The following is a 144179-nucleotide window of genomic DNA, read 5'->3' as shown; positions in this document are numbered from 1 at the left end:
GAGACGGCATCACCTCTGGGTGATCAGCCTGGCTCCAGCTGATGGGCTTCTTCGACCAGTGCATAAACTCGGGGTTGTTGGAGGCGACCGTGTTGACTTCTTGCTGTTATTGGTGCCGGCTGCGCCGGTCATCCGTCTGGCTTGTAAAGACGACATAGGCAGCATGTTCATCATGGAACTCGTCTTGGATGGCTCCGACTGCTGGCCGTGCAGCCGGCTGCTGTGGGGCAGGAGGCGGCTGGCCTGCAGGCGGAGGCGGCAACAGCCCCTCGCCCTTTGAGATTCGTGTGAGCCAATGGCACATCCGAGTTGTGTGGTTGGACGGCTTCGCACCACTGTGGAACTTGCAGGGGGCATTGTCACGCCCAATATCCGACACTATCCTAAAGAGACTCGAAGGTCCCACCAAGGATAGAACCGCATATTGAAATGCTTTCGTAAGGTGGATATCATTACATCAACATTACATAATAGATGGGGATACATACAAGAGGCATACAATGCCACACGAATACAACATCACAATACATCATACACAATATCAACATCCAACTACGGATGAATCACAAACAGAAAACTCAAACGACATCCACCCTGCTAGCCCAGGCTGCCGACCTGGAACCTATCCCCTGATCGAAGAAAAAGAAGAAGAAGAACTCCAAACAAGCAAACATCGCTCTCGCGTCATGATCATCGCATAACCTGTACCTGCAACTGTTGTTGTAGTAATCTGTGAGCCATGAGGACTCAACAATCCCATTACTATGGGTATCAAGACTAGCAAAGCTTAAAGGGAAAGAAAGGGGTAAAGTGGTGAGGTTGCAGCAGCGACTAAGCATGATATGGTGGCTAACATACGCAAATAAGAGCAAGAAGAGAGCAAGCGGAACGGTCGTGAAGCTCGCAATGATCAAGAAGTGATCCTGAACTCCTACTTACGTCAAACATAACCCAAAAACCGTGTTCACTTCCCGGACTCCGCTGAAAAGAGACCATCATGGCTACACACACGGTTGATGCGTTTTAATTCGGATCTGGTGTCAAGTTATCTACAACCGGACATTAGCAAATTCCCATCTGCTCATAACCTGGGGCACGGCTTTCGAAAGTTTAAACCCTGCAGGGGTGTCCCAACTTAGCCCATGATAAGCTCTCGCGATCAACGAAGGATATACCTTCTCCCAGGAAGAATCAGACTCAGAATCCCGGTTTACAAGACATTTCGACAATGGTAAAACAAGACCAGCAAAGCCGCCCGATGCGCCGACAATCCCGATAGGAGCTGCACATATCTCGTTCTCAGGGCAACACCGGATAGGTCAGCCTACGAGTAAAACCAGCCCTCGAGTTGCCCCGAGGTGGCCCCGCAGTCTTCCCGGTTCGGACCAACACTTAGACAAGCACTGGCCCAGGGGGGGGCTAAAATAAAGATGACCCTCGAGAGAGCGACTCCCAAGGGAAAAGTATAGGTGGTGGTGAGGCAAATGGTAAAACCAAGGTTGGGCCTTGCTGGAGGAGTTTTATTCAAAGCGAAATGTCAAGGGGGTCCCATAAATCACCCAACCGCGTAAGGAATGCAAAATCCAGGAACATAACACCGGTATGACGGAAACAAGGGCGGCAAGAGTGGAACAAAACACCAGGCATAAGGCCGAGTCTTTCACCCTTTACCAACTATATAGATGCATTAATGAAATAAGAGATATTGTGATATCCCAACAAAATCCTGTCCACCATGGAGCAATCTTCAACTTCACCTGCAACTAACAACGCTATAAGAGGGGTTCAGCAAAAGCGGTAACATAGCCAAGCAATGGTTTGCTAGGAAGGGTGTCAAAGGTTAGAGGTTCATGGCAATTTGGGAGGCTTGAAGAGCAAAAGACAGGTAGCGCAGCAAAGCAATAGAGCGAAGCAACTAGCATAGCAATGATAGTAGTGAGATCCAGGGTAGCGGTCATCTTGCCTGAGATCCCGCAAGGAAGAAGAACGAGTCCATGAAGAAGACAAACGAACGTAGTCGAACGAATCCTCACAACTCTGGAACCAAACCGAAGCTAACACTACTAGGGAAAAGCCTATACACAGAATCTTATCAGCAGCGCACTTTAAAATAAGGCGCTGCTGCTAATTAGCAGTAGCGTGCTCTGGAGTAACTCACTGCTGAAACCAATATAGCAGTAGCGCGCTCGCTCAAAGATGCGCTACTGCTATAATCCCCATGAGGCCGCCACGAGGCTAGTTATAGCAGCAACGCATTATAATGACGGGCGCTACTGCTACATAGCATAGTAGCAGCGCATTTCTGCAATAAGCGCTACTGCTAAATTTACTACAAAAATTTAGCCACCATCTCCTCTATCCGATCCACTCACACAGTCACACACTAGCTCACTGGATCCCCTCTCCCCCGCGCCGGTCCACCCCCGTCGTCCCTCCTCCGTCTGCGCTGCCGTCACCTCCTCCTCCTTGCTGGACTCGATACCGGCCTCCTCCTCCGTCCTCCCTCTCCACTCGCTGCTGGCCGGCCCCTCCTTGCTCCGCCTTCCTCCTCCGTCCTCCCTCCACTGGCCGTGCCGGCCGGCTCCTCCTCGCTCCGCCTTCCTCCTCCATCCTACTCTCTTCTCCCTCCTCGAGTCGCCCCTCCTTCTCCCTCGTGCCCGCTACATTTTGATTTAGTAGCTAGGCTAGTTCATATGCAACATTTTGATTTAGTTGATATGATTTAGTTGATTTAGTAGGCTAGTTGATTTAGTTGACTTAGAACATTTTGATTTAGTTGATTTAATAGGCTAGTTCATTTAGTTGATTTAGTTGACTCAGAACATTTTGATTTAGCTGATGTAGTAGGGTAGTTCATTTAATTAGTTGATTTAGAACATTTTGATTTAGTTGATTTAGTAGGCTAGTTGATTTAGTTGATTTAGAACATTTTGATTTAGTTGATTTAGTAGGCTAGTTGATTTAGTTGACTTAGAACATTTTGATTTAGTTGATCGTTAATCCTTTGCTCAGATTGCTTTAGAAAAAATGGCGCCACCACCACCACCACTATGTCGACTGTGCAAGTTAAGATGCGCCAGCAGCCTTGCAACTGGCAAGTTGTTCGGCATCTACTTCCAGCTGAGTTTTCGTCATGCGGCGGTAAGAAATTAGATGAAATGTAATAACTATTTTGTTTTTAGTGTTGGCATTACTGCATTGTGTCATTTTTCTTATTTTACATAGATCGTCCCATGCAATGTGAGGTTGAAATTCAATAAGCTGACAGGAGACACTGTGACATTTGAGGCTCCTGGGGGGCCGTACACTATGGAGGTCGAGAAAGGACGCAATATGTCGCAGATTGGAGGAGATGGATGGGCCCGTTTCGTCGCTCGCATGCGTCTTACTGGTGGTGAGTTGATCAGCTTCTCCTTCCGAGCAGAAAGACCCAAGCTCGTTGTCATTTATCTCAACCTGGTGGAAGATGATGAAGATGACAAAGATGATGAAGATGATGAAGATAATGAGGACCCACTCGATGAAGATGATGAGGACCCACTTCATGAAGCCATCGTAGCTCAAAGAACAAGGCTGAGTGAGGAGGAGGTGTCCAACCTGTGGGACATAATTCCGCCACGTGCTGACTTTGTCGGGGTGCCATTCGTGACTCGCTTGACAAATACCATGGTTGATCGACATGATATGGTATGTTATACTTACAAATGCAAATTATCCGATGAATTACTTAGTGTACAGTCCAATGATATGGTATGTTGTGTGGAATCTAGTCGATGATATGTTTTAGTGTAGAGTTCGATCACATGCTTATTAGTGTAGAATCTAACGAAACTATTAATAGTGTAGATAATCCATATGTACTTTTTTGCGATGCTATTTATTAATTGATATGTTTTTCTTATTCAGAAATTGGCAAAGAGCATATCTGTGAGTTATGGTATCGAGCCTGATGAAGAAGGCTCGGCTAGACTACGCCTTACCGCAAGGGGCTCCGTCACAACCTGTACTTACCGCGTGGACACGGGCGGTCGCACACACTTAAACTCGGTTGGGTGGAAGAAATTCCTCGATGGCAAGAATCTTCGTGTTGGACAGGCCATCCTAATTACTATCAGGAACACCAACCACCCAGACTTAAGGATGATGATTGTCTTCGATATCATCTAGAACTACATATGTGTGTGTGGCTATATCATCTAGAACTACATATGTGTGTGTGGCTATATCATCTAGAACTACATATGATGATCGTCATCAATATCATCTAGAACTACATATGATGATGGTCGTTGATATGACCTTGTACTACTTGAGGATACATGTTGACTATGCATGAAATTGTTATCTAGTACTCCCTTCGTTCCAAATTACTTGTCGTGGTTTGAACTAAAACCACGACGAGTAATTTGGAACGAAGGGAGTACTACCTAGTAATGGTTTATGAATTTGATATCTACTAGCAGTACCTAGTATCTAGTATCTGAAAGGGAAACTGAAAGGGAAAGGGGTAATGGGAAAATGATGAAAGATATAGCAGTAGCGAGGGATGGCGAAATCGCTACAGCCAGGTAATAGTAGCGCGTTCTTAAAAAGCGCTGCTGATATCGTAAATAGTAGTAGCGCGGGTAAGGGCCGCGCTACTACTATGAGTTAGCCTCAAAACCCGCGCTACTACTAGGGTTTTCCCTAGTAGTGTAACGAGAGAAGCAAACCGGAAAGAAGCAAACAACATGGTAAACACACAAGCATAAACAAGGCATGATGCACAATCAAGTATGATGCATGTCCGGTTTAATGAGGCATGGCATGGCAAAGTGCAACAAACAATACTACAAGTTAAGTGGAGCTCAATATGCAACGGGTTGCATATTGACGGAACACCACATCAATTATTTAGTTTATCTCTCGGTTAGGAACACAACAATATTACATGTTGTTAAACATGGCAAGGGGTGGAGCATAAGTAAACTAACTATTTAGGCAAGTTTAAATGAGGCCGAAACAACAAACAACAATTCCGGTAATCCCCACATGTCATTTACTATTTAAAGCAAACAATAATTTTAACCATTTAAATGTTGTTAACATGATGCGGATGACATATACAATTTTATTCAATTTATGAAAATGTTGACAAGAGCATGTTATGAAGCATTTGTTACCGTGGTGGAACGAAAGGGGTGCTACGGCAACGATAACGAAAATGGTGCCACAGCAACATTCCGATGATCCGACAACTCCTTGAGATACCTGTGCAAAAGAGCAAGTGTGCGGATGTGCAGAACATGCAAAAGATGGTGGGGTGATCCCGGATTACCGGGTTCCCACGGGTCGACGGCATGGCAAACAAGGAGGAACTTGCAATGACAATTGGGCACAGTGCAAACACGAGCATCTCATACAACACACATTCCTACACGGGCGGTCGTCTCGTCGTTATACCTTTGAAGCGTGCATTTCGGGGCAGTTCAAAATCGTCGAGGGAAGTAGTCGTTCACGGGTCGTAGGGGAAGCAGTCGTATGCGTTTCGTAGTTGTACATGTCGGCGGTAGTGGAAGTAGTGGTACACGGCAATGGTAGTTGTACACTCGACGGTCTTCGGCGACGGTAGTGGTACATCTTGCTGGAACTTGGGCGTAGTGGTACATGTTTCATAGAGGAACTTGACGCCCACGGGGTCGACGGTAGAGGTACTTGACGCATCACTGGGTGTAGTCGTACATGAGGGTCTTGACGAATCCAAAGGGGTACTTGACGGGTCCAGTCTTGGCGATTCATGTTTCCGTAGTGTCCTGATACTTGATGCTTGGGATTGATTTCAGGGTTGCATGCGTCCACGGCAACACAACGCAGATGCAAAGAGGCAACGACTTGGCGCAGTTCCGGTGGTTAAACAAGGCAGGGGCAGCTCGGTCACGCGCGCTGCGGGCGGCAGAGGATGAAGCAGAGAAGCAGCAGGAGGTGGATGCAGAGGGTCGCCGGGCGGCGGAGGTACGGCGGGGCGCCGGTAGCAGGAGGCGAAGGCGGAGATGGTCCGGTGCTGGGGCTCCGGCGAAGTCCGACCAAAACGGAGGGGACGAGCGGCGCGGGGCTCCTGCTGGGCGCGGAGGACGACGGATGCGGGCGCATGTGCTCGAGGAGCTCCTCTCCTCGAGCGCTCGGGCGACAAGGATTTGGCGAGGAGGAGGCGCGGTCGCGGCCTAGTGCTGCAGAGGGAGGCGCGTGGGAGGCTGAGAGGGGTCGAGTGTGAGGCTGATGGAGGAGGGCGTGACGGCGGCAAGGAGGCCGATGGGGCTCCGGCCTGGTTCTCTTCTCCGGCGAGGGCGGAGCGCAGGAGCGAGGGGAGGTCGAGGGCTGCGCGCTCGGGCTCTGGATCGAGGAAAGGGAGATGAGGGGATCGGGCGCAGGGAGCTCCTCTCCCTGGATCGATGCGGTGTATGTGTGTGACGGCGGGCAGAGGGAACGAGAGGGATAGGTGTCGAACAGGGGGGTCGGGATAGGGTTTGAGGTGCGGCTGGGCCTTAGAGGCCGGCCCGGTGGATTTGGTGGGCCGACTTGGCTGTTGGGCTGCAAGCCTGCTCTCTCTCTACTCTTAATCAGAAAAGAATTAGAGAGAAGAAAGAGAAAGAGAGGGTTAGGGAAAGGATTTGCGCATGGGGATAAATTTTCCCGGACTCATAAAAATGTGAGGAATTTGACAAAAATAGACTGAGGATTTTTAGAGGAAGTAAAATCCACACCTGTTGAATTTAACTCAAACAAGTTTGAATTTCAAAACCCATTCGAATGAACTCCAAATGGGTTGAAATTATAAGGGGTGACCCTACACACCAGATGTGATTTATGGGCAGATTTTGAACATTTATGGATAAGTAAAATTGCAACTCAATTTTACTAAAAGGTCGAAAAGGCAGGATAAAAGGTTGAGTCGGATAAACGAAGAGTTGAAGAATAATGCAAATGTGTTATGGGTGATTTCCAGTTAATGGAATGCTTATTATAGCTCCCTAATAATATTGGGAGTATATGTTCTAAAGAGAAATCACCATTGTGAATATCCCTCGATTTAAATGGACCGAAGATCCATACGGTTTATTTAGTTGAGTTTTTAAAAGGGGGTGCAAGATGACATGATGCAATGCACATGATGCAGAGATGAATGCACGAACAAAACAAAATCACACGATGAAACTCAGAAAACATGGAAGGCATCTGGAGCACCGGTCTTGGGGCGTTACAACACTCCACCACTACAAGAGGATCTCATCCCGAGATCTAGGATGACACCGGAGAGAAACGGAGGAGGAAGAAAAGAGGTAAAACTAAGTTGCTTCTTCGACAAAAGAGTGAAACCAAAGAACCTTGAGAGGTTGAAAAGTTGAAAGAAAGAACACAACGCAGTTGAACACAATTGAGAGCACTACGGTAGAAAACAGAAACAAGGAACACCATGTGAACCTTGGAGGTTGCAAAGCTATGAATGACGAGTACAATGGACAAGAAGGAATTGAAACCACTCAGGTTGAAACGAAATAAGAATGAATAAGAATGATATTATTTTGGCAGCACTCCGACTGTAAATGGAAGGAATTGAACATTAACTTGAGAAGATGGGATGATACTTGATGAAATCAACAACACACCGCCTCCGGAACTATTGAAAGAATGGCACAAGGGGTAAGAGGATTTCAGACAGCAATCCGGTTGAAAAGAGTCAAAACTTGATAAGATGAAAGAACTTGAATGAGAACACAACACTCCGGTTAAATGGATAAGCAAGAAAATAACATGAACTTGACAAAATGACGTGATGGGTGAAGAGCACAACATCACACTGCCTCCGGAAGAAATGAAAAAATGGAATGGAATGAACGGAGGAAAACTTGATCTTGAAAGAGAACGCTTACAGGAAAAATGGAGTTGTTGGATTATCAACAACGAAAGGATAAGCTTGTTGTGGGCTTATGGAAAACATCTCAAAATTATGAGGTGACAACCGGCCACTAACGGAAACAATTTCTTGCTTGAGATCAACGAAGAGATGAAAAACCTCTTTCACCGAGAAGGATATGGAGAAAGCTTGGATCATTGATAAGCACCACAAAGAGCAAAATTCCTTAGGGAAGGCTTTAGGTGAAATCTATACCAAGATAACTCCAATGGAGGGGTTAATGGATTTAAAATACCTCATTCTTGATAACATGTCAATCATGAAACATGAAGGAAACTGTCAAAATGACATAACACCATCTCAAAAGATAAGGTAGAAGGAATTAAACTTCAAAATGCAAGAAGAAGAATACTTGAACTCCTCAGGAAAAACATGTGTTGAGCACCATGTTTATTTTTGAATATAGCTTGGCGGATCTTAGCTTCGAGAAAAATCTTGAAGTACAATTGAAGAATGAAAAGAATCCTTGATGAACCACCATGTAGAGCCTCCATGAAGAACTCTGGTAATAAAAGGATGATAAAAAGAATGGGAAATTTAAAACACGAGGTGAAGCCTTGCGATGATTTAGATGAAGCTTTGAAATGATATAATCGAGTAAACTTGGAACTCCGGAAAGAAAGATGAACAAATGAAATCAAGAATTTTGATGAACCTCCGGAATAAGGAATTGAATTTACTCGATGAAACAAGAATAAGAATTACATTATGCTCATCCTTCACCAATTAAATTGATGGCAAGCAATGGATTTGGCATACTACTTATTCTCGTAGAAAGGATTAAGATAGATATGGCGCAAACTTGGGAAGTTCTTCAACGAACCACCGGTAGGATTGGAAAGAACGAATGAAGATACTTGAGGGGATTTAGATACAAGAGAACGAAGAGATCATGAACTGACTAGAGGGTATTTGAACGATGCACCGGTAAGATTTGGAGAATGATAGCTACACGTTGCGAATGAAGAATTTATGACATGATGGCCTTCATAGGAATAAAATGGAAAGAACTCACGAAATGCTCCGGATGGTAAGAAAAGAATTGTCACAACCAAAACAATTATGAGGATAGAATGAAGCCAGAACCATGAATATTCAAGAGAATGGACCAAGATATGAGTCCTTGTAGAAAAGGGTGGGAGGGTGGGAAAACAAAGGCAACTTGGGATGGATGAAACAAACACCGGTGAGAAAAACTTAGAGTTGATCTTGCGGATGTTGAAAATGATCGGATCCACTTGAAGAGAACACACCGGTTGGAAAGAATTGACATGACAATCTCGATGATCAAAAGGATTGGTACTCCCATAGAAATATGAGAACACGGCTTGAAAGATATGGAATCAACACTTGTCATTGAAGCAACTCGAATACCACAACTCCAAAACAGAGCAAAGGATTGGCTTGCAAAATAAGCCGAAACAAATACATATGATAGAGATTTACCCAATCCCATATCATGCATCTGTCGGAAAGATATTCTAGGAGCTACACGAATTCCCACCTATAAACTCCCGAAACTTTCTGGTTATGCAATCGGGTGTTGGGGATATAGGGGAAGCAATATATCTCACCCAAACTAACAAACCCTACATCCAGCTGTATCCATCCGTCAACACATAACCAAGAAACCTTCAGAAATCGTGTACCTCAACCTTCGAAAAGCATCCGTTATATGAGTTATGGCAATACTCCCGAACTCCCGCCCCAGTACTGGGTGGCGTCGAGGTTATCTCACCAACAACTGCATAAAAGAGATTTTTGATGTCGGCAAAACTCAGGTATTCCAGAACTGCAACGATAAAATTGTGACGACAACACCTCGGAGCTCAACTCCCCGGGTCACTGCCACATAAAAGACAGGAGGCACCAAGAACAAAGTTCTCGTCACAAAACCATCGGAACGATTCCAAGATACCCGCGTGATCCTAATTTTTTTTAGTGAAATTTGATGAGAGGAAAGTCAAAACATCTACTTCAGGAGACCTCACCAGAGCAACGAAGGGGGCTGAGGAGTAAAAAGAATCCTACTCTCCGATATATATAATCCTAAGACTCAAAATAGTTTTCTTCTAGACTCCACAACGACCAACAAACAAGGGGGCTCCTATGGTCGGTCGAGGCTCTGATACCAACTTGTCATGCCCAATATGCGATACTATCCTAAAGAGACTCGAAGGTCCCACCAAGGATAGAACCGCATATTGAAACGCTTTCGCAAGGTGGATATCATTACATCAACATTACATAATAGATGGGGATACATACAAGAGGCATACAATGCCACACGAATACAACATCACAATACATCATACAAAATATCAACATCCGACTACGGATGAATCACAAACAGAAAACTCAAACGACATCCACCCTGCTAGCCCAGGCTGCCGACCTGGAACCTATTCCCCTGATCGAAGAAGAAGAAGAAGAAGAACTCCAAACAAGCAAACATCGCTCTCGCGTCATGATCATCGCATAATATGTACCTGCAACTGTTGTTGTAGTAATCTGTGAGCCACAAGGACTCAACAATCCCAATACTATGGGTATCAAGACTAGCAAAGCTTAAAGGGAAAGGAATGGGTAAAGTGGTGAGGTTGCAGCAGCGACTAAGCATGATATGGTGGCTAACATACGCAAATAAGAGAGAGAAGAGAGCAAGCGGAACGGTTGTGAAGCTAGCAATGATCAAGAAGTGATCCTGAACTCCTACTTACGTCAAACATAACCCAAAAACCGTGTTCACTTCCCGGACTCCGTCGAAAAGAGACCATCACGGTTACACACACGGTTGCTGCATTTTAATTCGGATCTGGTGTCAAGTTATCTACAATCGGACATTAACAAATTCCCATCTGCCCATAACCGCGGGCACGGCTTTCGAAAGTTTAAACCCTGCAGGGGTGTCCCAACTTAGCCCATGATAAGCTCTCGCGATCAACGAAGGATATACCTTCTCCCAGGAAGACCCGATCAGACTCGGAATCCCAATTTACAAGACATTTCGACAATGGTAAAACAAGACCAGCAAAGCCGCCCGATGCACCGACAGTCCTGATAGGAGATGCACATATCTCGTTCTCAGGGCAACACCGGATAGGTCAGCCTACGAGTAAAACCAGCCCTCGAGTTGCCCCGAGGTGGCCCCGCAGTCTGCCCGGTTCGGACCAACACTTAGACAAGCACTGGCCTGAGGGGGGGCGAAAATAAATATGACCCTCGAGAGAGCGACTCCCAAGGGAAAAGTATAGGTGGTGGTGTGGCAAATGGTAAAACCAAGGTTGGGCCTTACTGGAGGAGTTTTATTCAAAGCGAAATGTCAAGGGGGTCCCATAAATAACCCAACCGCGTAAGGAACGCAAAATCCGGGAACATAACACCGGTATGACGGAAACTAGGGCGGCAAGAGTGGAACAAAACACCAGGCATAAGGCCGAGTCTTCCACCCTTTACCAAGTATATAGATGCATTAATTAAATAAGAGATATTGTGATATCCCAACAAAATCCTGTCCACCATGGAGCAATCTTCAACATCACCTGCAACTAACAATGCTATAAGAGGGATTGAGAAAAAGTGGTAACATAGACAAGAAATGGTTTGCTAGGAAGGGTGTCAAAGGTTAGAGGTTCATGGCAATTTGGGAGGCTTGAAGAGCAAAAGACAGGTAGCGCAGCAAAGCGATAGAGCGAAGCAACTAGCATAGCAATGATAGTAGTGAGATCCAGGGTAGCGGTCATCTTGCCTGAGATCCCGCAAGGAAGAAGAACGAGTCCATGAAAAAGACAAACAGACGTAGTCGAACGAATCCTGACAACTCCGGAATGAAACCGAAGCTAACGAGAGAAGCAAACCGGAAAGAAGCAAACGACATGGTAAACGCACAAGCATAAACAAGGCATGATGCACAATCAAGTATGATGCTTGTCCGGTTTAATGAGGCATGGCATGGCAAAGTGCAACAAACAATACTACAAGTTAAGTGGAGCTCAATATGCAACGGGTTGCATATTGATGGAACACCACATCAATTATTTAGTTTATCTCTCGGTTAGGAACACAACAATATTACATGTTGTTAAACATGGAAAGGGGTGGAGCATAAGCAAACTAACTATTTAAGCAAGTTTAAATGAGGCCGGAACAACAAAGAACAATTCCAGTAATCCCCACATGTCATTTAGTATTTAAAGCAAACAATAATTTTAACCATTTAAATGTTGTTAACATGATGCGGATGACATATACAAGTTTATTCAATTTATGAAAATGTTGACAAGAGCATGTTATGAAGCATTTGTTACCGTGGTGGAACGAAAGGGGTGCCACGGCAAGGACAATGAAAATGGTGCCACGGCAACATTCTGATGATGCGACAACTCCTTGAGATACCGGTGCAAAAGAGCAAGTGTGTGGATGTGCGGAACATGATGGTGGGGTGATCCCAGATTACTGGGTTCCCACGGGTCGACGGCATGGCAAACGAGGAGGAACTTGCAATGACAATCGGGCACAGTGCAAACACGAGCATCTCATACAACACACATTCATACACGGGCGGTCATCTCGTCGTTATACCTTTGAAGCGTGCGTTTCGGGGCGGTTCAAAATTGTCGAGGGAAGTAGTCGTTCACGGGTCATAGGGGAAGTAGTCGTATACGTTTCGTAGTTGTACATGTCGGCGGTAGTGGAAGAAGTGGTACACGGCGATGGTAGTTGTACACTCGACGGTCTTCGGCGACGGTAGTGGTACATCTTGCTGGAACTTGGGCGTAGTGGTACATGTTTCATAGAGGAACTTGACGCCCACGGGTTGACGGTAGAGGTACTTGACGCATCACCGGGTGTAGTCGTACATGAGGGTCTTGACGAATCCAAAGGGGTACTTGACGGGTCCGGTCTTGGCGATTCCGGTTTCCGTAGTGCCCTGATACTTGATGCTTGGGATTGATTTCAGGGTTGCATGCGTCCACGGCAACACAGTGCAGATGCAAAGAGGCAATGACTTGGCGCGGTTCCGGTGGTCGAACAAGGCAGGGGCAGCTCGGTCACGCACGCTACGGGCGGCAGAGGACGAAGCAGAGGAGCAGCAGGAGGTGGATGCAGAGGGTCGCCGGGCGACGGAGGTACGGCGGCGCGCCGGTTGTAGGAGGCGAAGGTGGAGATGGTCCGGTGCTGGGGCTCCGGCGAACTCCGACCAAAACGGAGGGGACGAGCGGCGCGGGGCTCCTGCTGGGCGCGGAGGACGACGGATGCGGGCGCAGGTGCTCGAGGATCTCCTCTCCTCGAGGGTTTGGGCGACGAGGATTTGGCGAGGAGGAGGCGTGGTCGCGGCCTAGTGCTGTAGAGGGAGGCGCGCGGGAGGCTGAGAGGGGTCGGGTGTGAGGATGATGGAGGAGGGCGTGACGGTGGCGAGGAGGCCGATGGGGCTCCGGCCTGGTTCTCTTCTCCGGCGAGGGCGGAGCGCAGGAGCGAGGGGAGGTCGAGGGCTGCGCGCTCGGGCTCAGGATCGAGGAGAGGGAGACGAGGGGATCGGGCGCAGGGAGCTCCTCTCCCTGGCTCGATGCGGTGTATGTGTGTGGCAGCGGGCAGAGGGAACGAGAGGGATAGGTATCGAGCAGGGGGGTCGGGCTAGGGTTAGAGGCGCGGCTGGGCCTTAGAGGCCGGCCCGGTGGATTTGGTGGGCCGACTTGGCTGCTAGGCTGCAAGCCTGCTCTCTCTCTAATCTTAAGCAGAAAAGAATTAGAGAGAAGAAAGAGAAAGAGAGGGTTAGGGAAAGGATTTGCGCATGGGGATAAATTTTCCCGGACTCATAAAAATGTGAGGAATTTGACTAAAATAGACTGAGGATTTTTAGAGGAAGTAAAATCCACAGCTGTTGAATTTAACTCAAACAAGTTTGAATTTTGAAACCCATTCGAATGAACTCTAAATGGGTTGAAATTATAAGGGGTGACCCTACACACTAGATGTGATTTATGGGCAGATTTGGAACATTTATGGAGAAGTAAAATTGCAACTAAATTTTGCTAAAAGGTCGAAAAGGCAGGATAGAAGGTTGAGTCAGATAAAAGAATAGTTGAAGAATAATGCAAATGTGTTATGGGTGATTTCCAGTTAATGGAATGCTTATTATAGCTCCCTAATAATATTGGGAGTATATGTTCTAAAGAGAAATCACCATTGTGAATATCCCTCGATTTAAATGGACCGAAGATCCATACGGTTTATTTAGTTGAGTTTTTAAAAGGGGGTGCAAGATGACATGATGCAATGCACATGATGCAGAGATGAATGCATGAACAAAACAAAATCACACGATGAAACTCAGAAAACATGGAAGGCATCTGGAGCACCGGCCTTGGGGCGTTACAGGCATCGAGGGTTTGCTCGTAGGAGAAAGCCGGCTGCCAAGCCGGCCTGCCGCCCTTCTGCTTCTTGGGCGCTGGCCGCCCCTCAGGTTGCTCGTCTTTGACTGTGGCCACCTGCCGACTTGTGGAAGATGACATAGGGGCCTTGCGCTTGTGGTCGCTTTGATACGGGCACCGACTTGATTCTCTAGCCGGCGTCTTGGGAGCCGGCGCCAGCACTTTGCTAGAAGCGTCTACCCAGAGCTCAGTATTCATTGAGGAGTCGGCCGTGGCGTACTTGTCTGCTATGACCAGCAGTTCGTCGAGGGTAGCCTGCTCGTCGCCGAGGAGTCAGTGCTTGAGGAGGGTGCCCTCTTTGCACCCGGCGGTGAAGTACTCTAAGGCTAGAACCTCGTGCACCCCCTCGCAGGAGTTGCGGAGCTCGGCCCAATGCGTGAGGTAGTCGTGGGTTGATTCACTCGGCCCTTGTACGCACAAGGAGAGCTGTCGGGGCTTGGGAGCCCGCTTGTAGGTGCTGGTAAAGTTGCGTATGAAGGCTTCCGTGAAGTCCAGCCAGCTGTTGATGTTGTAAGGCTTGAGGCTATTGAGCCAGGTGCGCGCCGTGCCTTGGAGCATCAGGGGGACATATTTCACGGCAACGCGCCTGTTGCCGTTTGCTATGCGGACTGCGGTGGAGTAGTCGATCAACCAATCTTCCGGCTTCACGAAGCCGTTGTGCTTGGGCGTGTCTCTTGGGAGCGAGAACCCTTTGGGGAAGGGCTAGTCGCAGATGCGGGGGCCGAAACAAGGCGGGCCGACATCATCTTCTTCTTCCAAGGCCAGGGATCGTGCAAGGTGGTCGATCCGATGGCGGGCATCATTCTCGCCGACTCCTTCACGGCGACCAAGTCGGCCGCTGAGAGTCGGATGCTCGACAGGCGGCGGGGTGGGATATCTCTCCCCACGAGGCGGAGGAGGAGGTGGGTTGCCTCGTCGTTCCACACCTCGAGGGCAGCCTTATGTGTCGCACTCGATGGTGATTCGAGTCCGGCTGCGGCTAGCAGCCGGCTCCTTCTCTTGTCTCGCACGGGCGCTGCCCGCAGTCGGCATACGCGACATCGCGCCGTGCTCTCGGCGAGGGGGGCTTCCAGCTCGGACGCCGGCTTCATGCTGCTCTACGGCCGCGTTGATTAGCTGTTGGATACGTCTGGGCGTGTAGGGGAGCTCGTCGGCCCCCAGTCCATTCAGCTCGTCTACGATCGACTGGGCGGTGCGTAGATTCTTGAGGGGTGTGGCGTAGACTGGGCGGTCCGCTCCCAGCATGCTGGCGATGGCTGCGCCGCGTTTCTTGACGATGCTGGCTCGGCTCGTCCCTTCTGGAGGCGGTGTACCGAAAGCGGCGCGGTCAACTTCGCGCTAGTGGGCTTTAGTAAGGCGTCTCATGGAGGCTATCCTCTGGACCTCCGCAAGGAGAGCAAGGCGGCGTGCCTCCAGCGTCTTGCCGTCAACGTCCACCGGGAAGGGGGTGGACAGATCATGCAGCATTGCCTGCAGGGCGTCGCGGGCGTTTTAGTCGGAGGTGACGCTGTGGCTGATGACCAGCACCTCAGTGACAGTGCTGCCGCCACTGTCGACCCGAGGGAGAGGGTCGTCGAAGATGATCACGTTGGAGGGGAAGGCGTCGAGCGACACCGTGTTGGAGTCGACAAGCATCGGGTCGGTGGAGCCAACCGACTCCAAGTCTGTAGTAGGCTCGCTAGAGACGTGGAGTTGGTCGAGGAGGCTGACGAGGCGGCTCTCGAGGCAGCCGGTTCCCGCATCGGATGCGGGATCGTCGGAGATGCGGGCCTTGCCAAGAAGATCGGTGAGGCAGCTCACTACGCAGGCGTCGTTGATGCTTTGCAGCACGTCGGGGCAAGTGCCATCGGGTGTGCAAGGCTGGCTACGCTCGTGAGGGAGGAAAAAGGTTCCCGTCCAGAGCAGGTCTCCGGATGATGGTGCACCTGGCCCCATGGTGGGCGCCAAATGTCGGGTGGTAGATGCGACATATGCCAACGGATGGCTTATCTGTGTGGGAGCCAGTAAAACATCGATGGTGCCTCGAAACGGGATAAGGCGAAGACATGCACGCCGGCGGATATTACCCAGGTTGGGGGCTCTCCGTGGAGATAATACCCCTACTCCTGCTCTGCGGGGTCTCCGCATGATCACTAGATCAATAGGAAGCTACAAGAGGCTCCTTGAGCTGCTCGGTGGAAGGAGGAAGAAGGGCAAGGCTAGCTCTCTCCTCTCCCTTTAGTGGTGTCTAAAACTATATGAGCTCAACCCTTTGCATGGGTGTCCTTGGGGGTTTATATAAGCCTACCCCCCGGGGGTACAATGGTAATCCGGCTGGGCGTGGGCCCTAGCCGTAAGTGTCTATGGCTGCCGGCTTCTCCGCCGGACGCTGGGGCCCGCCGACTGGTGGGTCCCGCCGGCTGTCGGCTCATCGGTCGACAGGCCGGTCCCACCGCTTGGGGGTCTTGTCGGGGGCTGGTTACTGTTGCCTCACCTCTAATGACGAGGGCTTTGTCGAGGTAAGCATGGCTACAGTGCTGCCGCCTTGCGGGCTCTCACTATAGCCTTACCTCGTCTTGTCTCCTTAATGGTGCGCGCGCCTCGAGGAGGGGAGCAAGCTGACCATAGGAAGCCGGCCATGCCTCAAGCCGGCTGGGGGAGGCCGGGCCGCCTTCGGGCGTCTCTTTGATCGAAGGGGCCCGCCGCCCATGGGCCGTACTAGCAGCCCGTCGTGGAGGGTGTCATGACCAGCATGGCAACAGTGCCGCGCCAGACGGGTGATGGCTGTCCCGTATGGCGTACTATAGCCATGCGTGCCCCGGGATTCGGGGGTGGCAGGACCCACTGTTGCCACACCCCATCCCCTCATCCCTATGGGGGGTGTAGGTTTTCAGGGCGCGGCCCCTGGCTGCCTGCCTGGGGCCGGCCTCTTGGAGTCGGTCCTTCCGTGGCCGGCTTCTTGGAGTCGGCCATATCGTGCCGTCCTCCAAAAGAGTTTAGGGCCGGGCCGCCTTCCGGTAGCCGGCCTATGAGATAGACGGCCGGAAGAAGGCGGCCCCGCGTCTTTCTGTGGCCGGCTTCTTGGAGTCGGCCCTATCGTGGCGTCTGCCAAGAGAGTTTAGGGCCGGGCCGCCTTCCGGTAGCCGGCCTGTGAGATAGCCGGCCGGAAGAAGGCGGCCCCGCGTCTTGGGTGCTTCAAGGCCAGGTCGTCCCATTGTTTTTCCTGAGGGCCAATGGGAGCCGATTAGGCTACCCGTGGTCATTTACTCTGACAATCAATCTCATCTTGAAGCTTGTCCTTGCCTTTTTGCTTGTGGTCTTGTGGTGGAAGATCATCTTGTGCTTGTGTTCCTTTGAAATAAGTAGGATCATACTTATCTTGGTGAGGAACAAACTTCGTCTTGGAGTATTGATCGTCTTCCCACTCAACTCCATTGGCATTGAAGTTTCGTTCAAAACCAACACCTTGATTCTTCCGGTGCCTTCCTTGCTTGCGTACAATTTCCTAGAATTACTTACTTCCGGCAAGGCTCTTTTAAGCACCTTTCTCTATAATTCCCTTCAATAAGCTATTTTCTTCCTCAAGTGTAACTTGGCTAAGAGAATCATTAGTGGAATTTAGCATGATTATTGTTACTACTAGAAGATGAATCTTTCTTGTTCTTGTTACTAGACTTGACTTGTGGCATGTAAGTAGATAAGAGTAAACCCTTGGCACTGTAAGAAGAACTTTTTTTGCGAAGATCATCATTGATTGCCTTTAAATACTCATGTTCTTACTCAAGGTTGAGCTTTTCAAAGCGTAACTTCTCATGAGTCTTTAAAAGTTCTCGATGATATTCCAAGATAGTTTCATGAGATAACTTAAGATGTCGGCATTCTGGGAACAGGTGTACCCAGACTTGCCTGCCTGCGGCCTACAGCGTGGCTCAAGGAGTGGCCAGTACGGCCCATCTTCGTCAACACAAGCTCAAGACCCTCGTGAGGGGCCAAACCTCATGGGGCGGATGACAAGAAACTTCCTCAGGCGCGGCCTCGTCAGGCTGGCTTGCGAGGAGGCGGAGAGATCAAGGCGGGGTACCTCATGAGGTGCCCATGATGCAAGCCATGACGACCGAAGCCAGGCAGGCGCCAGGCGGGCGCCGACCTGCGCAGTGTCCTTGTTTCCTCTTTGGTACAAAGGGGCAATCTCAGGCCAAGGTATCAAGCAAAGGCTACAATTTCGGTGCAACAAGACCAAGACTAGCAGAACGGCAGGATGGAGGTCATCGTGGAGCCTAGGACAGCATCATCGTCAGAGCCTTTGGCAGGCGAGGACCAACTTTAGTCAGGATAAGTGTACTAGATGTTCCCCTTCAAAATGGCCAATTGTTGGTGCCCTCCCCGCTCAATATTTGGAAAGAGGACCAGGGCCTCGCTCTATAAATAGGACTAGCCATTCTCAAGGCAAGGGATCGACCAATCGAACCTTAGCCAGAACCACCCACACCAACATAAGAACTCCTCCCCTCGCGAGGTTATTCTTCCTTTGTATTGTTCATCATCAGCCCCTAAGGCAATCCACACACCACACACTGTAGTAGGGTATTACACCACAATGGTGGCCTGAACCAGTATAAACCTTGCATCCCTTGTGTTGTTCTTCGTGTAGCCTAGATCATTTGCGAGGCGATGAAACGTGAGTTGGTAGAGGAGTGTTGTCCGTGCGCACCCCAGAGTTTGAACCTTAAGGGTCTGCCGGAACCCGAAATCCGACATTTGGCGTGCCAGGTAGGGGTGCGCCAGAATCACGCCTTCCGCAGTTTGTTTCGCCGTCCGTCGCATCCATGTCTGACGCTCGTCGAGCCCAAGCCGAGCGCCGGGCTGCCCTTGCGGCCCATGTCGCCCAGAGGGGCCCCATCGAAGGGCCTCTCCATCGTTCCCCGTCGCCTTCCACCCATGCCGCCATCGGCCCGGCGGGGAATGAGTAGCAGGCGTTGTCTCTGCATCCCTCGGTGTGGCGGGAAGGCCGCACCACCACCCCGTCGCTGACTCCAGCAGGCTCGTCGTCGCACCGCCGTCGCGCTCCTGCGGACGTGCACGCCACGTTGCTCTTGGCAAAAGAGCTCCTGCACTACCGTCCCGTCCACAACCTCTACGGCGAGTGGCTTGCTCGCATCACCGAGCTCGTTAGTTCCGTAAGGGGCTCCCCTGCACCATCCCTCTCGCTGCATCGCCCCCCGCCCTGCGCGGGCAATGCAGCTCCGGAGGCGCCTCCTCCGCCCCCCCTCAGGAAGGCGCCCTGGCCCCAAGGCGCGCGGCCCCTGGACGGGACCCGCTCTGTCCGGTGCCCGTGCAGCAAGAGAAGAGCTGCCAAGAGATCCCCCGTCCGCAGGAAGGTGCTCGTGTGCTCCCCGCGCCAGCACGTCACGACCGCGCTCCTGCTCCAGCGCGCCTAGACCCTGCGCTTCTCCTAGCGGCAACGCGCGGAGACCTCCAAGATCAAGCCCTACGTCACCAAAGTCCCCATGTGTCCATGGCGAGCTGTCGTGCCTTCACCGTTGAGCTGCACAGCATAGCCTGGCCGGGCAAGTTCAAGCCCGATCTGCCTCCGTGCTACGACGTCACGGCTGACCCTGCGGAGTTCCTCCAGCTCTACAAGTTGGGCATCGAGGCGGCCAACGGGGACGGAAAGGTCATGGCGAACTGGTTTCCCATGGAGCTCAAGGATGGCGCCCGAACGTGGCTCCTCAACCTGCCCCCCAGCACGATCTCCTCCTGGGACGACATGCGCACTCGCTTCATCGCCAACTTCCAGGGCACTCGTGGCCGGCCCCCGGCCATGAGTGATCTGCGCCGCATCAAGCAACAACCAGGAGAGACCCTGCAAAAGTACATCCAGCGCTTCAGAAACACACGCCTCAAGATCCCCAGGGTGACTGAGGAAGCCATCATCTCAGCCTTCTCCGATGGCGTTTGGGACATCAAGATGAAGGAAGAGCTAGCAATCCACGAGGACATGTGCACCTCTCTGGAGCTGTTCAACTTGGCAACCAAGTGCGCCAGGGCCAAGGAAGGACGCCTCTCCGTCCTCGAGCTTCCAGCTGCTGATCCGGAGGAGAAGAAACCCAAGACCAAGGATGTGAAGCGCAAAGGAGCAGTTGTGTTGGCAGCAGAACCAGATACCAAGATCGGCAGAGATCAGCCGGAGTCGTCCAAGGGCAGCCGGTACTGCGTCTACCACGACCTCCACACTCACAACATCAACGAATGTCAAGAGCTCAGGGCCGTGTGAGATGGACGAGGCGGCCGACGCCCCGAGCGCAATGAGCGGGGCTATGGCCACGGAGGAGGAAGAGGTGGAGGATGATGGGAAGACCGTGGCCCACGCCAAGGGTGGCGTGACCGTCCTCGCGAGGATTGTTGGCAGGACCAGCCTTGCGAGGGGGCCTGGAGGGACCAGCCTTGTGTGGATCGCCCACAAGGCAACGCAGGCCTCCCTCCTCTGCCACCGATGCCAAGGAGAAATGAAGACCATCATCAGGACGAGGGGGCTGGGGGCTTCCAGGAGCCGCGAGCTATCACTTGCATCTTGGGCGGAGCTCAGGCTCCAGCTTCTCAGCGTGTCTTCAAACAGTTTGCTCGCAAGGTGAATGCAGTCCTCCCGAAGATCGAAGCCTCGTGCCCCCTCCGATGGTCCACACGCGCCATCACGTTCAGCTCGGCAGATCAGCTCAAGTGCGCAGCCACAGCCGGGGTCTGTCGGATTCTGGGTTCCGGCAGACCCTTTAGGTTCGAACTCTGGGGTGCGCGCGGAGATCTCACCTCCTACCTACTCACATCTCGTCGCCTTGCAAGGGATCTAAACTACACGAAGAACCACACAAGGGACACGAGGTTTATACTAGTTCGGGCCACCATTGTGGTGTGATACCCTACTCTAGTTTGTGGTGTGATGGATTGCCTTAGGGGCTGATGATGAACAATACAAAGGAAGAACTGCCTCGGGAGGGGAGGAGTTCTTGTGGAGGTGATGCCTCTTGGGAAGGATTGAATCCGGATCCCATTCTACTGTGGTGGCTAGCCCTATTTATAGAGCGAGGCCTTGGTCCTCTTCCCAAATATTGAGCGGGAAGGGTGCCAACAATTGGCCATTTTGAAGGGGAACATATAGTACACTTATCCTGACTAAAGTTGGTCCTCGCCTGCCAAAGACTCTGATGATAACGCCGGCTTGGGCTCCACGATGACCTCAAACCTGCCGTTCTGCTGGTCTTGGTCTTGTTGCACCGAAATGGTTGCCTTTGCTTGATACCCTTGCCTGCGCTTGCCCCCTTTGCACCAAAGAGGAAACAAGGACTCTGGGCAGGCCGGCGCCCGCCTTTTACCCGCCTGGCTTCGGTCGTCATGGCTTGCGTCACGGGCACCTCATGAGGTACCCCGCCTTGATCTCTCCACCTCCTCGCGAGCCAGTCCGACGAGGCTGTGCCTGAGGAAGCTTCCTGTAGTCCGCCCCACGAGGCTTGGCCCCTCGGAAGGGTTTTGAGCTTGTGTTGATGAAGATGGGCCATACTGGGCCACTCCTTGAGCCACGCCGCAGGCCGCAGGCAGGCAAGTCTGGGTACCCCCGTTCCCAGAACGCTGACAGTAGCCCCCGGGCCCAAGGTGCGCATGGACTTGGTTTAGCAGAGAAGCGAAGGGGTAAGTGCGAAGCGCCGCGGGCCCCAACAGCCTGCGGCCTTGGGCGCCGCGTTGCGGGTGATTCGACGTGGGCGTCCCTGTTTCCCCATGCCTCTTTATTTTGCGCCCGGCTAGGCAGACCCGTGGTTGCACACAGTCATCCCTCTTTTCGCCGTTCGTGCGTGTCCTGCTCTTCCTCCCCTTGAGCTCCAACCCCCACTTCCAATCCAATCTCGAACTCTCCCCCTTCTGGTCGCCATGGCGCCAACGAAGAAGGAGAAGGGGAAGAAGCCTACGGCCTCGCCCCGCTCACCGCCGCCAGCGACTCCTGCCGTCGATCAGTCGATCATACTCAATCTAGAAGCCCTGGACAAGGTCAGCTCTGCCCTCGCCACTATCTTCAACGAGTGTGGGAGGATGACGGTCTGGCCCGCATCTCACTTCTCCATTGACAGAATAGTCACCGAGGTCCAGTACTTCGCCGACACCCTATGGGCGGGACTGGTTCCCCCCTTTTCCAATTTCTTCAATGCCGTGCTTTCCCATTACAAGATCCACATGATGCATTTGGGTCCTGAATCCATTGCCCTTCTTGCCGTTTTCGCCTTTGTTTGTGAGGCGATGGTGGCCATCCCCCCTTCAGTTGCCTTGCTGCACCATTTCTTCTCCTTGCGCCTCAGCGATCCCACCCAATGCTCGGGGTGCGTGAGCTTCCTCGCCGCGCCAGAAGCGGCTTCCGCGGGAATTGATTTCAGCCTTCCTCTGCCTGCGGCTGGGTTTCGAGAGCGGTGGCTGTACATGGATGTCGGGGTGCCCAGCCGCCTGCTCTCGGACCCAACCTTGCCCGCTGTCCCCAACTCGGGCTGGGGCCATGAGATGCTCACGAGCCCCTGGCTCGCCTTCGTCTGGTGCCTCTTCGGGAATTTGAGGGGCGCTTGGTGTGACGGCACCCAAGGTGGTGAAGGAGTTCCTCCAGAGCCGCATTGCTCCTCTCCAGCGTCATTCTCGTCGGATGTGGGCCTTTGGGGGGCGTGAAGACCGCATGAGGCTCCAAAAGGAAGATCTGGCTCCTGAAGTGATGAGGAAGGTTCTCATGATCCAGACCGGGGATCCTTCCCCTGGCAGCCTTCGGTAAGGAGGTGCCCTACTGTACCTTTGCTCAGGTAGGGCTGATTTTGTGAAGCAAATGCCCAGCTTCGGCGAATGGGGGCTGCACCCAGCAGGCCTCATGGGACGTCGCGAGAAGCCAGTTGTGGTGGCCGCCCTCCCGGCTGCCCGCGGCGGTCCTTCCTCAAGTGGCGGAGCTGGGAGGCGAGGGCCGCTGGGGGTTGAGGGGGCTGCTGTCGAGGTAATGACGCCGCACAGAACTCTTGAGGTGGCAGCTCGTGAAGCCTGCCCTGCGGTAGCCGCATGCGTCGAGCTGCAGCCTGCGGCTTCTGTGGCAGTGGCTCCCGAGGCTTCGGCCGCCCTCCATGAGGCGGCGCCTGGAGGTGTGCACCAGGGCAATGCCCCTGACGCCGGTCACCTTGATGCTTCTTCCTTGCCGCAGACTGACCCTTGCACCGAGTTCCTAGGCCGCTTCCGCATGGACTTCGAGGCTCTCCGAAAGAGAAAGGAGGCCTTGGGTGGTGATGATTACCCCTGCCGCCTATTGAAGCGCAGGAAGTACTTCGCCATTGATGAGTAAGCCTTCTCCTTTCTTAGTCCCTTAATTTCTCGTTGCTTCAGCTGACCATTGCCCTGCAGGGTCCTTCCTGCCGAGTTCACGGAGACGGCTGAGGAGCCATCCCCCCAGGCTTCGCCCTCTCCACCGACCCCAAGCGTCCCGAGCTCGAGTGCTGCCCTTGTTGTGAGCTCGGTCGGAGAGGTGAGCCATCCTGCGGAGCATCCTGATTCTGTGCACCTCGCGACCCTCCTCCGCGAGCTCTCCTGGGGCACAGCCAGCCTGCCCCGGGCTCCTCCTTTGGTCGTGGACGGCGATTGGCTGAGGTCGGTCTCACATTCTTCCTTGGAGGACGAACCGGCTCTGGGCCAGGCTTCCGGCAGGGCGCGCCCCGCCATCACGAGGGCGCCAGCCCCCAGCCCCCTGCCCAGAGGGGGCGTGCCGGTTCGCAGCCCTCTACGCACGCCAGGGGTGGAGGATGACACGGAAGACGTGCTCGAGCATGCTCGGGAGCACCGCGCCCTTCGCCAAGGGTTTCTCCAGAGGGCGGCTGATGCAGTGAGCCACCTCAGCGTGAAGCTTGTTGGTGAGGACGCGCGTCTTGAGGCCGAAGGCCTGCGCCTTGCTGAGGAGAGGCGCAAGCTGAAGGTAGCCGTCGCCCTTGCACGTCATCAGCGCGACCTTGACAATGCAAAGGCCAAAGCATCGCTGGCGGCTTCGCGGGAGGCCTGCTCCCAAACTGTCGAGGAGGCATGGGAGGCATACCGACGCCACCAGGCTGAAGAGGAACATGCGTGGGGGCTCCAGGCCTGGAGCAACTCCTTGGAGCAGCAGGTGGAGCTGCGTGAAGCGGCCCTTGTGTCGATGAAGGGGGCTTCGATTGACTAGGCGGAGCTCCAGAGACGTGAGGAGGCACTCACGCTGGAGGCCGCCGAGCGCACCCTTGACCTCGAGCAGTTGGAGATGAGAGAGCGCCTGGTGGCGCAAGCGGAGGATGATGTCGCCGTGCGGGAAGCCCGAGCCCTAGAAGAGGTTGATCGCCGAGTGGCGGAGGCCCGCTCAAACCTTGAGAGCGAGTACGGGGAAAGGCTGAAGCTGATCATGGTTGAAGCAGAGGGCAGGACCGCCGTCCTTAAGGCCAGGCTGGATGAAGCGACACGGCGTGCGAACACTGCCGGGGCCGCCCTTGGTGCAGCGCAGGTGGAGCTGGCTTCCTCCCGCGCCGAGGTGCTCCTTCTCCATCAAAGGGTTACGAGGATGAGGCCGTCGCACGGCGGAACAAGGACGAGATACTCCAGCGGCAGACCTTGGAGCACATGCATGGCCCTATGCTCCGCACACTCCGGGAAAGAGCTAACACGGCCTTGGGCAACATCTACGAGGTATCCGTTGGCGAGCCTCATGAGGTTAACTATGCTGGTAACCTTCAGTTCTTCACTGATGTGGTGACGCAGCTGGTGACTCGGTCAGGCAGAGCCGACAGGTTGGTGGAGGAGAGGAGCCGAGCCCTGCTTGGATGCGCTTTTTCTCGCATCTTCAGTCATCTTCAGAACATGGACCCCCACTTTGACTTCAACGCTGCCATCGCACCGGTACCCGGGGCCATCCGGGGCGACCTGGCGTATTGGGTGGAAGACAACATGGACGCCCTTGTTAGGGCCTTCACCGCTGATGACGACGGCATGGTCGTGGCTGCTGATTAGGGTGGCGTGGTGAATGGCCAAGATGCTGATGACGGCGACGCAGAAGGCGATGGTGAGGCCAGCGATGCCAGTGATGACTCTGGAGGTGCCCCTGAGGATGCATTGGGGGATTTATCTGATTGATCGCGCGTTATTCCTGCTTTTTACCCTATGCAGACAGAGTTCGGGCTTGGCCCTGAAGGTTGTAAGAGCATTTTGGGAGGGGATCCCCTCGTGTAAAAACTTGCAATTAGCGTATGATGTTGCCTACATGCCTGTGCCGAGCGATTGGTCTCGTGATGAGTCGGTTGACTTGTTTACTATAGGACCTTGAGAAGAGGTGTCTAGAGGGGGGTGTTTAGACACTAAGTACAAAAGTTGCAGTTTTTAGCCCTTTTAAATTTGAGTGGAGTTTAGGCATAAATTTAACATCCACAACACATAGCAAGCAAGCATGCAAAGAGTATATAGGCAACGGAAAATAAAGCATGCAACTTGCAAGAATGTAAAGGGAAGGGTTTTGGAGGATTCAAACGCAATTGGAGACATGGATGTTTTTGGCGTGGTTCCGATAGGTGGTGCTATCGTACATCCATGTTGATAGAGACTTCAACCCACGAAGGGTTGCGGTTGCGCGAGTCCACGGAGGGCTCCACCCACGAAGGGTCCACGAAGAAGCAACCTTGTCTATCCCACCATGGCCGTCGCCCACGAAGGACTTGCCTCACTAGCGGTAGATCTTCACGAAGTAGGCGATCTCCTTGCCCTTACAAACTCCTTGGTTCAACTCCACAATCTTGTCGGAGGCTCCCAAGTGACACCTAGCCAATCTAGGAGACACCACTCTCCAAGAAGTAACAAATGGTGCGTTGATGATGAACTCCTTGCTCTTGTGCTTCAAATGATAGTCTCCCCAACACTCAACTCTCTCTCATAGGATTTGGATCTGGTGGAAAGAGGATTTGAGTGGAAAGCAACTTGGGAAGGCTAGAGATCAAGATTCATATGGTAGGAATGGAATATCTTGGCCTCAACACATGAGTAGGTAGTTCTCTCTCAGAAATAGGATGCTGGAAGTGTAGGTTTAGTCTGATGGCTCTCTCCACGAATGAAGAGGAGGTGGAGGGGTATATATAGCCTCCACACAAAATCTAACCGTTACACACAATTTACCAAACTCGGTGGGACCGAATTGCGAAACTCGGTCGGACCGATTTAGCAAATTTAGTGACCGTTAGGATTTTCGGTGGGACCGAAATGCAACTCGGTAGGACCGATATGGTTAGGGTTAGGGCATAACGTAATCTCGGTGAGACTGATTACACAAACTTGGTAGGACCGATTTTGGTAATTAGCTAACCAGAGAGTTGGTCAGGCAAACTCGGTTGAACCGATTATCAAACTCGGTAGGACCGATTTTGTAATAAGTTAACCAGAGAGTTTGCATTGTAATCTCGGTAGTACCGATTGCTCAAACTCGGTGAGGCCGATTTTGATAATGGACATACACAGAGAGATTACAATCCCATCTCGGTGAGACCGAGATCCCTATTGGTGAGACCGATTTGCCTAGGTTTTGTGGCAGTGGCTAAGACATCCAAACTCGGTGGCGCCGGATAGAAAGAATCAGTGGGGCCGAGTTTGACTTTAGGTTTAGGACATATGTGGATGTGAGAAAGTAGTTGAGGGTTTTGGAGCATATCACTAAGCACATTGAAGCAAGAGGCTCATTAAGCAACACCTCATCCCTCCTTGATAGTATTGGCTTTTCCTATAGACTCAATGTGATCTTGGATCACTAAAATGTAAAATGAAGTGTCTTGAGCTTGAAGCTTGAGCCAATCCTTTGTCCTTAGCATCTTGAAGGAGTTCCCACATCCTTTAGTCCATGCCACTCCATTGTTGAACTTGTCTGAAATATACTACATAAAAGTGTTAGTCCAACAAGAGATATGTTGACATTAATTACCAAAACCACCTAGGGAGCACTTGTGCTTTCAATCTCCCCCTTTTTGGTAATTGATGACAACATACATCAAAGCTTTAGATAAAGATATAAAGAATAGCAAGTAAAGCTTTGGAAAGACATGTAACAAGCATAGGCTCCCCCTACATGTATGCAATCATGTGACTATGAAATATAGAAGCATGTGATAGCATAACCATGATAGAGCAGGCAATGTGTTACATGTATCTTGGCCATATGCATCAGAGCAAAACATATTAAAGGAAATACCTTCATGCCCATGAGTCTTTCTTGCAAACAGTATGTACATCAGCAAGAATTCCTCATACACATGATTGTGATGCATATACTTACCTTGTAGTCTTGAGTAGGCTTAGGATGGAATGGACCTGTGTAAACAAGGTTAGATAACACAGATGCACCTACTAGCCAGAGCAAACAGAAGAAACCACAAGAATACCAAGACTGGGATGACATGTAGAGAGTGAGTACTAAGTACCACAATTGATTAGACATGCCCCCAAGTGTAAAGATATGCAATGAATTTAAATGATTTCTTTCCCTTAGATGTCTTGCTCCCCTTGAATCTAGAATGGGATATTGGGAGAAGATAGAGAACATAAAATCAGAGATGAAAGATATAAATGAACAGAGCTAATGCAAACTAATGCAAGTAGCACACATGAACATGTGTTTCCCCTCAAGAAGACATGTGGCATCTTTCCTCTTGAACACTAAGCATCTGGGATCCTTGAGAAATACTTTCCACTAGTATTCTCTCCCCTTGGAGATCTCTCTCTCCCCCCTGAAGGATCTCTCTATCCTTCTCTGATGTGATCTCTCTCTCTACATGATAAGCTTTGATGTGATCTCTCTCTCCCCCTTTGACATCAATTTCCAAGAAGGGCTTGATAAAGATGTAATCTCTCTCTCCCTCTGGAATTTGTCCTGAATGGGTTTGATCCTTGAGTCACAACATAAGGCAATGATAAAAATGTGATGCTTGTTAGAGGACAAGATTCATTGAGTGGAGCTAGATCAGAAGAAACACAGAATTAGTGGCAAACTGTTTTTCCTGTTGTGAAATCGGTGGCACCGAGTGGTATGCTTCGGTGGTACCGAGAGTTCTCGGTTGGACCGAAAATAACAAATTGGTGAAACCGAGTTCATCACAGAGAAAACACTTGTCACCTCAGCTCACTAGACTAATAAGATCTCACAAAGATTTGCAAGGAATTTACTGAATGATATGCAAGGAATTGGATGCATAGAATGCAGAGCAAAAATAAAGAAATCTAGATGAAGTTTTTTTTTGAAAGGGGAAACAAATATGCATGAGACAAATGCAGAAACACAGAAGAAAACACAAGAGAACTTCATCTAGAGATGGTCGGCGACAAAGTCACCTATGTTAGAGTATATTGACTTAGGAGTCAAGTGAGATCACTTGATCATAGGTCATACTCATCGTTTAAGCTCAAAATGGGGTTACCATTTTTCGTTTAAGCATCTTGGTGTATTCTCATCTTAGCGAGTTGCTTTAGCTCATGTCTCGGAGTAAAGCTTCTCTAAGATGGAATAACATACCTTGGTTGGTGGTGTTGTCCATGTAGTTGAACTTGTGTGAGTTACTCAAGGTTGATGTAGCTCATCAAGAATTTGGAGCACCACTTGGAATTTCAGTCCATCTACCTACATGGGTTAGTTCTTGCAAGGAAGAGCACTTGTGTATCCAAAAATGACAATCATGAAGCTAACATAGAATTTGTCAAAGGATATGTTCGAATGGTTTCGTGCTTCCTTGTCTTCAACCACCTTTGTGTAGAGACTTGGTGATGTAGAGATTGCTCAAGATGTGAGTAGGTTACAATCTCATGGAATTTGATTCAACCAAGTACCTACATGGGTTAGATAACATGCAAGATACAAATATATCCAAGACATAAGATTTTCATCATAAGAGAAATATCAAGGATTAGTCATAAGCTCATGTCTTGCATGTATCCAATGGAGTTTCTACTCCAAGTTTGAAGCATCAATGATGTTCAATTCTCCTCTCAACCTGCAAAACACTTTCTCATCAAGAGGTTTAGTGAATATATCCGCTAATTGCTTTTTAGTGCGAACATGCTTAAGATCAATGTCACCCTTAGCAACATGATCTCGAATGAAATGATGACGAACTTCAATATGCTTAGTTCGAGAATGTTGCACAGGATTATGACCAATTTTGATAGCACTTTCATTGTCACAAAGCAATGGAACATGTTTCACATATATCCCATAATCTTTAAGAGTTTGGGTCATCCAAAGTAATTGAGCACAACATGAACCAGCGGCAATGTATTCCGCTTCGGCGGTGGACAAGGATACCGAGTTTTGTTTCTTGGAAGACCAAGACACAAGAGATCTACCAAGAAATTGACAAGTGCCCGAAGTGGACTTTCTATCAACCTTGTCTCCGGCATAGTCCGAGTCGGAGTAGCCAACAAGATTGAAAGAGGCCCTCTTAGGATACCAAATGCCAAAATTTGGTGTATGATTAAGTATCTCACTATCCTTTTCACAGCCTTAAGATGACATTCTTTAGGAGCAGCTTGATATCGTGCACACATGCACACACTTAACATAATATCGGGACGTGAAGCACATAGATATAACAATGAACCAATCATAGAGCGATAAACCTTTTGATCGACCGGTTCACCATCTTTGGTCAAATCAAGATGTCCACTAGTAGGCATGGGTGTAGACATACCTTTGCATTCTTGCATATTGAACTTCTTGAATAAGTCCTTAGTGTACTTCGTTTGAGAGACAAAAGTACCTTCCTTAGTTTGCTTGATTTGCAACCCAAGAAAGAATTTGAGTTCACTCATCATTGACATCTCAAACTTCTCCGACATTAGCTTCCCAAACTTTTCACTAAAATGAGGGTTAGTTGAACCAAATATAATATCATCAACATAGATTTGGCACACAAATAGTTCACCATTAACCCTTTTAGTAAAAAGAGTAGAATCAATTTTCCCAATTTCAAAGCCTTTTTCAATAAGGAACTTCGTTAAGCATTTGTACCAAGCTCTAGGAGCTTGTTTAAGACCATAAAGAGCTTTGTGAAGTTTGTAAACATGATTGGGTTTCTTAGGATTGACAAAGCCGGGAGGTTGTTTAACATAAACTTCCTCCTCTATTTCACCATTTAGAAAAGCACTTTTAATGTCCATTTGGTACAAGGTGATATCATGGTGATTAGCATAGGCAAGTAAGATGCGAATAGACTCAAGTCTAGCAACGGGAGCATAAGTCTCACCATAGTCCATACCTTCGACTTGTGTGTAGCCTTGGGCGACGAGACGTGCTTTGTTGCGAACTACTTGTCCATCTTCATCTTGCTTGTTGCGAAACACCCATTTGGTACCGATGATGTTGTGGTTGTTGTCGGGCTTCTCAACCAATGTCCAAACTTGGTTCCTCTCAAAGTTGTGTAGCTCTTCATGCATAGCATTTATCCAATCCGGATCTTCCAATGCTTCTTCGACCTTCATAGGTTCAATGCTAGAGATGAAAGAATAGTTTTCACAAAAGTTAGCTAAACGAGTTTTAGAGCGAGTGATTCTCCCGGTTTGAATATCATTGTAGATTTGCTCGACGGGATGGTCTTTAGCAATTCTTGCTCGAACTCGTGAAAGCTTTTGCTTGGATCTTCGTTGAACATCTTCTTCATCTTGTTCTTCTTCTTGGCCTTCTTCATTGTTGGCGTTGTCGTTCTCTTGTCGTGGTGGAGAAGGAGGTCGTTGACGTTCATCTTGATGCACTTCCTCGTTTCCTTCATCTTGGTGTGTCCCACTTGTGGATGCTTCCGTATCAACTCTTGGTTCACCTTGTCGTGAAGTAGAAGCTTCCACTTGGACAGACGAGGTACTCTCCTTCACCTCCGTTGGACGGACCTTGCCAATAGACAAGTCTTGGATTGCTTCCGAAGGATCTTTGTCTCCTACATCAATTGGCAATTGCTCTACTTGCGAGCCGTTAGATTCATCAAACTTCACATCTACCGTCTCTTCAACCTTTCGGGTGAAATTGTTGTAGACACGGTATGTGTGAGAGTTTGAGCCATAACCTAGTAGGAAACCTTCATGAGACTTAGGAGCAAATTTAGAACGACGATGCTTATCAAGAATGTAGCACTTTGAGCCGAATACTCGAAAGTATCCAACTTGGGGTTTGTTACCGGTGAGGAGCTCGTATGCCGTCTTGCCGAGTAGCTTGTGAAGATACAAGCGATTTGTTGCATGACAAGCTGTCTCAACCGCTTCTGCCCAAAAGTGCTTCGGCGTCTTGTACTCATCAAGCATCGTTCTCGCCATTTCGATGAGCGTCCGGTTCTTCCTCTCAACAACTCCATTTTGTTGAGGTGTGTACATAGCCGAGAACTCGTGTGAAATCCCTTCTTCGTCAAGAAAGGTGTCCACATTTGCGTTCTTGAACTCCGTTCCGTTGTCGCTGCGAACCTTCTTGATCTTCACTTCAAATTGATTTTGGGCCTTCCTAGCGAAGTTTTTGAAGATCTTCTGAACCTGCGATTTATCATCGAGAAAGAACACCCACGTAAATCTGGAAAAATCATCAACTATAACTAGACCAAAAGAATTTCCACCGAGACTCTTGTAAGAGTTGGGACCAAAGAGATCCATGTGAAGTAGCTCGAGTGGCCTCTTTGTGGTCATGATGTTCTTCACGGGATGCCTTCCTCCAACCTGTTTACCTGCTTGACAAGCACTGCAAAGTCTATCCTTATCAAATATGACATCGTTAACTCCAAGGATATGATTTCCTTTAATAAGCTTGTCAAGGTTTCTCATGCCAACGTGACCTAGTCGTCTATGCCATAACCAACCTTTTGAGGATTTAGCAATGAAGCAAGTTTTAGGTTGAGCCTTTTTAGTGAAATCAACAATGTATAGATCACCTCTACGTATGCCGGTAAAGACCATTTTATGATTGTCTCGACAAAACACTTGGCAATCAACTTCAGTAAATAAGACATTGAAACCAAAGTCAGCAAGTCTAGATACTGAAAGTAAGTTGTATCCAAGAGATTCAACGAGCATGACATTTTGTATGGAGCTATCATGTGAGATGGCCACCTTACCGAGGCCAACCACCTTACCCTTTGAGTTGTCACCGAAAGTGACATACTTTCGAGGACTATCATTATCAGCAAGCTCACGAAACATGTCTTTAGCTCCGGTCATGTGATCGGTACATCCACTGTCAAGGACCCATTCCTTTCCTCCTGACATATATCCCCGAAGATTTGCCATAAGACCAAAATGTCTCATTGCATCATCAAGATCGAAGTCACTATCATCATCCTCATCATAGTATCCATGTTCAACATCGTCATGTGGTGGATCAAATCCTAGAGAGGGTGATTCGTTAGAGTGATTTTGACAATGATCTTGTCTATGAATTTTTATAGCTTCGGAAATAATATCACTAATAATACCAACATTTCCTTTGGCACGCATAAGGTTTGTAAGCTCAAATAGACGATCACCAAACATAGGATCACTAGTATTCATCTTACTCAAGGCAATAGACTTATGGAGAATTTCATCAAGATTTTTCAAAGAATAATCAGGAAATCGTTCCTCAAGAAATTTCCATATAGTGTAGGCACACTCAAGAGTAGGCAGTTTTATAATCAAGTTTCTAGGCAAGCCTCTAGTGATAAGATTAACAGTTCTAACATTCCTAATCATGTCAATAGACTCATCAAGGGTAGGATGCATAGGATCAACACAAGGTGCACAAGGACTAGCAATGTACTTGTTCAAATGATATTGATTGAAAATTACAAGCATCTCATTTTTCCACTCATGAAAATACTCTCCATCAAGAATAGGCACTCTATGTCTAAGACTCCCCAAAGTAGACTCATCCATCTTCCTCCAATGGTGATTAAACCAAAGAAATGGAGACCAATGCTCTGATACCACTTGTAGGACCTTGAGAAGAGGTGTCTAGAGGGGGGGGGTGATTAGACACTAAGTACCAAAGTTGCAGTTTTTAGCCTTTTTAAAGTATAAGTGGAGTTTAGGCACAAGTTTAACATTCACAACACATAGCAAGCAAGCATGCAAAGAGTATATGAGCAGCGGAAAGTAAAGCATGCAACTTGCAAGAATGTAAAGGGAAGGGTTTGGAGGATTCAAACGCAATTGGAGACACGGATGTTTTTGGCGTGGTTCCGATAGGTGGTGCTATCGTACATCCACGTTGATGGAGACTTCAACCCACGAAGGGTAACGGTTGCGCGAGTCCACGGAGGGCTCCATCCACGAAGGGTCCATGAAGAAGCAACCTTGTCTATCCCACCATGGCCGTCGCCCATGAAGGACTTGCCTCACTAGCGGTAGATCTTCACGAAGTAGGCGATCTCCTTGCCCTTACAAACTCCTTGGTTCAACTCCACAATCTTGTCGGAGGCTCCCAAGTGACACCTAGCCAATCTAGGAGACACCACTCTCCAAGAAGTAACAAATGGTGCGTTGATGATGAACTCCTTGCTCTTGTGCTTCAAATGATAGTCTCCCCAACACTCAACTCTCTCTCATAGGATTTGGATCTGGTGGAAAGAGGATTTGAGTGGAAAGCAACTTGGGGAAGGCTAGAGATCAAGATTCATATGGTAGGAATGGAATATCTTGGCCTCAACACATGAGTAGGTAGTTCTCTCTCAGAAATAGGATGCTGGAAGTGTAGGTTTAGTCTGATGGCTCTCTCCACGAATGAAGAGGAGGTGGAGGGGTATATATAGCCTCCACACAAAATCTAACCGTTACACACAATTTACCAAACTCGGTGGGACCGAATCGAAAACTCGGTCGGACCGATTTAGCAAATTTAGTGACCGTTAGGATTTTCGGTGGGACCGAAATGCAACTCGGTAGGACCGATATGGTTAGGGTTAGGGCATAACGTAATCTCGGTGAGACTGATTACACAAACTTGGTAGGACCGATTTTGGTAATTAGCTAACCAGAGAGTTGGTCAGGCAAACTCGGTTGAACCGATTATCAAACTCGGTAGGACCGATTTTGGTAATAAGTTAACCAGAGAGTTTGCATTGTAATCTCGGTAGTACCGATTGCTCAAACTCGGTGAGGCCGATTTTGATAATGGACATACACAGAGAGATTACAATCCCATCTCGGTGAGACCGAGATCCCTATCGGTGAGACCGATTTGCCTAGGGTTTGTGGCAGTGGCTAGGACATCAAAACTCGGTGGCGCCGGATAGAAAGAATCAGTGGGGCCGAGTTTGACTTTAGGTTTAGGACAAATGTGGATGTGAGAAAGTAGCTGAGGGTTTTGGAGCATATCACTAAGCACATGAAGCAAGAGGCTCATTAAGCAACACCTCATCCCTCCTTGATAGTATTGGCTTTTCCTATAGACTCAATGCGATCTTTGATCACTGAAATGTAAAATGAAGAGTCTTGAGCTTGAAGCTTGAGCCAATCCTTTGTCCTTAGCATCTTGAAGGAGTTCCCACATCCTTTAGTCCATGCCACTCCATTGTTGAACTTGTCTGAAATATACTAGATAAAAGTGTTAGTCCAACAAGAGATATGTTGACATTAATTACCAAAACCACCTAGGGAGCACTTGTGCTTTCATTTACCTTTGACCCGCGTGGGCCCTGAGCGAGCCTGCGGGGGGCCGCAATGTCCCGAGCGCCTCCTGAATGAATCCACCAAACCTATAATGAGAACCTCCTGAGAGGGCGCAGCGACGGCAGTGCGGGCTGCGTGCATGCTGGGCCTGGCCTGACTCGCGAGGGGCTCATGAGGGGAGGCGGCTGAAGCTGGAAGGGCGCGAAGCGGTAGCCGGAACACGAGCGATTGCTCGAACGAGACTAAACACCCCTTCCCCGAACACACGCAAGTCTCAAGCTCAAATCCAACTTAAATTCAAACAAAGGAAATTCGACAACCAAGGGAAAGGCAAAAAGCAGAAAGGCCACGTCCGGCACCTAGTCTAGTGTTCAACGTCTTCTCACGAGCGCAGAGCTAAGTGCTGCCACTGGGCATGGGCGGGAGCCCCCATGGCCCGAGGGCGGCTCTCCGGAGACTCCGGGGCGTGTACAACCCCACTCATTATTACGTGAGAGTGTCACGGGGCGGCGTGCTTCATAGGCACTGGACCTTCTTCACAGGTACCGACCTTGCTTCATATCGCCAGACGAGGGCCCCGCCTTGCGCCACACTCTATTGCCATCGACAACGGCCGGAGACCGTGGACGCCGCCGATGGGATAGAGCGGTCGCCAGCGGTTCCCCCGACGACCACGGGTCCTCTAACGGGGGTAGGCCCTGAGGCACCTCCCCGGCAGAGGGCCTACCTCCTAAGGACACCTTGCTCTGAGCGCTCCGGGGGTGAGGCCGGATCTCGACCCCTTTCCTGCAGCCCCCGGTGCCCTCCTCCTGAGGGGTAGGCAGCTGCTGGATTTGGGCAGCCATCTGTTGCGACGAGCTGTACCTCCTGTGATCCATGGTTAGCGTAAGCCTGCTCCTGAGGAATTAGCGGTACCCGATAGTCACTGCCTCCAGCACGGTCGATGAGGCTCTCCCAGGGCTCCTGAAAGAGCTCAGCTTCCGGTGTCTCTTCCCCCCAGCCTGGGCCGAGGAACGAGCCATGGTCTTCCTCCAGCGCGTGCCCTTGATCCACCATGTGGGGCACATGCACTTCCGGGGCCGCCGCCCCGAATGCCTCACTGTAGTGCCCCGTGTGCCACACAGTCCTGCTTGAGGTGCCAACCTGGGGGTGGTAGCGCGGCGGCCCACCGTGTAACACCCCGGATGTAACTTTCCATCTTTGTAACTCCAACTCTTGCCATTTTCGGCTATGTGATATGATATTCCCTCCGTGGTTGGGTTTTGTCTTTTTTTTGCATTTTATTCATGTCATGCATATCATATCATGTCATCACGTGCATCTCATTTGCATACGTGTTCGTCTCATGCATCCGAGGATTTTCCCCGTTGTCCGTTTCGCAATCCGACACTCCCACATGCACCGGCGCACCTTGTCTCTTTTCATGTGCGGGTGTTGAACGTCCTCGGAATGGACCGAGCCTTGCCAAGTGGCCCTGGTATAGCACCGGTAGACCACCTGTCAAGTTTCGGGTCATTTGGAGCTCGTTTGGTACTCCAACGGTTATCCGCACTCCCGCAAAAGCCTCTTTTAAGTTGCAGCCCAACACCCCTCCAAAACAGCCCAATAACCCATCTAACTCCCCTGCATGCTCTCGGTCGTTCGATCACGATCGTGTGGGCGAAAACTACACCCCATTTGGACACTCCTAGCTCCCTCTACCTCTATATATAGACCCCTTCCCCGAATTCCGGACGAAACCCTAGCAAAACTCCTCCCCGCCGCCACCGGACGCATCCGGACCAGGCCAGACACGTCCGTCCGTCGCCGGACAAATCCCGCTGCCACCCGCGTCCAACCACAGCGCGCCACATGGGCGTCCACCGCCCGCCGCCGCGGCCCGCCCAGGTCCGTGCGGGCCCTCCCCGGCCCGAGTCGCCCACCGCCGCCGCCCCGCGGGCGCCCGAGCCCGCGCCCTCCGGCCATCGCCTCCGGCGCCGCCGCCGTCGCCTCCGCCTGCCAGCCGCCGCCCTCTGCCGTCGCCGCCGACCGCCGCCGCCGTCGCTCCTCCGGCGCCGCCGCCCGCGTCCCCGGCCCCGCCTCCGCCCGGCTCCGCCTCCGCCGACTCCGCCGGCGCCGGATCCGGCCGGATCCGTCGCCCCGGTCCCGTTTTCCCCTCCGGCCACGTCCCCGTCTCCGGCAAGTCTCCGGCGACCTCGGCATCCGCCCGATCCGGCCAGATCTCGGATAGGGTTGACTTCTCTTTTCCCCCTGTTTTTTCGCTGTCCTGATATCTGCTGTTAAATCATTGCATCTTCATCGCATCACATTTTTGCACCCATAGCTCCGTTTCGTGCGTGTAATATGTCAAATTGTTCATCTCGAAGAGTACATCATTTCATTCCATTGCATAGTTTGCATTTGAGGTCATCTTGATGCCCGAAATGCTGTTAGAAGAGGGCTTCATATTGTTAGTTTCAGATTCTTATCAGCACGAGCTATTTTGTCATTTTTGCCATGATTGATGTGTGCATCCTATGAACTTGATCCCTAAATGTGTTTTGAACTAGGCTATGTCTTCTTTAGAGAGGTGCTTACCATGTATTTTTGTGATCAATGTGGTGACTAGCACAAGCATGTAAACTAGGCTTCGTGATAATGCTGATTTTAGTTCCTGTTCTGCTGTAATTGTGATGCCATGTAAACATGTTGCTACAGAGAAATCCATGCATAATTTGAGATACTTCAGTAAGGGTGTTTTGAAAACATTGTTTTGCTCTATCCATCCATGGTCCTGGTTGTAATTATGGAGTAGTCTAGCATGTCATTTTCGTGCTCTACTTTTGCTTCAAAATGTTTCCTGGCAGATTGTTTACATGTTATTCAATTTGGCCGAGGTTGTTGTAGTTGGTCCGGGTATGCCATGATGTTGTTTCTTGCCATGTGTAGCTTCTATGTCATGTCTTCTTGATGGATGTATGCTTAGTTTATCATGAGGAGCTCTGTAGTGAGTGCATCGAGCTCGCGAAGGTGCCTTCATAATTATTTCAATGCCATGCTTTGTTTGCTGAAATCTGTTAACGAAACTTGCTATGTTTACGTGTGTGCCATCATATTTTCTGATCCTTTTTGGCTCATGGTCAGTAAGGGACTTCTGATATATGCTTTGAGTAGATTCATGCCATGTCTTAGTTTGCTATTATAAGTTCCTGTAGCATGTTGATAACCTGCTCTAAACATTGCTTCGTGCTGCTGTTTTTGCCATGTCCAACCTGATAATTTTTTGCACTTTCTCCATGCTTGTTTGAACCTGTTATGATGTGATTGAGCCGTAGCTCAGTGTTCCTATTTTGTAAAGCATCTCCTATAGATCACTACCATATGCTTTGTTTTCATGTTGGGGTGCTGTAGCATAGTTTCTTGTTGCATGCTAAGTAGCATCGCGTTGTTAATCGCAGCTTTGTGCCATACTTGTCTTGCTTGCCATTTGCAAACCGTGCATCCGTTCCCGGTGATCTTTATATCGATTTCAACCGAAATCATCTCATCTTTCCAGCGGCATACTTGGTTTGCCAAGTTGATGCCTTGTTCATCCTGTTTCCTTCCGAAGCATGCATATGCATTGCATATCACATCTCGCATATCATGACATGTTTTGCATCATATTGCTTGCGCATTGCACCGTGATTTATTGTGGTTCCTTTGCTTGTGTTCTTGCTTTGGGTAGAGCCGGGAGATGAGTACGTGCACGAGGAACCTGTTGAGAACGCTTACGAGGATCCAGCCTTCGACAACTCTAAGAACCTTGCAGGCAAGATGATCATACCTACGAAATCATTACTATCTTTGCTTGCTAGTACTCGCTCTTTTGCTATGTTAGCCCTACCTGCCTTTGTTTACCATGCCTACCTATTGCCATGTTAAACCTCTAACCATCCTGTCCCAGCAACCCTTTGTCTGGCTATGTCACCGCTTTTGCTCAGCCCCTCTTATAGCATTGTTAGCTGCCGGTGAAGCTGAAGTCTGTTCCAGGTCGGAACGTGGTTACTTTGGGATATCACAATATCTCCTGTTTATATTAATGCACCTTATATACTTGGTAAAGGGTGGAAGGCTCGGCCTTATGCCTAGTGACTTGTTCCACTCTTGCCGCCTTAGTTCCAATTACCGGTGTTATGTTCCTGGATTTTGCGTTCCTTACACGGTTGGGTGATTTATGGGACCCCCTTAACAGTTCGCTTTGAATAAAACTCCTCCAGCAAGGCCCAAACTTGGTTTTACCATTTGCCACCTAAGCCCTTTTCCCTTGGGTTTTCGCGAGCCTGAGGGTCATCTTTATTTTAACCCTCCCCGGGCCAGTGCTCCTTCGAGTGTTGGTCCGAAACGGGCAGACTGCCGGGCCACCTCGGGGCAACTCGACGGATGGTTTTACTCGTAGGCTGACCCATCCGGTGTGCCCTGAGAACGACATACGTGCGACTCCTATCGGGATTTGTCGGCACATCGGGCGGCTTTGCTGGTCTTGTTTTACCATTGTCGAAATGTTTTGCGAACCGGGATTCCGAGGCTGATCGGGTCTTCCCGGGAGAAGGTCTATTCCTTCGTTGACCGTGAGAGCTTGTGATGGGCTGAGTTGGGACACCCCTGCAGGGTATATAATCTTTCGAAAGTCGTGCCCGCGGTTATGAGGTAGATGGGAATTTGTTAATGTCCAGTTGTAGATAACTTGACACTTGACCTCTTTAAAATGCATCAACCGAGTGTGTAGCCGTGATGGTCTCTTCTCGGCGGAGTCTGGGAAGTGAACACGGTTTGTGTTATGCTTGACGTAAGTAGTTTGAGGATCACTTCTTGATCGCTTCTAGCTTCTTGACCGATGCGTTGCTTCTCTTCTCACTCTCATTTGCGTATGTTAGCCACCATATATGCTTAGTGCTTGCCGCAGCTCCACCATATTACACCTTTCCTACCTATGAGCTTAAATAGTCTTGATCTCGCGGGTGTGAGATTGTCGAGTCCTCGTGGCTCACAGATTCTACCAAAATAGATGCAGGTGCCGAGTATACTGGCGCAGATGGCGCAACTGAGCTGAGATGGGAATTTGATGAGGCCCTTGGTCCTTACTATGTTTCGTTTCCAGATGAGCAGTAGAGGTGCCCAGTCAGGACGATCGGGGATCTAGCATTTGGGGTTGTCTTCTTTTCATTTGAACTTGACCGTAGCCGGTCTATGAGTGTATTTGAATGATGTATGATCTTAATTTATGTATTGTGTGAAGTGGCGATTGTAAGCCAAATCTCTTTATCCCAGTCTTGTTCATTACATGGGATTGTGTGAAGATGACCCTTCTTGCGACAAAACTACTATGCGGTTATGCCTCTAAGTCGTGCTTCAACACATGGGAGATATAGCCGCATCGTGGGTGTTACACACCGGGACCGTGGGCTGTAGTGAATCCCGCTTCGCTGGTCGGAGGTGGAGCCGGCACTATTGGCAGCCCAACGCTGATGGTCAGGTTGGCCTTGGGGAGGCCTTGGAATCCGCTTGGGTCTGTGCGGGTGCGTGCGGGGCCTCCGTGCGGTCCGCCTTGGACCTGAGGCGGCAGTTGGGTGCAGAAGGGGTGATCCCCCGAGGCAGCGGAGCCCAGGAGCTCTGCCACCTGCTCTAGGAGCACGTCGTGGCCGCCCTCCAGCAGCCTGCATTGTAGTAGCTCTCGGGCCACCGTGAGCGCAGCCCTTGAGTTTGCCTGCTCCCGCTGGGTGTACGGCGTCGTGGCCACGGCGTGGCTTGAGGCCCTTACTGCCGACCACACCTACCGTGGCGTGAGAGCTGGCGCCGCCTGGCCGCGTCGCCCCGTGGCCCACAGCACCCTACGGACAGCGGGCTGCCTGGGGCGCAGGGTTGAGGTCGCCCTGGGCAAGCGGCTCTGTGCGGGCAGGCCAGGCCGCCCAGGGATCGGGGTTGCCGGTTGGGTCGCCGGACAAGATGACGACGATGCGACGGTACGCGAGGCGGCGGGAGAAGGATTCCGGCGCACCCCTACCTGGCGCGCCAAATGTTGGATTTCGGGTCCTGGCAGACCCTTTAGGTTCGAACTCTGGGGTGCGCGCGGAAATCTCACCTCCTACCTAATCACGTCTCGTCGCCTCGCAAGGGATCTAAACTACATGAAGAACAACACAAGGGACACGAGGTTTATACTAGTTAGGGCCACCATTGTGGTGTAATACCCTACTCTAGTTTGTGGTGTGGTGGATTGCCTCAGGGGCTGATGATGAACAATACAAAGGCAGAACTGCCTCGCGAGGGGAGGAGTTCTTGTGGAGGTGATGCCTCTTGGGAAGGATTGAATCCGGATCCCATTCTACTATGGTGGCTAGCCCTACTTATAGAGCGAGGCCTTGGTCCTCTTCCCAAATATTGAGCGGGAAGGGCGCCAACAATTGGCCATTTTGAAGGGGAACATCTAGTACACTTATCCTGACTAAAGTTGGTCCTCGCCTGCCAAAGACTCTGATGATGACACCGGCTTGGGCTCCACGATGACCTCCATCCTGCCGTTCTGCTGGTCTTGGTCTTGTTGCACTGAAATGTTTGCCTTTTCTTTATACCCTTGCCTGCGCTTGCCCCCTTTGCACCAAAGAGGAAACAAGGACTCTGCGCAGGCCGGCGCCTGCGTGGCACTCGCCTGGCTTCGGTCGTCATGGCTTGCGTCACGGGCACCTCATGAGGTACCCCGCCTTGATCACTCCGCCTCCTCACGAGCCAGCCCAACGAGGCTATGCCTGAGGAAGCTTCCTGTAGTCCGCCCCGCGAGGCTTGGCCCCTTGCGAGGGTCTTGAGCTTGTGTTGATGAAGATGGCCGTACTAGGCCACTCCTTGAGCCATGCCGCAGGCCGCAGGCAGGCAAGTCTGGGTACCCCTGTTCCCAGAACGCTGATAGGGTCCTCCCGATGCTTTGTTCCCCAGTCATCAGCAATGTGCAGGTCACCAGGACCCTCATCGATGGTGGAGCAGGCCTCAACGTTCTGCCCGTCGAAACTTTTAACAATCTCCAAGTGTCGTATGATCAGCTTCAGCCAACCAAGCCCTTCTCAGGAGTCACTGATGGTTCTACCACCCCGATAGGGCAGGTCCGCCTCCCTGTCACTTTCGGACAGTGCAACAACTACTGCACAGAGCTCATTGACTTTGATTTCGCCCGCATTCGCTTGCCCTAAAACGCCATTCTGGGATATCCGGCCCTGGCCATATTCATGGCGGTGACACACCATGGCTACAATGTACTCAAGATGCCAGGAAGCGGTGGAGTCATCACAGTCCCCTGCGAGGAGAAGGATGCAGTGTGTTCTCTAGAATGTGCCTTCTAGGCCGCGACAATCGAAGACCCAGAGCACAGGAGCGGGAGTCTCCCCGAAGCAGTCCCTGAGAAGAAGAAGTCATCACCTGGTCCGAACCCTCAGGAGGAAGGCCGCTCTAGTGGCATTGTGCCAGGATCCACGCCCGTTCAAGGGGCGCCTCCTTCTGTCGCATAGGAAGGCGCGCCCGGCGCCCTCCTCGGGCAAGGCTCGGGGGCTCTCTCCTGGAGGGCCACCGACTTTGCCAAGGTCACGAGGGAGGCGCTCGGGCACCACTTGGAGGCGTGCTTCAAAGCACGTTTCCCTCGGGAAGGTACAAGGCAAGGAGGGCCAAACCCTTGGGAGTTCATCAGCGAGATAGTTCAGGAGTTGCAGGAGTCAAGAGTCATGAGTGGCAGCTGCTGCTTACCCGCCGTAGCTCCCCATCTAGGCGAGGATGGTGGGTTGCGTGTCTACATCGATGTACCAGGGCTCAACCGAGCCGCCTCTCAGGAGCGCCTCTAGCCCTCGCGCGTGGGATGCTGTGAGGGTCCACCCCACAGCTATGTTCGCATGCCTTTCAGCCTGCCGAACGCGGCTGCCGCACGTCAGCGTCTTATGAGGAGCATTCTGGAGGCTCAGGAGGTCAAGCAGTCCGCAGTCCTGGCGGAGATGGAGATGGTCCTCGAGGAGCCGCCTGGGCCTCCAGAGCCTCCCGAGGATCCTGGGCCTGGGGGCTCGTGAGGACCGGCTTCCACTGCGCATGTCATCCGTTACTTCGGCATTCCTTCATCTCCAATATCATCAGGTGACATCCTTCGAGTTTCATTTTCAGCTGGGAGCGCCCCCAGGGCTGCATCATTCCCATGCCGCGTGGGTCCGTCCCTGCGGTATGTATCTCTTTTGTTTATGCCTTTAGGTTACCTTGTTGGGGGCGCCCCTCGGGCTACATTATCCCCAAGCCACTCGGGCCTGACCCAGCAGCATGTATCTTTCTCGCATCTATTCAAGTCGTGCATTTGACCCGCCTAAACTAACTTACCCCCCTCATGCTTAACCTGCCTAACCTAATCGCCTGCTCGATTGATGCCAACTCATGAAGCTGCTCCCCAACGGCACGACGCTTGCACATGGGTCCGTCCCTGCAACGTCGACAAACCTGAGTGGCTGAGCTCTGGCTGCCGCAGCCTTGCAAGGCGCCACCTCACCAGGCCCTCAATGCCCTCATCACCCCTCCAGAGAAACCAGTAGCTGGCTGGCAATTGTAACGACAACTCTTGTTTTCCTTGTGATGAGCTTGCATGATCTCTCTAAGGAGAAGCGTCAGGTGAGGCCTTCGTGGTGCCTCTTTCCCTCTCGTCCGCAGAAACCGCTTGCACGTTAAAGGGGGGGCGCCTGAGCATCGCGACTCGCGGGCTCTTACTGGCTCTCCAGCCATCGCCTCCTGGACTTGACCACGGCATCGCGACCTGGCAGACCAGCGACGGCTGAGCTCGCTCGAGGGCCGGGACCCGAGGATGTAGAGCATGAAGGGGAGTAAAGGAGAGAGGGAAGAGGCTCACGAGGACCGTGCCAGGCAACTCCTCAGCTGCCGACGCGCGGGCCTGGCGCCGCGCCGACAAGTGGCTTCAAGCTCCTGAGATAAGTCATTCTCCGGAGCTACTAGCTATCGCAACACCAACCTTGCACCTAATGCAGCCCCGTAATGGCAACGTTGCACTCCTGTCTCACTAAGCGGTGGCTGCTTGAGCGCTAAAGGGGACCTCCCGAGCATCGTGCCTCGGGGGCTCTTACTCGACCTCGGGCCGCTCACCTCCTGGCCTTGACCACGGCATCACGACCTGGCACACCAGCGACGGCTGAAGCCTGCCTGGGGACCGGGACCTGTCGGCGTAGAGCACCCAGCCCTCGCGAGGTTAGAAAGGAGGGACCAAGCTGAGACGGGACGAGCATCTCACACTGCTTCACGATGAGGATCATATTAACAACAGAGACTACAGACACCTTACAAGCCCCCGCGGGGTGTGTTCTTGGTTCCTCACAGGGACAAAAGACGTGAATCGTAAGGAGTCCTAACTACAGGGACCACGACGGCAGACGCCATCATCAACAGTGGGCCGCGCAAGGCCAGCGCCAACCCCATCCAGATCAGCCACGCCGACCGCTGGGCGCGCCGGCCCTGCTTTGGGCACGGCGCGAGCTCGGGGGCTCGTAGCTGTCGTCGCTCGTCGTCGGGGTCAGGAAGAGTCCGGAGGAGTCGCTGGACCCTCCGACACGCCCACTGCCACCAGAGGAGCTGCTGGAAGGGCGGGCGGCAGGCCTGGTCCTCGCTGCTCCGGAGCTCCGGCCGCTGTCTCTGGGGCAGCACTCCAGCCGGCGTCCTTCCTCGTCGAAGACCTTGAAGAGCATCAGGGAGGCGCCATCGTAGTCCAGGTGGATCATGAGGGCCCCCTCTGATCAGCAGATCCTGGAGATCTCGCCCTAGCCTCGGGTCATGTAGACCTTCCCAGGGGCGACGACCTCGACCTCCGCTTCGGTCGCAGGGGCGCTGCAGTCAGAGCTCCTGAGGCCCCCTCGGCGGTATCTCGAAGGCGAAGGATGCAGGGAGGCGGATCCAGGAGCTCGGAGGCATGGCGGCGTGGAGCACGAGCTCACGGGAGGAGTTCACCGCATGGACTCCAGGAGGGACGATGCGCACCGCCGTGATCCGTCGACGACGCCAGCGACGCGGGCGGCGCCGCTCGACGCCTTCTTCCCTAGGGCCCTCAGCCTGGGCGTACAAGGGAAGCGGATAACCAGGAGGAGGCAACTCGCACCAAGGCCTCGACATCTCCTGCCGAGCGCCCTCGTCTCGGCGGTAGAAGACTAGCCGCTTCTTCGGTGGGAGTGGGGCGGGTCCCTCTCGGGGGGGCCTTCCCCTTTTCTTCAGCGAAAAACCGGCGAATCGGTGCCATTGTTGTCGAGATGACGAAGAAGGATCAGAACAAGGGGAGATGAGCTGGAAGGGCACGGGCCGTTCCATACTTATAGCCGGAGGAGGCCAACCGTCGGCCTTCATGATCACAGGTAATCATGACTCGTTTTGCATGCAGGGACTTATCTTGTCGAACGGTTGCCGAGGCGTCGTGGGGAAGCAGGGAATCCCACGTCCAATCAACCGCCACGCGGTGCCCAAGGCCGCAAGCTGTTGGGGCCCGCGGCGCTTCGCACTTGCCCCTTCGCTTCTCTGCTAAGCCAAGTCCGGGCGCGCCTTGGGCCCGGGGGCTAGTGTCGGTGTTCTGGGAAAGGGGGTACCCAGACTTTCCTGCATGTGGCCTGCAGCGTGGCTCAAGGAGTGGCCCTGTACGGCCCATCTTCGTCAACACAAGCTCAAGACCCTCGCGAGGGGCCAAGCCTCGCGGGGCGGACAACAAGAAGCTTCCTCAGGCGTGGCCTCGTCAGGCTGGCTCGCGAGGAGGCGGAGAGATCAAGGCGGGGTACCTCACGAGGTGCCCGTGACGCAAGCCATGACGACCGAAGCCAGGCAGGCGCCAGCCTGCGCAGTGTCCTTGTTTCCTCTTTGGTACAAAGGGGGCAAGCTCAGGCCAAGGTATCAAGCAAAGGCTACCATTTCGGTGCAACAAGACCAAGACCAGCAGAACGACAGGATGGAGGTCATCGTGGAGCCCAGGACGGTGTCATCGTTAGAGCCTTTGGCATGCGAGGACCAACTTTAGTCAGGATAAGTGTACTAGATGTTCCCCTTCAAAATGGCCAATTGTTGGCACCCTTCCTGCTCAATATTTGGGAAGAGGACCAAGGCCTCGCTCTATAAATAGGACTAGCCATTCTCAAGGCAAGGGGTCGGCCAATCAAACCTTAGCCAGAACCACCCACACCAACACAAGAACTCCTCCCCTCGCGAGGCTGTTCTTCCTTTGTATTGTTCATCATCAGCCCCTGAGGCAATCCACACACCACACACTGGAGTAGGGTATTACACCACAATGGTGGCCTGAACCAGTATAAACCTTGCGTCCCTTGTGTTGTTCTTCGTGTAGCCTAGATCCTTTGCGAGGCGACGAAACGTGAGTTTGTAGAGGAGTGTTCTCCGCGCGCACGCCAGAGTTCGAACCTTAAGGGTCTGCCGGAACCCGAAATCCGACATAAGATTTTTTAGTTCTTTAGTTAGGCGCTCAATCTTCTCCTTATCATTTCATTCGTTTTATCTTGATTAGCATGATGAATTGACGTTTCATTCTAGTATTCATCACTAGAGTTGTCAACAAGTAAATCATCATCACCTAACAAGTCATCTTCATCACTATTGAAATCAACATACTTGGGGTGTGATACCTTTGGGCCTTTAGCCATGAAGCATCTTCCAATTCCTTCATTTGGTGAGTCAAATATGTCATAGGAGTTGGTTGACACAAGTGCTAGACCGGCAACACCTCCATCTTGAGTATATTCAGAGTCGGAGTGATAGTTTCTGTCGGAGTGATTGTCAGAGTCGGAGCCGGATACCCATTCACCAACATGAGCTTGACGTCTTTATTTTGTGTAGCTCTTTGATGAATTTTCCTCCTTTCAGAATCCTTGCTTCTCAGGGATGTTCTTTGTTCATAACGATCATCTCTACTCCTTCTTTCTCTTGATGGTGATTCTTCTCTTCTACTTCTTTTTGGAGAATCTTCTCTTCTTTTGTAGGGAGCCGTACACTCATTGCAATAGTGTCCGGGTCTTCCACAATTGTAGCAATTACGCTCATGACTAGGAGATCTTTTGTCATTGTAGGACCTTGACTTGGAACTTCTTTCCTTGCTTCTACTCTTCTAGAACTTGTTGAAGTTCTTCACCATTAGGCTCAATTCTTCATTGAAGGTTTGTTTCTCACTTGATGATGTGGGAGCTTCACATGAGGCTTTGTAAGCACCACTTGACTTGTTATGGAGCTCTTCCTTATCCTCGAGTGACATCTCATGAGCAACAATTCTTCCAATGACATCCATTGGCTTGAGATCTTTGTAGTTGGGCATCATTTGGATCAATGTGCACACGGTATCATACTTTCCGTCCAAGGCTCTTAGGATTTGTCGGTCATCTCTTCACTTCCTAAGCCGGTAATCTCATTTGTGATGAGAGCAAGCCTAGAGTACATTTCAGTGACACCTTCACCATCCTTCATTTTGAACTTGTCAAGTTGACTTTGAAGCACATCCAATTTGGATTCCTTGATTGTCGGTGTACTAGAGTAGGGGTACCCTAGTATCCTGAACTTGTGCACGGGCAGTTGCAGCGCCCCGCGGCAAGGCTTGCCGGGTGACCACCAAGGTCCTCCGTGGTTCCTTTGGAGCCATTCAAGAACATAGTATTCGAGCCAAGGTGACAAGGCCCCGGCAAGAGGAGCTTGCCGGGAAGGCCAACCAAGGCATCGCAAGGAACTTTCCGCGACGCGCCACGCGTCCCGGCAAGGCCCGGTGAGCGACAAGCTTTCGGGCGCGGCAAGACAACGACCGCGGCAAGGCGCTTGCCGCGGCAAGCGACCACTCTGTACCCACGCTCCAGCACATCCACCAACGTGTCGCCCTGAGGACCTTTCCAGGCGCGCGTGGCGAGAGGCTGTGAAGCCAGCGGTGCGCGGTGGCAAGCGACGCTGACAAGACTGCCATCGTGGCGAGTGGTGGCGTCCCTGACGGTCCTTTTTGCACTATTTGGGCGACGCAGACGGGCATTTAATGCCTTTGTCCCCTGCCGTCAGGGTTAGGTAGGATACACTGTACAGGTAGTTGTACCAACCGCAACCCCTTTTCCATTTTTACCCTTGTCTACGTTGCCACCTATCGGTGACCCCTTGAGCATATAAAAGGAGGCCCATGCGCAACGTAGAGGGGGGTTGGAAACCAGAAAACACTCATGCTCGGTCTCGTTAGCAGCTCGTGTGGACTGTAGCACTCAGCGCTCCCGAGCAAGAACACAATACAATCAGACAAGCAGCAGTAGGAGTGTTATCTCTCCGGAGAGCTCCGAGGCTGGGTAAACTACTCGTGTGCTTCACCTCGATCCACTCTTCGTGCGATCTCCGCCCCCCGCCGAACCGAAAGGGGCCCGGTCTGCCGGCCCCATAGGTGTTCGTGGATCAGCTTCCCCGACATCTTTGGCGCGAGGAGAAGATAATGGTGTGGACCAGGCGTTGTTCAAGCAAGTTTTCGCCTTACCGGGAAGCAAACGACAGAAAAGCTAAGTTGCCAAAGTTTGAGCAATCAGTTTTAATTTTTAAGTTATCTTCCTTGAAAGACCGTGCTTTGTATGGAAAACCTGTGCGCGGAGGAACCAACTCGTAACTGGTTGCGCCCTTACTTTGTTTCGAGTCCGCTCAACAACTTAAGTGAGCTGCGACTAGTTGCGACAAGGTTTCTTGTCAGTAGCGGCACCGCCAGCAGGCTGCTGACATCCCGCACTCAGCGCTCGCGGCTAAGGTGCCTGCACCGGCAAGTTCCCTAAAAGCGTAGGGCAAAAACATACAAAGGAAGGAATCAAGTAAAGGAAATAACATAGCAATCTCTACCCAAAGTAGAGTTATATTACAAGATAGCTTGTCGCAACTCTAACAGATTGTTCTCATGACATGACCAACAGCGACAAGAAAAAGAGAAAACGGGAGGCCTAATCTACGCGATCGCCCTCAACCCTCTTGATCCCGCTCACCTTGTCCACAATGGGTGCGACAAGGGCCTTGAGTGCTTCCAGATCAGCATCTGGCGGCAAGGACTTGAGGACGTTGGTGAGGTTGAGGCCTGGGTTGCGGAAGGCCACCTTCACAAGCACCTTCTGAGGAGCTCCTGCACAGATCTTGCGCGACTCGTCGGCCAGCTGCTTTGGGATCTTCTCCCGGAGTCGCTGGAGGGCCGTCGCCACGCCTTTGAAGAACAAGCTGAGCTTGGCGCTGGGTTGGAGGTGCTCGTCGGAGGAGTACCTGAGATCCTCCATCCCCAGCTGCGCCAACTCCCCGTCGATGGCGGCGGCAACATTCACGAGACCCTCGGTCCAGTGCTCCAGGGTCTCCCTAAAAGCATTCTGGGCGGCAGCAGCACTCGCCAGCAGCGCCTCATCGGCCTTGATCTTCTCCTTCAAGGCCACCTCCTGCTCCCTGGCACCGTCCAGCGTCTGAGTCAACGTGGCCAACTTCAACTCGAGATCCGCGTTGGAGTCCTTGGCGGCGCTAAGTTCTTTACTCCTCTCAGCGAGAAGACCCTGCAGCTCGCCACGAGCGGCGGCGTCCTTCTCGCGCTCACGCTTGAGTGCGGCAAGCTCCTCGCCACTCGCCCTGAGATCAGCCTCTAGCTGCGCTACCTTCGTCTCCAGCTCCTTCTTGGCGTCCTCGGCAGCTGCGGCAGCATCCTTTGCTTCCTTGAGAGCCCCGCCAATTGCTTGCTCGCGCGCGGAAAGCTCCTCCTCGTTGCTGTCAAGGTTCACCTTCCACTGCGCCAACTCACCTTCCTACGCAGACAGCCTCTCGACAGCGAGCCGCTGTTGCTCCTCAACTTCAGCCTTCGCGAGGAGGAAAGCTTTCTGCTCCTCAGCAACCTGCTCCCGCTCCTCTGCCAGGGATCGGCGAGTTTCCTGCCTAAGACCCCGGAGCTCCTCAGCGCGCTTCTCAATGTCCACTCCCGCCCTTGCGACAAGCGCTTCTCGGGATTCTAGCTTGGCTTGTCGGGCGCGGTAGAGCGACAACAGCTTCCGAAGCAGCCGCTCCTCCTCAGACTCGTCGCTGCTGCTGCTTGGCGCGTCGACCAGCGTCAGCCCAGCGGAGGCGAGCACCTCTCCATCCAAAATCTCTCCTTCAACCGGCGCCCTGGAGCTTGACGCCCAGGGGAGCTTGATGAAGATACCGTCGTCGGCCTTCAAGTAGGCGCCGGGCTGGGGCTCTTTGGAGCCTGGTGCCACAGCATCGGCGGAGGGATCAGCGGTCGGCGCAGCGCCTGGCGCTCCTGCGGCCTCGGGGCCGTCAGTGCGATCACCGGATCCCTCGCCGGCTTCTGCGGCGGCAGCTTTGGCGGCCTCTTCGCCGGCAGGATCATCAGCGCCGGCCTCTCCTTCGGTGGCAACGGCGTCGTCGGTGTTGCTGCGATCGTTCTCGTCGCCAGCGACCTCGGTTTCCATTGGCTCCGCGGCAGATGGATCTGACGAACGGAAAAAGGAGAAAAGTCAAGCAAATATCCAAAAAGAAAATCAGTAGAAGAAGAATCCAAGGGAAGTTTTCAAGCAAGAGGGTTACCTGTGCTAGGATCTGCAGTCGTGGTCTCAACCGCCGGAGGATCACTGGTGCCGTCCCTTGCCGGAGAACTATCACTTGCCGGAGACTTCTCCCTTGCCAGAGAACGCTCCCTTTTCTGGGGAATCCTCCCTTGGCGGTGTAGTCGAAGCAGATGGCACTTCGGGAGCGACCTTCGGGCACTCCTCGTGAGGCTGCCCTGCTCCTACACAAACCAGCAGTCAGATATCAGCAAAGAAAGAACACCCATGAGCGCCGAACAGCAAGAAGTAAACTATATACTTACGCTGAGGGCTGCGCTGGGGGCTGCTTTGAGGAATGCTTGCCGGGTCCGGCAAGGTGGTTTCGGACATGTCCCCTACCGTCGCAATGGGATCGTCCTCAATGACAATCACCGGGGCCTTGGCTCTCTTCGCTGCTCTCTGGGCCAGCGTCGTGAAAAGGAATAGGTTCAGAGTGAAGCAAATCAGATACAAGACAAAACAACAAAAATTGAAGAACTACAGGAACAACAAGGAATCTTACTCTTCTTCTTCCTCGTCGGAGCTGAGCGCGAAGAGATCGAAGTCAGGCTCACCTCCGGTGCGACGAGGCAGAGGAGTAGGTTCCCTTGTACGCTTCGCAGGAGCAGGAGCGGTGGACCGGGAAGACCCCGCTCTAGTTGCCGCAACGGTGTGAGGCTCTCCCGCGGCAACGGTGCTTGCCGCGGTAGAGCGTGTCGCGCGGCTCGGCGGCTGTTGACTCGTCTCCTGCCCCGTTACGTCTGCGGCCTTGCGGAGACGCCTTCTTGGCGGGGCTGGGGGCTCCGCCTGCGGCAAACTATCTGAAGGTTCGGGCCCGACAAGCCCTCCCTCGCCGGGCTCGCTCGACTCATCTTCGGGCCCGGCAAGCTCTTCCTCACCGGCAAACTCCTCGCGCTCGGCAAGGCTTGCCGCCTCTGCTGCCTCTGCCTCCTCAACGGTGAATCCGAACTCGCCCGCGGCAGCTGCTGCCGCCGCCTCTTCTAGCCTGGTGGCGATGCACTGCATCTCCGCGTCGGTGGTGTCGCGGGTGAGGCTCTTCTGCTCGTCGGAGCGGACCGGCACTTCAACCAAGCTGTCAAAGAACTCCTGCACGACGGCGACTGCCGGCTTTTGCCAAGTTGGGACAATTCCCTGCGAGTCGCACAGCGGCATCATTGCGTGGATGCGGTCGAGCGAGGAGTTGTTGCACAACGGAACGACACCCCTCGGCAACATGAATGGATGTTGAGGATCGCGTTTGAACAGCTCCAGGAGCATCGCGTCCAGCTCCAGGACGGTGAAGTTGAAGTTGAGACCCGGGCGTAGCCTCATGATATCCGCCGAGTTCTGGAACTCCCAGGCGGGTCTCCCCCTCTCCTGCAGGGGGGCGATGCGGCGGCGAAGAAAATCTGCGCCAACGGCGCCTATGGTGAGCCCGGCAAGCCTGAGGCGAAGGATCCGGGTGAAGGCAATCTTCAGCCTATCGTCTTCCGGGGACACGTTGCTCCAATCGTTGCCGCGCGCTATTGGGGCTTGTCGCAGGGCGGTAAATGGCTGCGGGTTCTCCTCGACAATCCAGCACCACTCTGCTCTCCATTCCTCCCACTTGCTGCGGAGCTCTCCCTCCAGATAAGCTTCCTTCTTGCCGACTCTCAAGATCCAGGCGATTCCACCGGACAAAGGCTCTCCTCTCTCGACTCGGGGCATAAAGAAGTGGCGAAAGAGAGCTACGTTTGGATGGACTCCGATAAAGTTTTCGCAGAGATGTGCGAAAACTGCCATGGTCAGAATGGCGTTGGGGGTAAAGTCAAGGAGGCGGACCCCGTAGGTGTTCATGATGTCACAGAAAAATTCAGAGAAGGGCGGGCAGAGCCCGCAGTAGAAGAACAACGCGAAGAAAGGGTATCCATTTGGAGCAAGTTCTAAAGCGGCAGCTGGGAGTACCTTCGTGCGCGGATACACTCGCGTCTCCGTCGACCAGAAGAGGTAATAGTACTCCCTCAGCTCCTTCGCGGCAAGCTGAGGGGGGAAGATGACCCGCTCCTTTCGCAGCGCCGCGAGCCGCTGTGCCTCGACCGATTTCACGCCCTTCCCCTTGTTGGCTTTCGGAGCCATGGCGGAGGTGGGGGAGGAGATCGACGGTGTTGGTGGTGCTGGTGGCAATGGGGGGCAGCGCGCTGCTCTCTTTCGGCTTTGAGAAGAAGAAGGGGGGAGCGGCGGAGATTTCCAAGATTGGAGTAGCAACCAGCGAGATGGGCAAACTGCCCCTGTTTCCCCTGCTTATCAAGAGGGAGGGGGCGGACGTTTCGTCCTTCCGAATAAAGAAACCACCCACGATCTCTCCCACGACGCCGCATTCAACGCGTGCCATTCAGGGAGGGCGCGGTGGATACGGAGTAAGATACGGCGTAACCCAGGCTGCGTGTGCCCGTGCCCTGTTTTGGGCCTGGCCCAACAGCGCTCGGCATCGTGTGTGGCCCAGGCCCGGGGGCTCCTGTCGGTGTACTAGAGTAGGGGTACCCTAGTATCCCGAACTTGTGCACGGGCAGTTGCAGCGCCCCGCGGCAAGGCTTGCCGGGTGACCGCCAAGGTCCTCCGTGGTTCCTTTGGAGCCATTCAAGAACAAAGTATTCGAGCCAAGGAGACAAGGCCCCGGCAAGAGGAGCTTGCCGGGAAGGCCAACCAAGGCATCGCAAGGAACTTGCCGCGACACGCCACACGTCCCGGCAAGGCCCGGTGAGCGACAAGCTTCCGGGCGCGGCAAGACAACGACCGCGGCAAGGCGCTTGCCACGGCAAGCGACCACTCTGTACCCATGCTCCAGCACATCCACCAACGTGTCGCCCTGAGGGACTTTCCAAGCGCGCGTGGCGAGAGGCTGTGAAGCCAGCGGTGCGCGGTGGCAAGCGACGCTGACAAGACTGCCATCATGGCGAGCGGTGGCATCCTTGACGGTCCTTTTTGCACTATTTGGGCGACGCAGACGGGCATTTAATGCCTTTTTCCCCTGCCGTCAGGGTTAGGTAGGATACACTGTACAGGTAGTTGTACCAACCGCAACCCCTTTTCCATTTTTACCCTTGTCTATGTTGCCACCTGTCGGTGACCCCTTGAGCATATAAAAGGAGGCCCATGCGCAATGTAGAGGGGGGTTGGAAACCAGAAAACACTCACGCTCGGTCTCGTTAGCAGCTCGTGTGTACTGTAGCACTCAGCGCTCCCGAGCAAGAACACAATACAATCAGACAAGCAGCAGTAGGAGTGTTATCTCTCCGGAGAGCTCAGAAGCTGGGTAAACTGCTCGTGTGCTTCGCCTCGATCCGCTCTTCGTGCGATCTCCGCCCCCCGCCGAACCGAAAGGGGCCCGGTCCGCCGGCTCCATAGGTGTTCGTGGATCAGCTTCCCCGACATTGATGGACTCGGTACCTTCGTGCATATCAATCAAAGTATCCCAAATTTCCTTTGCATTCTCAAGACGGCTGATTTTGCTGAATTCTTCAGGGCACAATCCGTTGAAGAGAATATCACAAGCTTGAGCATTGTGTTACAACATATTCAACTCTTCCGCGGTAGCTTCACGGTTCGGTTCTCTCCCATCAAAGAATTCACCTTGCAAGCCAATACACACAACAACCCAAACGACGGGGTTATGTCCAAGAATATGCATTTTCATCTTATGCTTGCAACTAGCAAAGTTTGTACCATCAAAGTAAGGACCTCTATGGTGGTAATTTCCCTCGCTAGACACCATACTCTCCTAGGTTGTGAAACCAAGGCTATGACCACCAAAAGCTATGGAAATCAAAGCAAATGGAGACCAAAGCTCTGATACCACTTGTAGGATCGAAAGTATGTCTAGAGGGGGGTGATTAGACTACACGACCAAATAAAAATCTAGCCTTTTCCCAATTTTAATTCTTGGTAGATTTTAGCAACTTAGCACAAGTCAAGCAATCAACCTACACATGCAATTCTAAGAGTATAGCAGTGGAATGTAAAACAATTGCATATGAAGGTAAAGGGAGAAGTTTGAGGAGGCAATTGCAATGTTGACACGGAGATTTTTTATCCGTGGTTCCGATGGGTGGTGCTATTGTACATCCACGTTGATGGAGACTTCAACCCACAAAGGGTAACGGTTGCGCGAGTCCACGGAGGGCTCCACCCACGAAGGGTCCACGAAGAAGCAACCTTGTCTATCCCACCATGGCCGTCGCCCACGAAGGACTTGACTCACTAGGGTAGATCTTCACGAAGTAGGCGATCTCCTTGCCCTTTCAAACTCCTTGGTTAAACTCCACAATCTTGTCGGAGGGTCCCAAGTGACACCTAGCCAATCTAGGAGACACCACTCTCCAAGAGGTAATAGATGGTGTGTAGTTGATGAACCCCTTGCTCTTGTGCTTCAAATGATAGTCTCCCCAACACTCAACTCTCTCTCACAGGATTTGGATTTGGTGGAAAGAAGATTTGAGTGGAAAGCAACTTGGGGAAGGCTAGAGATCAAGATTTATGTGGTAGGAATGGAGTATCTTGACCTCAACACAAGTGTAGGTGGTTCTCTCTCAGAAAATGTATGTTGGAAGTGTAGGCATGTTCTGATGGCTCTCTCCACGAATGAAGAGTGGGTGGAGGGGTATATATAGCCTCCACACAAATTCTAACCATTACACACAACTTACCAAACTCGATGGGACCGAATCATGAAACTCGGTCAGACCGATTTAGTAAATAATATGACCGTTAGGACTTTCAGTGGGACCAACACGTTAACTCGGTGGGACCGACACGGTTAGGGTTAGGGCATAACCCAATCTCGGTGAGACTGATTACACAAACTAGGTGAGACCGATTTTGGTAATAGACACACAGAGAGTTGTTCACGCAAACTCGGTGGGACCGATTCGCTCATCTCGGTTGGACCGAAATGTTACGAAAGGGAAACAGAGAGTTTGCGTTGCAATCTGGGTGGGACCGATTTCTCATCTCGGTTTGACCGAAACTTTACGAAGGGAAACAGAGAGATTACAATCCCATCTCGGTGAGAACGAGATCCCTATCGGTGAAACCGAAAAGACTAGGGTTTCTGGCTGTGGCTATGTCAACTGAACTCGGTGGCGCCGGATAGGAAGTTTCGGTAGGGCCGAGTTTGACTTTTGGTTTGGGACATATGTGGAAGTGAGAAAGTAGTTGAGGGTCTTTGGAGCATATCACTAAGCACTTTGAGTAAGAAACTCATTAAGCAACACCTCACCCCCTCTTGACAGTGTTGGCTTTTCCTATGGACTCAATGTGATCTTGGATCACTAAAATGGAAAAATGTAGAGTCTTGTGCTTTGATCTTGAGCCAATCCTTTTGTCCTTAGCATTTTGAAGGGTCCACTTTTCTCCTCCATGCCATGCCAAACATTGAGCTTTCCTGAAATATTTATCTTGAAATGGCATTAGCTGAATGAGCTATATGTTGTTAGGAATTACCAAAACCACCCAGAGATAGTTGCACTTTCAAGGGGTCTCCACTAGAGATCCTTTTTTTGAAAGCGCCTCCACTACAAATGGGCTTCTCCCTCGTCCTCTTGAAGAAAACCGATGATGAGTGCGGTGGTAGGGTTTGTAGGAGTACTATGGAGTGCGGGGCCACGTCATAGTAAACGGGTTCGAGTCGACGCTTTAAATATGCGTGGGCCTCTTGGTTTTACGAGAACGAGGCAACATTTTGGGTTCGGGGATTAGTGGAGATATAGTACGTACAAAACATTATGGACGTAGGTTCGACCGAAAGGCAATGATGCATGGGCCCTGCATTTTGATATAACCGGGGCCGCGTGAAATTTGCTACTCTACTCAAAACTAGTAAGGTACACATGCACTGAACGCATGAGATTTCAAAACCAAATTATGAATAAATACACACTATAGCATGTAAAGCTTTGAGTCATATATGCATGATGTAGATGTTCGTTTAGTTCTTATAGTTCATCTCATTCAAAATCAATTAGTTTTATAAAAATGTTAAGATTCATGGGGTTGTGCATTGTAAAGCATAAAGTAAAAAACAAATAGTGGCAATTCATTTAGAAAAAAAATCAATTATGATATAGAAGATTCTAGAACAAAGGAGAAGTGCTTGTGTTTTCAGGTTTGTGCATTATGCTTAAGTTCAACCATGGAGTCATCTAAATTGTACATGTGGCAGATCTGGTGGAATGTTGATGATATCCAATGACCAGTAGTGCTCAGATTTTCCATCTCTGCACTGTCGGGTTAGCTTCATCCAGCGACCATCTTTCAAAGTTATTGGCACACTATATAGTTCTTGTGCCATAGTTGCATGTCTTGGAAAAAAGCTACTAGTGGTTTGTACTATCTATTTAGGAATAGAAGATGTATACATGGAAGTTGTAGGGAAAGAGATGACATGGAGTATCTCAATGCCTATGAGTAGGGATTGGAAAAGAGATGTCATTTGGTTCACATCATAGGAACTTTTCTATTGAATCTAGAGATGACATGTATCTCAATTCCTATGAGGAGGGATGAGAAAAGAGATGTAATTTGGTTCATATCATAGGAACTTTTCTATTGAATATACGCTAATGTTTATTTTTCTTTGAAATTAAGGGAGTATAGGAATCCATTCATATGAACCAAGTGGCTCTAAAGCTATAGAAATGATATCATGTTTATTTACTTTGAAATGTGGAGTGTATAAATCTATTCCTATGAACCAATTGGCTCTAAAGGAAAAAATCCTATAAAAATCATATCATATAGAGTTCCTATGATATTCCTCAACACCAAAGGATGGTTGAAATTGCTGCGGGTGATACGATGGTATTTCTTTCTAGACTCCTCCCCCATCTTTATAGTTACCTCTCGAAGATGAATGAAATGATATATACAGGGTATTCTACATGTGCAATTTGGTACATGAAAACTTGGTAAAAGTTTGCGAGGTTCAAATTTTCATTAAAGCTATATGCACTGCATTTTGGAATGGAGGGAGCATACGGTAGTTGCTAACACTCACGTGGAAGATTTGTGTGTAGGAGGAGTGGCTGTTCTGTTAAAAGACATGGCAAAACTGACACTGTCGGATGCCGATCTAACGGTTCTTACGGTGTTCGTCAGGAAGAGGCTTGTGGCGAACGTTTGTCGGATAATGATTTACGGACACATGCATTGCATTGATACGTGCCCCCCTCTCTCTCATGCACATTCACCCTCATGAGTCACGACTCTCCCGAGTCCTCTTGCAGACTCGCACGTCGCACCCACCGTCTATCTGCAGGTAGACGTCATGCACATATGTGCTCTTCACACCCTACCCTCAGAACTTCTAAAAAACAAATGACGTCGTGCACATTTTATTTTAGCTCACACGTCACACACTTATACTATTACTCTTGCGGCGAACGTTCTTTGGGCATAGTATATTGTACTCTCACAAAGAGAAGCGATGCACGCACGCACTAGATCTCTCACACCCACTCGCGGGTACACGTAAGAGCGCATTTTTTGGAAACTGGTACAACAAAATCACTCCACTATATATATAAGCAGGAGCCTTAGCCCTTGCTTTACTAGGGTTCCTCTCGTTCACTCTCTCATGCTCTCCAGATCTAAGCAAGACATAGGTGGCCACACTCTCTCTCATCTCACGACTGGTCACAAATCCGGCCTGACAACCTCGATCGGGGCAGGGGTGTAAGTGCATCATTCACGCTGTCGTCGGCGGCGAGGAAGGAGACCAACGGTTGCCCGCGCGTCCCGATCGGCGGCCGTGCCGTTCTCTCCGAGAGAGCGCCGGCTTGGGAGGGCCTCTGACCCCTTCTTCCTCCCTGTGGTATTGTGGCCAAGATGCGGCCTCCCGACGCCGTCTTTGCCACATGCCAATGACCCTCAGGTATATATTCGTTCGAAACCTCCCTTGCTCTACTGCCCCAGCTCCCTTCGTGTGGATCTTTTTTGACTTCCATCTGCTTTTCCAAAGCCACCTAGACTTCTACTATTATTAGAGGTAAAGCTAGTTCAAATAGTCGACTCTAAGAGTTGGTTCAAACAGGGAAGAAAGTGGGAAAGCTGTAGCATGAATCTAGGACTTGGTTCTAAGAGGAAACGGGGGAAGTAGAACATACTGGCTACCCAACCAGTCTCTTGGTTGAAAAGACGAAGAAAGCATGGTGGATGGCGAAGGGTGGGAGAAGTGGACCTATCTCTTGGTCGAAAATGGGAAGAAAGTGACGGGTGTTGGGGTACAACGCAAATGAGAATGAGCAAGTCTAGATTTCCTGCGCTCACATAGGAAAATGTCGCCGAGGAGATAAAAATGGGACAAATGCAGACATGTTGCCTGAGTGTTTGCCGCTCTCGGCAGCCACATCTGCCTCACCACTTTATGCCCCTGCTATCCCTACGCCCATCGCTATCGTTAATGTAAAATCACATGAAGCATTAAGCAATGCCACCTAATGTCACTATAAGTAATGGTCTAGTGCCATCGATAAATTGAAGCAATGCCACCACCATTTTATGAAGTGCTTCCATCTTGCTTTATTTCCCATGAATTGTGTTTTTGCAATTACACTTAAATCTCACACCGCTAACATTGCTTCAACCTAGTGGAACTGCACAGATTTGATTGCACATTTACTGACCATGTGCTACTCTCATGACAGTAATACTAATGCTATTGTTCTGCATGTTAATCTAGTGGCAGTGTTGATGTGATGTGATGCTACTTACTTAAGGACTCTTCATACTATCAATCTAGTGCCAATTATAACACAATAGATGTTGTTGTTAATCATACGCCACTTCAAATATCTATCACTGTTTAAATAACCGTATTTCATATTTGCGCAAACAGGGATGTCTGTCTCCGTATCGTTTCTATCCGAGCAATCAAAAGCACACACCTCCGTTTTAGTAGAACCGCGCAAAATGAGATGGCTATCCCTCGTTGCCGTTGTCTAACCTCTAGTGTTCAAGGTATTCCTACATTGGTAGTAACTAAGGTAGAATGACCAACACAATCTAAAAGAAGCTAATTCGTATGTTTTACTTCCAGATTGCAGTGCAGGGACGAGCGAAAACAACTGCATCCTAGTCCGAAATGCACTTTCTACCAGTTCATCCATGGACCGAGGACTAGCTGGCACGGCTGCACGGAGGTTTTTTGGACAGGTGCGCGGACAAGAGGCATTGTGGTCTGCTTATTTCTGCAAATATCGGTGCTTAAATTTAGTGGAATGCACAAGAATTTCACCTGGTCAGTACACTGCATGGTTCAGTTCAGCATTACAGCTGAGACCACAATTATAATTGGTTATTCTGGAATGATAGAACCTAACCCTGGATGGTGGCAACAAGAAAAAACCAGAGTGAACTCCAGGAAATTTAAGCCTGCCGGGAGGCCCTTTGCTCAGAGAAGCCTTGCTTGTTTTTTTCCTGATTTGTAAACCTTCTCACAACTTTGTCTTCTGCTGTGAACTAGTATATGTTCGTTATGTTCTATGAATCATTGAGATGTATAAAATTGCTTAACTTATGCTTTTCAAGTTTTTTATGAAGATGAGTTTAATGTGAGTGTTCCACATGAGCACTGGACTAGCGTGTGAATGTTTGGAATTTACATTGTGGCCTCAGTTAGCTGCATGAACCACTGTAACAAAATACATAGTTGCTTATATGTCACACAGCAGATTGTTGATTGTTAGCTGGTCGATAGCCTAGTGTTGAAGCGAGATGAGCCAATGTGTCGTGTTTTGCACAACTACTTACAAGTGGGGTAGCTCCAACAGTGTTTACAAGTACTTATGTATACGTCGGCGCACAGCTCTCGAACAAGTGCTCTATTTCATCAAAACACACACTACTCGTATGATAAACCATGTCAACTTATGTCTCACCAAGCCATATTCATGAAAAAACTAGTGAGGACGCAACTGTTTTGGCAACAATTACGATGGTTCTCACATGATTCACAAGCACACAAAAGTAGCAGCAGTTCCCATAGACGGATTCAAACAGAGTACTAGCCCTAGAGGGGTCAATAACAGGCAAGGTTCGAATAATTAGACACAATCCAAACTACTATTAAACACTAGCTGGGGCAACTATTTCATGCCTCGATCTAATTTGGGTTGGACACAAGATGGACCTTGCCATGAACATCATCGAGGACGTCCGCAGCAGCTGAATCCTGTGAACCTTCATGAATACAACCTTGTGGCCTTGCCACTGATAAACTTGTTTGTGGAGGCATGCCACGTCATCTTCCTGCATAAGCTTGACAAGAACAGTATGCCTCACAAACGAAGGAGTAGCTTTGAACTTCTTGTGCTTCAGTACACCCTGGACAACACACCTGACAATAGTGAGGCTGGAATACAACTCTTCATTCGTATAACCGCAAATGGCTTCCAACAGCCTAAGAACTCTGTTTTCCCAGTGCGTATATTCAGGTCATCCGCCTCATAGTGAGTGACATGTACAACCACACAATCCTTGTCTGCACCAGGGCTCTTATTGAAACAGAAACAAATTCTGAATTACTTTTCAGTATAAGAAACACAAGTTATTTAAACCATTATATATAGCATGGCATCGAAGCTAATAAAATTTTGCATTATTAATCACCACATACTTAGATGAAAAACCACAATCGAGATCGTCAAAGAAGAAAATCACCTTGGGCAGCTCAGGGGGGGACACATCCTCGAAGGGGGAAAACTGCTCTTGTAGTGCCACGGGGGCTGTAACCTCAAACGGGGTATTGACCATCTCAGTAGTGGTCGTGAGCGTATTTGGGGTCGGCTCGGTGGCTGCCTCCATCTTCTTGGAGCTCTCTGTCTCGTGGGGATCAGCCTCCCACGTCTGCTCCAATATCAGCAGATCTTTGCCTGGTTCTCCTTGGTCCATCATGAAACTGACGAATACTAGGAGACCACTGAAAGGAAAACACAATCGCAATGACAATGAAACAAAAAAGAGAGTAAGGATCGGTTACTGCTTTGCAAAAGTTCTTTTTTTTCTGAACGAAAATATACCAACATCACGGATCTGCTTACCTTCCCTTCGTTGGGAGAGAAGAATAGTGGCAGATGCAAGTGTTGCCTTTCTTGAAGACGGTGAGGGAGAAGGGGATTCAGCGAAGAGTGAAATGATGGTTGCTTCGTCCGTCAAACTTAGACTGCGGGGAGGTGGGGTTTTGTGATACGACGGCTCGTTACTGCCGCGCTACGACCGAGGTGACTCTCCGCCTGCATACTGCCTTCTAATTTGGTGGATGGCATTTGGGCCCGCGTGTTGCATGGCCCGCATGTCGGTGAACAAAAGTATAACGACATTCAGTAGAGGGAGACGTTTCAATGACCTAGGAGGAGCCAGAAGCGGTATTGTATCCACCGTACTAGTAGTAATTGTTTTTCTAGGTAGCTGTAGAGTGTCTCCACTATACTAGTAGTAATTGTTTCTCTGGGCCCAAGACAAAACAACCAATCCACACTAGTAAATAGTAAAATCAATTCACAATCCCATATATTTACTGAATGAGAGGAGCTACCCACACCCAGCACACCACCCCCCAAAAAAACCTGGGTGCTCTTCTTCCTCCTCGCTCCCACCCACCTCACGTCAGCTTGCTCCACTCGTACCCCCAAATTCCTCACCTCACTCCTACAGAAAACCCTAGCTCCCCTTCTTCCTCACTACTACAGAAAAACCCCAGCTCCCCTTCTTCTTCACTCGCACTACAACTAGGCTTGTCATTCATTTCTCTGCTCAAATCGGTGAGCGCGACGCCACGCCCTCGAGGAAAATGGAGTCGGCTGACCCCAACGCCAAGAAGATGAGGCTCCCGCCAGCGGCGACGCCTGTTGTAGATCACGCACCCGGCAGCGCGGGGAGAAGCGGCGACCCCGCCCCCACCGGATGCTAGGAACCCGTAGAATCTTGGGTGGACCGCATCAGCGATCTCACGGACGCCGTCCTTGGGGAGATCATGTCGCTTCTCCCCACCAATGATTGCTGCCAAACCCAAGCCCTCTCAATTCGGTGGCACCCTCTATGGTGCGTCGTGCCCCTTAATCTCGACTGTTGTCAGCTATCTCTCTTCAATGATTTTGAAATCCCCAGAGCCATCATCTCCTCCCACCAGGGCTCCGTTCAAAGCCTCTACATCCCGTCATGCTACCTGAGCAAGCATACCATGCCCTGCACGGTGGACGCCTGGCTGAAATCCCTTGAATTCACAGAACTACAACTGCTTGAGTTCTACTATTCCCCTGGAAATCACATACCACATACCGAACGCCATGAACTTGTGCCCTCGGCACTGATGTCCATCTTGCGTTTTTCCTCCTCTCTCCACACCACCACCTTTGCGCTGTGCTACCTACCAGACAATCTGGTACTAAACCTTCGACTCCCATTTCTCAAGAAACTTCCACTTGTGCGGGTTCGTATATCGGAGGCCTCATTACATAGCATCATCCACTCCAGTTGCCCTGCCCTGGAGTGCTTGGTGCTTGTTTTCACAGTTAGAATCGGTTGTCTCCAAATAAAGTCGCCTAACCTTGTAAGAATTGGAATTTCTTTTGACGGAAGGCAGCTCATCATCCAAGATGCCCCTTCACTTCAAAGGTTGATCCTTGATTCTAGTTATTCACCATTGCAAATAACCGTCCTCTCTGCGCCTAAACTGGAGACCTTGGGTGTAATACATGATCTCTGTGCTCATTATCATCTACACTTGTAACCATAAGCTGCATTTTAAATTTCTACGCATAAGTTATATATCATGTTGGAGTACACATTTTGTACTAATATTATGTTCTATGCTCAATGAAGAATTTCTCCATGGATGGCCTATCAATGGTGCTGGATTCTGTCAAGATCTTATATATCCAAATGAATAGTTTTGATCTGAACAAGATTATTGGCTTGTTGCAATGCTTTCCATGTCTGGAGAAGTTGTATATAAATGTGATAATTTCACGCACATTGGAAGCCCACATATAGTGTACTAGAATTAACCGTTCAGCTGTTGCTCTTTCGACACTCTTTTTTTAGACCTTAACTGTTTTCAATCTTCATGTCTATTTAGGCAACAGGACGGGGTAAGAAAGTTATAACCAATCGGTGGATTCATAAGCTTCGGGATTTTCTCACTTCTCATGAGATTCAATTGAAGACAATAACTCTAGAACGATATGTAGCCAACCGTGCAACACATTAGATTTGTCACATTCTTCCTGCTGAATGCGAGGTTACTATTGTCCATCAGGCTTAAGTTTATTAGTAGCATGGTTTTGACGGATGGGTATGTCGAAGAGGAAAAAAGGAGTTTCAGGTGGGCAAAAGAGCTTCTGAACGTGTCGGGCTTCTATTTACAACATATTATGGTCATAATCCAGTAAATTTTACGACCCAGGATGTTCATTCTATGGACCTGACCGATCCATTTGACTGTGACTGCCGAAAACAGTGCTGGAGTTAGATGTTGTTGCCCTTTTCAACCTAGGTTTTTTTCTAAACCTGATGAACAATTAACCCTCGTGTTTTTGTATAGTTTGTAAGCTGGAGTTAGATGTTCCTCCCCTTTTCAACTTGACTGTGACTGTCATATTTTCTTTGAAACAAGGCAAATGGCTTGCCATTAGTTTAATTTAGAGTGAAATATTGTAACAAATCCCAACCAAGGGAAATAACATCACTCGTTGCTTGATCTCACTGTGCATTACAGAAGCCAAGTGATTAGTGCTACGTCTTGAGCTTGCATTGGTTTTCCTCGAAGAGGAGAGGGTGATGCAGCAATAGTAGCGTAAGTATTACCCTCAGTTTTGAGAACCAAAGTATCAATCCAGTAGGAGGCTCCTTAACAAGTCCCACGAACCTACACAAACAAATAAAGAACTCGCAACCAACGCGACAAAGGGGTTGTCAATCCCTTCACAGCCACTTGCGAAAGTGAGATCTGATAGAGATAGTATGATAAGATAAATATATTTTTGGTATTTTATATTATAGATGCAGAAAATAAAGATGCAAATAAAAGTAGATTGGAAGCAAATATGATAAGAGATAGACCCGGGGGCCATAGGTTTCACTAGAGGCTTCTCTCAAGATAGCATAGGTATTATGGTGGGTGAACAAATTACTGTCGAGCAATTGATAGAAAAGCGAATAATTATGACGTTATCTAGGCATGATCATGCATATAGGCATCACGTCCATAACAAGTATACCGACTCCTGCCTGCATCTACTACTATTACTCCACACGTCGACCGCTATCCAGCATGCATCTAGAGTATTAAGTTCAAAAAGAACAGAGTAACGCATTAAGCAAGATGACATGATGTAGAGGGATAAACTCAAGCAATATGATATAAACCCCATCTTGTTAGCCTCGATGGCAACAATACAATACGTGCCTTGCAACCCTTTCTGTCACTGGGTAAGGAAACCGCAAGATTGAACCCAAAGCTAAACACTTCTCCCATGGCAAGAAAGACCAATCTAGTAGGCCAAACTGTCGGCGTTCTGGGCGGGGGTACCCAGACTTGCCTACCTGCGGCCTGCGGCATGGATCAAGGAGTGGCCCAGTACGGCCCACCTTCGTCTACACAATCTCAAGACCCTCGCGAGGGGCCAAGCCTTGCGGGGCGGACGACAGGAAGCTTCCTTAGGCGCAGCCTCATCAGGCTGGCTCGCGAGGAGGTAGAGAGATCAAGGCGGGGTACCTCACAAGGTGCCCGTGATGAAAGCCATGATGACCGAAGCCAGGCGGGCGCCAGGTGGGCCCCGGCCTGCGCAGTGTCCTTGTTTCCTCTTTGGTGCAAAGGGGGCAAGCGCAGGCCAAGGTATCAAGCAAAGGCTACCATTTCGGTGCAACACGACCAAGACCAACAAAACGACAGGATGGAGGTCATCGTGGAGCCCAGGAAGGCGTCATCATCAGAGCCTTTGGGAGGCAAGGACCAACTTTAGTCAGGATAAGTGTACTAGATGTTCCCCTTCAAAATGGCCAATTGTTGGCGCCCTTCCCGCTCAATATTTGGGAAGAGGACCAGGGCCTCGCTCTATAAATAGGGCTAGCCACCATAGTATAGAGGCATCTTGGATCGACCAATCGATCCTTAGCCAGAACCACCAACACAAGAACTCCTCCCCTCGCAAGGCAGTTCTTCCTTTGTATTGTTCATCATTAGCCGTTGAGGCAATCCACACACCACACACTGGAGTAGGGTATTACACCACCATGGTGGCATGAACCAGTATAAACCTTGCATCCCTTGTGTTGTTCTTCATGTAGCCTAGATCCTTTGCGAGTCGATGAGACGTGAGTTGGTGGAGGAGTGATCTCCGTGTGCACCCTGGAGTTCGAACCTTCAGGGTCTGCCGGAACCCGAAATCTGACATTTGGCGCGCCAGGTAGGGGCGCACCAAAGATCTCCCTTCCGCCGGCCCGTTCTCCACCGACATCGCATTTTGCCCACATGGCGGACAACGCGTCACACGCTCCGGCAGCCGATGCCAGCGCTGGGGCCAGGGGGCTCCGAGCCGTGGCCCCCGCCTTACGGTAGGTGCAGTGGCCACGCAAGTTCAAACCAGAGGTGCCGCCGCGCTACAGCGGTGCGACGGACCTACTGGTTTTCCTGCTAGCGTACGAGGAAGCCGTCCTCAAGGCAGGGAGCGACGACAGGGTGATGGCAACTGGTTTCCCATAGCCCTCACCGGCGTCGCTCGCATGTGGCTGCTCCACCTACTGGCGGCTTCTGTGACCTCCTGGGGGGAACTGCGCGACCTTTTCCTTGCCCGTTAAGGCGCGCCAGTGCCCCCGGTCATTGGGCTCTCCTGGGCGGCTCACAGGCACCACCCTCGAGCCGCCACGTCAAGCCGTTCATCCGCCGGATTGGCGCCGCCTCCAAGCACCAAGAAACCCCCCCGAGCTGGGTGGCGCCCAAGGCCGATCTGACCTTCAGCTCGGATGATCACCCCTCCAACCCAGCCTTCTCGGGCGCGCTCCCGATGTTGTGCACCCCCACCATCTACCAGGTGGCCGTCACCAGGACCCTCATCGATGGTGGTGCTGGCTCAGCGTGCTCTCCGTGGAAGCCTTCAGTCTCCTCCACGTGCCGCCAGAGCGGCTTCAGCCCAGCAGGCCCTTCTCGGGTGTCGGAGGCGGTTCTACCGACTCCCTCGGACAGATCCACCTCCCGGTGACCTTCGGCATCTACATAACTTCCACACGGAGCTGATCGACTTTGACGTCGCCCCCATCAGTCTCCCGTACAACGCCATCCTCGGCTACCCAGCCCTAGCCCGGTTCATGGCCGTGACTCACCCGGTGTACAACCTCATGAAGATGCCCAGGAGCAACGGCGTCCTTACCGTGTCCGGAGACACCAGGGATGCGTTGCAAGCGCTTAAGCTTGCTTTCAAGACTACCGCAGTGGCGCAGCCCGCCAGCTCAGTCGCCCTCGAGCCCAAGAGGGCTGCGCCAGCCAAAAAGAAGCAGCTATTCAGCCAGGACAAGGCGGAGACCAAGCAGGTACCTGTCGACGAGGACGAGCCCGCTGGTGCTACCTTCACCATAGGCGCCAACCTTGAGACTGAACAGGAGGAGGCCCTGGTTAGTTTCCTGCGCACAAACAGGAAGGTGTTTGCATGGGAGCCTAATCAGCTGGCGGGAGTCCCGAGGGATGTGATTGAGCATCATCTCAATGTGTGCCCCAACGTGCGCCCTGTGAAGCAAAAGGCAAGGCGGCAGTCCACTGAAAAGCAGGCCTTCATCGTCCAAGAGACCCGCAAGTTAGAAGCAGTAGGGGTCATTCGTGAGGTCCGCTACCCTGATCGGCTGGCCAACCCTGTTGTCGTGCCAAAAAAGGGAGGAAAGGAATGCATGTGTGTCGACTTCACCAACCTAGACAAAGCCTACCCGCAGGATCCATTCCCGCTCCCTTGCATCGACCAGATTGTTGACTCTACCGCTGAGTGTGACCTATTGTACTTCTTGGATGCCTTCTCGGGCTATCATTAGATCAAGATGGCGGTGGGGACGTGGAGAAAACGACCTTCCTGACCCTGTGTGGGGTGTACTGCTATACCTGCATGCCATTTGGGTTGCGCAACGCAGGCGCGACCTTCCAACGGTTGATGCACATTGCTCTGGGACGCCAGCTCGGGAGGAACACTGAAGCTTACGTTGATGACATTGTGGTGAAGTCTAGGGAGGCGAAAACCCTGATACAGGACTTGGAAGAAACCTTCGCGAGCCTCAGCGAAGTGGACATGCGGCTCAACCCGGAGAAGTGTGTGTTTGGAGTCCCCTCGGGCAAGGTCCTGGGCTTCCTCGTATCCCATAGGGTCATTGAGGCTAACCCGGAGAAGGTCAAGGCAGTCGAAGACATGAGCCCACCATAGACCCTCAGGGAAATGCAAAAGCTCACCGGGCGTGTAACCGCTTTAGGACGTTTCATCTCCAAGCTGGGAGAGCGAGCGCTGCCCTTCTTCAAGCTGATGAAGAAGAAAGGCCCCTTTGAATGGACTGAAGAGGCCGACAAAGCATTCCAAGACCTCAAGAGGTACCTTACCAGCCCCCTGGTAATGGTGGCTCCGCGACCTCGGGAGCCCCTGGTGCTCTACCTTGCAGCCACCCCTTACTCCGCTAGCGCGGCCCTGGTGGCAGTTAGAAAGGAGCGCTACGCCTCAGCCGCAGCCGCACCCCCGGCCAAGGCAGAGCAATACCAGGAAGGCCTCGCAAAGACCATGACCACGGCAGAAGGGGAACAGCCTCATCAGGGGAACGCACCCGGAGCGGAGGAGGCCCCCTCAGGCGACCAAGGACTAAGGACCACGCCGCCTCAGGAGGCACCTCAACCTCCAGAGAGCGCGGGCCGTTCCAGCACCCTCAACCTCGTCGAGCACCCAGTGTACTTCGTCAGTACACTATTGCGGGACGCGAGGGCGCGGTACCCAATGCCCCAAAAACTCCTCCTCGCACTATTAGTGGCCTCACGCAAGCTGCAGCACTACTTTCAAGGCCATCCCATCAAGGTCGTCTCAGCCTACCCCCTGGAAAGGGTACTCAGGAGCCCCAATTCAGTAGGGAGGGTCGCCGAATGGAACATCAAACTGCAAGCATTCCAGCTAGAATTCAGCACTACCAGGGTCATTAAGGGAGCTGCGCTCGTAGATTTTGTGGCGGAATGGACAGAGGCACCAGGGCTCAAAATGGACGAGGACCGGTCGCTCTCCCCGGGGAGCAAAGCGCCGGAAGGTTGGGTAATGTACTTCGACGGAGCGTTCTCACGGTAGGGCGCAGGGGCTAGCGCAGTGCTCATATCACCCACTCAGGACAAGCTTTACTATGCCGTGCAGCTCTGCTTCCAGCATGGGGAGAAGGTCTCCAACAACATAGCAGAGTACAAGGGCCTGATAGCGGGCTTAAAGGCAATCATCGCCTTGGGGGTGAAACAAATCACCATCAAGGGCGACTCGCAACTCCTCGTCAACTTCTCCAACAAGGTGTACGAGCCAAAGGACAAGCACATGGAAGCATACCTCGTGGAGGTACGAAAGATGGAGAAACAGTTTTGGGGGTTGGAGTTGCAGCATGTGCCTCGCGGCACCAATCAAGAGGCTGACGACATCGCCAAGAGGGCATCCAGGCGGCTGCCTCAGGAACCTGGTGTCTTTGAGGAGTGACTCTTCAAACCCTCGGGGAAACAGTCACTATCGAGCACAGCACAACCTAGGGAGGAGCTCCCTCAGCCGCCCGTCTCGGGAGCCCCAGCATGCGGCCCGACCTCAGGGGAATGCCTGCTCCTGGCGTTGGAGCCTCATGAAGGATGTTGGATGGCAGAATTCAAGAACTACTTGGCGCAAGGGACCCTGCCAGAGAAGGAAGAGGATGCGGAGCGCGTGGCGCGGCAGGCCACGGCCTACTGCATCAAGGATGGGGAGCTCTACGGAGGCGACCAAATGACGTGTCCCTACGTTGCATTCCCAGGGAGCAAGGGAAGGAGCTGTTGGCGGACATACACGATGGAGTCTGTGGGCACCACTCATCCTCGCGAACCCTCATTGGCAAGGCGTTCCGCAGCGGGTTCTACTGGCCCATAGCACTCAGCGACGCCGTTGAGCTAGTGAAGGCTTGTGAGGCCTGCCAATTCCACGCCAAGCAGATCCACCAGCCAGTGGGAGCACTGCAGACCATACCCCTCTCATGGCCATTCGCAGTTTGGGGGCTGGACATTCTGGGCCCGTTCCCTCGGGCGCCAGGGGGTTACTGCTACCTCTACGTCGCTGTGGACAAGTTCACCAAGTGGGCTGAGGTGGAAGTTGTCCGCGCCATACCCGCGAGCTCAGCAGTCAAGTTCATCAGGGGCCTCGTGAGCCGATTTGGGGTGCCTAACTGCATTATCACCGACAACGGTTCGCAGTTCACCAGCAATCTCTTCAAAACATACTGTGCTAACCTTGGAACGCAGATATGCTACGCCTCTGTGGAACACCCCCGGAGCAACAGCCAGGCCGAGCGAGCCAACGCGGAGGTCCCGAGGGGCCTCAAAACTAGGACCTTCAAGAAGAAGCTGGAGGCCTGCGGCAGGGGCTGGTATGACGAGCTCCAATCCGCGCTGTGGTCTATTCGCACGACCGCGGCCAAGCCGACTGGCGAGACCCCGTTCTTCCTTGTCTACGGAGTTGAGGCCGTCCTCCCTCTCGAGGCCAGGCGTTGTTCCACACGGGTCCTGGCGTTCGACGAGCCGCAGCAGGACGCCATGCGGGGGACGGATCTCGTGCTGGGAGAGGAACACCATCGAGAAGTCGTGTTGTAAGCGGCAAGGTACCAACAGGTGCTGCGGCGATACCACTGCTGCAACATCCGCCCCAGAACTCTTGATGTAGGGGACCTTGTGCTCAGACGGGTTCTCTCTAGGGAGGGGCTGCATAAGCTCTCTCCCATGTGGGAGGGCCCATTCAAGGTTCTTCATGTTTCCAGGCCCGGCTCCGCGCACTTGGAGAGCTAGGAGGGGGTACCCATCCAGAACGCATGGAACATTCAACATCTCTAAAGGTTCTACCCCCGAGCAAGGCCCGGTGCCTGTGAAGAAGACGAATGCCTGTGAAGCTGCCGCATTTTGGAAAAGGTCCGGTGCCTGTGAAGAAGGCGAATGCCTGTGAAGCTGCCGCATTTTGGAAAAGGCCCGGTGCCTATGAAGCTGCCGCATTTTGGAAAATGCCCGGTGCCTATGAAGAAGGCGAATGTCTGTGAAGCTTGCCGCCCATGACACTCTCACATAATAATGAGTGGGGTTGTACACGCCCTGAGTCTCCGGAGTGCCGCCCTCGGGCCTCGGGGGCACCCGCCCACGCCTAGTGGCTGCACTTAGCTCCGCGCTGGTGAGAAGACGTCGAAGACTAGATTAGGTGCCGGACGCGAATTTTTCATTTGCTTTCTGCAGTTGGCTTGTTCGTTCCTATTTGAAGTTTTATTGGAGCTGTTGTCGTCTCTAGTTTGTGACCCTTTGTCTTTTTCACTCACTTGCCTCGTTTTTCTCTCGCGCAAGTCTCGCGAGGGAGGTACGCGGGCACCCTCGTGAGTGTTTTCTGCCCCGGTCGTTTGAAGCTCTCCTATCCGGGTCCGCTCCGGGAGCCCTCCTCCCAGTCCGTGCCCCACGGGCATCGTGACGCAAGCACGGGACCTGGGTTGGTCGCCCCCGCGACCAAGGCTGGAAACTACCCCTACCGACTAACCCTTGCAGGACATGAAACGCACGGCGAGGCCTCAGCCTCGGGAGGCGAGGACCACGACAAGCCTCCATGAGCTAAGTAATTTCCGCACATGAGCACGCGGCACGAAAACATGGCACAGAAATGGCAGAAACAACGTGATAATTAATAGCAACAGTTCAACACGCCCCCGCGGGGCCCCAGACTACCTTCTTTTTGCGCAGGGAAGGAAGAAAAACAAAATGGGCACGACTTGCTCGTTGCCGACTCGCGGCGAGGGCTCGTACTACCTCCAGGGCTCAGCTGGACCCCATCTCCCGCTTCACCGGGGCGCGGCGGCGGACCGACCCACTGCCTTCCCCCAGGCAGGCGCGACGGCGCGAGGGCTGGTCACGGCCACCGCTGGAGGAGCTACCGTCTGAAGGAGAATCACCGAAGCTTGGCGAGCCCCGGGCACCGCTGCCCGCGTGACTGCCGCCGCCTTCATCTTGATCAACGCCGGGGCTGGGCTCACGGCCACGGTCATCGTCTTCAGGGCAGCACCCAGCACGGCGGTCGTCTTCCCCGAACACCCTCACATAGAGGGTGGCATCGCCGTCGAACTTGAAGTGCAGGGAGCACCTCCACCTTAGGCCGCGCGCGCGGGCAAACGTTTGCCAGCCGCGGGTCAGGGCCGCCTCCCCGGCGACGGAGACCTCCAACAAAGCCTAGGAGGCCCTGCTGCAGCAACCATCTGCCTGAAGCTAGAGGACGCCGGGAGCGCTGGCCGGAAGTTCACCTACAAAGAAGCGGGGGAGCTGGAGCCAGGTGCTGGTCGGGTTCGCCGACCACATGACGAACTCCGGCAGCACCTCCGCCGAGCGGAAGCGCGGCCTGGGGGGTCGTGCAGCCACAGCGTACCTCCCATCGGCTGCCGGGCTCTCATCGCCGCGCAGAGGACCTCCCCCACGACCACGGGAAGCCACCGCGGGGGCCGTGGGATGCTTGCGAGGGCGGCCCCGGCCACGCTTGGTCGGAGGAGAGTCAGGCCCTTCATGGCGAGCCTTTCCCTTCTCCACGACCGAGAACCTCTTCGGCGGAGCCATGGGGATGGCGAGTGGCTGGGATGGAGAGAAAGGAGTAGCAGGGAGGGATGGACTGGAAGGGCTCGCACCGTTCCGTACATATAGCCGGAGGAGGCCAACCGTCGGCCTCCACGATCACAAGTAATCATGACTCGTTTTGCATGCAGGGACTTGTCAAATCATGCAGTTGCCGAGGCGTCGTGGCGAAGCAGGGACGCCCACGTCCAATCAATCGCCACGCGGCGCCCAAGGCCGCAGGCTATTGGGGCCCACGGCGCTTCGCACTTGCCCCTTCGCTTCTCTGCTAAGCCAAGTCCGGGCGTGCCTTGGGCCCGGGGGCTATTGTCGGTGTTCTGGGAATGGGGGTACCCAGACTTGCCTGCCTGCGGCCTGCGGCATGGCTCAAGGAGTGGCCCAGTACGGCCAACCTTCGTCAACACAAGCTCAAGACCCTCGCGAGGGGCCAAGCCTCGCGGGGCGGACGACATGAAGCTTCCTCAGGCGCAGCCTCGTCAGGATGGCACGCGAGGATGGGGAGAGATCAAGGCGGGGTACCTCACGAGGTGCCCGTGACGCACTCCATGACGACCGAAGCCAGGCGGACGCCGGCCTGCGCATTGTCCTTGTTTCCTCTTTGGTGCAAAGGGGGCAAGCACATGCCAAGGTATCAAGCAAAAGGCTACCATTTCGGTGCAACAAGACCAAGACCAACAGAACGGCAGGATGGAGGTCATCGTGGAGCCCAGGAAGGCGTCATCATCAGAGCCTTTGGCACGTTCGAGAGAACACACTGCATCCTTCTCCTCGCAGGGGACTGTGATGACTCGACCGCTTCCTGGCATCTTGAGGACATTGTAGCCATGGTGTGTCACCGCCATGAATTTGGCCAGGGCCGGATATCCCAGAATGGCGTTTTAGGGCAAGCGAATGCGGGCGAAATCAAAGTCGATGAGCTCTGTGCGGTAGTTCTTGCACTGTCCGAAAGTGACAGGGAGGCGGACCTGCCCTATCGGGGTGGTAGAACCATCAGTGACTCCTGAGAAGGGCTTGGTTGGCTGAAGCTGATCATACGGCACTTGGAGATTGTTAAAAGTTTCGACGGGCAGAACGTTGAGGCCTGCTCCACCATCGATGAGGGTCCTGGTGACCTGCACATTGCTGATGACTGGGGAACAAAGCATCGGGAGGACCCTGTCGGCGTTCTGGGAATGGGGGTACCCAGACTTGCCTGCCTGCGGCCTGCGGCATGGCTCAAGGAGTGGCCCAGTACGGCCATCTTCATCAACACAAGCTCAAGACCCTCGCAAGGGGCCAAGCCTCGCGGGGCGGACTACAGGAAGCTTCCTCAGGCATAGCCTCGTTGGGCTGGCTCGTGAGGAGGCGGAGTGATCAAGGCCGGGTACCTCATGAGGTGCCCGTGACGCAAGCCATGACGACCGAAGCCAGGCGAGTGCCACGCGGGCGCCGGCCTGCGCAGAGTCCTTGTTTCCTCCTTGGTGCAAAGGGGGCAAGCGCAGGCAAGGGTATAAAGAAAAGGCAAACATTTCGGTGCAACAAGACCAAGACCAGCAGAACGGCAGGATGGAGGTCATCGTGGAGCCCAAGCCGGTGTCATCATCAGAGTCTTTGGCAGGTGAGGACCAACTTTAGTCAGGATAAGTGTACTAGATGTTCCCCTTCAAAATGGCCAATTGTTGGCGCCCTTCCCGCTCAATATTTGGGAAGAGGACCAGGCCTCGCTCTATAAATAGGGCTAGCCACCATAGTATAGAGGCATCTGGGATCGACCAATCGAACCTTAGCCAGAACCACCAACACAAGAACTCCTCCCCTCGCGAGGCAGTTCTTCCTTTGTACTGTTCATCATCAGCCCCTGAGGCAATCCACACACCGCACACTGGAGTAGGGTATTACACCACCAGAGTGGCCTTAACCAGTATAAACCTTGCGTCCCTTGTGTTGTTCTTCGTGTAGCCTAGATCCTTTGCGAGTCGACGAGACGTGAGTTGGTGGAGGAGTGATCTCCGCGCGCACCCCAGAGTTCGAACCTTCAAGGTCTGCCGGAACCCGAAATCCGACACAAAACAAACTGATAATTCGAAGAGACTTGCAAAGATAACTCAATCATACATAAAAGAATTCAGAGAAGATTCAGACATTATTCATAGATAAACTTGATCATAAACCCACAATTCATCGGATCTCGACAAACACACCGCAAAAAGAGATTACATTGAATAGATCTCCACAAGAGAGGGGGAGAACATTGTATTTAGACCCAAAAAGAGAGAAGAAGCCATCTAGCTAATAACTATGGACCCGTAGGTCTATGGTAAACTACTCACAACTCATCGGAGAGGCAAGGATGTTTATGTAGAAGCCCTCCGTGGTTGATTCCCCCTCCGGCAGAGTGCCGATGAAGGCTCCAAGATGAGATCTCGCGGATACAAAAGGTTACGGTCGTGGAAATTGTGTTTCGTCCTGCCCCTGGATGGTTTTGGCGTACATAGGCTTATATAGGAGGAAGAACTACCTCGGTGGCCGCCCGAGGGGCCCACGATACAGGGGGCGCGTCCTATAGGAGGGGGGGCGCCCTCCTATCTCGTGGAGGCCTCGGCTGTTTCTTGACTTGCACTCCAAGTCCTCTGGATCACGTTCGTTCCAAAAATTACGCTCCCGAAGGTTTCATTCTATTTGGACTCCGTTTGATAATCCTTTTCTTCGAAATACTGAAATAGGCAAAAAAAATAGCAATACGGGCTGGGCCTCCGGTTAGTAGGTTAGTCCCAAAAATGATATAAATGTGTAAAATAAAGCCCATAAACATCCAAAAGGGGTAATATAATAGTATGGAACAATAAAAAATTATAGATACGTTGGAGACGTATCAAGCATCCCCAAGCTTAATCCCTGCTCGCCCTCGAGTAGGTAAATGATAAAAAAGAAATTTTTGATGTGGAATGCTACCTAGCATAATTCTCAATGTAATTTTCTTTAATGTGGCATGAAAGTTTAGATCCAAATGATTCAAGATAAAAGCTTGTAAAACATAAAAATAATAATGCTTCAAAGCATACTAACAAATAATCATGTCCTATCAAAATAACATAGCCAAAGAAAGCTTATCCCTACAAAATCATATAGTTAGGCCATGCTTCATTTCCATTACACAAAATACTCCCGTCATGTACAACCCCGATGACGAGCCGAGCAATTGGTTCATACTTTTTAACGCGCTTCTGCTTTTCAACTCTTACGCAATACATGAGCGCAAGCCATGGACATAGCACTATGGTGGCCTAATATGGTGGTTGTGAGGACAAAAAGTGGGAGAAGATAGTCTCACATCAACTAGGCGTCTCAACGGGCTATGGAGATGCCCATCAATAGATATCAATGTGAGTTAGTAGGGATTGCCACGCAATGGATGCACTAGAGCTATAAATATATGAAAGCTCAACAAAAGAAACTAAGTGGGTGTGCATCCAACTTGCTTTCTCAAAGACCTAGGGCATTTTGAGGAAGCCCATCATTGGAATATACAAGCCAAGTTCTATAATGAAAAATTCTCACTACTATATGAAAGTGACAACATATGAGACTCTCTATCATGAAGATCATGGTGCTATTTTTGAAGCACAAGTGTGGGAAAAGAGATAGTAGCAATTGTCCCTTCTCTCTTTTTCTCTCTTTTTATTTTTTCTTTTTCTCTCCTTTTTTTTCTTTCTCTTTTTTTCTTTTTTTCCTTTCTCCTTTTTTTCCTTTTTTTATTTTTGGTGGGCTTCTTTGGCCTCTTTTATTTTTATAAAGTCCGAAGTCTCATCCCGACTTGTGGGGGAATCATAGTCTTCATCATCCTTTCCTCGCTGGGACAATGCTCTAATAATGAAGATCATCACACTTTTATGGATTTACAACTCAAGAATTACAACTCAAAGCTAGAAAAAGATATGACTCTATGCGAATGCCTCCGGCGGTGTACCGGGATATGATATGAATCAAGAGCGACATGTATGAAAATCATGAAGGTGGCCTTGCCACAAATACAATGTCAACTACATGATCATGCGAAGAGCAATATGACAATGATTAAACGTGTCATAATAAACGGAATGGTGGAAAGTTGCATGGCAATATATCTCGGAATGGCTATGGAAATGCCATAATAGGTAGGTATGGTGGCTGTTTTGAGGAAGGTAAATAATGGGTTGAATACCGACGAGAGTTGCGCGGTAATAAGAAAAACTAGCAAAGTGGAAGGATGAGTGTGCGTATATCCATGGACTCACATTAGTCATAAAGAACTCATATACTTATTGCAAAAATCTACTTCACCCTCGAAGCAAAGTACTACTACGCATGCCCCAAGAGGGATATATTGGTAAGAAAAAATTCCATCGCTCGTCCCCGACTGCCGCTCATAAGGAAGACACTCAAAAGGGCACCTCATGCAACAAATTTGTCACACAACTTTTACCATACGTGCATGCTACGGGACTTGCCAACTTCAACAAAAGTATTTCTCAATTTCATAATTATCCACTAGCATGACCCTAACATTACTACCTTTATATCTCAAAACAATTATCAAGCATCAATTTGATCCTAGCATTCAATTCAATTTGTATGATAGTTTTTATTATACCCAACTTGGATGTTCATCATTCTAGGACCAAATTTGTAACCATAGCAAATATCACGCTGTTCTAAAAGACTCTCAAAATATTATAAGTGAAGCATGAGAGACTAGCAATTTCTATAAAATCAAGCCACCGCCTTGCTCTAAAAGATATAAGTGAAATACTAGAGCAAAAACTATCAAGCTCAAAAGATATAAGTGAAGCACATAGAGTATTCTAGCAAATTCTAATAAAATAGGCTTCTCCAAAAAGGTGTGTACAGCAAGGATGATTGTGGTAAACTAACAAGCAAAGACTAATATAATACACGACGCTCCAAGCAAAACACATATCATGTGGTGAATAAAAATTTAGCTCCAAGTAAAGTTACCAATGAACGAAGACGAAAGAGGGGATGCCTTCCCCGGGCATCCCCAAGATTAGGCTTTTGGCTATCCTTGAATACCTTGGGGTGCCTTTGGCATCCCCAAGCTTAGGATCTTGCCACCCTTTATTCCATAGTCCATAAAAGCTTTACCCAAAACTTGAAAACTTCACAACACAAAACTCAACAGGAAATCTTATAAGCTCCGTTAATGAAAGAAACCAAAACCACCACATAAGGTACTGTAATGAACTCATTATTTATTTATTTTGGTGTTAAACCTACTGTATTCCAACTTCTCTATGGTTTATAAACTATTTTACTAGCCATAGATGCATCAAAATAAGCAAACAACACACGAAAAACAGAATCTGTCAAAAACAGAACAGTCTATAGCAATCTGTAATTAACACAAACTTCTGGAACTCTAAAAATCCTACCATAGTAGGACGTGCTGGAAAATTTGTTTGTTGATCATCAGAAAAAAGAATCAATGCAAAAGCACGTTTCTGTGATTTATTGAATATTTTCTCGTGAGCGCAAAGTTTCTGTTTTTCAGCAGAATCAAATCAACTATCATCATAGTTTATCCTATAGGTTCTACTTGGCACAAACACTAAATAAAACATGAAAACACATCTAAACAAAGAAACAAAATTTAACACTAAAAAGGAACAAAAACAAAGAACGTAAAGAAAATTGGGTTGCCTTCCAACTAGCGCTATCATTTAACGCCCCTAGCTAGGCATTGAGATTTCAATGATGCTCACATGGAAGACAAGAATTGAAGCATAAAGAGAGCATCATAAAACATGTGACAAACACATCTAAGTCTAACATACTTCCTATGCTTAGGCATCTTATAAGCAAACAAATTATTAAGGCAAGCAAAAACTAGCAAATGCAAGGGAGAACAAAGAGATGATAGCAATCTCAACATGAAGAGAGGTAATTTAGTAACATGAAAATTTCTACAACCATATTTTCCTCTCTCATAATAATTACATGTGGGATCATAAGAAAATTCAACAAAATAGCTATCACATAACATATTCTCAACACGATCCACATGCATGCAAAGTTAACACTCTTCCAAAATAGTGGGATTAATATTAACTAAAGTCATGACCTCTCCAAACCCACTTTCAATATTATCGCAAACATTATTATCAATCTCATATTCATCATGGGGATTGAATAAATTTTCACGATCACAAGAAGAATCACCCCAATCATGATCATTGCAACAAGTAGTAGACATAGCAAAACTAGCATCCCCAAGCTTAGGGTTTTGCATATTATTAGCACAATTGACAACAAGAGAATTTATAGTAACATCATTGCAATCATGCTTTTCATTGAAGGAACTACCAAGTATGGGTGCAATAGCAACGATCTCATGTTTAACATAAGGAACTATAGAAAATTCATCTTCATAAATATTGGCATCATGGCCACAAGAATAGCAAGCATCATGTTCATCATGGGATATTTCAATCAAATCATCGGATCATTATCTATAGATTCATGCATATCATTATTTTCTTCCAAAGCAATGGTCATTCTTTCAATAAATTCTTGGACATGGACATTATGAGCAAAGTTTTCATTGCAATATTTAAGTATGACAGAATTTTCAGACTTGTTAAGAGTAAAATCATACTTTTCAACCAAAGAAGCAACTTCATGAGCACCCTTAAAAACAACAAATTCTTCAATTTGTTCAATATCATAGTAACTATAAACACCCTTTCCACAAGAAGATAAAATTTCATTATCATTGAACTAACATAGGTAGGGAAGGTGTTTTTTAGGGTTCTTAGAGCAACAAGTAAATTCACAAATTTCACAAAGATTCCAAGCATAGCATAGCAAACTGTTTATATGGAACCATAAGACCTTCCCTTTTTCAGACAAACGATGACGCACAAAATGAGCATGCTCATATAAAGATTTCCCATCAACTAGGATAGTTGGGGTTTCAGCACGAGCGCATAAGGATCGAAGATGATCCAAGTAGAACACTTCAAGTGGATCCATATCAATAGATTTTTAGCAAGCAAAGATGCAAGCACATAGAAGGCATATGGAGACACGAGCAAACAAAAAGACAAGCAAAAGAGAGGAGATTGGGAAAGAGAGGGCGGATAAAACGGCAAGGGTGAAGTGGGGGAGAGGAAAACGAGAGGCAATTGGCAAATAATGTAAATGCGAGGGAGATGGGTTTGTGATGGGTACTTGGTATGTCTTGACTTGAGTGAAAACCTCCCCGGCAACAGCGCCAGAAATCCTTCTTGCTATGTCTTGAGCTTGTGTTGGTTTTCCTCAAAGAGGAGAGGGTGATGCAGCAATAGTAGCATAAGTATTTCCCTCAGTTTTGACAACCAAGGTATCAATCCAGTAGGATGCTCCTCAACAAGTCCCACGAACCTACACAAACAAATAAAGAACTCGCAACCAACGCGACAAAGGTGTTGTCAATCCCTTCACGGCCACTTGAGAAAGTGAGATCTGATAGAGATAGTATAATAAGATAAATATATTTTTGGTATTTTATAATATAGATGCAAAAAATAAAGATGCAAATAAAAGTAGATTGGAAGCAAATATGATAAGAGATAGACCCGGGGGCCATAGGTTTCACTAGAGGCTTCTCTCAAGATAGCATAGGTATTACAGTGGGTGAACAAATTACTGTCGAGCAATTGATAGAAAAGCGAATAATTATGGCGTTATCTAGGCATGATCATGTATATAGGCATCACGTCCATAACAAGTAGACCGACTCCTGCCTGCATCTACTACTATTACTCCACACATTGACCGCTATCCAGCATGCATCTAGAGTATTAAGTTCACAAAGAACAGAGTAACGCATTAAGCAAGATGACATGATGTAGAGGGATAAACTCAAGCAATATGATATAAACCCCATCTTGTTATCCTCGATGGCAACAATACAATACGTGCCTTGCAACCCTTTCTGTCACTGGGTAAGGACACCGCAACATTGAACCCAAAGCTAAGCACTGCTCCCATGGCAAGAAAGACCAATCTAGTAGGCCAAACCAAACTAATAATTTGAAGAGACTTGCAAAGATAACTCAATCATACATAAAAGAATTCAGAGAAGATTCAAATATTATTCATAGATAAACTTGATCATAAACCCACAATTCATCGGATCTCGACAAACACACCGCAAAAAGAGATTACATCGAATAGATCTCCACAAGAGAGGGGAAGAACGTTGTATTGAGATCCAAAAAGAGAGAAGAAGCCATCTAGCTAATAACTATGGACCCGTAGGTCTGTGGTAAACTACTCACAACTCATCAGAGAGGCAAGGATGTTGATGTAGAAGCCCTCCGTGGTTGATTACCCCTCCGGCAGAGTGCCGGCGAAGGCTCCAAGATGAGATCCCGCGGATACAGAAGGTTACGGTGGTGGAAATTGTGATTCGTCCTACCCCTGGATGTTTTCGGGGTACGTAGGCTTATATAGGAGGAAGAAGTACATCGATGGCCGCCCGAGGGGCCCATAAGACAGGGGGGCGCGCCCTATAGGGGGGGGGGGGCTCCTATCTCGTGGAGGCCTCGACTGTTTCTTGACTTGCACTCCAAGTCCTCTGGATCATGTTCGTTCGAAAAATCACGGTCCCGAAGGTTTCATTCCGTTTGGACTCTGTTTGATATTCCTTTTCTTCGAAATACTGAAATAGGCAAAAAAACAGCAATACGGGTTGGGCCTCCGGTTAGTAGGTTAGTCCCAAAAATGATATAAATGCGTAAAATAAAGCCCATAAACATCCAAAAGGGGTAATATAATAGCTTGGAACAATCAAAAATTATAGATACGTTGGAGACGTATCAATTAGCCCCCACCAGCACCCACAAAACTTATTTCGAAATAGCACATCAAATGGGTTGTAAATTTTCATAGGAAAGGCTGCATGACCGTGACATATTTGGATTCTAACATTTGGGACCCGCGAGGAAATAGCCTATCCAAGGTGGTGTCGACTTACTATCCAGTCAACAAACGATTCTGCCTACCAGCCGTTGGATTGACATCCAACATCTGTCATGTATCTTCTATCTTTTGTCTTCTTCTTCCTCTAGCCGCCCAAACTAAACCACCCCGTCGGCTCTGCCTGCTCCCGCCTCCCATGGATGGCTGTGCCCCCGCCGCCCTACCATACGTACCCTCCAATGTTGGCGAGTCCCTCCCTCTATTCCCCCACACGTCCTGTTATTCTCCGGCAATGTCAGCCCCAACACGCACCCGCACCCGAACTAGTCAACCCTTGTTGTCATGGAAATATCACGTCAGATGTCCTAACGGAAGGACTTAGTCGTGGAGCCATCGCAACGAGATTAGCTTGAAGGGGTTAAACTGGACAGGGGACACGAGAGTTTTATACTAGTTCGGCCCCTTACGATGAAGGTAAAAGCCTACGTCTAGTTGTGATGGAATTACTTGGGTTTCGATGACCAGGGAGCGAATACGCTTTGCCTGAGCCTCGAGTTCTTGTTTCTTGTCCCTGAACCGCCGCCGAGTCATCCCTATATATACACAGGTTGACGCCCGGCCAGTCTACAGAGTCCCGAGGCCGGCTCATACAAGTGTCCGGCTCGGTCTCTCCCTTTCCCTAACTTACAACACAAGTTATACAACTATGGCGGTTTACATCTATGTGCCCTAATCCGCCTTTGGGCTCTGGGCCTTTAAGCTTTATCAGTAAAGTGCCATCTTCTTTGTTTTCATGGGCTTCAGTATAGTTGAGTGTGAACCGGCCCCTCCTGGGCGGTTTACACTCAATAGTTATATCCTCAACATTAGGCCCCAGATTGATTTGAACCTGTTCATGTCAATCTTCAATACTTAGAAAAATTCTGTGAACATCTTCTTACGATCCTTGTAAACCGCCATGATGTCTTCTCCCTGTAAACTTTGATAAACCGCCATGACATCATCTTCTGAAATTGCAGTAAATCGTCATGACATCATCTCTGTATAAAAAGGTTATAAAGATTCCCTTCGTTAATTAACTTTCGAGGATCGAGGCAACAGCTGTGCCCCATTTTACCGCTTTGGGCTCCTCGATTCTCGCGCTCGCCTACTTTATCCACTCAGCTTATAAATAGGCCCAGGGGTCCTTCACTTTTCCCCTTCCGCACTTCTTCTTCCTTTCAACGCTCAAGCCCGACAGCTCCGCCGCTGCCGTCGACCTTGAAGCTGTGCATCATCCCTGGCTGCTACATCAACCTGAACGCACCAGAGATCCGCGGTCCTCCTCCGCTACTCTTGTGAATCCGGTAAGCTTTCTTCCTTCAACCCTAGATCTCCATTAGGGCTTCGTGTTCATCCATGTTCATCGAAGTTCATCTGTGTTCATTCCTTCACCCCTATATCCTCGTCGAATCTAGACTAGCTTGACATTTTCCTTTTGCGACTGGATCCGTAGTTTTAATCTGCCGTACCACGTCATCTTGTTGTTCCTGGATAGATCCCATCTGGACCTTCTTTGTTCTGCTTGACGCCATTGTAGGGCTCAGAAAATTTTCTTTACAGAACCACGGTAGATCCAAAATTATATCACCATTTTGTGAAACTTGTTTCTGCAACACTTAGTAGATTTCAGATCTGTTTCTTCCGTTATAGGCGGTTTAATCTTTAGTAGTTGATAATCCGCCAGGTACCATTAGCCCTCACAAAAACCGCCAATATTACCTGAACGTGAATATCCTCTTTAACATATATGCTGCGATGAAATCCCCCGGTTTGACACCGGTTTATGTATATCAATCTTGAACCATAAACCGTCATTTGTACTTCCCTTACAGTTTGTCAGCAAAAATGGGCAAACAATTTGCTTCTTGCAATTGGGTTCCTTCTTGGATCAAAGAAGAACAACTGACTGGTTATACTATGACTGGCGCTTTAGCCAAGAAGGATGTCATTAATTGGCGAGTCCCTGGCCCTGAGTGCCCTCCTAAACCTCAAGATGGAGAAGTGGTCGTATTTATGCAGCATCTGGACCGGGGATATAGCCCTCCCGGATCAAAATTCTTCCGGGATGTGCTTGCAAGCTTCCAACTCCACCCTCAAGATATTGGACCGAACTCTGTGTCCAATATTTGCAACTTTCCAGTCTTCTGTGAAGTCTATCTACAAGAGGAGCCAACAGTTGAGCTTTTCAGAGATTTCTTCCATTTGAACCGCCGTACAGAATTTTGTGATGGCCCCAATACTGAACTTGGCAGTGTATCGATTCAAAAAAGGAAAGAAGTAGATTTTCCTCATGCCAAACATCACATCCACCCCAAAGATTGGAATCAAACATGGTTCTATTGCCGGAACACCACTCCGGCCAATGAAAATCCTCTGCCGGGTTACCGACCTCACCGACTCAGCAATGGATATCTACTGCCTCAGCGGCTTACTGCCAAAGAACGACAGACTTATGCACCTCAGCTTGCTAAGCTTTGGGCTCTTCTAGCCAATGGTTTGACTGGCATTGATCTTGTCCGTTGCTGGGTTTCCTGAGGTATTCCGCCCTTAAGCCGGCGTACCAGATTGATGCATGAATATACTGGGGATGTCAAAGATCCTCAACGACACACTAACATACCGATGACTGATGAGGAAGTCATTGAGTCTGTTAAGAAGATGCTAGATGAACCGATCTTGGAATATAGCAAGACCGGACTGCCCCCTTTTTACGCCTCCAACAAACCGCCATCTGTAAGAATTTATCCTTTTGCATTTGTAATCCGTCTACCCTTTAACTTTTACCTGACAACCTTTTGTTTATTCTTACATGCCAAAGATCCATTCTGGAAGAGAAAATCTCAAGACAAACCGGCAAAAGCTCAAGACAAGCCGGCGAGGGCTCTTCGTGCCAAGAGCAAGGTCATAAAGAGCCCAGCCAAGAAGAAAACCGCCGAGTCCTCTAACCCACCCGAAGATGTCGATGATTCGGAACAAGAGGTAGAACTTGACTCCCTTGGTTCATTTTTCGTACACCTTATTGACAATGACTATTACCAGGATGATGCGGAAGCCAGCCATGCTGACCATGTAGAGATAATCTCCCTTTCCTCCGATTCAGATCATATGCCGGTTCAAAAACTTCGCCGTGCAGTTCGGAAAGTAAAACACTCACATCCACTTGCTCATTTGGATCCACAATTTTCTTTGAAGACACAACAACATGAAGGTCATCGCACAACAAGTCACTTCCTCCGGTTTACCAGACACCCCAAACCGGAAGCGTCGTCCAGAGGTCTCTTGCTCTTCTAATAAATCTTATCCCTTGGCGGGTTGCTTCCAATACCCACTTAATCCATCTGATTCGAATTATCAGGTGACTTCAATCTTCATCTGGCGACTCATCAACCACCCAAATGCCTCCCCTCAGGACCGTCCTTGGGTAAGTATACTGACTTTTAGCTTTGCGTTCGTGCGCCGGTTTTACCAACTAACCTCTGTTTAATATTTTGCAGCACCAAAGCCCGACTCAGCAAAAAGGCAAAAACGAATGCCCCTACTGAAGAATCTGAACCAGAGAAGACCCCAGAAGGTACTGGTAGAGATGCTGACATTGCTATGGATGATCCTGTATCACAAGATCAGGACACTTATGTTGATCTGCCAGAAGTTAACCCGGCCAGTCCTCATGCTGATCCCCCAAGCCCATTGTTAATCCTTCAAGTCCTGCTGCTGATCCTCCAAGCCCAGCCAAGGCTTTAGATAAACCGGCTAGCCCAAGTAAAACAACTAACGATGTTGTGATTACCAGGTTTGGCCATACTTCGCCTGGCAACCCTGTCGCTTTGTCACTAAAGAGGAATTTGCTGTTGTGGAGAAAGGCAAATGGAAGACTGATTTGACAAGGTATGCTCATCTTAGTGCTCAGGAGCGCCATTCCGGATTTCTAAACCGCCTGTACACAAGCCGTGACTATGAAGCCGACTTAGTCAACATGATGAAGGAGCTCTATGAGGTAACTTCCAAACATTGTAAATTTTCTTGTACTGTATATCAACTCCATTGTAGCCCCCAAGGGTCGGTTTGTCTCTTCAAGATGAACCGGGACTTTGAGATAAAAAAGACTTCAAATTTGTAGCCCCCAAGGGCCGGTTTATCTTGTCAAGATGAACCGGGACTTTCTGTACAAAATTTATTCTTGTTGACTTCCTTCACCTTCGATTTGTCTGATCAATTAGGCATTAGCCCCCAAGTACCAAGTTTAATACTTGTATTGAACCTTGGGACTTTAAAATATGAGATTAAGAAGCAATCCACATTAGCCCCCAAGTGCCAAGTGCATAACTTGTTATATGCTTGGGACTTTGAAGAAGATATAAACAACTTAGCATCTGTTTGTTACAGGCTGACTTGAGCAACAAAAATTCCCAAATTTCCAATCTTCAAGAAAACATTAAGTCCCAGCAAGCAGAGACCTCCAAGGCCAAAGATGAACTAAAAGGCGCTTTGACATCCATGGAACAACAGAAGGATGGCTTCAAGAATGAGCGTGCCAGCTGGGAAACTGAAAAGGATGCTTTGTTGAAGCGGGCTGAGGACGCCGAGGCAGCTCTTAAACCGATGGCGGAAGAGCTAACTAGGTTAAAGCATCAAGTAAATGCTATGACCTCTACAATATTTGGTAAGTAATCTTTGTAAAAAGCTTGAATAATCATCTTTGAAATTGCCGAGTTAACAGCAAATTCTTAAACCGTTACAGGTACTCGTATTGCTCATCTGGGCTCAGATATGCGGATGAAGCTGAAGGCAGTATATATGTTGACAGAACAACTGTATACCGGTGCCCAACGAGTTATCTGTGCGGCCTCGTACAACAAACCGGCACCAACTTTGATCAAGGATACACTGGCCAAATTGTTGATGACACCGGCTCAGATAGAAGAAGTGAAGCAATCTGCTGCAAGGGTTGGCGCTTTATTAGCACTGACTTGGGCCAAAGCTTGGATAGCTGACCTTGATCCGGTTGATATCGCAACGGGCTACCCTAGTGAACAATAAAACGGGTCAACATTTGATAATGAAGCCCTCAAAGCCCTGACAAAGGAGATGCACCCACTGGCAAGCCAATTGGCTGAAGAAGTTAATTTAGCTGTTCATCGGTCCTTCTATGATGCAGACATCCAATGGGTTGATACTACTGTTAAAGAAGTGCAGAATCTTATCCCGTCAATCCGTAAGCACACTTATGCCCCTGTCGTTGAACCGTCCAATCTTATAAGTGAAGAAGCCGTCTTCCAAGCTGTAACCCGGATTGACTGGATCACCATTAACTTCCAGCCACTGGGTGGAGAGGAGGAGGTTGAACCAACGCTAGAGGATCCATCAACTTCACGTAATCCTGGTGATGAGTCTTAATTCGACAATCGGCTTGATTTTCACAGACTGTGTTCTGTGTAAAGAACAATCATTATTTTGGGCCTCAAAGCTCCTTGTAATAGGCTAGTTGAAATACTTTGATCTGCTGCCATCGTCCACTGCTACATGAAGTTGTTTGATCCACCGTGATATTTGTTGTGCTTGCTGATACATCTTGATTATTTTATGCAATTCTTGTGTCTGCATAAAAAAGATCTATCCTGGCGGTTTTACCGCCAAACGGGTCATAATGCCCAAGGCCTAGTAGATAACCAGGGTTGTAAAAATATCAAAAATAGATCATACCTGTGATATGAAATTATGTTGTTGGTTTACCAACTTGATTGTAGTAAGGGTAAGGACCCAAATCTCGAGTATTGGTAACTCCCACCATGCAGTGCTGGTGTATATAATAAGTCATACCGGGTTGTGATGAACACCAGATGATCATTCTGGCGACATGCTGTCAAAGGCAGACCGGGTTATAAAACACCGGTTTAATAATGGTCTGACAGCTTGTAGCTGAAAGCCAAGCCGGGTTAACAAACACCGGGTTATTATGATGACTAATAGCCATGCCGGGTCAATAGACACAAGTTCAACATAAAATGTTATCAAAGGATAAAAAACTTGACAAAAGCAAATAAAAACATGTAGTCGAGGCTTTTCAAGGGCTGCCGGGCCCAAATTCGAGGCTTTTCGTGGGCTGCCAGACCGCTGAGTTAAACCATTTTGCAAAGCCTTTCAAGATGGGCCTCCAACTAACCAATCGTCGTTTTAACTTTGACAAGTTCAGGGTCTGTAAAAGATTGACTTGTCGAACATTCGGCGGGTCATGCCAGGATTACCTGGATAGGAGTGGCTTACTTGATAAAGGCAGGTTAACCCGGGGTTTTAGGTGAATACACCAGGCTTCTAAGCCGTGCTTGATAGCATATTACAAGGGTCCATTCAAACTCTTTGTTGCCTTGCAGAAAGAGCCCCCAAGTAACTTTTTGAGTTGTGCTGAATGGGTGCCTATGTTTGAGCTGTGCATAGCAACCAGACTCTCTTTGGCCCCTTGGGTGTGAAACTCCCAAGTTGTATTATGGCGTGATAGTCGGATTAATAGGTAAAACTCCGCTTTGTTAGCTGAAGCCCCCATGTAATCAAAGATATTGGAAAAAATGGTAGAGGCCCCGCTTATAGGAAGGATGACGGTTTATTATATTGATCATAATATATACATTGTCAAAATATGTACATAAGAGGAGCCTATGGCTCAGGTGTAGTAAGGCCGAAGGAGAGCTATGTTCCACGGCCGCCGGGTCTCCTCCTCCGATTTGCGTGAGTCTTTGTGCTCTCGAACGTCAATGAGGTAGTATGATCCGTTGTGCAGATTCTTGCTGACCACAAAGGGCCCTTCCCAAGGTGGGGATAACTTGTGCATATCGGTCTGATCCTGGATGAGCCGGAGCACTAAGTCGCCTTCTTGAAAGGTTCTTATTTTAACCTGGCGGATGTGATAATGTCACAAGTCTTGCCGATAAACCGCCGAACGTGCCAAAGCCATGTCCCGTTTCTCATCTATCAGGTCTAGTGCCTCCTGGCGTGCTTTGTCATTGTCCGCTTCAACATAATTGGCAACCCGGGGCGAGTCATGACGAATATCACTTGGGAGCACTACCTCTGCCCCATAAACCATGAAGAAAGGTGTATAACCAGTAGATCAATTTGGGGTGGTGTTTATGCTCCATAACACAGATGGTAATTCCTCCACCCAACAACCCGGCATCCGTTTCAAAGGAACCATAAGCCGGGTCTTGATACACTTCAAGATTTCTTGATTAGCTCTCTCAGCTTGACCATTAGAGTGGGGGTGAGCCACGGATGCTACATCAAGCCAGATGTGCTCTCGTTGACAAAATTCGTCCATGTCACCTTTGGAAAGGTTCGTGCCATTATCTGTGATAATGTTGTGTGGAAAACCAAAACAGAAGATCACCTTCTTGATGAATTGAACCACCGTGGCTGCATCACATTTTCTTACTGGCTCCGCTTCAACCTACTTAGTAAATTTGCCAACCGCCACCAACAGGTGGGTCTTCTTATCCTTGGACCGTTTAAAAGGACCCACCATATCAAGCCCCCAAGTAGCAAACGACCAAGTGATTGGAATCATCCGTAGCTCTTGAGCCGGAACATGAGGTCGGCCTGAAAACTTCTGACAAGCGTCACATCGCTTTACCAGATCCTCAGCATCATCGTGGGCCGTCAACCAGTAAAAACCATGACGAAAAGCTTTAGCAACCAGGGATTTTGAACCGGCATGGTGACCACAATCTCCTTCGTGGATCTCCCGCAAAATCTCTTGGCCTTATTCGGGAGAAACACAATGCTGGAACACGCCTGAAACCTGCAGCGATGTAACTCGCCATTGTGAATAACCATGGACTTTGACTGCCATACTATCTGCCTGGCCAGAACTTCATCTTCTGGTAACTTGCCTCGGTTCATATATGACAGATACAGAACCATCCAATCCGGAATTACATGTGAAGCGGCAACCAACTGTGCCTCCGGATCAGGAATAGCCAAATCCTCCTCTGTAGGCAACTTTACAGACGGGTTATGCAGAATATCCAGAAAGGTATTGGGCGGCACCGGTTTACGCCGAGACCCAGGCCAGCTTAAAGCATCTGCTGCTTCGTTTTTGCGCTGATCAATGTGCTCAACTTGATAACCCTTGAAGTGACCAGCCACAACATCCACCTCTCGTCTGTAAGCCGCCATGAGGGGATCCTTAGAGTCCCAAGTGCCAGAAACTTGTTGAGCCACCAGATTAGAATCTCCAAAGCATCGAACCCGGCTTAAGATCATTTCCTTGGCCACATGGAGACCATGGAGTAAGGCCTCGTACTCAGCTGCATTGTTAATACAAGGAAACATTAAGCGGATGACATAATAAATTTTATCACCTCGAGGGGAAGTAAGGACGACTCCAGCCCTCGAACCCTCCAACTGTCTGGACCCATCAAAGTGGATAGTCCAGTATGTGCTGTCCGATTTGCCTGCTGGTGCCTGCAACTCTGTCCAGTCATTGATGAAATCCACAAGAGCCTGAGATTTTATGGATGTGCGAGGCATGTATTTCGAACCGTGTGGTACAAGCTCAATAGCCCACAACCCGGTCGGTTGCCTCCCTGTTCTAGATTATATCCCCCAAAGGAGCGGAACTGACCACTGTGATGGGATGGCCCTGAAAGTACTGTTTAAGCTTCCGACTTGCCATGAAAACCCCATACACTAGCTTCTGCCAATGCGGATATCTTTGCTTTGACTCAATTAGCACCTCGCTCATGTAATACACCGGCCTTTGAACCGGATATTCCTTCCCAGCATCCTTGCGTTCCACCACAATGGCTACACTGACAGCCCAAGCATTAACAGCCATGTATAATAACAGTGGCTCCTTATCAACCGGAGTAGCAAGGACCGGCGATTCAACCAATTGTCTCTTCAAATCCTCAAACGCCGCTTTAGGTGCGTCACTCCATACAAAAGTGTTTGTTTTCTTCAACATCTGATACAGAGGGATCGCCTTCTCTCCCAAGCGGCTGATAAACTGGCTTAGGGCTACAATTCGACCCGCCAGACGATGGGCGTCATTGATACACACCGGTTTAGCCAAGGATGTAATTGCTTTGATCTTCTCCAGATTAGCCTCAATGCCTCTATTTGACACCAGAAAGCCTAAGAGCTTGCCTGCCGGAACACCAAAAACACACTTGTCCGGATTGAGCATCATCTTATAAACCCGAAGATTGTCAAAGGTCTCTTTGAGATCATCTATCAATATCTCCTTCTTCCTAGATTTTACTACAATGTCATCCAAATAGGCATGAACATTGCGCCCAATATGAGTATGAAGACAATTCTGCACACGGCTCTCATAAGTCGCCTGGGCACTGTTGAGCTCAAAGGGCATAGAAACATAGCAGAAGGATCCAAAGGGAGTGATGAAGGCTGTCTTCTCCTGGTCCTTAACTACCTTTTTGATCTGATGATAACCAGAATAAGCATCAAAGAAACTCAAACGCTTGCAACCCGCCGTTGCATCAATGATCTGATCAATACGTGGGAGAGCAAAAGGATCTGCCGGACAAGCTTTGTTCAAGTATGTGTAGTCCACACACATGCGCCAAGTGACGTTTTTCTTAAGAACTAGCACCGGATTAGCCAACCACTCAGGGTGAAACACTTCGATGATGAATCCAGCAGCCAACAGCCGGGCTACCTCCTCTCCAATGGCCTTGCGTCTTTCCTCGTTGAAGTGGCGAAGAAACTGCTTGACCGGTTTAAACTTGGGATCAATATTGAGAGTGTGCTCAGCGAGTTCTCTCGGTACACCTGGCATGTCAGAAGGCTTCCATGCAAAAATGTCCCGGTTCTCACGGATGAACTCGATGAGCGCGCTTTCCTATTTCGGATCCAGATTAGTGCTGATACTAAACTGTTTGGATGAATCGCCAGGAACGAAATCAACAAGTTTAGTCTCATCAGCCGGTTTGAACTTCAGGGTCGGGTCATGCTCAGTGGTGGGCTTCTTCAGAGGGGTCATGTCTGCCGGATCAACATTGTCTTTGTAGAACTTCAACTCCTCTGTTGCACAAACCGACTCAGCATAAGCCGCATCACCCTCCTCACAGTCCAAAGCAATCTTACGACTCCCGTGCACCGTGATGGTCCCCTTATGACCCGGCATTTTGAGCTGCAAATAAATATAACAGGGCCTTGCCATGAACCTTGCATAAGCCGGCTGTCCAAACAGGGCATGATATGGGCTCTGGATCTTCACCACTTCAAAGGTCAATGTTTCAGACCTGGAATCATGCTCATCACCAAACACAACCTCCAAAGCTATCTTGCCAACAGGATATGCCGATTTACCTGGTACTAAACCATGGAAAACAGTGTTCGACGGTTTAAGATTCTTATCCGTCAACCCCATGCGGCGGAAGGTTTCATAATACAGGATGTTGATACTGCTCCCTCCATCCATGAGCACCTTGGTGAATTTATAACCTCCCACCTGAGGTGCCACCACTAAAGCCAGATGACCCGGATTGTCAAGCCGGGGCGGATGATCCTCTCTGCTCCACACAATGGGCTGCTCGGACCAACGTAAGTAACGGGGTACTGCCGGTTCAACAACATTAACTGCCCTCTTGTGAAGCTTCTGATCGCTCTTACACAAGCTAGTGGTGAAAACATGATACTGCCCACCATTCAACTGCTTTGGGTGACTCTGAAAACGTGATTGCTGCTGATTCCCCTGATTGTTCTGTTGGTTGTGACCACCTTGGTTGTTCTGGTTGCCCTGATTATTCTGAAATCCAGAGTTTGAACCGCCGCCACCATGAAAACCTGGACCTGAACCGCCCGACGGACCCTGATGAAGAGATCAGAGTTTTTGAACTCCTTCATAATGAAACAATCCTTCCAGAGATGTGTTGCTGGAACCTCCTTTGTCCCGTGCTTTGGGCAGGGCTGGTTTAACAGACGCTCCAGATTCATACCTCCACCACGCTGGGGCGGTTTACCCTTACGACGCTGCATATTTCCCTGCACATTGGTGTTAGCCACAAAATCTGAATTATCCGCTTTGCACTTACCATTATTCCCATGGCTCCCTTGGTTGTGCTGCTGTCCCTTCGCACGGCCGTTCTTCTTTCCCTTCTCCGGTTTCTCCTCGTCAGAATCGGGATCCTTGGTATTGTCAGAATCATCATACTTAACCAAGGCTGCCATAAGTGTTCCCATGTCATTGCAGTGGCGCTTGAGCCGTCCCAACTTCATCTTCAGTGAATTAAACCGGCAATTACGCTCCAACGTTATGATCTCCGTGTTAGCATTGATGCGGTCCTACGAATGCAAGACTTCTGAAACCCGGTGCACCCAATGAGTTGTTGACTCATTCTCTCCTTGAACACAGGCATCTAGATCCACAATGGACATAGGTTGTTTGCATGTATCCTTGAAGTTCGCTATAAACCGGGCCTTCAATTGGTCCCATGACCCGATGGAGTTGGCGGGTAGGCTTTTTAACCAAGTGCGGGTTATCCCTTCCAACATCATGGTGAAGTATTTTGCACATGCCGCTTCATCCACATCCAGCATCTCAATTGCCATTTCATAACTTTCAACCCATGCTTCGGGGGGCTGATCGGCGGTATAATTAGGCACTTTACACGGACCCTTGAAATTCTTGGGAAGTTGCACATTACGGAGAGCCGGGATGAGACACGGCACTCCCCAGGAGCTGAAGGCAAGCCCGGTACCTCGCTCTACTGACGCCGCTGGCTGAACCGGGACGGGTTGATGATGACTCGTGTATTGTGCCGCTAATGCGGTCTCCCTTCATGCTCTGCCATTAGCCACCACGTCCTGAGCATTTGCCCCACCGCGCGCCGGATTAGGCCCTTGAGGGGCATTACGGTGCCGCGCACTGCTTGACATCTCCGGTTCGTCCATGTGTCTGCTATAACTTTTGCTCGGATGGGGGGTTGAATGGATTCTGTCTCGGCTATAGGAATAAGCCTGCTGCTATACAACAGCGGTTTGAAGAAGATCCCTGGCCCGTCGTGTCTCGACCGCTGCCAGCGAATCACCCTCCATCGGAATAGCTGCCAGGCGAGACGCTGCAGCAATCATGTTATCCAAAGGGCTAGAAAAATGACCCGACGGTGTTGATACATATTGTGGCGGGTTATCCGTTCGTCGAGGCGGGTCCGTTATCCTGGTTGATCCGGAGCTGCCCAAGGTGCCACGGTCTGGTTTACCACTGCCGGATTACTTGGCCCGGCCCCCGGCGTATTGAAGAGATTCAGTCCTTCGTAGACCGGCAGCAGACGAGAGCGGTACTTCCTTCGCAACACTTTGTTTGACGCGTTCTGATCCAACATAAGCCGGTAATTCTGCGCCTGGATCTGCTATGATTGGGCATCTAAAGCAGCCCGTTCCTCAGCCATCCTAACTTCCTCAGCTGCCAGGTCCTCCTTGGCTTGTGTTATCAGGTCATTTAGCTTGGTAACCTCTGCATTATGCCGATCCTGCATCTCTGGGGTGACTGCCGTAGTTAACAAGGTTGCCCAGGCATACAACAAACCGGAAAGAACTTGAGCCGGTCGGCACGCAGGGCCTCCTGCCGCGGCTGCTGACCCGGATGTCATTGCTGCTGTGGATGAAGACTGTAAGGTGGGCCATGTTCCGGCCATGAAGACTGCAACCCGTTTGGTGGTTCAAAGGGGTCCGGAATACTGTTGCCATCATAATAGCCCCCAATCCAGCCATCTTGCAATTGGTACAGTGACTCGGTTTCACCAGTGGATGACTCGCCATCTGAGTAGATGGCCATCTCACCATCGGACACCGGTTCAGATCCCGCACCATGGATGAATCCTACGAACGCACGCTTGATGGCAGGCTGAACCCAGGCAGGACACGCACGCTGAGCCGTCTCGACGAGGTCGGTGGAGATGTCCGGCTCAGGGTCCGGTTCGCCGATCTTGCCGATGAAAACGTGAATTCCGCCAAAGGGGACCCGGTATCCGTACTCGATTGAGCCGGCCTCGGGGCCCCATCCAGCACCGTCGATGTAGAGCTTGCCGCGACGACTCTTGGTCATCCGGCCAACTGTGTATCCCTTGAGTCCTTCAAAGTTGCCCTTCAAGAACTCAAAACCATCATGCGATAGCCCCACGGTGGGCGCCAACTGTCATGGAAATATAATGTCAGATGTCCTAACGGAAGGACTTAGTCATGGAGCCATCGCAACAAGATTAGCTTGAAGGGGTTAAACCGGATAGGGGACATGAGAGTTTTATACTAGTTCGGCCCCTTACGATTAAGGTAAAAGCCTACATCTAGTTGTGATGGAATTACTTGGGTTTCGATGACTAGGGAGCGAATACGCTTTGCCTGAGCCTCGAGTTCTTGTTTCTTGTCCCTGAACCACCGCCGGGTACTCCCTATATATAGACAGGTTGACGCCCGGCCGGTCTACAGAGTCCCGAGGCCGGCTCATACAAGTGTCCGACTCGGTCTCTCCCTTTCCCTAACTTACAAGACAAGTTATACAACTATGGCGGTTTACAACTATGGGCCCAAATCCGCCTTTGGGCTTTGGGCCTCTAAGCTTTATCAGTAAAGCGCCATCTTCTTTGTCTTCATGGGCTTCAGTATAGTTGAGTGTGAACCGGCCCCTCATGGGCAGTTTACACTCAGTAGTTATATCCTCAACACTTGTACTCCCCTCCGCCTGCGACTGGACCGACGCATCTTCCACGGCTCCTGTCGTTCCGTCCGAGGTCTCGCCGTCGTCCTCCGCCTTGCGGCCTTGGTTTTCTCACCGTGCGCATTGCGCCGCCCTCTTGCATTGTCAACATTGTTAACAACCGAGAGGAACAAGGAGATCACTATACGTGGAGAGGATGATAGTAGGAACCCACCAGCGTCATGGCAGTACGCAAGCAAGTGCCTCTATATTACAAGCCCAAAAATATGGTTCCTTCTAATGGTAGGACATATGGGGCTCACGCCATTGTCAACGTAGTCAATAAACGAGAGAATTACACGACGAGCGGCTGACACCAGGGACCCAGCAGGTCGCGCAGTTTTTTTAGGAACAAGAAGTTGTTATTTATACTAGTTTTAGCGACGGATCAGGGTAACAACGGGGCTGTGCGGGTGCTCTGGCCCGTCTAGCCAGGGTTTTATTTATGTTTACCACATCATGAGCCATGTTGTGTTTTTTTCTTGCTGAAAATGGCTAGCCCAGTTCTATTTTTTAAAAGAAATACCCAAATGAGGCCTACTTGCTTTATGGGCCCTACTGGGCTGCAAATCTTTGAGGACGAGGTGAGTTTCATTCGGTTTGCCCAGAAATGGGCTGTACATTTTAAAAACACATCAAACCGGGAATTAGTTTCAGTTTTTTTTCATTACAAGATTTTAAATTCCATTGATTTTTATGCGTGGACAATTATTTGGATTTTATATTTATATAAATTATTTTTCAAAATAGTTTGAATGTGAATCGATATTTCTGGATTAAAAACAGTTGACCGCACTGAAATATGCAAAATTTCATATACTTTTTAACCGTGGCCACAATATGGGGTGTAATGCTAACAAAAAGAAGATGGGCTCCAAAAAAATTCTTAAGAATTAGCAAATGGGCTGTACATTATTAGAAATAATGGCAGATGGGTGGTATGCTGTTTTCCACAGATTTGAGGCTGACTTGTGTGCCTACTACATGTTGACGCGAATGCTTTCATAAAAAAAAGGTTGACATACATGGAACACCCTGTCAACTTAGTCAACACACGAGTGCAGTGACTGTTGGATGTCCATCCAACATCTGTCATGCTTCTTCAATCTCTGCTCTTCATGCTCCAGCCGCTCAAACAAGCGCCGGCGGGACTGCCTGCTCCCTCCTCCCGCGGCCGGCTATGCTGCCGCGCAGGCCTCACGGCCCCACCGTACTCCCATCGCTGGCCTAGCCATCCCTCTACTCACCCACACATGCTGTTATTCTCCGGGGACGGCAGATGAACCAGTAAACCCTCGTACTCCTCCGCGTGGGAAACAACTGCCGAGTATTCCCTGGCTCAGTGTCCTTCCCTTCCTAGGCATTGCCGTCGTCCACCGCCCTGGTGCTCTCGGTGCGGCCTGGTCAACATGGTCAATGAACGACATCCATCAGAAGTGAACTGTACGTGGAGATGTTGACAGCTGGGTCTACGGCCGCATGCAAGGAAATGCCTCCTTATTACACGCAAAATAATGATTCCTCCACCTAACAGCTAGGAGCCACAGGAAGGGCCTCTGTATTTCGCGAAAAAATGTTCCCCCCGCTGATAGGTCGGACCCACCAACTATATCATCGCACGCAAGGAAGTGCCTCCTTATTACGCCCAAAAATGAAAACCACCCTACTAGCTGGGACCCACCATATTGTGTGGCTGACTTGTGGGCCTACTAAGTTGACGGGGACGGAGGGCTTTGTCAACTTAGTCAGTACTCCAGTGACCGTATGATGTCCATCCAACGGCCATGGTGCTTATTCAACCTCTGGTCTTCTTGCTCCAGCCGCCCAAAGCAGCACCGATCGTGCCGCCTGCTCCTGCCTACCATGGCCGGCTGTGCTGCCGCGGAGGCCTCACCGCCCCCATACTACTCCCACCACTAGCTAGGCCATCCCTCCACTCACCCACACCCCATGTTATTCTCCAGCGACGACAGCATCACACCGCAGCCGAACCTGTGAACCCTCGTACTCCTCTCCGTGTGGGCATCCACTGCCGCGTCTTCCCCGGCTCCGCGTCGTCCCCTTCCTAGGCCTCGCCGTCGTCCATCGCCGTTGTGCTCTTGGCATGGCATGGTCAATGTGGTCAATGACAGACTTCCATCGGAAGAGTACTGTACATGGAGAGGCTGACAGCTGGGTCCACGGCAGCCGCAAGGAAGTGCCTCCTTATTACGCGGAAAATAATTATTCCTCCACCTTACAGCAGGGACCCACCGAACGGGCCACCAGTATTTTGTGAAAAAAAAAATGTTTCCCCCTGACTGCTGGGACCCACCAGACAGGCCACAATATTTCGTGAAAAAACCGTTCCCCCCGCTGTCGGCTCGGACCCATCGGAAGTGCCTCCTTATTACGCACAAAAAATGAATACTCCCCCCTGCTAGCTGGGAACCACCTTGGTGGGAAGCTAACTTGTGGGCCTACTAAGTTGACGGGGATGGAGGGCTTTGTGAACTTAGTCAATATGAACGATTCTAGCTCTAGTGACCGTACGATGTCCATCCAACGACTGTAGTGCTTCTTCAACCTCTAGTCTTCTTGCTCCAGCCGCCCAAAGCAGCGCCGGTCATGCCGCATGCTCCTGCCTCCCGTGGCCGGCTGTACTGCCGCGGAGGCCTCACCGCCCCCTACTATTCCCACCGCTGGCCAGGCCCTGCGGCTACGGCATCCTCAGACCGCAGTTAAACCAGTGAACCCTCGTAATCCTCTCCGCGCGGGTTCCACTACCATGTCTTCCCCGGCTCCGTGTCATCCCCTTCCTATGCCTTGCTGTCGTCCAGCGTCCTGGTGCTCTCCATGCAGCGTGGTTAACGTGGTAAAGGAACGACTTCCATCGGAAGAGTACTGTACGTGCAGAGGCTGACAACTGGGTCCACGGCGGCCGCAAGGAAGTGCCTCCTTATTACGCGCAAAATAATTATTCCTCCACCTGACAGCAGGGACCCACTGGACGGGCCACCGTATTTCGTGAAAAGAACATTTCCCCCTGACTGCTGGGACCCACCAGCTACACCTTCGCATGCAAGGAAGTGCGACCGGGCAAAAAAACGATTCGCCCCCCTGACTTCTGGGACCCACCAGCAACATCTTCGCACGCAAGGAAGTGCCTGACAGTCGGGACCCACCTGGTCGAAGCGTACGTAGAGTTGTCATTTTGGTTGCGAACGTGTACGTACATACTGGTCGATGTAGAGGCACGCATGTGTCGTAGTAGAGGCATGCACGTGTCGTAGTAGAGGCACGCACGTAGCATGTACATGTACATACAACGGCCAGGGTGCAAGACAGAAAATATAGCCATACGTACATACGGGGTCTCGAACGCCTACTCGCGCATACGTACGGCCAGGGCTCGTGTACATGGCTGGGTCGGAATGGAGAAACTGCGTCATTGTCATGTTCATGGGGAGGCAACGGAATGCGTCATGTTCATGGGGAGGCAACGGAATGCGTCGTGTTCATCAGGAGGCAACGGAACGTGTGGGAGCCAACCGGCTTGACGGAACAGGCAATGGAAACGAGGCCTGGCATACCGCACAACAAAGGAAACGGCCTTGTGTTCGACCGACCATGTTTGAAACAGGATCCTGTTCATCGGGAGGGGTCTGGCATACCGCAAAACGGAGGAAACGGACTTGTGTTGGACCTTCTACGGTCGAAACGGGGTCATGTTGATCGAGAGGGGTGTGGTGTACCGCAAAACGGAGGAAACGGACTTGTGTTGGAGCGCTACGGTCGAACGGGGGTCATGTTGATCAGGAGGGGTGTGGCGTACCGCAAAACGAGACTCCACGGGATACTGTTCATCTCCACCGTCGACCTCCTCCAGCCTCCACCTGCGACTGTTCATCAATGGGCTCCTGTTCATCCAGCCTCCACCACGCGCTACTCCACCGATTACTGTTCAATCACCCCTTTCCACGGGCTCCTGTTCAACCACCCCTCCACGGGCTACTGTTCATCCACCCCTCCACCATCTACTGTTCATCCAGCCCTCCACGGGGTCGTCCTGTTCATCCAGCCCTCCACGGGGTCCTGTTCATCCAGCCCCAACCGGCTCGATCGATCGGGGTCCTGTTCATCCAGAGGCAATGCCACAGGGTCCTGTTCATCCACCCCCACCGCTCACTATTCATTCAAACCCCCCACAACGCTCACAGTTCATCCAGAGGCAGCATCGATCGACTTCAGTTAGCAGCAGTAGCGAAGGAATCGCTCGATCGGGTTCAGTTAACAGCCATCAATCAATCGCTTGGGTTCAGTAATGCGTAGCCTGCAGTGCAATCGCTCGGGTTTAGTTAGATCCCAACGCCTCGCTCGGGTTCAGTTAGAGCCCAATACCTCGCACACACGCGCCTACGTGTATGAGAGAAACGCGCATCACTTGGCGCCGACCACCCACCGTAACTGGGACACCCCGATATTTTCCTCGCCCTCGCTTCTACCATGGTTTTTTCCGTCATGGACGACCCAAAGAATGTCATGCAGTTGCATCTCCAGCCCGCCCAGGATGAAAAGCCCATTTTCTGTCATGATTCTTTGTCATAGAAGTAGGAGCCCACCACATCTATGATGATACCGGGTTTTGTCACAATTATCGTCATAGAAGTGTCATAAGTATGACAGAAAAAATTTCGTTCGGCCCAAAATGTCATGGATGTGTCTCTTTTTTTGTAGTGCCAGCAACCCTCAGAGGTATGGATGGATTGGAAATCCAACGCCTCTCAACAAATGGGGAACAAAACATACCCGTTCCCCCCTGGATGGGTTGGGGAACTTCTCCGCCTGCTCCCCGCCGTTGAAGGAAGCCAATCCGGCTCATACGGGGACCAGATCTATGGGGGGGGGGGAATCCCTGGGTCTGCAGCTTCACCTGTTGGCCGTGGGATACAGAACACCTTTCCCAATCACCCTGCTTGGGGCCGTGAGGGTGCGAGGAGGAGCTGCGAGTGCTAGCCATGTTGGGGTGGTTTCTGCGGGTAAGCTCAGAGTATTCCTCGTTTGGGGAGATGGTGTGGATTAGATCTAAAGATCCCCGCCTCTTTAAATAAGACAATTTTCTCATGGGTGGCAAGTGTAAAAATGCCCCGACCTCTCGTATTCGCTCGACACGTGGAAGCTGAAGTCATGAAGGTGCAGAAGCCGATGAGCGCGTCATTAAATGAAAAGCCGAACACTGCCATTTAAGTCAGGTACTTTGAAGAATTCGGAGAGGGAACCCGCCTTGCAATGCCGAAGACAATCTGCGCGCCGGACTCATCGTCATTGAAGCCTGGTTCGGGGGATACTGAGGGAGTCCTGGATTAAGGGGTCCTCGGACAGCCGGACTATGTATTGTGGTCGGACTGTTGGACTATGAAGACACAAGATAGAAGACTTCGTCCCGTGTCCGGATGGGACTCTCCTTTGCGTGGAAGGCAAGTTTGGCGATTTGGATATGTAGATACCTTCCTCTGTAACCGACTTTGTGTAACCCTAGCCCCCTCCGGTGTCTATATAAACCAGAGGGTTTAGTCTGTAGGACAACAATCATAATCTCATAGGCTAGACTTCTAGGGTTTAGCCATTACGATCTTGTGGTACATCAACTCTTGTAATACTCATATTCATCAAGATCAATCAAGCAGGAAGTAGGGTATTACCTCCATAGAGAGGGCCCAAACCTGGGTAAACATTGTGTCCCCCGCCTCCTATTACCATTAGCCTTAGACACACAGTTCGGGACCCCCTACCCGAGATCCACCGGTTTTGACACTGACAGGCGCCACCCTCCACTGCCTTTCTCCAGACTCCAAATAAGGAAAGGAGGCGCGGCTTGGGAGGGAACCCAAGTAGGATTCCTCCTACTTGGGCGCCTCCTTTGGCTGCTCCTCCCTCCCGCCCTCCATCCCACCTATATATATGTGGGAGGGGGCGCCTAGAAGACAAGATACAATTGCCTAGCCGTGTGCGGTGCACCCCTCCATCGTTTACACCCCCGGTCAAATTTTCATAGTGCTTAGGCGAAGCCCTGTGGAGGTCACTTCACCATCACCGTCACCACACCGCCGTGCTATCGGAACTCATCAACTACCTCACTGTCTTGCTGGATCTAGAAGGGAAAGGATGTCACCGAGCTAAACATGTGCAGAACACGGAGGTGTCGTGCATTCGGTACTTGATCGGTTGGAGCGCGAATAAGTTTGACTACATCAACCGCATTGTTAAATGCTTCTGCTTAGGGTTTACGAGGGTACGTAGACACACTCTCCCCCTCTCGTTGCTATGCATGTCCATGGATAGATCTTGCGTGTGCATAGAATTTTTTTTGTTTTCCATGCAACATTTCCCAATAGTCATCAGATTCAATAATAAGCTGGTTGCACCCAACATTCGTTGCTAGCATCAATCCATTCCAAAATTGGTACGATCTCTGCTGAATCGACATTACTTATATGATTAAACTCCCCTTGATCATCATGCACTACCGTTCCCATGGTTTCTGACGGTGTTTCATCATGAAATTACGCATCTACATTGATTTTAACAACACCCGCCATCGGCTTCCACATCTAGTTGTATCTTCTTCTTGATTTCTTCTGGAGTATAGCTTATAACCAAGTATGTGGTGATTACCATGATCGATGTAGCTGTCAATTCTAGAGACTATAGTTTCACCCTTTACGCCATGCCGACGTTGCCACCATATGAGCTATGTTGTTGTTAGGATCAACTCCGCTAATGGCAGCTCCTAAAACCGACCCTTTTGTCAAATAAGTATGTCCAGGTTAATAAGAGAGATCGGTCTTCGGCTATGGCCTTTTGGATTACTTTCTTAAGACCAAGTTGCGACCAAACCTCCATTACACGAGAACAAGAAAAGAGACAGTGTTGCATATCTTCCATACCAATCTGGCACAACGAACATTCGAGTACAAGAGGTATATGTCTTTCTGCTAGCACCCCCAAACATGGTAGTGTTAGGGAACATAGTGATTCAAAAAAATTCCTACGATCACACAAGATCTATCTAGGAGATGCATAGCAATGAGATGGGAGAGTGTGTCCACGTACCCCCATAGACCGAAAGCGGAAGCGTTTAGTAAGGTGGTTGATGTAGTCAAATGTCTTCACGATCCAACCGATCCAGGTATCGAACATACGGCACCTCCGTGTTGAGCACACGTTCAACACGATGACGTCCCTCGAGCTCTTGATCCAGCAGAGGGTCGAGGGAGAGTTCCGTCAGCACGACGGCATGACGATGGTGTTGATGATGTTACCGGCGCAGGGCTTCGCCTAAGAACTATGTCGATATGACCGAGGTGTTAAACTGTGGAGGGGGCACCTCACACGGCTAAGAGATTGTCTGTTGTGCTTTGGGGTGCCCCCTGCCGTAGGAGTCCTACAAGGACTCCAAGTCCTAGTAGGATTCCACTTGGTGGAAGGGGCATGCAAGGAAGGGAGAGGGAGAGGGAGAGGGAAAGGGGGGCCGCGCCCCCTCCCCTAGTCCTATTCGGACTACCCATGGGGGGCGTGCGCCTCCCTTGTGTGGGTTGTCCTCTCTCTCCCCTATGGCCCATGATGGCCCATTGCTTCCCTGGGGGGTTCCGGTAACCCCTCCGGCACTTCGTTTTTACCCGATACCACTCGGAACTCTTCCGGTGTCTGAATAAGATAGTCCAATATATCAATCTTTACGTCTCAACCATTTCGAGACTCCTCGTCATGTCTGTGATCTCATCCGGGACTCCGAACAAACTTCAGTCATAAAATCATATAACTCATAATACAAATCGTCATCGAACGTTAAGCGTGTGGACCCTAAGGGTTCGAGAACTATGTAGACATGATCAAGACACATCTCCGATCAATAACCAATAGCGGAACCTGGATGCTCATATTGGCTTCTACATATTCTACGAAGATCTTTATCAGTCAAACTGCATAACAACATACGTTGTTCCCTTTGTCGTCGGTATGTTACTTGCCCGAGTTCAATCATCGGTATCATCATACCTAGTTCAATCTCGTTACCGGCAAGTCTCTTTACTCGTTCCGTAATGCTTCATCTCGTAACTAACTCATTAGTCACATTGCTTGCAAGGCTCATAGTGGTGAGCATTACCGAGAGGGCCTAGAGATACCTCTCCAAGACACGGAGTGACAAATCCTAATCTTGATCTATGCCAACCCAACAAACACCTTCGGAGACACCTGTAGAGCACCTTTATAATCACCATGTTACGTGGTGACATTTGTTAGCAAACAAGTTGTTCCTCCGGTATTCGCGAGTTGCATAATCTCATAGTCTGAGGAACATGTATAAGTCATGAAGAAAGCAGTAGCAATAAAACTGTTATGATCATAATGCTAAGCTAATGGATGGGTCTTGTGCATCACATCATTCTCTAATGATGTGATCTCGTTTATCAAATGACAATACATGTCTATGGTTAGGAAACATAACCATCTTTGATTAGCGAGCTAGTCAAGTAGAGGCATACTAGGGACACTCTATTTTGTCTATGTATTCACACACGTACTAAGTTTCCGGTTAATACAATTCTAGCATGAATAATAAACATTTATCATGATATAAGGAAATATAAATAACAACTTTATTATTGCCTCTAGGGCATATTTCCTTCAGTCTCCCACTTGCACTAGAGTCAATGACACGTCTCCAACGTATCTATATTTTTTGATCATTCCATGTTGTTTTATTATCGATCTTGGATGTTTTATAATCATTATATAGTCATTTTATATCATTTTTGGTACTAACCTATTGACATAGTGCCAAGTGCCAGTTGTTGTTTTCTGCATGTTTTTTACATCGCAGGAAATCAATATCAGATGGAGTCCAAATGCCATGCCAATTTACAATGATTTTTTATGAGCCAGAAGGAACACAACGGGACCTAGTTGCACATGGGGGGAGTCCCGAGGAGGGGACAACCCACCAGGGTGCGCCAGGAGGCCCAGGCGCGCCCTGGTGGGTTGTGCCCACCTCGGGTGCCCCCTGGACCGACTCTTTGCTCTATAAATACCCCAATATTCCAGAAACCCTAGAGGAGTCGACGAAATTTTCATCCAGCCGCCGCAGAGTCCAGAACCACGAGATCCAATCTAGACACCATCATAGAGGGGTTCACCACTTCCATTGGTGCCTATCCGATGATGCATGAGTAGTTCTTTGTAGACCTTCAGGCCATAGTTAGTAGCTAGATGGCTTCCTCTCTCTCTCTCTCTCTCTCTCTTGATTATCAATACAATGGTCTCTTGGAGATCCATATGATGTAATTCTTTTGGCGGTGTGTTTGTTGGGATCTGATGAACTTCGAGTTTATGATCAGTTATATCTTTTTATATCCATGAAAGTTATTTGAGTTCTTTGATTTATTATATGCATGATCTCTTATAGCCTCGTATTTCTTCTCCGATATTTGGGTTTTATTTGGCCAACTTGATCTATTTATCTTGCAATAGGAAGAGGTGCCCGGTAGTGGGTTCGATCTTACGTTGCTTAATCCCAGTGATAGAAAGGGAACCGACACGGGTCTTTGGGTCTTCTTTCAATAGTGAAACCTACGACCCCCGGGTCTTCTTTCTCATATATTTGCCTTGCGATCTACTTTTTCCTTGCATTTATTTCCAGATCTATTAAACTAAAAAAATACAAAAATACATTGTTGGAATTTATTTGGTCCGCGGTCTATTTATCCCATCTACAAATTTACCTCACGTCCTTTGCCTATCTTGAGGCGCCGTACCCCAAAAGGGATTAACAACCCCTTTAAGACGTCAGGTTGCGAGGTGTTGTTCTTTGTGTGCAGGGGTTGTTTACGTTGTGTTGCTTGGTTCTCCTACTGGTTCGATAACCTTGGTTTCATATTTGAGGGAAATACCTACCATCGTTGTGCTGCATCATCCCTTCCTCTTTGGGGAAATACTAATGTAGCTTCAAGCGACATCATTCAATAATCTAGATTACAAAGTAATGATTCTAACACCCATGGAGTCTTGGTGCTGATCTTGTTTTGCTCGTGTAAGAAGCTTAGTCAACGGGTCTGCAACATTAAGATCCATATGTATTTTGCAAATCTCTATATCTCCCTCCGCGACTTGATGCCGGATGGAATTGAAGCGTCTCTTGATGTGTTTGTGAAAGTGCGTTATATCGACTAGAGGGGGGGTGAATAGGCGATTTTTATGAATTCTTCACTGAGGAATTTGCCGGTGAGGAAATTCCTTAGCGAAGAACTACTAGCAGCGGAATACGTACTCAGAAGTAAGCATAACAGGATACAGACTTAGTCATCATGATGAAATGAAGACAAGCACGGAGTACAGAAAGCGTAAACACAGGATAACACAAGATGAAGAAAAACAGACTGAAGAAATTGAATTGAGGAAATTAAGAATGTCTTCAGTCAAAGTCTTCAAACGCAGATATGAACAATCACTTTGCGGCCGATCCTAAGTCACACCGATCTAGCATGTAACACATCATATCACTTTGCGGCCTCACGCACGGTATTCCCACGGGTGCCACCTTACCTGGACCGGGACCGTTTGTGCCTTTTGGCTCACATATATGATAGTATCGCTAGCATCCATATGACAAAGAACCCAGGCTGACATGTCTAGTCGTGAACCCAAAGTGGCACTAACTTACAAGGACAGGCATACATGACCCAACGACGAACGTGTCGGTCATCAGCGAGTGAATCCGGGCTGTAGCAACTGGGCTAGCAGGACTCCGGTAAACCGGGCTGTAGCAGGCTAACAAGACTCCGGTAGACACCGCGTGACATTTCCCCGAAGGGACAGACACAAGAACGAAGAAGGACACATGCCGAGCAGCCTAAGTTTTCCGGAGCAGTAGCAAGCTACCAAGGCTCAGTGGAAGCACTAGGAGACATTTCCCGGTAAGAGAGGCTACCAAGGATAAACAACTAGATAGTCAGATCCCACACATATCAAGCATTGCAAATCATACACACAATATGCTCGATATGTGCAAATACAACATGGCATCACAACATAACTCTACGACTCAAAGTATTTATTCAATAGGCTCCGAGGAGCGAGATGCTACAAACATGAGTCTCATGACCCAACATTCAGAGCACACAAGTCAAGCACAAGCGGAAGATTAACATGTGTGAGTACAGACATCTACAAATGAAAAACGCTGAGAAGCCTGACTATCTATCAGATCTTGCCGAGGGCACAAGATCGTAGCTAAGGTAACAAGCTAAACGTCGAAGTCCACGTGGAACTACTAGCGAGACCGAAGTCTCTCTGCAAAAACATAAATTAAGCAACGTGAGTACAAATGTACCCAGCAAGACTTACATCAGAACTTATTACATATGCATCAGTATCAACAAGGGGATGGTGGGGTTTAACTGCAGCAATCTAGCTTTGACTCAGTGGCTAACCTAAACTACGACTGCAAGTAACTCTTTTGAGGTGGCGCACACGAGTCCACATATTCACCATATCAATACACCACTATGGATCCGCTCCCGTCTCCCTACGAGAACACCATCCATAGCACTCACACTTATCTCGCGTATTTTAGAGTATCCACTTTCACTTGTCTATGAACTGTATAGGCAACCCAGAAGTCCTTTACCGTGGACACGGCTATTCGAATAGATCATATTAACCATGCAGGGGTGTACTTCTTCACACACGCTCTCACCACTTACCGCCGTTTACACGACATGTACTCGGCAACCTTCAAGCGGAAGCCCAGCGAGGGTGTCGGCCACGACCTGACTAACCACACAAGTCTCTCGTCCAGGTTTATCGCCTATTCGGGTTCCATCCGCAAGGAGATCCGGCCGGGGTGTCGCTCCCGGCCCCAAACGATGTGTGCAGGGTTCCCAAGCCCACCATCCGGGTGCCACTTGGTACACCGAGCCACTGTGCCTAGTCTGTCCCAAGCCCACCTGTACCGGGTGCCACTTGGTAGACTACTAGCACTACCTACAAACACCAAAAACTAGTTGCAACTACTGGACAGAGATCAAGTTGATTAATAAGCCGAGAGGGGCCGAGTTACCGGAACCCAATGTGTGGTAGTAGTTTTTCATGGATCACAAACACAGAACTCAGTTCCTGCGGACGGTTTCAATGAGACAACCCACCATGTACTCCTACATGGCCTCTCACCGCTACCTTTACCAAATCGTGTTCACACACTTAGATCACACACAGTAGGACATGTTTACACACCTCCGATTCATTCCCGATGAATCAGACCTGACTCAACTCTAAGCAGTAGCAGGCATGACAAACAAGCATGAATGAGTAGGCACATCAGGGCTCAAACAAATCCTACTCATGCTAGTGGGTTTCATCTATTTACTGTGGCAATGACAGGTCATGCAGAAGATAAAGGGGTTCAGCTACCGCAGCAAGTAACAGATGAATCGTTGTTGTCCTAATGCAGTAAAAGAGAGCAGGAGCGAGAGAGTAGGATTGTATCGGAATGAACAAGGGGGTTTTGCTTGCCTGGTACTTCTGAAGATAGTATAGTTCTTCATCGGTGTCATCGATCACATCATCGGTACACGTCTACTGAGAGGGGACAAGCACCGACAAACAAAGAAGAAACACAATCAATGCAATGCAACAATATGATGCATGAATGTGACATGGCAATATGCCGTGGTTTGTGCTAATGCAACTAAAACCAGATTAAATGAAGTTGGTTTGAATCCAAGATTCAAATTCAAACTCCACATGTGGTTATTTAAATAACATTTAATTTAATTGTCCTAACAGCAGCTATAAATTGTTCTAACATGCATGAAAATGGTGCAGATGGATAGATTGTATTTTTTGATCATTTTTCATATATAAATTATTTCATTTGGAGTTACGGTTGAATTTCTATGAATTTTAGAAGTTTTAGACATTTTCTGGAATTACTGAGTTATTTTTAATCCAGAAAATGATTTACTGCATCAGCCTGACGTCAGTGTGACGTCAGCAGGTCAACAGGTCGGGTCCAGGTCAAACCTGGCGCGTGGGTCCCGCGTGTCAGTGTCATTAGTTTAACTAACTAAATTAACATTAGATTAACTCGTAATCTAGGTTGACCAGGGGCGGGGCCCACATGGTCAAATTGGTCAAACCCACCGACGACATGACGTCGGCGTGGCCCGAGACGGCGGCGCGGTTCGGAAACGCAGCACAGGCGACGAAACGAGTGGCGGTTTGTCTTGGCGAGAAGCTGGTACTCGTCCGCATCCAACAGAGCCATCAGCTCGCGCCGGAGGGGACCGTAACAACGGCGGCGATGGCAAGCGCGGCGGCCGGAGCTCGGCATCGAGTGAATCGGCTTTTCAGGGAGCGGCAGGAGCCACGGCTGGTCGCGGTTGACTCCTGGGAACATGCTGAGCACGGTGGCGCGCTCGGTTGCGGCTCTAGGTGACGGTGGCCACGGCGGCGACATGGCTGGGCGGCGGTGAGCTTCGATCGTCGGCGAAGCGGCGGCTATGGCGAGGAAAAGAGCACGGGAGAGAGGGGAGAAGAGGCAGGGGCTCACGTAGGGGTCGTTGACGGTCTTAGCGGGCTCGGGGAGGCGCGGACGGCAGAGAATCAACGACAGCGACGCTCGGTGCAGGAGGTTGAAGATGGCCTCCAAGGCGGCGTCACGGGGCACTCGGTGATGTGTTGCTCGGCGACGAGGAAGAGGTGGTCGAGGTAGAGCTCTTGGACCTTTCTAGGGGGGTGAAGGGGAGGCGGTGGCTGCGGCTATGGCGAACGGCAACGGCGGTCGCTCTCGGGTGAGCTTGGGGAAGGGGCTCGAGGGCGAGGGGGAGAGCATAGAGTGAGCGAAGAGGCAGAGGGGGCTACAGGGTGGCGCCGAGGAGTGGCTTCGAGGCGTCGCCATGCTGTCCAAGCGGGGCAGGCAGCCAAGGAGCTTCGTGGCGAGCTCGGCGTGCACGGGCGCGCTCCTCTCTGCCTGGCTGGCGAGAGGAAACAGGTGGCTGGCACGGGCCAGCACAGTGCTGGGCCGGCCAGTGGGCTGCCAGGTGGGCTGCGCCATGTAGGTGGCCAGGTACATCTCTCTCTCTCTCTTACTTAATTTAGTTTTTGTTTTTCTTTTTTCTGTAAGTTTGTGGATTTATTAAAAATAGTTAGACACCTTCAAAAATCCTGAAAATAATGATAGGCTCTTTTTAGATTAATTCCAACAGCCCACAGTTATTTCCAGAATTACTTGAGTATTTAAAATATTTACTAGCATTTAAATGCCCAAATGCAAAGTACATATGATTTAAGTCAGTGACCAAATATGTCATGGAAAAATGTGCAACACCTCTGGTTATGGTTCTAGCATTTTCCAGAAATGATGAACATTTTTGAAAGCCATTTGGATTCACTGAAAATATTTTTAGGTTGAACCTATTTGAATTCCATTTGGTACTAGGGTTTGGACATCCCCATTTCAAGTTTCTTTCAAAGTTTAAACATGATGCACACATGAAGTTAGCCTAGTGCAATGCCAGAAGCTAGGGATGTGACAACTCACCCCCACTAAACAAGAATCTAGTCCCGAGATTCAGGCGTAGGGTAAGATGAGGGGGAAAACGCAACTAACGCAATCTTCACGATCCAGGTTGAACTTCAAATGAATTTTGATTAAATCACCATCTTTGTCTTGTCGTCTTGCTCTGAGAACTCCAGCCAACATGACAACGAGAGGAGGAGGAGACTCTAGAAGGATTGATCTTCTCGAAGATCGAACAACTTAGGATCAACTCACGGAATGTGACATAGCAACATCACTCGAGCTGAGATACAAAACACACATCTAGAGGGATGGAGTGAAACACATGAGAAAGGTTCACTAGGTAGGCAATAATTCCACACCTAAGAAGGTGGTGAACGGTTGTCAACGTAGCGAGGAGTTGAGTTGCCATGATACCATAACGATGCACCTTAGGGAAGGTGACTCATAGAAATATCCCCTTAAGTGGCAAAAAGAATTACCTTTGATATAGAGATCATTTAGACTCTCTATACCAGCCTAGGGCAAATCTCAAGCGATCGTTTGGAGGGGTTCGGTAGAATGGCATACCCGAATTAGAATGGATGATGTGGATTACCTTGTTGAGGACAACACAAGGGATGATTTTAATAACTGACGAGAAGCTCAACAGTGGAGAGTGAGTCCACTGTTGAAAAAATTATAGCATAACCGAGGAAACTGAGAGAACTATGCAATTTGATGACGACGATAAAATCTAATGCTTACGCGTGCTCTCAAGAACTTGGGCATTTCCATATTCATCACGGTTTTACCAATATCCATGTCAAGGATCCTGGCAACACAACATACTACCATGACGAATGGTGATGGAGGATGCCGATGCGAAGGAAGATAACACTTTCTCAGATTTCACCTTAGCGAGGCCAAGGGATCAAAATCTGGATGATTGACCGAGAAACATTTAGCACTCCGCTTCTAATGTTCTCCTTGATGTGCTAGAGCAACCCATTTATTAAACAAGGTTGATATCTAGGACATCAAGTAAAGGTCGGACTTCGGGAACACAAAAATCATAAGGAATAACTACGGAAGTAAATCCATAAGAAATCCTCATGGGGAGGTGGCCAACTTCCTCAATCAAGATACTACAATAATAGGTCTTCCGGCTAGGTGTGTTGGCCACGACATCCACTTTACCGGTTACAGAGAGACCATTATTATAGTTCTTGGGAAATGTTCCGACTATCATATCTGCCTGAGATTCAGATCTGGTTGGTGTCAGGATAATCCAGACTCATCGAGTCTAGGAAGAAAAATGAAAGTTTGCAACACAAATCGACGAGATGACGTTGCGAGATTCTCGGGAAATGAACTACGATAGCAAGTTCCAAAACATGAGCTGGTTTTGCTACACACATGTGAACACGCTATCCCAGACAAACATGATCACATGGTAGTCTTACAATAAAACACTACTGAGTTCTAGTTGGGAACCATCAACGAGGATATCGGAGTCCTTACATAAGTCCGGATTAGCTCTTATGAAGGAACTCCTTCTCCTTGAACAAATCAATCAGTGGCTTGGCGTGCTAGGGACACATATAGAAGCCTATCAAACCATAGCATACTTCGCACATGCATGACTGACTTGAGGTGATTCCAAAGGAAGCAAAAATATACTTTCTCGAGTTCACGACGGCAACTTGCACCAAATGCATGTGAATCATAGGAAGTCACTTCTTTCTTCAACATATGCTTCATGAACGGAACACGAAATCATTGCTCACAAAGTTTCCAACACTAGCTGGATGTTCAACACGAATCATAGGAAAGACAAAAATGGTTCTGATGGGCTCAATAACAATTCATCCAGGTTCCCATATAAATGGAATTCCACGATTATGTGAACAAGGTGGTAGTATTGGTCAGACCAAAAGATATAATGGTGTATGCTCAAGGGATCACCCACGAGTAAGACAACATTACGAATATCGTTGGTTCTGATTTGATTTGACGATGGCCCACACTCAAATCAAGGTTTGGGCAAGCCGATAGGTTCAACAACTGATCACGAGGAACAATCGATGAAGAAATCATCTTTCTACAACAAACAGACAAACACAAGATATCCCTTTGGAAATGAACTAAGTCAGACAAGCTCTTATCTTCCAACTCTCCAAGTTGTTGTTTAGCTTAACCAACTAGCTCAGGGGTATCCAACAAAGACTCTTGGAGAAGGGGTGGTTTACACAAAACCAACTTGATCATGAACTCAACATAGCGGTCAGGTGACAACCTGGTAACACTTCCGAGAAGATATTCGGAAAATCATGAACCACTGATATGTCACTAAGCTCGAGAACAATCTTGCTTTTTAGGGCAAGACGATATGATCAAATGAGCAAGGATTTGAGAAAATCCTAACTCATCAATCGAAGAGTGCACCAGGAAATAAGGACTAGGTTGCACCATTAATCTTAGAATGGTAATTCAAGAATGAACACGCTAAGAATGAAATTGTTGTCCATTAACTGCCAAGCAACGGGATTGCTAGCAGTATTGATTTCACACATCATGATTCACTTGTCGGCATTCCGGTTACAATAACACGGGAACCGAGGAATTAACAATGATGGCAAGAGGTATTACTGCGTCAAGAATTCATAAGAGGTGGTGCAATTCTCATGACACTCTTGACATAAAGATGGTAACACTCCAAGGTAGAGCAGAGCAGAAGCTGGATTGGCATTTTGATCTGCGGAATAAAATTGCTTTGACCCAATCCTAGATATGGATGAGGTTCTGGAGTTTGTTTCTCCTAATCATTCTGAAATAGAACAGCTTGACGGACCATAGAATAATAGGCACCGATGAACGAATGCACGCATACTCTTGACTATCAATTGATAGACGAGATCAGAAGACAACTAAAGAGGGACAACCCAAAAGAACATATGATTTTCCGAGTTGTGGATGCATGGACTAGCATGTCGAACGAGTTCAACATTTTTCTTCCAGATAACCCATGCAGAAAGGTTGAACTGGCAGAGTCACAATATAGAATGGAGAACTCATTGAGGGCACTCCTGTTGTGATCTTTTGATCCAACAAACTTCTGTCATAAAGTGGTTCATAGTATTTGGAAGAAGGAAATACCATGAACCTCAAGGACTATCACAAAGGTTACTAATAACCTAAAGGAACTAGCAAACAATATCAACATGAAGTAGGTAGGGTGAATCTTGGGTTCAAAGCCCAGGAGTAGAATACCTACCAACTAAATTGCATCACGGGATGCTTTTGAGGGTGGTGGCCAGAATCATCACACTGGAAACACGAAGCATGGCTAGATTACTAGGTGATACTCTAGACACCTAGGGTCATAATAATAGCTCCATCCTATATACCGAGGCAATGAAGTACCTCAGCACACTAACTAGTGTGGTTAAACTGGCCCAAAGGAACTTCGGAGCGGTAAGAAGGAATTTACAAATGCATCAGATTGTTTAGAAACCTGGGATGACTCGGACAACATAACGGCTGTAAATGCTCGATAAGATTTGGGACATGCTACAAAAATGGTGGCATAACCACTCGATCATCATAATATCAAGGTTCTGAGATCAACTATAAACATACAAAAGATAGTAGGAACTGAACTCAAGCTTAGAACCATCAATCCTATAAGTCTATGGATTAGTAACACGTGATCCTGATAGAAAGTAGAGAAAGCCTAGTTCCTTAACCCCGTACAAAAGATAGGATGACTCAGATCAGAAAAGCATGAGGTAAAGGAGTAAAAGAGCCTTAGGTTCCATCCCACAATCAATTCTCTTACATAACTAAAGCATTTCTAGACTCAACTTCGACCAGTTTGGCTTGGTAATCCTATAGGCAGTCAAGCTCTGATACCAAAGCTGCCAGGACCCCGATCCTAAGTCACACCTATCTAGCATGAAACACATCATATCACTTTGCGGCCTCACGCACGGTATTCCCACGGGTGCCACCTTACCTGGCCCGGGACCGTTTGCACCTTTTGGCTCACGTATATGATAGTGTTGCTAGCATCCATATGACAAAGAACCCAGGCTGACATGGCTAGTCGTGAACCCAAAGTGGCACTAACTTACAGGGACAGGCATACATGACCCAACAACATGTTGGAAATATGCCCTAGAGGCAATAATAAAAGCATTATTATTATATTTCCTTGTTCATGATAATTGTCTCTAATTCATGCTATAATTGTATTATCCAGAAATCGTAATACACATGTGAATACATAGACCATAACATGTCCCTAGTGAGCCTCTAGTTGACTAGCTCATTGGTCAACAGATAGTTATGGTTTCCTGACCATGGACATTAGATGTCACTGACAACGGGATCACATCATTAGGAGAATGATGTGATGGACAAGACCCAATCTTAAGCATAGCACAAGATCGTGTAGTTCGTTTTACTAGAGATTTTTCAATGTCAAGTATCTCTTCCTTAGACCATGAGATCGTGTAACTCCCGGATACCGTAAGAGTGCTTTGGGTGTACCAAACGTCACAATGTAACTGGGTGACTATAAAGGTGCACTACAGGTATCTCCGAAAGTGTCTGTTGGGTTGACACGGATCGAGACTGGGATTTGTCACTCCATATGACGGAGAGGTATCTCTGGGCCCACTCGGTAATGCATCATCATAATGAGCTCAAAGTGACCAAGTGTTTGGTCACGGGATCATGCATTACGGTACGAGTAAAGTGACTTGCCGGTAACGAGACTGAACGAGGTATTGGGATACCGACGATCGAGTCTCGGGCATGTAACATACCGATTGACAAAGGGAATTGTATATGGGGTTTGATCGAATACTCGACATCGTGGTTCATCCGATGACATCATCGAGGAGCATGTGGGAGCCAACATGGGTATCCAGATCCCGCTGTTGGTTATTGCCCGAGAACCGTCTCGGTCATGTCTACGTGTCTCCCGAACCCGTAGGGTCTACACACTTAAGGTTCGGTGATGCTAGGGTTGTATGAATATGAGTATGCAGTATACCGAATGTTGTTCGGAGTCCCGGATGAGATCCCGGACGTCGCGAGGAGTTCCGTAATGGTCCGGAGGTAAAGATTTATGTATAGGAAGTCTTATTTTGGTCACCGGAAAAGTTTTGTACTTTATCGGTATTGTACCAGGAGTGCCGAAAGGGGTCCGGGGGTCCACCGGGGGGGTCCACCTGCCCCGGGGGGCCACATGGGCTGTAGGGGTGCGCCTTGGCCTATGTGGGCCAAGGGCACCAGCCCCAAGAGGCCCATGCACCAAGAAGACTTGGAGAGGGGAGAGTCCAAAGAGGGGAAGGCACCTCCGAGGTGCCTTGGGGAGGATGGACTCCTCCCCCCCTCTTGGCCGCACCCCTTCCTTGGAGGAAGGGGCAAGGCTGCGCCCCCCCCTCTCCCTTGCCCCTATATAAAGGGAGGGGAGGGAGGGGCAGCCGCACCGATAAGCCCTGGCGCCTCCCTCCTCCCTGCAACACCTCCTCCTCCTCGCGTAGTTGCTTAGCGAAGCCCTGCCGGAGTTCTGCTGCATCCACCACCACGCCGTCGTGCTGCTGGATCTTCATCAACCTCTCCTTCCCCCTTGCTGTATCAAGTAGGAGGAGACGTCATCCGCTCCGTACGTGTGTTGAACGCGGAGGTGCTGTCCGTTCGGCACTAGGTCATCGGCGATCTGAATCACGGCGAGTACGACTCCATCATCCCCATTCCATTGAACGCTTCCGCACGCAATCTACAGGTGGTATGTAGATGCAATCACTCTCCCATGACTCGTTGCTGGATGAACTCATAGATGGATCTTGGTGAAACCGTAGGAAATTTTTTAATTTTCTGCAACGTTCCCCAACAGTGGCATCATGAGCTAGGTCTATGCGTAGTTCTCTATTGCACGAGTAGAACACAATTTTGTTGTGGGCGTAGATCTTGTCAACTTGCTTGCCGCTACTAGTCTTGTCTTGCTTCAGCGGTATTGTGGGATGAAGCGGCCTGGACCAACCTTACACGTACGCTTACGTGAGACCGGTTCCACCGACTAACATGCACTAGTTGCATAAGGTGGCTGGCGGGTGTCTGTCTCTCCCATTTTAGTTGGAGCGGATTCGATGAAAAGGGTCCTTATGAAGGGTAAATAGAAGTTGACAAAATCACGTTGTGGTTATTCGTAGGTAAGAAAACGTTCTTGCTAGAACCCAATTGCAGCCACGTAAAAGATGCAACAACAATTAGAGGACGTCTAACTTGTTTTTGCAGGAATTGTCATGTGATGTGATATGGCCAGAAGTTGTGATGAATTATGAATGATATATTGTGATGTATGAGATCATGTTCTTGTAATAGGAATCACGACTTGCATGTCGATGAGTATGACAACCGGCAGGAGCCATAGGAGTTGTCTTTATTTTTTGTATGACCTACGTGTCATTGAAGAACGCCATGTAAACTACTTTACTTTATTGCTAAACGCGTTAGTCATAGAAGTAGAAGTAGTCGTTGGCGTGACAACTTCATGAAGACACGATGATGGAGATCATGATGATGGAGATCATGGTGTCATGCCGGTGACAAGGTGATCATGGAGCCCCGAAGATGAAGATCAAAGGAGCTATATGATATTGGCCATATCATGTCACTACTTTATATAATTGCATGTGATGTTTATTATGTTTTATGCATCTTGTTTACTTAGAACGACGGTAGTAAATAAGATGATCCCTTACAACAATTTCAAGAAGTGTTCTCCCCTAACTGTGCACCTTTGCTAAAGTTCGTCGTTTCGAAGCACCACGTGATGATCGGGTGTGATAGATCCTTACGTTCACATACAACGGGTGTAAGACAGTTTTACACATGCAAAACACTTAGGGTTAACTTGACGAGCCTAGCATGTACAGACATGGCCTCGGAACACGGAGACCGAAAGGTCAAACACGAGTCATATGGAAGATACGATCAACATGAGAATGTTCACCGACGATGACTAGTCCGTCTCACGTGATGATCGGACACGGCATAGTCGACTCGGATCGTGTAACACTTAGATGACTAGAGGGATGTCAAATCTGAGTGGGAGTTCAGTCAATAATTTGATTAGATGAACTTAATTATCATGAACTTAGTCTAAAACCTTTGCAAAATATGTCTTGTAGATCAAATGGCCAACGCTCATGTCAACATGAACTTCAACGCGTTCCTAGAGAAAACAAAGCTGAAAGATGATGGCAGCAACTATACGGACTGGGTCCGGAACCTGAGGATCATCCTCATAGCAGCCAAGAAAGCATATGTCCTTGAAGCACCATTAGGTGACCCACCTGCTCTCCCAGCACTACAAGACGATTTGAACGTTTGGCAGACACGTGCTGATGATTACTCCCTCGTTCAGTGCGGCATGCTTTACAGCTTAGAACCGGGGCTCCAAAAGCGTTTTGAGCATCACGGAGCATATGAGATGTTCGAGGAGCTGAAACTAGTTTTCCAAGCTCACGCCCGAGTCGAGAGATATGACATCTCCGACAAGTTCTATAGTTGTAAGATGGAGGAAAATAGTTCTGTCAGTGAGCACATACTCAAGATGTCTGGGTTGCACAACCATATGACCCAGCTGAATATTAACCTCCCTGATGAGGCGGTCATTGACAGAATCCTTCAGTCGCTCCCACCAATCTACAAGAGCTTTGTGATGAACTACAATATGCAGGGGATGGTAAAGACCATTCCTGAAGTATTTTCTATGCTGAAGTCAGCAGAGGTTGAAATCAAGAAAGAACATCAAGTGTTGGTGGTCAATAAGACCACTAAGTTCAAGAAGGGCAAGGGTAAGAAGAACTTCAAGAAGGACGGCAAGGAGGTTGCCGCGCCTGGTAAGCCAGTTACCGGGAAGAAGTCAAAGAATGGACCCAAGCCTGAGACTGAGTGCTTTTATTGCAAGGGGAAGGGTCACTAGAAGCGGAACTGCCCCAAATACTTAGCGGATAAGAAGGCCGGCAACACTAAAGGTATATTTGATATACATGTAATTGATGTGTACCTTACCAGTACTCATAGTAAATCCTGGGTATTTGATGCCGGTGCCGTTGCTCATATTTGTAACTCACAACAGGAGCTGCGGAATAAGCGGAGACTGGCGAAGGACGAGGTGACGATGCGCGTCGGGAATGGTTCCAGGGTCGATGTGATCACCGTCGGCACGCTACCTCTACATTTACCTACGGGATTAGTTTTGAACCTTAATAATTGTTATTTGGTGCCAAGTTTGAGCATGAACATTGTATCTGGATCTCGTTTAATACGAGATGGCTACTCATTTAAATCTGAGAATAATGGTTGTTCTATTTATATGAGAGATATGTTTTATGGTCATGCCCCGATGGTCAATGGTTTATTCTTAATGAATCTCGAACGTAGTGTTACACATATTCATAGCGTGAATACCAAAAGATGTAAAGTTGATAATGATAGTCCCACATACTTGTGGCACTGCTGCCTTGGTCACATTGGTGTCAAGCGCATGAAGAAGCTCCATGCTGATGGACTTTTAGAGTCTCTCGATTATGAATCATTTGACACATGCGAACCATGCCTCATGGGCTAAATGACCAAGACTCCGTTCTCCGGAACAATGGAGCGAGCAACCAACTTGTTGGAAATCATACATACCGATGTGTGCGGTCCAATGAGTGTTGAGGCTCGCGGAGGATATCGTTATGTTCTCACGCTCACTGATGACTTGAGTAGATATGGGTATGTCTACTTGATGAAACACAAGTCTGAGACCTTTGAAAAGTTCAAGGAATTTCAGAATGAAGTAGAGAATCAACGTGACCGAAAGATAAAATTCTTACGATCGGATCGTGGAGGAGAATATTTAAGTCACGAATTTGGTACACACTTAAGGAAATGTGGAATCGTTTCACAACTCATGCCGCCTGGAACACCTCAGCGAAACGGTGTGTCCGAACGTCGTAATCGCACACTATTAGATATGGTGTGATCTATGATGTCTCTTACCGATTTACCGCTATCATTTTGGGGATACACTCTAGAGACAGCTACATTCACTTTAAATAGGGAACCGTCTAAATCCGTTGAGACGACACCGTATGAATTATGGTTTGGGAAGAAACCTAAGCTGTCGTTTCTAAAAGTTTGGGGATGCGATGCTTATGTCAAGAAACTTCAACCTGAAAAGCTCGAACCCAAGTCGGAAAAATGCGTCTTCATAGGATACCCCAAGGAAACCATTGGGTATACCTTCTACTTAAGATCCGAGGGCAAGATCTTTGTTGCTAAGAACGGATTCTTTCTGGAAAGGGAGTTTCTCTCGAAAGAAGTAAGTGGGAGGAAAGTAGAACTCGATGAAGTACTACCTCTTGAACGGGAAAGTAGTGCGGCTCAGGAAAATGTTCCTGTGATGCCTACACCAACTGAAGAGGAAAATAATGATGATGATCAAGGTACTTCGGATCAAGTTGCTACTGAACTTCGTAGGTCCACAAGGACACGTTCCGCACCAGAGTGGTTCGGCAACCCTGTCCTGGAAATCATGTTGTTAGACAACGGTGAACCTTCGAACTATGAAGAAGCGATGGCGGGCCCAGATTCCAACAAATGGCTAGAAGCCATGAAATCCGAGATAGAATCCATGTACGAAAACAAAGTATGGACTTTGAGTAACTTGCCCGATGATCGGCGAGCGATAGAAAACAAATGGATCTTTAAGAAGAAGACGGACGCGGATGGTAATGTCACCATCTATAAATCTCGACTTATCGCTAAGGGTTATCGGCAAGTTCAAGGGATTGACTACGATGAGACTTTCTCTCCTGTAGCGAAGCTTAAGTCCGTCTGAATCATGTTAGCAATTGCCGCATACTATGATTATGAGATATGGCAGATGGACGTCAAAACGGCATTCCTTAACGGGCATCTTAAGGAAGAACTGTATATGATGCAGCCGGAGGGTTTTGTCGATCCTAAGAATGCTAATAAAGTATGCAAGCTCCAGCGATCCATTTATGGACTGGTGCAAGCATCTCGGAGTTGGAACATTCGCTTTGATGAAATGATCAAAGCGTTTGGGTTTATGCAGACTTATGGAGAAGCCTGCGTTTACAAGAAAGTGAGTGGGAGCTTTGTAGCATTTCTCATATTATATGTAGATGACATACTTTTGATGGGAAATGATATAGAATTCTTGGACAGCATTAAGGCCTACTTGAATAAGTGTTTTTTAATGAAGGACCTTGGAGAAGCTGCTTATATATTAGGCATCAAGATCTATAGAAATAGATCGAGACGCCTCATAGGTCTTTCACAAAGCACATACCTTGATAAGATTTTGAAGAGGTTCAAAATGGATCAGTCCAAGAAAGGGTTCTTGCCGGTACTGCAAGGTGTGAGATTGAGCTCGGCTCAATGCCTGACCACGGCAAAAGATAAAGAAGAGATGAGCGTCATCCCCTATGCTTCAGCCATAGGATCTATTATGTATGCCATGCTGTGTACCAGACTTGATGTAAACCTTGCCGTAAGTTTCATAGGAAGGTACCAAAGTAATCCCGGCAAGGAACACTGGACAGCGGTCAAGAATATTCTGAAGTACCTGAAAAGGACAAAGGACATGTTTCTCATTTATGGAGGTGATGAAGAGCTCGTCGTAAAGGGTTACGTCGACGCTAGCTTCGACACAGATCTGGATGACTCTAAGTCACAAACCGGATACGTGTATATGTTGAATGGTGGAGTAGTAAGCTGGTGCAGCTGCAAGCAGAGCGTCGTGGCGGGATCTACATGTGAAGCGGAGTACATGGCAGCCTCGGAGGCAGCGCATGAAGCAATTTGGGTGAAGGAGTTCATCACTGACCTAGGAGTCATACCCAATGCGTCGAGGCCGATCAAACTCTTCTGTGACAACACTGGAGCTATTTCCCTTGCCAAGGAGCCCAGGTTTCACAAGAAGACCAGGCACATCAAGCGTCGTTTCAACTCCATCCGTGAAAATGTTCAAGATGGAGACATAGATATTTGCAAAGTACATACGGATCTAAATGTCGCAGATCCGTTGACTAAACCTCTCTCGCGAGCAAAACATGATCAGCACCAGGACTCTATGGGTGTTCGATTCATCACAATGTAACTAGATTATTGACTCTAGTGCAAGTGGGAGACTGTTGGAAATATGACCTAGAGGCAATAATAAAAGCATCCATATGACAAACACTGTTGGAAATATTCCCACGGGTGCCACCTTACCTGGCCCGGGACCGTTTGTGCCTTTTGGCTCACGTATATGATAGTGTTGCTAGCATCCATATGACAAAGAACCCAGGCTGACATGGCTAGTCGTGAACCCAAAGTGGCACTAACTTACAGGGATAGGCATACATGACCCAACAACATGTTGGAAATATGCCCTAGAGGCAATAATAAAAGCATTATTATTATATTTCCTTGTTCATGATAATTGTCTCTTATTCATGCTATAATTGTATTATCCAGAAATCGTAATACACGTGTGAATACATAGACCATAACATGTCCCTAGTGAGCCTCTAGTTGACTAGCTCGTTGGTCAACAGATAGTTATGGTTTCCTGACTATGGACATTAGATGTCATTGACAACGGGATCACATCATTAGGAGAATGATGTGATGGACAAGACCCAATCTTAAGCATAGCACAAGATCGTGTAGTTCGTTTTACTAGAGATTTTTCAATGTCAAGTATCTCTTCCTTAGACCATGAGATCGTGTAACTCCCGGATACCGTAAGAGTGCTTTGGGTGTACCAAACGTCACAACGTAACTGGGTGACTATAAAGGTGCACTACAGGTATCTCCGAAAGTGTCTGTTGGGTTGACACGGATCGAGACTGGGATTTGTCACTCCGTATGACGGAGAGGTATCTTTGGGCCCACTCGGTAATGCATAATCATAATGAGCTCAAAGTGACCAAGTGTTTGGTCATGGGATCATGCATTACGGTACGAGTGAAGTGACTTGCGGGTAACGAGACTGAACGAGGTATTGGGATACCGACGATCGAGTCTCGGGCATGTAACGTACCGATTGACAAAGGGAATTGTATACGGGGTTTGATCGAATCCTCGACATCGTGGTTCATCCGATGACATCATCGAGGAGCATGTGGGATCCAACATGGGTATCCAGATCCCGCTGTTGGTTATTGCCCGAGAACCGTCTCGGTCATGTCTACGTGTCTCCCGAACCCGTAGGGTCTACACACTTAAGGTTCAGTGACGCTAGGGTTGTATGAATATGAGTATCCAGTATACCGAATGTTGTTCGGAGTCCCGGATGAGATCCCGGACGTCACGAGGAGTTCCGGAATGGTCCGGAGGTAAAGATTTATATATAGGAAGTCTTATTTTGGTCGCTGGAAAAGTTTCGTACTTTATCGATATTCTACCGGGAGTGCCGAAAGGGGTCCGGGGGTCCACCGGGGGGTCCACCTGCCCCGGGGGGCCACATGGGCTGTAGGGGGTGCGCCTTGGCCTATGTGGGCCAAGGGCACCAGCCACAAGAGGCCCATGCGCCAAGAAGACTTGGAGAAGGGAGAGTCCAAAGAGGGGAAGGCACCTCCGAGGTGCCTTGGGGAGGATGGACTCCTCCCCCCCTCTTGGCTGCACCCCTTCCTTGGAGGAAGGGGCAAGGCTGCGCCCCCCCCCTCTCCCTTGCCCCTATATAAAGGGAGGGGAGGGAGGGGCAGCCGCACCGATAAGCCCTGGCGCCTCCCTCCTCCCTGCAACACCTCCTCCTCCTCGCGTAGTTGCTTAGCGAAGCCCTGCCGGAGTTCTGCTGCATCCACCACCACGCCGTCGTGCTGCTAGATCTTCATCAACCTCTCCTTCCCCTTGCTGGATCAAGTAGGAGGAGATGTCATCCACTCCGTACGTGTGTTGAACGCGGAGGTGCTGTCCGTTCGGCACTAGGTCATCGGTGATCTGAATCTCGGTGAGTACGACTCCATCATCCCCGTTCCATTGAACGCTTCCGCACGCGATCTACAAGTGGTATGTAGATGCAATCACTCTCCCATGACTCGTTGCTAGATGAACTCATAGATGGATCTTGGTGAAACCATAGGAAAAATTTTAATTTTCTGCAATGTTCCCCAACACAACGAACGTGTCGGTCATCATCGAGTGAATCCGGGCTGTACCAACTGGGCTAGCAGGACTACGGTAAACCGGGCTGTAGCAGGCTAATAGGACTCTAGTAGACACCGCGTGACATTTCCCCGAAGGGACAGACACAGGAACGAAGGACACATGCCGGCCAGCCTAAGTGTTCCGGAGCAGTAGCAAGCTACCAAGGCTCAGTGGAAGCACTAGGAGACATTTCCCGGTAAGAGAGGCTACCAAGGATAAACAACTAGATAGTCAGATCCCACACATATCAAGCATTTCAAATCATACACACAATATGCTCGATATGTGCAAATACAACATGGCATCACCACATAACTCTATGACTCAAAGTATTTATTCAATAGGCTCCGAGGAGCGAGATATTACAAACATGAGTCTCATGACCCAACATTCGGAGCACACAAGTCAAGCACAAGCGGAAGATTAACATGTCTGAGTACAGACATCTACAAATGAAAAACGCTGAGAAGCCTGACTATCTACCAGATCCTGCCGAGGGCACAAAATCGTAGCTGAGGTAACAAGCTAAACGTCGAAGTCCATGTGGAACTACTAGCGAGACTGAAGTCTCTCTGCAAAAAAAAAATTAAGAAACGTGAGTACAAATGTACCCAGCAAGACTTACATCAGAACTTATTACATATGGATCAGTATCAACAAGGGGATGGTGGGGTTTAACTGCAGCAAGCCAGCTTTGACTCAGTGGCTAACCTGAACTACGACTGCAAGTAACTCTTTTGAGGTGGCGCACACAAGTCCACATATTCACCATATCAATACACCACTATGGATCCGCTCCCGTCTCCCTACGAGAACGCCATCCATAGCACTCACGCTTATCTTGCGTATTTTAGAGTATCCACTTTCACTTGTCTATGAACTGTATAGGCAACCCAGAAGTCCTTTACCACGAACACGGCTATTCGAATAGATCATATTAACCCTGCAGGGGTGTACTTCTTCACACACGCTCTCACCAATTACCGCCGTTTACATGACATGTACTCGGCAACCTTCAAGCGGAAGCCCAACGAGGGTGTCGGCCACGACCTGACTAACCACACAAGTCTCTCGTCCAGGTTTATCGCCTATTCGGGTTCCATCCACAAGGAGATCCGGCCGGGGTGTCGCTCACGGCCCCAAACGATGTGTGCAGGGTTCCCAAGCCCACCATCCGAGTGCCACTTGGTACATCGGGCCACTGTGCTTAGTCTATCCCAAGCTCACCTGTACCGGGTGCCACTTGGTAGACTACTAGCACTACCTACAAACACGAAAAACTAGTTGTAACTCCTGGACAGAGATCAAGTTGATTAATAAGCCGAGAGGGGCCGAGTTACCGGAACCCAATGTGTGGTAGTAGCTATTCATGGATCACAAACACAGAACTCAGTTCCTGAGGACGGTTTCAATGAGACAACCCACCATTTACTCCTACATGGCCTCTCACTGCTACCTTTACCAAATCGTGTTCACACACTTAGCTCACACACAGTAGGACATGTTTACACACCTCCGATTCATTCCCGATGAATCAGACCTGACTCAACTCTAAGCAGTAGCAGGCATGACAAACAAGCATGAATGAGTAGGCACATCAGGGCTCAAACAAGTCCTACTCATGCTAGTGGGTTTCATCTATTTACTGTGGCAATGACAGGTCATGCAGAGGATAAAGGGGTTCAGCTACCGCAGCAAGTAACAGAGGAATCGTTGTTGTCCTAATGCAGTAAAAGAGAGCAGGAGCGAGAGAGTAGGATTGTATCGGAATGAACAAGGGGGGTTTGCCTGCTGGCACTTCTGCAGATAGTATAGTTCTTCATCGGTGTCATCGATCACATCATCGGTACACGTCTACTGAGAGGGGACAAGTACCGACAAACAAAGAAGAAACACAATCAATGCAATGCAACAATATGATGCATGAATGTGACATGGCAATATGCTGTGGTTTGTGCTAATGCAACTAAAACCAGATTAAATGTAGTTGGTTTAAATCCAAGATTCAAATTCAAACTCCACATGTGGTTATTTAAATGCCATTTAATTGAATTGTCCTAAACAGCAGCTATAAGTTGTTCTAACATGCATGAAAATGGTGCATATGGATATATTGGATTTTTCTGATCATTTTTGATATAAAAATTATTTCATTTGGAGTTACGGTTGAATTTCTATGAATTTTAGAAGTTTTAGACATTTTCTGGAATTACTGAGTTATTTTTAATCCAGAAAATGATTTACTGCATCAGCCTGACGTCAGTGTGACGTCATTAGGTCAACAGGTCGGGTCCAGGTCAAACCTGGCGCGTGCGTCCCGCGTGTCAGTGTCATTAGTTTAACTAACTAAATTAACATTAGATTAACTCCTAATCTAGGTTTGACCAGGGGCGGGGACCACATGGTCAAATGGGTCAAACCCATCGACGACATGACGCTTGCGAGGCCCGAGACGGCGGCGCGGTTCGGAAACGCAGCACAGGCGACGAAACAAGCAGCGGTTTGGCTTGGCGAGAAGCTGGTGCTCGTCCGCATCCAACGGAGCCATCAGCTCGCGCCGGAGTGGACCATAACAACAGCGGCGATGGCAAGCACGGTGGCCGGAGCTCGGACATCGAGCGAATCAGCTTTTCAGGGAGGGGCAGGAGCCACGGGTGGTCGCGGTTGACTCCTGGGAACGTGCTGAGCACGGTGGCGCGCTCGGTTGCGGCTCTAGGTGATGGTGGCCACGGCGGCGACATGGTTGGGCGGCGGTGAGCTTCGATCGTCGGCGAAGCGGCGGCTATGGCAAGGAAAAGAGCACGGGAGAGAGGGGAGAAGAGGTAGGGGCTCATGTAGGGGTCGTTGACGGTCTTAGCGGGCTCGGGGAGGCGCGGACGGCGGCGAATCGACGACGGTGACGCTTGGTGCAGGAGGTTGAAGATGGCCTCCAAGGCGGCGTCACGGGGCACTCGGTGATGTGTTGCTCGGCGACGAGGAAGAGGTGGTCGAGGTGGAGCTCGTGGACCTTTCTAGGGTGCGAAGGGGAGGCGGTGGCTACGGCTATGGCGAACGGCGGCGGCGGTCGCTCTCGGGTGAGCTCGGGGAAGGGGCTCGGGGGCGAGGGGGAGAGCATAGAGTGAGGGGAGAGGCAGAGGGGGGCTATAGGGTGGCGCCGAGGAGTGGCTTCGAGGCGTCGCCACACTGTCCAAGCGGGGTAGGCAGCCAGGGAGCTGCGTGGCGAGCTCGGCGTGCGCGGGCGTGCTCCTCTCTGCGTGCGTGGCGAGAGGAAGCAGGTGGCTGGCATGGGCCAGCACAGTGCTAGGCCGGCCAGTGGGCTGCCAGGTCGGCTGCGCCAGGTAGGTGGCCAGGTACATCTCTCTCTCTCTCTTACTTAATTTAGTTTCTGTTTTTCTGTTTTTCTGTAAGTTTGTGGATTTATTAAAAATAGTTAGACACCTTCAAAAATCCTGAAAATAATCATAGGCTCTTTTTAGATTAATTCCAACAGCCCATACTTATTTCCAGAATTATTTGAGTATTTAAAATATTTACTAGCATTTAAATGCCCAAATGCAAAGTACATATGATTTAAGTCAGTGACCAAATATGTCATGGAAAAATGTGCAACACCTCTGGTTATGGTTTTAGCATTTTCCAGAAATGATGAACATTTTTGAAAGCCATTTGGATTCACTGAAAATATTTTTAGGTTGAACCTATTTGAATTCCATTTGGTACTAGGGTTTGGACATCCCCATTTCAAGTTTCTTTCAAAGTTTAAACATGATGCACACATGAAGTTAGCCTAGTGCAATGCCAGAAGCTAGGGATGTGATAGCTTCATCGTCAGATGGCATGTGGAAAGCAACCTGTTTCTTCTTCGGACTAGGCCGAGTACCTCGACCAGCCGTTGCCTTAGTCTTCAACAGAGTGGGGCCTGATGAAGATTTTGGTGCAGCTGAGGAACTTGCTGAGGCACCAGAGGCAATAGAGATGCCTGTTGTCGTTTGGCATGTAGCCAGATGTTCAGGTGTTGAGGACTTTGTTGGAGCAGCTGAGGACTTTGGAGGAGGAGCAGTGGTTGGTACTAGCCATGAGGGCTTTGAAGATTCTGGCTGTGAGGGCATTGCTGAGGAACTTGGCCGTGAGGGCATAGTTGGTGAAGCACTTGGCTTGTGAGCAGGCTTCTTTGCCATTGATTTCTTTGGCTTGACAGAGGCCTTAGTGGCAGTAGCAGCAGCAGAGTCTTCATTGAATTTCCTCACTGCTTCTTTAGCTTGTCTCGCCAACTTAGCTTGGCGCCTGGCCCATTCTTCAGGAAAATCCTCACCACGCTTGATGCTGGTGGGGTCAGCTCTTTGGCCAGGTGCCAATGGAGCTCTTGGGCATGGAGGATTAAGTGCGAATTTCTTCATATACTTTGGAGTCACATATCTGTACTCCCTCCATTCTCTTGCCCATCTCCGTTCAATCTTCTGTATGCGCACCTTGCGCTGAGTTTTGGTTTCTTTTCCATACTTAGCCTCATCAGGTGTGCAATAATCAGCATAGAGGTCCTCAGGGATTTCAAAAGCAGTCATGACCTCTGGCTTCTTTCCTCCTTTCTGCAGCCTCTTACCATCAGCCATATTCTTCAAATGAGGAATTTGAACAATCGAATTTTCTGAAGAAGTATGCAACTTTTCTTCGAGGAACGCTGCAAATGAGTTAAGTTGATGAGAACCTAGTGATTCAGCAGCGGACATGAGTACCTATGAATAGAGTATAGTTGCGAGGAATTTGGAGAGGTCATATGCGTTCTCAGAAGGTTTTTCAGCAAGAACAAGTTTGATGAATTTAACCAGATGAGCCTTGAAGAATTTCACTAAGCGTTCTTTGTCTTAGGTTCCAGAGTTGTATAGATCGAAGATCCACACAATTGAGGAACCTTGAAGAAAAATGATGCTTAGATAAACGAGTCAAGAACAGATGACTAGTGAGGTGATTTGTGTGTGAGGATTTGAAGAATAAAAACACCTTTGAAGATTTTGTTGTGAAATTTTGAATCAAAAGGGGTAGTAAATGTAACTTTTAATTACCCTGGGTGAAGAACACGACGAACTGAGAAGCAGAACAGTGAAGTTCGTCGGTGTAGATCTTCCACACCCTAACTTGGCGGAGGAAGACAGTGTCAGGACCCCGACCCTAAGTCACACCGATCTAGCATGTAACACATCATATCACTTTGCGGCCTCACGCATGGTATTCCCACGGGTGCCACCTTACCTGGCCCGGGACCGTTTGCGCCTTTTGGCTCACGTATATGATAGTGCCGATAGCATCCATATGACAAAGAACCCGGGCTGACATGGCTAGTGGTGAACCCAAAGTGGCACTAACTTACAGGGACAGGCATCCATGACCCAGCATCGAACGTGTCAGTCATCAGCGAGTGAATCCAGGGTGTAGCACTGGGCTAGCAGGACTCCGGAATTCATCGCGTGACATTTCCCCGAAGGGACAGACACAGGAACGAAGAAGGACACATGCCGGCCAGCTTAAGTGTTCCGGAGCAGTAGCAAGCTACCATGCTCAGTGGAAACACTAGGAGACATTTCCCGGTAAGAGAAGCTACTAAGAATAAACAACTAGATAGTCAGATCCCACACATACCAAGCATTTCAATAACATACACACAATATGCTCGATATGTGCAAATACAAGATGGCATCACAACATGACTCTACGACTCAAGTATTTATTCAATAGGCTCCGAGGAGCGAGATATTACAAACATGGGTCTCATGACCCAACATTCAGAGCATACAAGTCAAAACACAAGCGGAAGCTATCATGTCTGAGTACAAACATCTATAAATGAAAAAGGCTGAGAAGCCTGATTGTCTACCAGATCCTGCCGAGGGCACAAGATCGTAGCTGAGGTAACAAGCTAAACGTCGAAGAACACGCGGAACTACTAGCGAGACTAACGTCTCTCTGCCAAATCATAAATTAGGCAAACGTGAGTACAAATGTTCCCAGCAAGACTTACATCAGAACTAACTACATATGCATCATTATCAACAAAGAGGATGGTGGGGTTTAACAGCAGCAAGCCAGCTTTGACTCGGTGGCTATCCTGAACTACTACTGCAAGTAACTCTTTTGAGGTGGCGCACACGAGTCCACATATTCGCCATATCAATACACCACTATGGATCGGCTCCCGTCTTCCTACGAGAACGCCATCCATAGCACTCACACTTATCTTGCGTATTTTAGAGTATCCACTTTCACTTGTCTATGAACTGTACAGGCAACCCAGAAGTCCTTTTCTGCGGACACGGCTATTCGAATAGATAATGTTAACCCTGCAGGGGTGTACTTCTTCACACACGCTCTCACCACTTACCGCCGTTTACACGACATGTACTTGGCAACCTTCAAGTGAAAGCCCAACGTGGGTGTCGGCCACGGCCTACCTAAACACTCAAGTCTCTAGTCCAGGTTTATCGCCTATTCGGGTTCCATCCATGAGGAGATCCGGCCGGGGTTTCGCTCACAGCCCCAAACGATGTGAACAGGGTTCCGTGACACCAAACGGGCGCCCGGTATACCCGGCCACGTGCCTACCGCATCACAGCCCACCCCTCCGGTCAGCGCTGCCCATGGCCTCCAGCATACTACAAACACCAGAAACTACTTGCAACTCCTGGACAGAGGACAAGGGTGATTAAGAAGCCGAGAGGGTCCATTGGTTTCGGGCCCAATGCGTGGCAGTAACTGTTTCATGGATCACAAACACAGAACTCAGTTCCGAAGGACGGCTTAAGTGAGACAACCCACCATGTACTCCTACATGGCCTCTCACCGCTACCTTTACCAAATCATGTTCACACACTTAGCTCACACACAGTAGGACATGTTCACACACCTCTGATTCATTCCCGATGAATCAGACCTGACACAACTCTAAGCAGTAGCAGGCATGACAAACAAGCATGAATGAGTAGGCACAACAGGGCTCAAACAACTCCTACTCATGCTAGTGGGTTTCATCTATTTACTGTGGCAATGACAGGTCATGCAGAGGATAAAGGGGTTCAACTACCGCAGCAAATAACAGTTGAATCGATGTTGTCCTAATGCAGTAAAAGAGAGCAGGAGCGAGAGAGTGGGATTGTATCAGAATGAACAAGGGGGTTTTGCTTGCCTGGCACTTCTGAAGATAGCATTGAGTCTTCATCAGTGTCAACGATCACAACGTCGGTACAACGTCTATCGAGGGGGAACAACACCGACAAACAGAGAAGAAACATGATCAATGCAATGCACAATATGATGCATGCTATGACATGGCAATATGAATGTGTTTTGGGCTAATGCAAGCTAGAACAGATTGAAATGAGTCCATTTGAACCAAAGATTCAAATGCAAACCCATTATATGAAGTCATAAAGGTGCATTAACTTGTTTCACCTAAACAGCAAGGTTAAAGTGTTTTAACATGCATGAAACCAGTACAGATGGATAGATTGGATTTTTCTGATCATTTTTCATATATAACTTATTTAATTTGGAGTTACGGTTGAATTTCTATGATTTTTAGAAGTTTATACTATTTTCTGGAATTTCCTGGATTTATTTTAAATCCAGAAAATTGTTAATTGCGTCAGCATGACGTCATTGTGACCTCAGCGGTCAACAGCTGCGGTCTAGGTCAAACCTGACCAGTGGGGTCCACTGATGAGTGACACAGTGCTGTTCAGTGTCAATGACAGGTGGGGCCTGGTCAACGGCCACGCCAGCACAGTCAACTCTGACTGGTGGCTCCCGTGTGTTTGTTAACTAATCTAAACAGAAATAAAACATAGATTATTTAGAGCGTGGGGCCCAGGTGTCAGTGAGCTAGGTGGGTTGGTTAGTGGGGTCATTAGCGTTAATTAAGTGACACGTCGACTTTGCCGGAGTTCGGCCGGCGACGACCAAAACTGCGGCGGGAGCTCGCCGGAGTAGCACTGCGAGCAGTTTTGGGCCAAGCCAAGGGCACCAGAGGGTTGCCCTTGCTCGCGCGCATCCAAAGGAGGCACGCGGGAGGCGCGGGGTGGTCGGAGCTCGCCGGAAGTGAGCTCGTGGCGGCGCCGGAGGTCGGGTGAGTGCGGGGTTGGCGCTGTGGTGCACGGGAGGGCAAGTTAGCGTGTGCGTTATGCTCCTGGTGGCTTCCTGAGCGCGGTGACGCGCTCCTAATCGAGCTCAAGCGGCTGCAGGGACGGCGGCGACATGGACGGCGGCAGGGGAAGCTCGGCCACGGCAGGGCTACGGCATAGAGGGCGGGCGCGACCAGGGGAGAAGGGGGAGAGGAAGAGGAGCTCACAGCGGGGTCAAAGAGGGGGTCAGCGAGCTCGGGGAGGCCCTGCGGACGACGAATCGGCAGCGACAATCTCCGGTGACCGAGGAGGAAGAAGGTGGAGTAGCCGGTGATGCAGGTCGTCCCAGCACTTGGGGCCAGGGTGGGGCGAAGCAGCGGTCGTCGGCGGTTCTTGTGAACTCAGAGGGGCGGTGAGGGGAGCACAGTGGGCGCGGCTATGGCGGCAGCGAGCTCGCGGGCGTCCCGGCCATGGTGGAGAGGGCGAGAGGGAGAGGAGGGGGAGAGTGCGGGCCGGTCAGAGTGATCCAGACGGCTCTCGCGGGTCTGTCCGCGGCGCCACGCAAGCTAGCAGGCAGGAGGTGGCATGGACGCGTGGGCGCGCACGGCGGGCACACGCCTCTCGTCCTTCTGGCGAGAGGAGGGAGACGACTGGCATCGGCCAGCTGGGCTGGGCCGGCTCCTGGGCCGCACAGGTAAGTGGCCCAGGTACTAACTCTCTCTCTCTCTCTGTGTTATTTAATTTGCTCTGTTTTTATTTTTCTGCAATTTTAGGGCTTTATTAAAAATACTTAGGCACTTTCAAAAATCACCAAACTGCTCATGGCCACTAAATGGAATATATCCAGCATGGAACATTTTAGTTTGGGATTATTTGGACATTTAAAATATGTACTAGCATTTAAATGCCCAAATTCAAATACTATATGATTTAATTCAGAGCCAAATATGTCATGGAAAAATGTGCAACACCCCTGGTTATGTTTCCAGCATTTTCCAGAAATGATGAACATTTTTGAAAGCCATTTGGACTAACTGGAAATATTTTAGTTGAAACTAGTTGAATTCATTTGGTGCTAGGGTTTAGGCAATCCCTATTTCAGGTTTAACTGAAATTTAAACATGATGCAACATCAGATGCTAGCACTATGCATAATAGAACTAGGGATGTGACAGACAGCTACAGCGGCGGCGGAGTGAACATTTCCGCGGTCAGCGCGAGTACGGCGGCGATGAGGTCGAGGCAGTGAAGCTCTTCCTCACCGGCGACGATGGAGTAGCGGCGGCGCTAGGGTTTGAGGAGCTCGAGCGAGAGAGAGAGAGCGGTCGAGCAGAGTAAAGGAAGTGAGGAAGGGATGAGGGGGTATTTATAGTCGCAGTGAGAAACTGTTCGCCCGAAGATTTTGGATGAACCTGCCCCTGACCCTTCTCCTTCGCTTTACATGTGTCACCCACGTACTAAAGAGTGGAGATCGTGTTAGATCGTGGGTGAATAGATAAGTCTTTCGTGGGATCCAGAACGGACTGAGCGGTAAAACCGAAATTTTGGATAAGATTAGTTTTAAAGTTCCGTTCGCAAATTCTTCAGCTGTTAAATACACAATGAAGATTTTGAACGAGTTTCAAATAGAACGCACATGAAGAATTTGTGAATAGATTGGGTTGAGTATAGCATAGAGGGGGAAGTGTCCGATCACATTCACTTAGCAGAAAAATGCAACTTGAAGAAATAGCCATAAGTGAATGCTGTAGAGGACATAAATTCATATATGTATATAGTCAAATGAAGAAAAACGACGGAAACATTGAAGATTTTGCAAAGTTGAAGAATTTGAAAATATGAAGAATTTCAAAAAATGAGGAATTTCAAAAATGAAGATTTTCAACTTTGGTGGTGGCGTGACCCACCGTATAAGAATGATGATTTCAGACACCGCGTACAATTGTCGTAGGGTTCTGAGAATCAAATTCTTCATTAATTTCTTCACACTTAGAGTGTTATTCTTCATTTATTGAAGAAAAACATTTCTTCATGTGTTGCACATCTAAGTCATCAATTTTGCATAAGTGTCAGGATGTGTGTCCTTTTTCAAAGAACATTCGAAGATTCTAAGATATTTAGCTCACACCGCAACTTGCTAAATCTCTTCTCATCCAAGGGCTTTGTGAAGATATCGGCTAGCTGTTCTTCAGTCTTCACGTGTTCGATGGAGATGTCGCCCTTCAACACATGATCACGAAGAAAATGATGACGAATCTGTATGTGCTTTGTCTTCGAGTGCTGAACTGGGTTGTGAGCAATCTTGATGGCACTCTCATTGTCACAGAGGAGAGGCACATTCTTCACGTTGATGCCGTAGTCCTTGAGGGTTTGCTTCATCCATAGCAGTTGAGCACAGCAAGAACCAGCAGCAATGTACTCAGCCTCTGCAGTAGACAGTGATACACAGTTCTGTTTCTTCGAGGACCAACAGACCAAAGATCGTCCGAGGAAATGACAAGTACCAGATGTTGACTTGCGGTCCACACGATCACCAGCATAGTCAGAGTCAGAATATCCAATGAGATCAAAAGTAGAGCCCTTGGGGTACCATAATCCTAGTGTTGGTGTGTGAGCTAGATATCGAAGAATATGCTTCACAGCCTTATGGTGTGATTCCTTCGGTGCAGCTTGAAATCGGGCACACATGCAAACACTAAGCATTATATCTGGCCTAGATGCACATAAGTACAACAACGAGCAAATCACGGAGCGGTATACCTTGTGATTGAAGTCAATACCATTTTCATCAGTGCATAGATGGCCATTTGTGGGCATAGGAATTTTGACGCCTTTGCAGTCTTGCATGCCGAATTTCCTCAGAACTTCCTTGAGGTATTTCTCCTAAGATACGAATATACCATTGTGTTGTTGATGAATTTGAAGACCTACACAGAATTTCAACTCTCCCATCATAGACATTTGATATTCTTCACTCATCATATAGGCAAATTCATCACTATAACGTTGGTCAGTACAACCAAAGATAATATCATCAACGTATATTTGGCACACAAACAGTTCACCATCATAAGATTTAGTAAAGAGAGTAGGGTCGAGTGAACCGGGTGTGAAGCCATTCTTCATGAAGAATTCCTTCAAAGTGTCATACCACGCCCGAGGGGCCTGCTTGAGGCCATACAGGGCCTTGTTAAGTCTGAAGACTTTGTCAGGATTCTTTGGATCTTCAAAACCTGGGGGTTGAGCAACATATACTTCTTCCTCAAGCTTACCATTGAGGAATGCACTTTTCACATCCATTTGTTGTAAGATAATATTATGATGGTTAGCATAAGCAAGTAATATGCGAATAGCCTCAAGTCTAGCAACAGGTGCAAAAGTTTCATCGAAATCAATTCCTTCAACCTGTGTGTAGCCTTGAGCTACAAGTCGTGCCTTATTCCTCACCACAAGGCCATTTTCATCTTGCTTGTTGCGGTAGATCCACTTTGTGCCGATGATATTATGCTTGCGAGGATCTGGACGTTTGACCAGTTCCTAGACATTGTTGAGCTTGAACTGATGTAATTCTTCTTGCATGGCCTGAATCCACTCAGGCTCCAGAAATGCTTCATCTACCTTAGTGGGCTCTGTAATAGAGACAAAAGCATAGTGCCCACAAAAGTTAGATAAATGTGAAGCTTTTGAGTGTGTGAGAGGACCTGGCGCTCGAATGTCATCGATGGTCTTTTCCACTTGCACTTCTTTTGCAATGCGAGGATGAGCTGGTTGTCGTTGAGGAATTTGATCAGCATTTTCTTCAGCACCATTTTCTTCAGCATTTTCATCAGGTGCACCAGCTCGATTTTCTTCACGTTCTGGAATGAATTCTTCAACAGATTCTTCGGTAGGAATAACATCCTCAGTAGCCTTGAACTTGATAGAATCCTCAGGTTCTGGTTCATCTATCACAGAAGGTAGGTGCTCTCTTTGCGAGCCATTAGTTTCATCGAACCGCACATCTACAGTTTCAACAACCTTGTGAAGAACATTGTTGAAGACTCTGTAGGTGTGCGAGTCCTTTCCGTAACCAAGCATAAAACCTTCATGTGCTTTCAGTGCAAATTTAGCATTGTGATGAGGATCTCTAATCCAACATTTAGCACCGAAGACTTTGAAGTAACTCACATTGGGTTTCTTGTCAGTGAGGAGTTCATAGGCAGTCTTCTTGAAGAATTTGTGAAGATATACCCGATTGATGATGTGGCACGCAGTATCAATTGCATCAATCCAAAAACGACGAGGCGTTTTGTATTCATCAAGCATAGTGCGAGCCATTTCAGCGAGGGTTCTGTTCTTGCGCTCCACGACGCCATTCTGCTGAGGAGTATAAGGAGCAGATAACTCATGAGTAATACCAAGTTCATCAAGATAGCCATCAAGACCGGAATTCTTGAACTCGGTCCCATTGTCAGTTCTGATGTGCTTGATCTTCACACCAAAGTTGGTTGAAGCCCTCGAGGAAAATCGTTTGAAGATTTCCTGCACTTCATGTTTGTAAGTGACAATGTGTACCCATGTGTAACGAGAATAGTCATCAACAATGACAAAGCCATATAGAGATGCATCATTCGAAACAGCAGAATAATGATTAGGACCAAAGAGATCCATGTGAAGTAATTCGAATGGACGAGTAGTGGTCATGATAGTCTTCGCTGGATGCTTGGCCTTGGTCATCTTTCCAGCTTCACAAGCTCCACATAAGTGATCCTTGAGGAATTTGACATTCTCAATGCCAATGACATGCTTCTTCTTCGCAAGCGTGTTCAGATTCCTCATGCCAGCATGACCAAGTCGTCGATGCCATAGCCAGCCTTCTGAAGCTTTTGCAAGTAAGCACATTGCTGGTTGTGGTCCTGTAGAGAAATCAACAATATACAGATCTCCTCTCCTAAAGCCTTCGAAGACTTTGGAATAGTCAGCTTCCACGATCACAACACATCGATATCTTCCAAAGACAACAACCATATCAAGATCACAAAGCATTGAGACAGACATGAGGTTGTATCCTAAGGACTCGACAAGCATGACTTTGTCCATGTGTCGATCCTTTGAGATCGCAACCTTACCTAGACCCAATACCTGACTTTTGCCTTTGTCAACGAAGATGATGTGCTTCAGATGCGACGGTGTTAAGGGAGCATCCATCAATAGGTTCTTGTCACCAGTCATGTGATTTGTACATCCACTATCGAGAACCCACTCGTTGACTTTGGGCTGATCATCCTGCAGATGAATTAGTGAAACTTACGATCTCATATACTTCATCAGTGAAGAATATGATATCAAGTTCATCAGATGAATTTCATCAAACAGTAAAACAGATATTTCAGTATGAGGACGTGTGAAATGAAAGTTCATTTCATCATGATTCGCCTGCGTCCTTTCAGACATATTTGTCAGGCCTCCAGCAAATTCTTCAGACGTTTAAAGCACGTCTGGAGACCTGACCCTGCATGAGAGATTAGTTCTTTTTCTTCACCACCCACATCTGAAGGGGTGGCAAAGAGTTCATCACTCTGCGAGCACCATATGAGAAAGGTGGCATAGAGGCCAATCCATTTCGTTTCACATAAGAGGGGTTAGGGTAAGCATATGAATAAGCAGAGAAATTCTTCGAGGACTTATGAACATAATGATTTGAAGAATAATGCGCATATTCATAGCCCTTAGCTCTACCCTGCGAAACAGAGGGTTAGCACGATGATGATCATATGAGGACTTTGATCCATTTGAGGAATTTGATCCATGTGAAGAATTAGGTCCATATGAAGAATTTGATCTGGGGTTCTTGTTCTTCACAGGTGGTGTCATGAGAACATTCACCTGAAGACTTTCAACATAACTTTTGGGAACCCAGATTTTCTTCATAGGGGAACCGTTCCTGCAGTTAGTCCCAACATATCTAGCAAATACTTCACCATTCTGATTTTTGAACAGTTTATAGTTGGAGTCAAATGACTCATCAGAAGAATGAGGAGATTCACATGTAAAGCCAGATAAGTTGGATGGATCAACTGGAGGTCCCTTTGCAGCAACCCATGAGGTTTTGGGGTACTGCTCAGGCTTCCAATATGTTCCATCAGCATTGAGTTTCCTCTCAAAGGCAATACCCTCTTTCCTAGGGTTTCTGTTGAGGATCTGCTTTTTGAGCACATCACAAAGAATCTGATGCCCTTTGAGGCTTTTGTACATGCCTGTCGTGTACAATTCCTTCAGCCCTGCATCATTAGTAGTACTAGCAATGTCCTCAGATGAGGAATTAGTGATAGCAGAGGCAGGTGAAGAATTTGTAACAGTTGAAGCATTTGAACATTCAGGTGAAGAATTAGCAGATTCACGTTCAATGCACTTTAAGCATGGAGGAACAAATTCTTCTTGAGTAGCGCTGATTTGTTGAGCAAGTAATGAATCGCGATCCTTCTGAAGATCTTCATAACTCACTCTTAGCTTCTCAAGATCTTGCTTTCTTTGAAGAAATTCATAAGAAAGCTTCTCGTGATCAGATAAGAGAGTGTTATGATGACTTTGAAGATTGTCAAACTTAGACTGAAGTCTCTGAAGATTTTCAGTTAAGTCTTTAGTGCGGTCCATTTCATCACCCAACATATCATCACTTTTGTCTAGCATGTTTTGAAGTTTTTCAATAGCCTTTTGTTGTTTCACAGCAATCTTAGCAAGTTTAGAGTAACTGGGCTTAAGATTTTCATCAGATTCATCCTCACTAGATTCAGAGGAGGGGTATTTTGTTACCTTAGCACCTTTTGCCATGAAGCAATAGGTGGGAGCGTAGTCATCATTGTCTTCGTCAGCCTTGTTGGTGCGGTCAATTTCTTCAGAGTTGAAGATAGACTTGCTGACGAAAGCAGTAGCGAGAGCCAGACTCGCCACACCAGACTCTGACTCCTCAGATGCCTCCTCTTCCTCATGTTCCTCAGATTCAGCTTCAGAGTCCATTTCCTTGCCAATGAATGCCTGAGCCTTCTTGGAGCTGCTCTTCTTGTGAGATGAAGACTTCGAGGATTTTGATGATGAAGATTTTGAAGATTTCTTCTTCTTCTTAGTGTCATTAGAACTATAATCCTTGTATTTCTTCTTCTTTAATTCCTTTTCCCATTGAGGACAATCCTGAATATAGTGACCAGGTTTCTTGCATTTGTGGCAAAGTCTTCTCTTATAGTCACTTGATGAGGAATCACTGCTTCTTGAGGATTTTCCAAAGCGACCACGTCTTGAGAACTTCTGGAACTTCTTCACGAGCAGTGCTAGCTCCTGGCTCAATTCTTCAGGATCACCGAGGCTACTACCAGAGTCTTCACATTCAGATTCAGACACAGCCTTGGCCTTCAGGGCACGTGGTTTTGCCATAGCTTGAACCATAGAGATCTCTCTTTTCAGCAAGCTGGAACTCATGAGTATTTAGCCTCTCGAGGATATCAGCGGGATCAGTGACTTGTAATCAGCTCGCTCTTGAATCATCAGTGCCAGAGTATCAAATGAGGAATCTAGCGATCTCAGCAATTTCTTCACCACCTCATGGTCGGTGATGTCAGTGGCGCCAAGCGCTTGAAGCTCATTTGAGATGTCAGTGAGGCGATCGAAGGTTTGCTGAACATTTTCATTGTCGAGTCTTTTGAAGCGGTTGAAGAGATTGCGAAGAACGTCAACACGAGAGTCACGTTGAGTTGAGACTCCTTCGTTTACTTTGGAGAGCCTATCCCAGATAAGCTTAGCAGTTTCCAAAGCACTCACTCTACCATACTGTCCTTTACTCAGATGGCCACATATGATATTCTTCGCTTGAGAATCGAGTTGCTTGAATCTCTTCACATCAGCAGCATTCAGAGAAGGTGTGACTGAGGGAACACCATTTTCCACAACGTACCAGAGATCGTTATCAATTGCTTCAAGATGCATTCGCATCTTATTCTTCCAGTAGGGGTAGTCCGTGCCATCGAAGGTAGGACACCCAGCGGAGACCTTGATCATACCTGCGGTCGACATAACTAGAACTCCAGGTGGTTAAACCAAAATCACACAGAACAAGGGAGTACCTTGCTCTGATACCAATTGAAAGTGCGTTATATCGACTAGAGGGGGGTGAATAGGCGATTTTTATGAATTCTTCACTGAGGAATTTGCCGGTGAGGAAATTCCTTAGCGAAGAACTACTAGCAGCGGAATAAGTACTCAGAAGTAAGCATAACAGGATACAGACTTAGTCATCATGATGAAATGAAGACAAGCACAGAGTACAGAAAGCGTAAACACAGGATAACACAAGATGAAGACAAACAGACTGAAGAAATTGAACTGAGGAAATTGAGAAAGTCTTCAGTCAAAGTCTTCAAACACAGATATGAACAATCACTCAACACAGTAATGAGGAAATGAAAGAGTTGAGGAAATAGAACCAGTAAGGTTGGTGAAGACAATGATTTGTTAGACCAGTTCCAACTGCTGTCTCAGTTGTACGTCTGGTTGGAGCGGCTGAGTATTTAAACTCGAGGACACGCAGTCCCGGACACCCAGTCGCTGAGCACGCAGCTCAGGACACCAAGTCCTCACCGTATTCTCCTTGAACTAAGATCACACAGATCTCGTCCAATCACTCGTGGTAAGTCTTCAGGCGACTTCCAAACCTTCACAGACTCGGTCACTCGGCGATCCACAATTCCTCTTGGATGCTCTAGACCATGACGCCTAACCGTCTGGAAGAAGCACAGTCTTCAAAGGTAACAAGCGTCGGATCCACGCAGGATCAATCTCTTCAGTGATGCTCAATCACTTTGGGTTTGTAGGTGTTTGGGTTTGGGTTTTTCCTCACTCGATGATTTTCGCTCAAAGTCCTCGGAGGATGGGTTGCTCTCAAATGACAAGTGTCAGTTTCTCTCGGAGCAGCCAACCAACTAGTGGTTGTAGGGGGCGGCTATTTATAGCCTAGGGAGCAGCCCGACATGATAAGACATAAATGCCCTTGTCTGATATGACCGTTAGGTGGATAAGATATTTTGGGACAGCTGGCGCGCAGCACAGCAACGGTCGGAAATTTGACTCTCAAATTCCTCAGGGCTATCATGTTCCTCACTGTGTAGGCAATCCGCACTGGCGAATTCCTAACTCCTCAGTCAGAACAAATTCCTCAGCGACCAGAAGAACTTCGTCTCTGTCACTGAAGAAATTGACTGAACTGTATGAGATTTCCAAAGGCTTCACTCGAAGGGTTTGGTAGGTGTAGGATTTTGAGTTGAGCATCACTTGGAAATTTTTCCTTAGTATTTCCTAGACCCCCTTTAATAGTACGGTGTTTCCTATGACTCAAGAAAGAGAAAAACAAAACTATGAAAACGAAAGTCTTCAAGCTTCATATTCCTTGCATGAATATCAAGTCTTCACGGATACACCAATTTCTTCACTTTTAAAGTCTTCATGAAGGTCTTCAGAAATACCAAAGTCTTCAGTCAAAGATATACATTTTTAGGGGTCGACTTTCTCTGTAAATATCAAACTCCTCATAGACTTATAGACCTGTGTACACTCACAAATGCATTAGTCCCTTAACCTATAAGTCTTCAATACACCAAAATCACTAAGGGGCACTAGATCCACTTACAGTTTGGTTCTCTTGTGAAATCTGGATTCCTTTGCCAAGGCAATTGCACCAGTATTGTCACATAAGATTTTCATTGGACCCGATGCACTAGGTATAACACCTAGATCGGATATGAACTCCTTCATCTAGACTCCATCATTTGCTGCTTCTGAAGCAGTTATGTATTCCTCTTCACACGTAGATCCCGCCACGGCGCTCTGCTTGGAACTGCACCAACTGACAGCTCCACCATTCAATATAAATACATATCCGGATTGGAACTTAGAGTCATCCGGATCAGTGTCAAAGCTTGCATCGACGTAACTATTTATGACAAGCTCTTTGTCACCTCCATAAACGAGAAACATATCCTTATTCCTTTTCAGGTATTTCAGGATGTTCTTGACGCTGTCCAGTGCTCCACTCCTGGATTACTTTGGTACCTCCCTGCTATACTTATAGCAAGGCACACATCAGGTCTGGTACACAACATTGCATACATGATAGAACCTATGGCTGAAGCATAGGGAATGACTTTTGTTTTCTCTCTATCTTCTGAAGTGGTCGGGCATTGAGTCTGACTCAAGTTCACACCTTGTAACACAGGCAAGAACCCTTTCTTTGACTGATCCATTTTGCAGTTCTTGAAAACTTTATCAAGGTATGTGCTTTGTGAAAGTCCAATTACGCGTCTTGATCTAACTCTATAGATCTTGATGCCCAATATGTAAGTAGCTTCACCGAGGTCTTTCATTGAAAAACTCTTATTCAAGTATCCTTTTATGCTATCCAGAAATTCTGTATTATTTCCAATCAATAATATGTCATCCACATATAATATTAGAAATTCTATAGAGCTCCCACTCACTTTCTTGTAAATACAGGCTTCTCCAAAAGTCTGTACAAAACCATATGCTTTGACCACATTATCAAAGTGTTTATTCCAACTCCGAGAGGCTTGCACCAGTCCATAAATGGATCGCCGGAGATTGCACACTTTGCTACCACCCTTTGGATCGACAAAACCTTCCGGTTACATCATATACAACTCTTCTTCAAGAAATCCATTCAGGAATGCAGTTTTGACATCCGTCTTCCAAATTTCATAATCATAAAATGCGCAATTGCTAACATGATTTAGACAGAATTAAGCATCTCTACAGGTGAGAAAGTCTCATCGTAGTCAACTCCTTGAACTCGTCGAAAACCTTTCGCAACATGTCGAGCTTTGTAGACAGTAACATTACCGCCAGCGTGAGTCTTCTTCTTGAAGATCTATTTATTTTCTATGGCTTGCCGATCATCGGGCAAATCCACCAAAGTCCATCCTTTGTTCTCATAGATGGATCCCATCTCAGATTTCATGGCCTCAAGCCATTTCGCAGAATCTGGGCTCATCATCGCTTCCTCATAGTTCCTAGGTGCATCATGGTCTAGTAACATGACTCCCAGAACAGGATTACCATACCACTCTGGTGCGGACTGTACTCTGCAAGACCTACGAGGTTTGGTACTAACTTGATCTGAAGTTTCATGATCATCATCATTAGCTTCCTCACTAATTGGTGTAGGAATCACTAGAACTAATTTCTGTGATGAACTACTTTCCATTTCGGGAGAAGGTACAATTACCTCATCAAGTTCTACTTTCCTCCCACTCACTTCTTTCAAGAGAAACTCCTTCTCTAGAAAGGATCCATTTTTAGCAACATATATATTGCCTTCAGATCTATGATAGAAGGTGTACCCAATAGTTTCCTTTGGGTATCCTATGAATACACACTTCTTCGATTTGGGTTCGATCTTATCAGGTTGAAGCTTTTTCACATAATCATCATGGCCCCAAACTTTAAGAAACGACAACTTTGGTTTCTTGCCAAACCGCAGTTCATATGTCATCCTCTCAACGGATTTTGATGGTGCCCTATTTAAAGTGAATGCAGCAGTCTCTAAAGCATAACACCAAAACGATAGTAGTAAATCAGTAAGAGACATCATAGATCGCACCATATCCAATAAAGTACAGTTACGACATTCGGACACAACATTACGTTGTGGTGTTCTAGGTGGTGTGAGTTGCGAAACTATTCCACATTGTTTCAAATGAAGACCAAACTCATAACTCAAATATTCGCCTCCATGATCAGATCGTAAAAAAATTATTTTCTTGTTACGATGATTTTCCACTTCACTTTGAAATTCTTTGAACTTTTCAAATGTTTCAGACTTATGTTTCATTAAGTAGATATACCCATATCTGCTCAAATCATCTGTGAAGGTAAGAAAATAACGATACCCGCCACGAGCCTCAACACTCATTGGACCGCATACATTAGTATGAATTATTTCCAATAAGTTAGTAGCTCGTTCCATTGTTTCGGAGAACGGAGTTTTAGTCATCTTGCCCACACTACAAAAAAAATACACTTCCATGATTATACGTGTTTGTCACAGTAGGTCACTCTTTCTGTCATGCATGTACATCCATGACGATTTTATGACAGAATCAAGATAGTCATACTTGTGCTGTCGTAGAAGTGTTCCATGACATTGCCAAAATTATCATCATGGAAGTGTCCACTTCCATGACGATAAATCGCTCGTCATAGAAGTGCTTTCGTCAAGGATGACCGACACGTGGCATCCATCGTAACAGCCCGCCGTTAAGCTATCGGGTCCGGTTTTGGATCCAATAACCCGTTAACAACTCCAACCAATGGGGATTTTCCACATGTAAAATCATCATTGGCTGGAGGAAACACATGTCGGCTCACCATTGGGACAGATGTCATGCACTCATTGGACATGAGGCACCTATGATACGTCGACACGTGGCATGGCCCAATAGAGGCCCATTCCGGTGAAAAGGTTGGCCCATTTGAGTTGGTCAAAAGGTAACGGGCTGGCCCACGCAAAGCCTGTTAACGGCATGTTCGTATATAGCCCATTTACGGCCCGCTAACTCCCGGCCCATTATGACCTATCGGAATTAAGCCCAGTAGCTTTATCTGGGCCATCCAATATGATTACAGCCCGTTGTAACTTTTGTCCCATGTATGGCCCATGATGTCTTTCGGCCCATATGAGGCCCTCTATAACTCTCGGCCCATTAAAGGCCCGAGATGAAACTGGCCCATAATGAACAGTGTATCGCTTTATACCCATTAGCGGACCATTATTCTGTCGGCCATTTCTAGCACATGTTAACTTTCGGCCTTCTAAGGGTCCATTTATTCTTGGGCTCATTTCTAGAATTCGATTAGTTACAGTCCGTTACTGGCCTGTTCCATTTGTGGACCATATTCAACTCGTGGTTACATTCGGCCCCTTTTTGGCCCGTTAACCCGTTGGGCTGTTTTCATAGTGTTATCAAATACGGCCTATTAATGGCCCGTTATGATCCACGAATAGTACGACCCATGTTTTCCGAAATGATTACACGCCCCGTGGAAGGCCCATGGACCCTACGGCCCGTAAAAGACCAATGGAACCTACAACCCGAAGAAGGCCCATGGATCATACGACCCATAGAAAGTCCATGGATCCTATGGCCCA

Source organism: Triticum aestivum, chromosome 4B (genome assembly GCF_018294505.1).
Source record: "Triticum aestivum cultivar Chinese Spring chromosome 4B, IWGSC CS RefSeq v2.1, whole genome shotgun sequence".
NCBI lineage: Eukaryota > Viridiplantae > Streptophyta > Magnoliopsida > Poales > Poaceae > Triticum > Triticum aestivum.
The sequence above is the reverse complement of the archived record's forward strand: the minus strand, read 5'-3'. Positions refer to the sequence as shown.